General features: G+C 39.7%; 1 protein-coding gene across 3 annotated transcripts; it reads left to right on the forward strand.

Annotated features, from left to right (window-relative positions):
- The first annotated feature begins 9,339 nt into the window (after positions 1-9,339).
- On the forward strand, positions 9,340-103,213 carry EPM2A (EPM2A glucan phosphatase, laforin). 3 transcript variants are annotated; one of them, XM_058670904.1, is made up of 4 exons: positions 9,351-9,762; positions 52,257-52,431; positions 94,707-94,948; positions 102,547-103,213. In XM_058670904.1, exons 1-4 carry the CDS (start codon positions 9,462-9,464, stop codon positions 102,822-102,824), a joined length of 996 nt encoding a protein of 331 aa, XP_058526887.1. In that variant the 5' UTR covers positions 9,351-9,461; the 3' UTR covers positions 102,825-103,213. The 3 variants fall into 3 exon arrangements, with proteins under 3 accessions (XP_058526897.1, XP_058526887.1, XP_058526893.1); XM_058670910.1 differs by lacking the exon at positions 9,351-9,762 and adding an exon at positions 26,873-26,998; XM_058670914.1 differs by lacking the exon at positions 94,707-94,948 and having other exon boundaries at positions 9,340-9,762; positions 102,547-102,745.
- The last annotated feature ends 40,966 nt before the right edge of the window (positions 103,214-144,179 follow it).

Below are 144,179 nucleotides of genomic sequence, written 5' to 3' on the forward strand. Positions count from 1 at the left end.
AAATCTTTAAAAAAAGTTTAAAGACAGTGGAGGGACATTTTGAACTGCTAGGTTCATAGTGTTAAAGAGGAAGATAATGGATGATATTGCATAGGGAGAAGGTTGTGGAAGACAGAATAGGTTTTGAAGTATGATTTTGTTCTCTGTGATGAGTCTTTGGATATGTCAATCCAGCTTAGGCTTCCTACTGTAAAATTACTTTGGCTCATGAAAAATGATCGCTTGAATGCAATTTAATGTAGGAACTGAGCATATGGATTTCAATTGTGTTCATTTCACAAAATTAGGATAATTTTCCTGATGATATGACACTGATAAATTAGGAAATTTAACGTAATAAAATTCAGAAATATTTAACGTAAGCTTAAGAAACATTTAACATAAGCTCATAAGTATAATGTAAACTTTAATGTAACGCAAAAGTTAGCAGTGGCCGAACTCAATCTGTGCTATGAAGATGCCCTTTAGCTAATTCCTAGGTAAGAGGACCTCTCCTAACAAAGTTGGGAAATTCTATTTCGAGAAAATGTCTCTTAAGAGAAGGGGTGAGCTCTGCCTCAGGGTAACTGTACAAGAGTGATTCAGAATCCCTGTTTGCCTCTCCCTGTAATAGTTAATATTTAGTGTGTGAATGTGCGTGGATATGTAGCATACCTCCTTGGTCAGTAATTAAGGCTGTTAAATATTACTAGGTAATCCTCAGTTTTTAATGTGATTGATAGCCACATGAAAGGCATGTTGCTTAAACCTGATTCGACATATGTATGCATGCTTTAAGAAAATTGTAAAACCTGTAACCAAATATAGGCTTGCAGAACAACCTACTAAGGTAACTGACCGATTGTTGCTGGATTTAAGTCATTAGTTTGACAAGCTTTAATTTTCTAACCAGACTGATTGTTTCTGTTAATAGCAATGGGGCAGAGAATTTTATGACTGAAGTTTATGTATGGAGCTAATTTACAGTAGAAATGCAATGTGTAAGAGAGATGAATTTTATGGCTATTCTTGCTAATAGGCTGCAAATGGTGTGGAGGTTTTATGTTTCCTGTATAGCAGGGAGGAGCTGCAAACGGCAGGGAAACTAAGATAGAAGAGAAACCTTGAGGGAAGAAGTGAATGTTGTGAGGTACGGTGGTAGAGGAACATTTATGGATAGATATTGGAGATCTGAGGTGAGTAGAAATTAGGTGGTGAGATTTGGAAGGTGGAGTGTATGGGAGAGGGATTGAGAGAAGAAAATGTTTAAAGTATGTTTTAAAGAAAGGCTGGCTTTGTTGTACAGTGAGTCAAATTGCTGCTTTTGAGGCCAGTGTCCCGTATGAGTACCAGTCTGAGTCTCACTGCTTTACTTCCAAATCAGCTCCCTACCAGTGCACCTGGGAAACAACAGAGGATCGTCCAAGTGCTTGGGCCCCCACCACCTGAATGGGAGATGCGGATTTAGTCCAGACTTTGGCTTGACATGGGCCCAGCTCTGGTGTTTGTGACCATTTGTCAAGTGACCAAGTGAGTGGAACATCTGTCTCTCTCCTCCTCTCTCTGAAAATTTGCTTATCAGATAAACAAATAGACGAATCAATCCTTTTTCAAAAAGACAAACAAAATTGTGAAATTGTGCATTTAAAATGTTCTTTTCAGTTTGGCATTTTCTCAAGGCTTTGAATTAAATTTTAGCTTATTTTCTGTTTATTTTTTCCCCCTTGAAACTCTTATTTCTTTGAATGTGACACTGTAAGTCAGACATAATGGTTGGCAGCAACACAAGAGCCAGGAGGATCTGAGGCTGCTGGCGTAGTCCGCATCCTTGCCTCTGCCTTTGAATGTTCATGCTGCCCAATCAGCCCTTCCCGCAGCTCCCTGCCTCAAACCCCTCTCTTGCTTGCAGTGGAAAACCACAGCTTCTGCTGCTTTGTCTTAGAACTGATTCGACTTGAAAATACACAACATGGCAGCCAGCTGTGTCCCCATGATGGCCTTCAGCTCATCATTATAATATCATTATAATAAAATCACCATGGCTGGCACTCCCACTCCTATCATGCAGGCCATGCCATGACCATTACAAAGCTTCTAGAAAAGCTAAGGAAATGGGCAGTACTCAAGTCCTACCCCAAACTCCAAGTACTTTGAACTTTCTTCTTTTTTCAAAGATTAATTTTTATTAGAAAGTCACACGTACAGAGAGGAGGAGAGACAGAGAGGAAGATCTTCTGTCCGATGATTCACTCCCCAAGCAGCTGCAATGACTGGAGCTGAGGCAATCTGAAGCCAGGAGCCAGGAGCTTCTTCTGAGTCTCTCATGCGGGTGTAGGGTTCCAAAGATTTGGGCCATCCTCTTCTGCTTCCCCAGGTCACAAGCAGAGAGGTGGATGGGAAGTGGGGCTGTTGGAACACAAACTGGCACCCATATGGGATACTGGAGTGTGCAAGAGGAGGACTTTCGCCACTAGGCTACCGTGCCAGGCCCATTTTGAACTTTCAATGAAGCACCATTCAAAACACAGTCCTCTATGTCTGCACACCATAAACTGACAGTCCCAAGCCTTGCTGGACGTAGCTGCCTGTCCCGAGTCGGCCTGCATTCCTGCATATGCACCTTCTCCTTGAATTTTAATAAGTTTCTTGTTTTTGTTCTGACGTGGGAATTGGAATGACTTTCTGTCTGCAGAGCCATGCAACTGCATTTCCTTTTTAACTTTACAGTTTGCTTAAATCAAGAAAAATGATACCTATATATCTTTTAAAAGAAATGTTTCTGAGAAATCCATCATTCTTAGTTTAAAGATGATGAGTTAGTAATATTGTCCAGAGTTGCCTCAATTGTTTTCTTCAGCAAAGTTAGCAATAGAAGAGTCAGATTCACCTACTGACCAGGAACATTTTCTCTGAATATGTTATTATATTCAGATGTTTTGTTGATGAAAGGTCAATTTTAATATCCTCTGAAGGATGAATGGCATCTAACTTGGTCCCTAAATCTCAAAGAATTTGTTGAAAGATTAAAACTAAAATAAACAGGAGTAAGAGTTTTGCCCAGCAGTTAGAACACGTTTAGTGCCTGGATTTGGTTGTTGGGTCCAGTTTGTGACTCCAGGTTTCTGTTGATTCAGATGCAGGGACAGCAGTGGTGACTCAAGTGACTGGTTCCTGCCCCTCGATCAGAGAACTACAATGTAAGCACTGACTTTGGTCACTGGCTTTTGTGATCATTGGGGGGAATGCGTTGAGAGAGAGAGAGAGAGAGAGAGAGGAACTGAGAAATATAGAAAGGATATAGAAGGATAAGAGGATTAGAGAAAAGATTAGACAAAATAGGTGGTTAATTAATATAAAATATTATATATATATATGCTATCAAACCCATATAACATGAGGTAAAAATTCATTCACCAAAGCAATTTTCTTTTTCATAACAGGATCTGATGGATTGAAAGGTGATCAGAAAAAATAAGTGGGCCTGCCAATCTCTGATGATTTCATTTTGAATGCTTCTTAGTAACCTAGTATCCTGGGCATCAGCACTATATTTGACGGTCTCAATTAATTTAGTGTCATTTGAATGTGATACCTTGTATGTGGTTGCATAACTGCAGCCTCAGAATTGCTTTTAATATTATTTTTTAGATTTTTATTTCATTTTTATTGTGAAGTGAGTCACACAGAGAGGAGGAGAGGTAGAGAGAAAGATTCGCTGTTCGTGGATTCACTCCCCAAGCAGCTACAATGACCGAAGCTGCACTGATGCTGGCTCCTAAGCCTCTTCTGGGTCTCCCACGCGGTGCAGGGTACCAAGGCTTTGGGCCGTCCTCGATTGCTTTCCCAGGAGACAGGCAGGGAGCCATACGGGAAGTGGGGCCACTGGGGTTAGAACCGACACCCACATGGGATCCCTGTGCGTGCAAGAGGAGAACCCCAGACACCAGGCAAGCATGCCGACTCGTGAAGCCTCAGAATGGTTTTTTTAAAAAAAGTGTAAGGGGATCAAACAATGTTGTCTGCGAGTATTGACTCAACCACTCCTTAAAATCAAGAAATTTTTTATTATCTTAACCTGAGAGACTATAATTTTTCGTTCATAACTTTTTTCACATGATTTTATTAGACGATGTAAATGAAGTTTGAAGCTTCAACACTGCTCCAGGCAGCTCCCATTTGGTGTTCTCTTTATCATCATTGCCAACCTATTTGAAAAAAAAAGTCTAAGAATTTCTGAGGCAATTAAAATTTTCTCTAAAATATTTCTGTATTTTTTAAAGACTTATCTATTTATTTATATTGGACAGTCAGATTTGCAGAGAAGGAAAGAGAGAGAAAGATCTTTCATGTGCTGGTTCATTCCCAATGCAGCTGCAACAGTGGGAGCCGAGCAGATCTGAAGTCAGGAGCCAGGAGCTGCTTCTGGCTCTCCCACTGGGTGAAGGGTCTCAAGGCTTTGGGTTGTCCTCTGCTGCTTTTCCAGGCCACATGCAGGGAGCTGGAAGTGAAGTCAAGTGGCTGGAACACGAATCAGTGTGCATATGGGATCCTGGCATATGCAAGGTCATGACTTTAGTCACTAGGCTACTGCAACGGGCTCCATTTTTGTCTTTTATTCACTTAGTTTAACAAAGAAATGCATTACAGACTGCTTTATAGAAACAAATACTAACTCTATGATATTTTTTGTGCTTTAAATCGTTTTGATTTTGCATATTTCTGCTTGCAGAGAAAGGTCACACTTTCAGTTCTCCAAGGACACATTGTTGAGTACCTGCCCTCTAATTAATCACAATTCACCTAAAATCAAAATAAACTCTTCTAAATCAGATTAAGAAAACCCTTCCACCTTCCAGAAGCGTCTCTGGTCTCCTTTCAGGGAAGAATCATCAGATTTTTTTTTGTTTTTGGTTTCGCTCATCGTTTGAACTATGAAAAGGAGGTCTGTGGAATTTCGGGTAAAGTTCCTGCAGAATTAAGTCTTAACAGGCAGCAGAATCACTCATATGGAGGAAGACATATTGGAAAGCAGTAAACATCACAAAAAATGTACATCAAGTCCAGGCTGCTGTGGGAGGCAGCTTTCCCTTCTTTTTTTTTTTTTTTCAATTTATTCATTTTTGTTGGAAAGGCAGATTTATAGAGAAAGATCTTCTATTCACTGTTCGCTGCAACCACAACTGCAACGTGCAATGGCTGGAGCTGAGCAGATCCGAAGCCAGCAGCCAGGGGCTCCCTCTGGGTCTCCCAAACAGGTGCAGGGTCCTCTACTGTTTTCCCAGGCCACAAGCAAGGATCTGGGAAGGAAGTGGAGCAGCTGGGACATGAACCAGCTCCCGTATGGGATCACGATGCATGCAAGATGAAGATTTATCTGCTGGGCCATTGAACCAGTGTTCATGACTACAGTGAAATGTCTGAAGCAGGCTAGCTTCACAGATGGAAGGGGTTCATTGTCACTCACAGTTCTGGGACTCACAGCCTAAGATCAGGTGTCCCCAGTGGCTTAGCACCTGGTGATGACATTCTTTCAGCTCCCTAATTGGTTCAGAATAACACATTTGAAGCAACTGGTAGAATATATGGGCACACACATCTCAGTCTTTTTCTAAGCCGGGATTCACTCATGACGGCCCTATCCTATTACTGAATCTAATGTATTCACTACGGCAGGATGTGTGGGGTGTGGAATTATTGGAATCTACTGGAGATAGATTTGTATATGTAATAAGAAGGGACATGAAGTTTTTAACTAGTTGGGAAATGCTGTGGGATTTTGGCAAGGATTTGAGATAGCCTGTATCCCTCTATTTTTTATATTCCCAGCAGGATTTCAATTTTTCAACTCAGAAAAATGTTAGCTGTAACATGTAAATGTTTCTCAGTTGTATTAAAACTTTTTTCTGGAAGATTTTTAAAACTTTAAGCTGAAAACTGAAAAATGATAAATGTGACAATTTGAATTTTTTTATTTTAAAATATTCATTTATTGTTTTATTATTCCATGATCCAGTTCCATAGGCTCTGGGATTTCCCCTCCCCGCTCCAGACCCTGTGACCCCAACTGATTTTCCCCATGTCATTACAATAGCATAGTCCTTCAGAATCAGTCATAAGTCCATCATTCTGCTATGTAAGTGCATATTGGCAATGTGGGCATGGACAATGGCAAAGAGTCCTGCATCCATTTGTAAAGACACATTTACTGGTTTCTTGGGAGTCCATCTTTGATTTGGAAGTGGAGATGTACAGTGCACTGCGTTTTCGCATCGGTATGTGATGGTTTCTACTACATAGTTACTATTCATCCCCTTAAACAAAAAGCCATAAAACAAAACCAGCAACAGAGGGAAAAATACAGAATTTACAACCAACTAGTACTTACAGTGGTCTCTGAACCATTTGGATGAAGTGTGGTTTACATCACTGAGCATGTATCTACATACACAGTATCATGGGAGATTTATGACAGCTGGAACTGGTGAAAGATGGCTTCAGAAAACACAAATCAACAGACTCAAGTACCAGTTCTTTCCTATGTGAAAAATTTACATTCGAATTGAAAAATAGTGTAATTACATATAAGATAGTACAGTATAAATGAAATTCAATGACAAAAATCTCCTTTGTGTCTTAAAACTTAGACTCGTGTTTGTCTGCAAAGGTGATTGTCACTGTAAATTCAGTTCATTCACACAGTTTCAAGTATCAAAACTCAGATGAATTTTGCAATTCTTTTTAATAATTACCATTTTTTGAAATATGGGAAGAAATACAGAAAAAATTCTTTATATGGAGAGTCCAGCAAGGGAAAAGATTTGGGAATAGCATACTTCAGTAACCGATCACTTATGCGCAACTTGGTTCCTTGCATCTGTTGCTCACAGGACTGGTGTGTGAAGGCATGGAAGCCACCGTTTCCTAGGGTATGAGAGCTAATTCTCTAAGAGCCATGATAGTCATATCTTTGCAGATTGCTCTTGATTCACCTCTGCAGTCATTCCTAAGGAGAAAATTAGTCCCAGGAGAAAAATACACGGAGTTCAGTTTTCATTAGGAGCTGATAGGGAGTCACCTTAAATATGCTGTGGTTCAAATGCATGATGTGTACACAGATATTTCACATACCTACACTCATAACTCAGCCACACAGGTATCTTCCAATAAAGGTGAGTGGATGCCTTCCAGAGCCTGGCTCTGTTCCCTGGTGTGCCTGGTGTGCCTGAGTCTTCTCCCATCTAGAAATCGCAACAATAAAAGTAGTTACCCCCCGGATTGATAAGATGGTTACTGATACGGGTATGAAAATGTGTCTGGCTCGCACGCTCAATGGCTATCATCAAAGGTCTGTTTCAAATGACTTACGGTCACTGTACAACTGAGGCTTTGAAATGTGTGTGTGTGTGTGTTTAAGGATTTATTTTTATTTCAAAGACAGATTTACAGAGGGGAGAGACAGAGACAGACTGATCTTCCATTCACTGGTTCACTACCAAAAGGCCGCAGCAGCCCAGAGCAAATCTGGGAGCCAGGAACCAAGAGCTTCTTTTAGGTCTCTCATATGCAGACATGGCCATTAAATATGTATCATGTGTCCTAAGGTAAGTTTTGTATTTTATTGTTTAGAGCTGTAGAAGGGTGCTTCGTTTTAGGGTTAAAAGTATTCAATCTCTTCATGAAGAGAGAAAGATAACATCTGGGTTGGGTGGCTGGCGTTTCTGCTAAGATGTCCACATCCCCTATTAGAACGTCTGTGTTCAATGGATTTGTTCCTGGTTCTAGCTTGCTGTTATTGAAGATCCCAGGAGGCAGCGATGGCAGCTGGAGTAACTGTTTGGCTGACACACACACAGGCCGCTTGGATTTTGTTCATAGCTCCTGGCTTGGTCTGGTCTGGCTTAGTCTCTGTGGGCAGCTGGGGATAGGTGCTTTCTCTTGGCCTCAAATAAATATAAATTTTAAAAACGTATCTAACAGTTGTGTTTTTATTTTCTATTATTGATTTATTTTCAGCTTGGATAGGAAGAACTTTTGAAAATAATACCATGTGGAAAGGACAGGATGCAGGCAGCATGGAACCCAGGAGAAGTTGCAACTTCACTCTCAGGTCCAAAGGGGGACTCATTCAAGTCTGATTGCACTGTAGACAAGAGGTTTTCTTGCAAGGCCAAATGACTTTTATTTTGCTAAAATTAACTCTAATATTTTGCTACAGCCATTTGAATAAACTGACTCACATGCTACTATGAGTTAATGTCTGTTTTGCTACTGAATCAGCCATGTTTGGCCAGCCAGGCTGCCTTCACATTTTTCTTGATGTTTATCCTTCAGCTTAGCAACCAACTAAACTCAGAGCGTAATTTCAGTATTTAAAAGGGAAACATATTATTAGTTAACTAACGATCCCACAGCCAGGCTGTTTGTGCAGCGTGCTTTTTTTAAGATCTCTGTATTCTTTTGAATGCCTGAAATTTTGGCTTTTTCATTCTTACAATTTTTGTCTTTAATTCACTTAAGACATTTATGTTAAGTTAAATGTTGGTGAATACACAAATTTTAAGAACATGAAAATAATTTCATTAAAAAATTGAATGTTATAAACTGGGCAATTGTCTTAAGTCAGTAATGAATTCAAGTATGCCGGCCCCCTCAAATGTCAGTGTTTCTTTCCTAGCCAAATAGCTATAAACTTGTTTCTTGACTCAAAAATGTTTTAAAGTTAAAAAAAGAAAGTAAAATAGCAATGGTTATGGACTTTCAGAGAAGGGATGCTATTTTTAGCTGTTTCAAAAAAATCCTTTAAGCCATACCTTCACAACTATGAACATTTTTTGTTTAGGTCTTGAAAAGAACTTCAGTATATTTACCCCGAGCCAAACACAAATTTGGTGTTTTCTGGAAAGTGACTGCATGTCTTTTCAGGCATGCGACTGGATGAGGGCAGGAAATGATTTTTTCTCAGCTTAGGGTCCTGTGCCCTGCCTCTTGTATCAGTCACAGGGCTCTCAGAGCTGGTAGGTATAACACCTTCAGTTCACAAAGAAATCCAGACGCAGACGGTGGGAAGTGACTTGCGTAAGACCCGGGGCTGCTATCCTGATGCCATTCTGCTCTTTAAGATTCTCTCATTAAAAATAATTTGCAGGACCCTGCAGGCACCTGACAATCGCATAGCTTGGGCACAATCGTCCTCTGCTTCTAGACCCCGTTTTCTCTGCCCTGCCGCCCGTGCGCGGTGTGCCGGGTGCTCGCTCACCAGCTGCAGCTGAGGCTGTGGTGCGCACCGAGGCCGCCGCCCCAGCCACCAGCACAGGCCTGGATGAGGCCCCGGCCTCGGGCCGCGTGATGCAGCCCAGAATAGGTGCAGACCCGCACGTGTCCCCGCCGGCGCCCGGGCCTCCGCGCCGTCGCCCAATCGCTGCGGCCGCCTGGCGCTCGGACCGCGGCGCCGAGGCCGGCCCCGGGAGACGCCGCCCGTCGCCATGCGGTTCCGGTTCGGGGTGGTGGTGCCGCCCGCCGTGGCCGGGGCCGGCCCGGAGCTGCTGGTCGTGGGGTCGCGGCCGGAGCTGGGGCACTGGGAGCCGCGCGGGGCCGTGCGCCTGAGGCCGGCGGGGACGGCGGCCGGCGCGGGGGCGCTGGCCCTCCAGGAGCCGGGCCTGTGGCTCGGGGAGGTGGAGCTGGCGCCCGAAGAGGCGGCGCAGGACGGGGCGGAGCCGGGCCGCGTGGACACCTTCTGGTACAAGTTCCTGAAGCGGGAGCCGGGAGGAGAGCTCTCCTGGGAAGGTACTGGCAGCTGCCCCCGCGCTCCGGGCCCAAAGGCCGGCGGCGGCCTCCCCGAGCGCTGCGTCCCGGTCCCTCAGCCGGCCCCGGGCGCCCGGCGTGACCCACGTGTGCCAGCCGGCACAGGCGCCGTGCCCTAGGTTCACGCACTGGCTTCGCACACCTGCTCTGCCAGGGTCGTGCCTTCCTCGCGCACTGCCATCTCCGGGCCGCCCCTCGCGGGTTCTGGGGTGCTTTCTGGCTCTCCGAACAGCTTTGCTTTGCTCCTTGAGCCTGAGTTCTCTGAAGTAGGATCCCAGCCAAGGACACCCGCCTCTTCACCAGGCCTCCTGGGTGGTGTGCTCTCATAGTTTTTTTAACGTTTGAGAAAGAAATTAACGGAAAGTCATCGAAGCGTTCTGTTGGATTTGTTTTCTTCATCCCATATGCATGGCTAGGGAGAGACAGCCTGATTTCTTAAAGAAAGAGAGAGAGAGAAAGAGAGAGAGAAAGAGAAAGAAAGAAAAATCCGAACAGTATGTGCAGGTTATTAATAAGCCAAAGACATGGAAAAACTTAGGGATCCCTAACAACCCTTTAAGCACACTGCTAGCCCGTGTTATATTGAAGATACTTCTTCAAGTTCTTGGGAAGAAAATGGAGCTAAAAGTATAAGACTTTTTTGGCACTAAATTTTTTGAAAGCTATGCATAATTTTCTCATAATATGCGTTTTCCAAGTGTTATGAAAAAGCTTTTTTCCTCCTCCAGAATAAACTATGCCTTCTCCCATTTCCCACAGACTTCCTGAAGGATGCTTACAGGTGATTTGGTTTTGCTGGTGTCTTTTCACTTTTACAAAAGCTGTGTAATGTATAATTCTGAATCTTGCTTTGGTTTTTCTAAGATGCTGTAGATAGAGCCCATTCTGTGCCGTTGCAAATAGATGTATTTTGTATATAAAAAGTAGTGGTTGGGGAAAGAGAGGCAGATACCGAAAGAAAAACAGAGCAAGCTCCCTTCTGCTGGTTCATTCCCCAAACGCCCGGACACATCAGCAGTGGGCTAGGTTGAAACCATGAAGCCAGAACTCAATCCAGGTCTCCCGCCAGGTGGTGGGCAGCCCGTTATTGAGACGTGGCTGACCCGCAGGTGTCCATCGCTGTGGAACCCAGGAGCTCGGACACAGGGCATAGAGTCTGACCCAGAGTCTGAACTGCCACACAGCATGTCTGTTCTTGTTCCGTTTTTCAAATGGTAACAGAACATTCTGCATCTACTCATGTCCACCAATGTTGTTTTGAATTTTCCATTTTCCCGTGTTACAAACAATAAGAGTTTCTTTGACGTCTGTGTACAGAGCGTTTGGGAGTTTTTTATTTTGTTTTGTGTGTGGGATTAAGATTAGTGAGACTGTGAGGACAAAATGTGAAATGTGTTTTCATAAGGGCTGCCACATTGTATTCAAGGAAGGGAAATACAAGTGTAGATAGCTGCCATGCTGTGCACATGGAGTTAACCCTTTTTTAAACTGATGTGCAAGCTGGCATGTTGGAGTGTATGTGTGAACAATGGTTGTGTAAAGCCAATGAGATGAATGGTATTTTAGAAATCTATATGTGGATATTGACCATTTACTGAATCCTTTTGTGGAAACAGATTCAGTGAAAAGAGGAGTATGCTGTAATATAGGTTATTCCTGTTTTCACTGAAGCCCACTGGGCTTTGGTCGGGCATCATTTATTATCCTTTCCTTTTGAAGTGCTAAGAATGAAAGATGTCCACTTCGTTTAGTCTACCTTCACAAGGCAATAGTAGCATTAAAAGTACAGTAGAATTACACTCACAAAAAGGTAATGGCAATTTATCTATTTTAATACAGATGTGATACAAAACAAAGGTCTACCCTTTCTCCAGACTCCTCTCCCTTCCTTATTTTTGGCTTTTCTGATATTCTTCTCAAACCTCTGAAGGATTAGAGTTGCTCTAATTTTATCGATTTAAATTTTTTAGTTTTCAGTTTTCTAATATCGTATAAACATGCATAATATTTTAAATCAAAACTAGACAATATCAGGCCCAGCAGGTGGACTAGTGGGACTAGTGGCTGAAATCTTCACCTTGCATGCACCAGGATCCCATATGGGCACCAATTCATGTTCTGGCTGCTCCATTTCCCATCCTGCTCCCTGACCGTGGCCTGGGAAAGCAGTCCAGGACAACCCAAGACCTTGGGACCCTGCTCTGCAGGGGAGACCCTGAAGAAGCTCCTGGCTGCTGACCTTGGATTGGCTCAGCTCTGCTATTGTGGTCCCTTGGGGAGTGAACCAGAGGATGGAAAATCTGTCTGTCTCTCCTCCTCTCTCTAAAGCTGCCTTTCCAATTAAAAAAAAGCATAGAAACAAAATATTAAAAAAAACCTAGACAATATCTATTTATAGTTAGCCATCATAACCTGCCATGAAAGATAAGGAATCTGTAGTTCCTAAACTCGGTTTTCCCTGTGCTTTGCACATTGTTATAAACTTACTGGTTTTGTATTTTAGAAGTTTATTACTGTAATTTGGCTAAGTTACTTCCACATAAGGAAATAAGAAAAATGGACCACCTACACATTCCTCTCTATTTTGTCTCATCATTCTAGGGTTAAGTTTTCTGTAATATGTACATATATAAAAAGATTTCTTTATTTCTGTTTGAAATGTAGATTTAGAGAAAGAGAAGAGAGACAGAAATCTTGTGTCAGCTGGTTTGCTGTCCAGATGGCTGCAGTGGCTGGAGCTGAGCTGATCCAGAGCTGGCAGCCAGAAGATGCTTCTAGGTCTCTCACATGGGTTTGGGGGCCAAGGGCTTGAGCCATGCTCTGCTGCTTTGCTGGGCAGAGAGCTGGATTGGAAGTGGGACAGCCAGGATGTGAACCAGGTCCCATATGGGATGCCAGCACCTCAGGCAGAAAATTAGATTGCTAACCCACTTAGTCTGGGCCCTATATATATATTTTTTCCAATGGTCACTGTGCTGTCTTATTTTAAGTAGTAGACTGATTTTTTTTTTTTTTTTGAAAGGAAAAGTTACAGACAAAAATAGGTCGAGAGACAAAGAGGTGGAGAGAAATAGGCAGGTAGACAGGTCTTCCATCTGCTGATACATTCTGGCTGGACCGAGCCAAAGCCATCACAAAGCTACTAGTGACTTCCTGGTTTCCCACGTCAGTGCAGGAGTTGAAGCACTTGAGCCATCTTCTTGCTGCTTTCCCAGGTGTGTTAGCAGGGAGCGGGATTGGAAGTGGAGCAACTGGGTTTTCAAACAGCACGCATGTGGGGTGTCAGCACAGTTGACAGTGGCTTGAACCACTTCGTGACAACCCTGGCGCCACTAGACTGGTTCTAAGATTTGTAAGTTAATGAACATTATGCGATGTGGTAACCAGTTCTGATAAGGCCTAGGCTTCTGGAAATGTGGGCTCACCTGCCAGGGTGTGACCTTGGCTGAGTCATTGCACCTCACTGTGCTGTCCTTTAACTGCCTAGTAAACAAAATTTATTTACTAGAATGCAATATGTTTTTAAGAAATTAAAAGGAAATATGCTGTGCTAAAAGGAGTTATTACTTTTGTTATTTTTGGGAAGCCAAGTTGTGCTATTAGACTTATTAAAAAAATTAATATATTTTTGTCACATAGAAAATGCGCTTTTGGAAGGAAAAACTCCCCTTTCTTCACTATTAATCATTCTCAAATTTTAGTAAAAGTAATAGAAAAGTTTGCTTTACCTCAGTATTAGACTTAAATGATATTCTGCAAATTAATATTTCTTGTAAATTTTTAGAAGGATCACAGTAATTCTCAAAAGTTCCCAACTTATTAATGAATAGGAATGGCTCACCTCTTAAAAGTACTTTTCCCTTTAAAAATTTGAATTCTCATTTGGCTGTTTTTCTGAGCTTAGCCGCTGAACTCCTTGGGTAGTTGCATTGTTTTGAATTTTGTCTTCCTCCTGAATACGTTCTTCATTTTATTGGATTATGTTTTCAGACAATTTTCAAGAAATGATAAGTGGAAGATAAAATATTTGGGACTTAAATGCCTAAAATGTCTTTATTTTGCCATCACATTTGATTCATATTTTAGTAGAATATTGTGGTCTCAAAATACTTTTCCCATATCCTTTTTCCCGTGGGTCCTCTGGGTGCTACCTGATTGGCCAGGCCCTGGAGAGGAGGCAGATCGCCTCACCTGCAACCTCCAGGCCAGGCCGTGGAGATGAGGCAAACTTGCCTCACCTGCGACCTTCTGTCTTCCTGCTGCCTCTGGCCTTGAGCCAGCTGTCATCTAGAGGTCCCTCATGTGCGTGAGGTCGGCCGCTCCCCACAGAGGAGGAGAGGCAGAAGAAAGATCTTCTGTCTGCTGATTCACTCCTCAAGTGACTGCAATGACCAGAGCTGAGCCGATCTGAAGCTAGGAGTCAGGAGCATCTCCCGCACATGTGGGTGCAGGATCCCAAGCTTTGGGCTGTCCTTGACTGCTTTCATAGGCCACAAGAAGGAAGCTGGAAGGGCAGTGGAACAGCTGGGTTACGAACCAGCATGTATGTGGGATCCTGGCACATGCAAGGTGAGGATTTAGCTACTGAGCCACCATGCCAGGCCCTTGAGTTGCTTTTAGTCATATCAATTGGTGTTTGACTTTTTTTTTTTTTAAACTACAGGAGTTTTTCCCTTCAATTTTGGGAAGTTTTCTGTTTCTGTTATTTCTGCTTTCTGTTTTGTGTATTGTTATTCATGAATATCTGTTAGGCATCTATTGAACCTTCTGCTTTTGTGTTGAATACCTCTCAACTTTTCTCTCATATATTTCTTTTTTCTGTTTGTTTGGATAGAGCTCCCTGACTTGTTCATGAAATCACTGTTAGATTTTCAGCACCAACCATTCTATTATTTTGTCCTTACAATAAGCTCATTGCTTTAACTAATCACAATTTCGTCTTCTGTACTTTCATGTTATTTTCTGATGGACATTGGTTTCAGGGCTGCTTGTTCTCAAGATAAGGATGTAATTCGCACAAGACCTTCCCTGAGGACATTAAACAGAATTGATTAAAAGTCATCTTTGTCTTGTATTGACTCCTTTTCTTCCACAATTATTTTTCTTGATGATTTTATCCATATTGTAGAAGAAAGCTTCTTGAGACACTCGATGTATCTGGGAGTCAGCAGGCTCAAGGTTTTATCAGTAGCAACGTAAGCGCTTTTCCATGGGTTGGCAATTTGTATCTTATCATCGCCTTTTTCTTGGACTTGGGACTGCTTCATGGGCCCATGGATGTCTTGGGAAGTTCTTCACCAGATTCTCCAGTCCCTCATATTTATACAAGGGCCTTTTCAGGAAAGAATCTTCCTCTGATGGGTTTAGATTGCACTGCATTTGACCATGAAACAGAACTGTGTGAAAATCTTTCCTTCAGCCATTCACCAGGCTGGCATATGTTTGTTTGTTAGATCTTCTGTTTCATGTTGCTTTCTTTAGAATCTTCTGTAACTACTTTTTGTTTATCCTCATAGCACCAGTTTTGTTTCTGCATCTCTTTATTTATAGTTTAAAATCACATTATTTATGTTGGTTTTGAGCCATTAGTTGCAAATAATGTAAACCAAATGTAGACCAGCATTTACAAACTCATCTTAGTTCATAAAACCCAGCTGACAGAAGCCTATCGTTGCTGAACTCAATCTCTGGATCTCTTTTACATGTTACATCACATTGCATGTACTTTAAGAAAATGTTTATTTAGAATAGCTTTGGGGTTAAAGAAAAGTAGTGAAGATAGTACAGCGTTCATATACTTCTTTAGATTTCCTCTATTAACTTTTTATACAACACATTAACAGGGAATGCATGTGGCAACTAAGGAACCAGTAGTGAGACAGTTTTACCAATCAGGGTCTATCTTTCATTCAGGTTCATTAATTTTTAATCTGATATTCACCTCCTCCTTTAGGCTGTCACCCTTACTACTGCATTGCATTTGGATTTTGCACTGTGCAGTTCTCTTGTACTTCCCATCTCTGTGAAACAACCTTGGCTGTTGTACAACATATTCACTGAATATTTTGTGGAATGCTCTTCAGTTGGAATTGTTGCAGTGTTTTTTCTCATGATTAGCCTGAAATTAAGTTTTACAGAGATGGTTATGGAAACAAAATGTCTTTATTTTTTTGATTTTTTTTTTAATTTGAAAGGCAGAAAAGAGGAGAGAGTGTGATCTCCCATTTGCTTGTTCACTCCCCACGTGGCTGAGCCAGGCCAAAGCCAGGCTCCAGCAGCCTCAGCCAGAACTCCCCTTGAGTAAGTAACAGGAACTCCCAGTGCGTGGGCGTCTTGTGCTACTCTCCCAGGTGTAGTAGCATGGAGCTGAGTTGGAAGGTGAGCAGCTAGGACCTGCACTTGTGCTCATATGGATTGTTGGCATCACAGTTGGTGGCTTAACCCACTATGCCATGCCTGGTTTGTGAAATGTCGTTCTTATCATATCAAGTGTATATGTCATCAATGTGGCTTGTTCCTGCAGCAGGCATTTAGTAATGGGGTTAAGACATTGCCTGGGGTACCTACAGTACCTATTGGCATGTCTTGGTTCATGTCCAGGCTCCACTCCCTAATTCCAGATTCGTGTGAATGGTTCAAGTGGCTGGAACCCTGCAACCCTGGAGACCCAGCTTGAGTTCTCATTCATGGCTTCAACCTGGTGTTTCAGGCAGCTGTAGGATTTGGGGAGTGAACCAGAAGAAGAGAACTTTGTCTCTGTCTTTCAAATAAATAAAGTAAATTTAAAAATAATAGAAAGTTCCTGTTAGTGCTGCTGCTAATTAAGTTGCTGAGGTAGTATTAGTTTTATCTCCTGTAAAGTTACTCTATTTCATCCCTTTCTGTACTCATTTCCTTGGGAAGAAGTCACCAAGCACAGCTCACATTTAGGGAGTGAGAAGTTACACATTACCTCTTGATGTCAGGATATTTACAGAAACTACTTGGAATTTGTTTGGATGGGAGATTTGTGTTTTATCATCCCTGCTTATTTAATCAATAATACTTTTTACCACTATGTACTCATGGAGATCTATATGTATACCTATATGTATATCATCTATATCTATATAGATATCATTGTTTCTTTCTATTTTATTTTGTTGCTTGGTTTGTTCTGTGATTGGCCATTGAGAGACCTTTTAGTAGTCCCTGTGTCCCTGTAATTTTATCGATTGTTGCCTATATGGTTTTGTTTGTTTTTGAAAGTTTTTTTCCTCCCAGGGACATCATTGTAGATCCTCTTACAATAAGTTCAATCATTTCTCCCAGAGGCTGTGTTTTATGCTGAGTGGTACTAGAAAGCAAGATCTGGGTATTTGGTGTGCTTGTTGCCCCTATGTTGTTGCTTATATGCGTTGTGAGCTCACAGAACAATGAAATAAATATATGAATATTAATTAATTTTATGTGTGCATGTGGAGGAGATCCATATGCACATATATGTTTGTATTGTGTAACATGCATTTTTCTTGTAAAATTAGATTATTTTATTTGCAGTTTTCTTGCAAAAGACGTAATACTCTAAGTACAACATTCCCTTAAACTGCATCCCACCCTACAGTGCTATAGAGAAGAGTTTATATTTTTTAGATTTAAACAACTGTAAGTTTGCCATTCAAAATTTTTACTCAAATATAATTTGTCTTCATTTCACATTGTCGTTTTTCCACAGTAATCTTTGTTCTACAATAGAATTGATATGAAATATTTGAAGCCTTGAATAACCTATTAAGATTTACATTTTTTTGATCTTTTATTTATCATCATCATCATCACCATCATCATTATTTTATGATACAGTTGTATAGGCTCTTCGGATTTCCCTTGTCCACTGCCCAATTCCCACCCCTACCGAGTTCCCTTATATCATTAATAAAGTATAGTTCTTTATACACAGTAATATGTCCATTATTGTGGGAATGGACAGGGCAGAGAGTCCAACATCCTATTGTTAAGATATAGTGAATGGTTTCATTGGGAGTCCATCTTTTGTCTGGAAGTAGGAATGCATACTGCATTGCATCCTCACATCTGGATATGATAGTCTCCCACAGTTACTATAATCCCCTTAAATGAAAAGTCATGAAACAAAATCAACAACAGGAAGAAACAAGAAACCAATAACACCATGAAGTTAAATAACATGCTACTGAATGACTAATGTGTCGCTGAAGAAATGAAAGAGAAAATCAAAAACCATCTTGAAGAAAATGATGCTGCTGTATGATCTATGAGTCATTGAAGAATTTAATCCAAAGAAACTGTTTTGAAGAGATAAAACTAGCAACAACAACAAAAACATCAAAATCCATGAGATAGAGTTTCTGTTAATTTTTGTTGATGAGATGTGTCTCCTGTAGGCAATAAATAGATGGGTTTTGTTTTTTAATCCAGTCTACTAATCTGTGACGCTTGATTGAGCTTAAGCCATTTACATTCAGGGTTAATATGTATGGGTGCTAATTCTGTCCTGTCATTTTAGCTATGGGTTATTCATTGGTTTAGTCTTCTGTTGAAATTTTACTGGATATTCTTCACATTTGCCTTTGATTTTGCTGGGTGCTATTCCTCTTCTCTGTCAAGAGAACATCTTGAAGTATCATTTGTAGGGCAGGTTTGGAAGAGGCAAATTCTTTTAACTTTTCGCTACTGTGGAAGAATTTTATTTCATTTTCAAAGACAAAAGAAAGCTTTGCTGGGTACGTTATCCTAGGCCGACAATTTTTTTCTTTTAGAATCTGGAATATGTCACTCCATTTTCTTCTGGCCTGTAGAGTTTCCTGTGAGAGGTCTCCTGTAGGCTTAATTGGCATTCCTTTATATGTCAATTGATGTTTTTCACGTGCACATTTTAGGATCTTTTCCTTATGTTCAATTGAAGAGAGCTTGATGATCATGTGTCTTGGTGAGGATTGCTTTTGATCAAATCTGTTGGGAGTTCTGTACCCCTCCTGGATGTTGTTCCCCAATTCTTTGTCTAGATTAGGGAAAATTTCCCTTATTATTTCATTAAATATATTTGTAAAACCATTTTCTCTTTCTGCACCTTCTGGGACTCCCATAACTCTTGTATTAGGCCTTTTAAGAGTGTCTTTCAATTCTTGACTACTCTTTTTGGCCTGCTCCAGCTCTGCTTCCAGCTTTTTCTTTTTCCCTGGTGACAGGAAATATCTTCCAATTCTGAGATTCTTTCTTCTGCTTGCTTCATTCTATTTTGAAGACTATATTTTGAAGACTCTATTTTTAATCTGCTCTACTGTATTCTTTTCTAATGTATCAGCTTTCATTTGATTCATTTCCAGTGTGACATATTCTTGAATTCCTGCTTTACATGCTTCTCATTTTTGATCAGAAGCTTTATAATGAGTTTTCTGAATTCTGTGTCCCCCATTTTCTCGATGTCTTCCTCAGTTAACTCTGAAGTTGACAAAGGGTTTTGTTCCTTTGCAGGGAAGTCTTCAGTATTATTCATTGTGCCTCTGTTTCTTCTTTTTGTCTTGGTAATTGTACTTCTTGTTATCAGAATCTTCTCCTTGGGTCAGGTTTCTAAGGTGTGTCACCCACAGGTCTACAATTCGATTTTACTTATTGCAGTTGGCATATGGCTATTTATTTGCAGCCAATTATGCCACTCCCTCCAGCAAGTTCCAGGTCTGGGATCTTGTGTTAGATTTCCACCATGGTTTCCATAGCTCCAGCTCCTTGCTCACCACTCTCCACCTCCTGTGATACTGTGCTGAGGCTGCACCATTGTTTGTACAACCTTTCTCCCACTTCTGGTAGGAGCAGTCCCCGGGATTAGGGAAATACCAGTTGTCCTATATAGCTAGGTTGTTGTTGGTGATCTTGCTAGAACCTGTTGTTCTGTTAGGTCTGAGGACCAGTCTGAGGACCACACGGACCTATTTTGACCTGTACGATGCTGTAGTCATTATTATTTTTTCTGTGGGACCAGTGCAACTCACTGAGCTCAACACATGTGTTGTTCTTACACTCTTAAATTCTTTACCACATGGTACAAAATGGCACCTGACATGGCACTGCTACAGTTCTTGATCTGCTGGCTGTCAGGTCTGAGAGCCAACCAGTCCTGTCTTGGGTGGTACCTGTAGGATGCCACGTTGTTGCAGTTCCCTGAGTCATAAATGAGTTCACTCCCAGCTCAGTCTATGCTCAGTCTTTCCCTTGCCTTTTCCTCCTCAAACAAAATGGTGCCCAGTTTGGCTCTAGGGGGAGAACTGCACTGTGAAATCCACCTTGTACCCACACTGCCCATCTGGGATCTGCTGCTCTGTCTCCGCTCTGGTCAAATCAAACAGACCAGCAGGATGGACAGTTCTTTGGGTTCACCTCCTGAGCTCCCAGTGAAAGTCCCTTCCCACCTTGTTGCTGGTGGAGTTCTGGCTGCCAGTGGAGTTCAGATCACCATTTGCTGAATGCCACTGGAGTATCAGTCACTGCAGCACTGCACCGTTATGTCTGTTGCTTTCCTGTGTCTGTCAGTCTCCAGGTACCCCTCTGCTGTTGTTCTGTCCTCTACTATTTCCTAGAATGTGTCCTCTCTGCTTCATCCTGATTAAATGTTTCTCCATCCATTTAAATGTGTCCTTGCCCTGACTCACCTGATTCTTTCATGTAACATTTCTCCTAATTCTTCCTTCCTCCCTTTTCCACAGAAGATTCAGGTAATGCTTCATCTAAAGTGATCCATGTTTTGAGAATATTATCAAGATGTTCTTTTAAATAAAAATGGAAGTGTTTATTCTCCCATTATTGGATCAGACCTCAGCTGCCCACATACCCAAGGACAAGTTTTGCCAGACTACCAACGCAGATGTAGAAATTACTGTGGCTTTTCTTTATGTCTTCCTTATCACACCTGACCCTTCAGTGTTTGCCAGAGTTCACGGGAACAGAAATTATAAAGCTTTTAACTTCTGGATGACTTGTTTATGTTTTGCTGTAGCCAAATGAAGTTATAATGTTAGGACAAATTAAAAGATGCTCTGTTACATGCCTACATAGTGGAAGAGAAAAAATGTTGGACGTTTTCCTGGTCTCTTTGGTTCTAAAAGTTGTTAGAGCAGTTGCAATCCTTTGCCACGTCTTTAATGACCATATCAGAAACAAAATAATGGTTTGGATAAAGCATTCTTTCAAACTAGTGCAACAATTTTATGCTTTTTAGAAAATAAAATACTTCTGATGTGCAGTTTTCCTCTGTACAGAGATGCTCTCTCTCTCTCTTTCTGTGAAGTAGCAGTAGACTGGAAAAAGATTACAAATGTGGCTTGCAGATACACAGAAGGTGACCCAAGAAGATGGTGGACGTCTGGGGAGATGTCAGCTGCCTGGTCGATTACACAAGGAGAGGCTAATGGGGCCTGGCTCACCTGGGGGCTCTGAATGTAGGTATCAGTGGGGTAGTCAGGACTTCCTTGTCAATAAGTTCATTATCATATTTTGTTTTTCCGGTGCTATTACCAGTTTGAATTTCATCAACCAAAAGTTTCTTCCTTTCTTTTTAAAGATTTATTGATTGGGAAATGTTTTAGAGAATCTCTCATCTGCCAGGTCATTCCTCTGATGGTCACATAGCCAAGACTGGGCCAAATAAAATGCATGCACTAGGATCTTCTTGCAGGTCTCACACGTAGATAACGGGTGCTAGAATATATGGTCTATCCCCCCTACTGTCTCCAGGCCATTTTCAGGGTGCTGGGTTGAAAGAGAGGTAGTTGGGACACAAACTTGTGCCAGTATGGGATGATGGCCTCACGGTGGTGGTTTAACCAGTACACCACAATGCGGACAAACAAATTCTGAGTTTTCTGTTGTGATGCTGTGCTGAGGTCTTTGGCTGCGACTTCAATCCAGGTTTATAAATATAGCTATTATGTATTATAGTGAGAGGCTTAACATTTTCAGTTCTGTGACCTTCATGCTTTCTTGTGCTAAATCAGATTGTCAAATTACCGTAGCTTTATTCTGAGGTTTAGCTAATTAAAACTTTAGAGCGTTAGAAAAATGTTGATTATGAAATTACTTCATTTTTCAGTTTGGTCATAAAAAGCATTATTCTGATTCTGTGAGCAAAGAGAATTTTTAACATGGTGTGATCTGTAATGAGAAACTTTCTGGACATTGTATCTGCACATTTTATGAAATTTTCATATTCTTGAGAAATGCTAACAAAACATTTTGTGGCTACTGTTAAAAAATACCAATATATTACTTTTCCAATTGAGTAAAATCACTGAAAATTTATTGGATATGAAAGTGTCTATATTAGTGTCTATATTCTTTTTAAGTTAAAATAAAACACTTTCTTAAAATAGGGACTGAATGAACCATAAGACGTTTATTTTTATTTATTAGCTTTTGGTGATCTTTTTTCATGTTTTTTGCAATAAAGGGGTATCCCATAAAATAAATACTTATTTGTGGAAGTTTTTACTTACTTTATTTATTTGAAAGAGAGACAGAGGTCTCTCTGGTCATTTACTCCCTGAGTGCTCACGACAGCTGACCCTGAGACAGGATGAAGCCAGGAGCCTGAAATTCAATTTGGTGTTCCACATGGCTGACAGGGACCCAGCGACTTCAGTGCACCTTCCAAGGTGCACACCCGTGGGAAGCTGGAGTCAGGAAGGGAGACGGCACTTGGTATGGTATGGTATGGTATGGTATGGTATGGTATGGTATGGTATGGAGTTCATTTGTTCCAAGTGGTGTCTTAAGTGTCGCGCCAAATGCCTGCCCAAAGAAATACGTATTAAACAAATACTTTGCCCCAGTGTATGCTTACTGCACAGACTTGGTCTTTTCTTACACGGCCTGATTAAAAATCTGAATCTGAAGTTTTCACTTGATAACATTTTGCTTTTGATTATGATTGAAGAGGTTTCTTATTTCTCAGAGGGATGCACTTAACATTCATTAGTGAACCAATCTAATTAGAAATGAGGAATGGAAACATGCATAATCCAAACCAGACTTCAAAATAAAAAGAGCCCAAATTTCATGACAATAAAAATACATCAGTTTCATTAGAGCAAACCTTTAGAATTGGCCAAAACTTTATTTTTGTCAATTAGGAAAAAGAAAAGAACAAGTCAGGCTAATTATTTGGTTCTTGTGTTCTCAGTTAATGAAAGTCCTTGGCTCCCTATGCCCTGGAGTTGGGGTGGTTTGCAGTGGATTGTGGTACAGTGGGCTGGGATGCATCCCATATGAGTGCCAGTTCAAGACCCAGCTTCTTCATTTCCAATCCAACGCCTTTGATGCACCTAGAAAAGCAACCAAGTTGTTGGATTTCTGCCGTCCCGAGTGGGAGACACAGATGGTGTTCCAGGCTCCTGGCTTTGACTTGACCCAGCCCTGGCTGCTGTGACCACTTGGGGAATGAACCAGCAGGTGAAAGATTTTCTCTTTCCCTCCCTCTCTCTGTTTCCCTCTCTCTTTAACTCTGCCTTTCAAATAAATAAATGCTTTTTACAAAGATGAAAACTTCACAAACCATGAGTTGATGACATCTAGCCAAACAAACCAAACAAACAAACAGAAAAGGCTTAAAGGATCAAAAGTCTGTAAGTTTGTGTGTGTGCCTGTAGTGGAGGCAGTTTATCTCAGTAAGAGTTCAGGAAGGATAGGAGGTTGGGCAGAGTCATTTAAAAATGACTATCTTTGTTAACAGTTTAAACTTTGGTTTTCTGTCTTCAATGGTGTTTAATGATTTTTATCCATCTCCCAACTGCCAATTGGCTCAAGAGTGAAGAACTTAATCCAGAGACCCGGCTAGACAAGCCAGTGTTTGCTTCCTGCCAGGGTGTGATTAGCAGGATGCTGAGCTGGAACTGGCAGGAGAGCCAGGATTTGAACCCAGGCACTTTGATATGAGACGTGGGTGTTCTGTGAGACTGTCAGTCACTAGGCCAAATGTTTACCTTGGAAAGGTTGTGTAAGCATAGTATGTTAAACTTGATCTTTAATAAAGAATCAGAGTCTTTTATTTTCTCTCTGCAATTATGAGAATAACTGAGGAAATTATTTATACCATCTGTCTGAGCTGACTGTCTGACATGACTTTATCTTTCATGAGAGCTGCTCCTGAGAAAGGCTGGTTTCATTAGCCGAAGGAAGAAGCCGAAGCTGGAGAGATTCAGAGGCATTTTAAGTTTTTGGCTGGAGGGATTCCTGGGAATGTTGTAGTGAGGTGGGCCACACGGCGTGAGCATAGCTCCGAGAGGAAGAATGCTTTAGTGGAAGCGTAAGAAAAATGGAGTGGGACTCCAGGAGCCTAGGGACACCCACGCTGGGTGGTAAGTAGGACTTTCTTAGTGGAATCCTAAGAGCTTCATTAGGGTCAGTCCCTTCCTCCCTCCCTTCCTTCTATCCTTCTTTCCTCCCTTTCTTCTTTTCAAATTTTTATTTAAATGAAGTGTGTGTATCAAGAAACGTTCATAAATGTAAACATAAGTGAGTTTTTGTCTTCTCATCACAATCATAACCACTAACCAAAATATAAACAAAGCACAAGCAATACCTCAAGAGTCCTCAGTGTTACCCCCTTGCCATTTCTGTCCCCCAGTTTTATTATGTGAAACATTATATTGTCTTTAATATGGCATAATTCAGTGAAGCGATATTTATAATTCTGTACCAAAGGTTAAAACATACACATAATATTTATGCTCTATGTATTAACCACAGATAAGTGAAAATGTGATATTCTGATGATTTCCTTTCTGGGTCTAGCTAATTTCACTTAGCATAATCTCCAGTTGCATCCATGTCAGGATTTTGTTCTTTTTATGACAGTAATATTCTATCATGTACAGTTAATTCCATTTAGGTGGAGTCTGTATTCTAACAATTGTGAATTGAGCTGTTGTGGACATGGGAATACAGGTATCATGTTCATATGCTAATTTCATTTCCTTTGGGTATATTCTCATTGTGGGTTGGCTGGGTTATTTGGGAGACATATTTTAGTTCTCTTGGGAGTTTCCGTACTGGCTTCCACACTGGTGGTACCAGTTTGCATTCTAATCAATAGTTTATCAGGTAGCCTTTTCTCTGAAACTCACTAGTAGCTGCTCTTTTAAAGTTTTTTGATAATGGCTGTTCTACATGGGATCAAGGAATACCTCATCATCACTGCTATCTGCATTTCCCTGATGACTCGTGATCCAGAGGAACTTTTGTCTGTTGGCCATTTGCATCTCAGACTTTAAAAAAACGCCTGCTCATATCCTTTGTCCATTTCTTTATTGGACACTTTATTTTGTTGTTGAGTTTCTTAAGTTCACTAAATGTTCTGGATTTGAATGTTTTACTGGATGCATAATTTGCAAATTTTTTTTATTTCCGATTTGATCCTCTGTTCATTCAGGATTGTGTTATTAGCTCAACTTAAAAAAATTGTTGGGTCCAGCGTGATAGCTTAGTGGCTTAAGTCCTCACTTTGCACATGCAAGGATCCCATGTGGGAGCTGATTTTTATCCTGGCTGCTCCACTTCCCTTCCAGCTCCTTGCTGATGACCTGGGAAAGCAGTACAGGGTGACCCAAAGGTTGTGGGACCCTGCACCCATTGGGAGGACCCGGAAGAAGCTCTTGTCTCCTGGCTTCGGATCGGCTCAACTCAGCTCTGGCCATTGCAGTCACTTGGGGAGTGAACCAGCAGATGGACGATCTTTCTCTCTGTCTCTCCTTTCTTCAGTAAATCTGCCTTTCCAATAAGAATAAACAAATCTTTTAAAAATTATTGAGATTTGCTTGTAATTTAGGCTTGCAGTATGTCTTATAGAAAATTTCAGGCATTGATGGAAAGAATGTATTTTTGGCATCTGTGGGATGAGATACTCTGTAGACAGTAATTAGATCAGTTTGGTCCATAGTGCAGAGTCATTTTGCTTTGTCTATGTTGATTTTCTGTCTAATTGAGCTGTCCATTGATAAATGACTTGTTCAAGTTCCTATTGTTACTGTATTGGAGTCTATGTCTCCCAGTAGATCCATTAAGAATTGTTGCAAACAGCCGGATGCCCTCGTATTGGGTGCACATAGATTCACTGTAGCCACATCTCCCTGTTCAATTGATTTCTTGATCATAACATAACACCATTTTTTCTATTTTATAAGTTTTTGCGTTAAAGGCTGTTTAATCTGATATAATTATGTCTATGCCTGCTCATATTTCCTTTCCTGTTAGCATGGAATATGTATTTGATAGTATCCCACATATCTCTAACACTATTTTCAGTTTTTTTTAAATTTTTTTTTTTGCAGACTGAATTAATTCCTAGGATTTGTCTTGTAGCTGAGATATTCTTTCTTATATCTTGACAAGTATGCTGTTCCATTGTATTTTTTATTTGACATATCGAGTTATTGATATCTAATATTTCAATTTGATTTCTTTTTAATATCTTGATTTTTCAGCAATATTTTCTTCTATGTGCTAATACTGAAATTCTGTATTCCTTTGGGGAGTCATTGTCTTCCTTGCTCATACATTTGGTTTTGGACATTTGTGGAAACACTTGTTAGCTTTCTTCCCTGATGGCGTTAATGTTTGAACTATGCCTCTATGGGCTTGTGGAGTGCCCGCTCCTTCAGTGTGTATCCAGAGGCGTATGCTGGGTGGGGTGATGGAGCTTTGGTCAGTGCTCAAGGGTGGGGAGAGTAACACCCAAGCAACACCTAAGCTGGGTGTGGAAGATCTCTGTTGTCAGCAGGAGGTGGGGATGATCATGCCTGTTGATGAATTTACAATGTTACCTTCTCTCTTCCAAGGTGATCAGTGCCAGTGGTTGCATCATAGTGGTTACACCCCCTCGCCCATGTGGGTGTGTGAATCACACAAAGGACTTGTGGGTTCCTCAGTGTGAGCATGGAATCTTCTACAATTGACCACCCTAGACAGGAGGGGAGGTCTGTGCATCTTAAGCCAGAAAGGTTATTATTGAGAGATTCAGCTATACACTAGGCCCCCTTATACAGTCACAGAATTCCCAACAATCATAGAATCCTAGGCTTTCACAGTTATGGGATGCAGAAGATCCACTCAGCAGTGCAAGCCTACCCCCTCCACAGAGAGCAGAGGTCTTCCCATAGCCACCTGCTGTGGGAGCTCTTCCATGGCAATTTGAGACCTGGAGCCTTTGAGCAAGGTTGGCTGATGGGGACGTCTCATAATCCCAAATGGGCACCAGCCCACTGTCAACCTTTCTGGGTAGACTCATGGTCAATGGGAAATGCAGTTTTATCCTTTTGATAAAATCCCAATTTTGTGGTGCACAAGAGCAGCCTGTCAGGATTAATTGAACAGACAACAAGAAGATGCTTAGAGGAGTGATGATTTTATTAATCTACATTGCAGCCATCATCCACACTTTCAGGATGATGCACTTTATTTGAGAATACACAGACTTACATACCCCAGAATGCAGATGTCACACAAAGGCTTTCATTGATTTTTATCTTAATGTGTAGCTAGTGATTGTTAGAATAATTATCCTTATGTTAGCAAAATTTTGGAAAGGAAGGGAGAAGACATTAACACGGTGTCTTGGTATACTTTGGTCTGTTATTTATAAGTCAAGGAAACCATAAGAGGAGAAATTATTGAGGCCAGGATGCTCTCTTCTGTTATTTTTAATTTATTATTATTGTTTTAAATAATGATTACATGGTCAATCAGGGTGAGAAGGATCAAGGTTTAGGGAAAATTTTGGTGAATTCATTGCTTCCAAATTTGCTATTTCTTCTTGTTGTTCCAGGGGCAAGGGAAGAAACCACTCACGACATTCCACCATCCCAGTACCCAGGGATGAGGACCCACCACCTCATATCAACCCTGAGTCTTAATGTGTTCATATTCCGAGGGTTCTTTCCAAGTGGTTTGGATAGTTCTGAAATGCTGCTGATCCGATGATGATGTCACCCTACCAGTGTCCATTGGATTCATTCACTGAAATTATTTGCTGTCATTGTTTGGGGTTGTTGTCCAGTTAGTTCTGTTCTTCTGTCTTCTGTTATTTTTAACCAGAGGGAGGTACAAAGAAGAGATAGTACTGTGGACTTCGGTCTCCACTTGATATTCCAAGGTTAGACACAAGCCCATGTTCCTGGCTTGTGAATAGCTCCTTTGTCCACCAATGCACTCAGCTCCTTCACAGCACAGTGGCTACCATAGTCAAGGTGGCTCCTTCTCTCTACTGACAGCTGGGTGTTTTTGTGGAGGGAATTGGGAGAATAAAACGAGCTTTTCCTTCCTGGGATTAGGTGATTACCTTGCCTCCCACAGGGCTACAGTTCAGACTTGAATTCAGTGTGGTGTGCAAAGTTCTCGCCTGGGCAGTTGGCCAGTGACACAGGCTGCTGGCTCCTGCTCTCATCTTGCTTGTAGAAACTGGCAGCGTCTGCAGCTCCTGGTGCAGGAATCCCACTTGATACTTGTAGTTGTACTGCCCAGCCTGCTCCACAGTGCCTCACTACTTCATGTAGGATTTCTCCTGCAAACTTCTCTTTAGCTCTCAAGTGAGAATGCACCTCCTCCACCTCTTGTTTTGTTTTTCTCTGGTCAAAATCAGCACATCTTTTACCTCTTCAGCCATCTCGGAATCTTTAGCATTTTTGTTATAAAAGTGCATGCCTCAGCATTGAATGCATATTCATATAGTATAGTCACATCTTCTTGTTGAGTTGATCTGTTAGTCATTGCACGGTAACCTTTGTTTCTTTTAATGGTTTTGTCTTAGAGTTTACTTTGTCAGGTATGAGCATAGCTGGTCCTGCTCACACTGTTCATTTGCATAGAATGCTGTCGCCACCCTTTCACATTCAGTGGATGTGAATCTATATTGTTGAAGTGTATTTTCTGAAGGCAACACACATGGGTCTTGTTTTTTATCCATCTGGCCAATCAGTCTGTATCTTTTAGTTGCAGATTTTAGTTTAGTTACACATAATGTTTTTATTGGTAGGTCACCATCTACTCCTGCCATTTTTCTATAAATATTCCTGCTTTTTTTTTTTCTTGTTTTCAATCTCTTTTGTTCTTTTTCAGGAGGTGTTTTGCCTTCACATTCTTCATGGCACTTTGAAGTCTCTGTGTGTCTCTGCCCAGTATATCCTTAAGTATTATCTGCCTATCTTCTTGTAAGGTTTCTATTTCATTATCATTCATGAATGAGAGCTTCACCCGATAAACTTTTTTAGATGAGCAGTTTCATTATTATAAGACTTGGGCCACGTCTTTCTGTTGGCCTATAAGGCTTCTTTTGAGAAATCCTGCTGCCAGTCTAGTGGGAGTTCCTTTGAGTGCAATCCATCATTTTTGTCTTGTGAATTTAAGGATTATTTCTCAATATATCTATTTGGGGTTCTGTGTGCTTACTGCATTTGAATATACATATTGTTCTACAGTATGCAGACATTTTCATCTATTATTGCGTCCATTATTTCTATCATTATTAAACCCACTGAATAGGTTTTCTAATTCCCCCATGCCCCATCTCCCTGCAGATTTCAAGAATTCTAAGACTTGCATTTTTAGTAATTTGATGGCCCATAGATCCTGAACAGTGTTTTAGGTCTAATTTTTCCAACTGAAGTATTTCAAATAACCTGTCTTATAGATTGAGTGTTCCTTCTACCTCAGCAAGCCTGTGAAGACTTTTCACTGATTTTTAAGAATTGACTTTTTCAATTCTTAACTTCTAATCTTGCTGCTTGGTTCTTTCTCAATATCCCTCTCATTGCAGTTTCCTATGTCTTGTACTGATTTCCTTATTAAACTTAATTGTTTCTCTGTGTTTGAATAACCTTACCATCATTCTCTTGAATTATTTTGTAGTAATTTTTAATATCACAGTTTAATATCATTGTTTTTATGATCCTTTTGGAGATTCGTGTGGCCTGCCTTGTTTGTGTTGTTTGTGTTTCTGCACTGATTTTTGTGAATCTGCGAACTTCCGTGTTACTATGTTCTCTAGGGGATTTTTGTTTGTTTGAAGGCTTTATTCCTGGAGATGTGGCTCTGGTGCTCAGTTATGCCTTAGGCAAGCACTTATGTTCCAGGGATAGGTGTTGGATGAAGACATGGAGTTCTGGGCACCAGTTGTGGTTGGGGCAAGAGTCCAGAGTGACTACCAACATGGGCGTGGTGGCGTACCTCTGGCTACAGTCAGTTTGGGGAGGAGATACTGGAGCCAGATAGTGTGTTTACATTCTTAACCCTTGTGTGTGCCAGGGTGAGCCAGCTGATTCACAGTTTGCAGTGAGTTCATGGTGCCACTAGATCCCACCCGTTAGGCACATGCAGCATACAGAGCACTATTCCACTCTGCACTGTGTTCCCCCGTGTCTCTGAGATCTGCCCGTCTCGCGGAGAAGTCTAAGTTTCTGCGTAACCCTAGGCAGGGGTTCAGGAATTCCGCTGCCACCTGATGCGCTCCCAGCTCTGTGGCCTGTGCCCAAAACTCACAGTCACGAGAAACAGTGAGTCTGCTCTCTGCCAGGCAGGCTTCCTTTCAGGCACAGCATTTCTGGCTGCTGCGGGACTCCCTGCTATTTGCAGAGAACAGAGTTCTGGTGGAACTCTACCATAGCAAATTGAATCTGGCTCTTTGTTGGGGAGGGAAGAGGAAGTTTGGTCCTTCCCTCACCAGGTGAAGCAGTTTTCCAGACCCAGCCAGTTCCCAATGTGGGACTCATAGCCACTGGAGACTGTGGAATTCCCTCTTGGTCCAGGCTGCTAGTATCAGGGCTAGCACCCTCAGTAGCCTCTTGTTGGCTTACCTGGGTTGCATATTGCTTCCCAAGATGGAAGAGTAGGTGTAAATAATCCTTGATTCCTGCAGTCCCGCCAAATGTCTGCTTTGTTTGGTCTGTTTTCTACTGAAAATTTCCGTAAGTCAGTTCTCTAGAAACAGTTCCTCCATTTACTTTCTGGTGTGTGTTTATGGTTAAGATTCACTATGGATTCTCACCACTTAGGCATCTGGTATTATCCAATTCAGGCTTTCTTGATGTTTTTCTTCCCTGTGCTACTGTAAATGGCATCTCTTTACCTTCAAATATAAAACAGCAGAATTCACTACTTGTGTTTGAATTCTCTAGACGTACTGGTGATTTCCTAACCTAACTATATAGAAAAAAAATCACCTGGGTACTTCTGAAATGCACAGATTCTTGTCCAATCACAGACTCACAGAATCTTCATGTGTAGAGCCTGGAAATACGTGTTTTTTCCTTGCAATGGTTTTACTGAGTTGTAATTCACATGCCATGAAAGGCATCCTTTCAGTATGGCTTTATAGTCACAGGCTTGATGCTCAACAACACATCATGTTCAACAATGACAAATAAAAAGTTCAGTGTCCATAGGAGTAGAGACAAGGACTGTAAACAATAATCAACTCATAGGATATTAATTCCATTCTTATACATTCAGTTATTTTGTACTCTTTGTATTAGCTACCACAAAGTAGAGAAAGTATCTGACATTTGTCTTTTGGGATCTGTTTTATTTCATTAAGCGTCCTGGTTTCCAGTTACATTTGTTTTGTTGCAAAAGACAGGATTTCATTCTTTTGTTTTCAGTGAGCAAAGCAAGATTTATTAATGACCAGAAACACCTGCAGCAGTATCAAGAGGGAGATTTGAGAGAGAGAGAGAAAGAGAGAGAGAGAAGACCTGGGAAAATGATGAATGTGGTGTGTTTTAAGCACAGTTTCAGGGAGAGGATAAAGAAGGAAAAGAAAAACAATCAGCTAGAGGATGAGGGAGAAACTCAACACAAGGCCAACAGTCTTGTCTAGCTCCTTACTCAACATAAGCCATCAGAAAGGCATGGTCTGCCAGCCCTGTCCCATTTCCATGACAAGGTCTGCCAGCCCTCCACCCATGATTTGCCACCCCACCTCCCATTTCCACAACAAGCTGAAAGGAGGCACTCCTCCTTCTTGCTTCCTGAAAAAAATTCAGAGATGGGGTCAGAAACAGCCTGGGGAGGCCTTTTGCACTCCCTCATGGGGGCTTCCTGACCCTTTTCCTTTCGTGACAAAGCTGGAACTCAGAGAAGCAGAATTCCCAGTTGCAATTCTTACGATAAAACCAGGGGCCAGGAGGAACTTACCAAAGGTCATATTGGGGGAGAAACAGATGCCGTAATGAGAAGTGATTTGAAGGAAATCTTTAATTTAGCTCTTAAAGACTTCAGGATTGTCTTGTTCTGTTTCTTACATTGTGTTTAACTGTCCTAAATGCTGTGTTTCTATCCTGATGTCACATGCTAATATTTTCCATTAAGGTGTTTCTGTACTTTTCTAAATGATCAAGGTAACAATGTCATGCAACTTGAGGACATTTTATGGGTTTTCTTTTGTCTTTATTGAGTTTAATTGCTTTAAAATTTTTTATTTCATTTTATGACACAGTTCTATAGGCTCTGGGATTCCCCCAACCCCTCCCCAAGCCCTTCCCGCATATTGATCTCCTCCATATTATTACAGCAGTACAGCTCATAACCAGTCATAATTCTATCTTTGTGGGCATGGACCATGCAGGGAGTCCAGCAGCTTATTGTCCAGATAAATTCAACAGTTTCATTGGGAGACCATCCTTGATTTGAAAGTAGAGCTGGCAGAATATCATCCCCTCCAATGGAAAGTCACAACACAAATTCAACAACAGGAAGAAACATGGAAGTTAACAGCATCAATAAGTCAGTTGACATGGTGCTGAGTGACCAATGTGTTAAAAAATGCAAGTTCTTAACCACATCCTGTAACTACTTCATTGACATTTCAATTTTAGTTTATATATAACTGACTGCTATAAGCCTTAAAATGGCTATAGGGCACTATTCAGCTGTCTCGTGTGTTTTTTTCCTCATATTTATACTTAGCAACTTATAGTATTGCAGCATGTTTTTTACTGAACTTGGTGAATTTTAGGATAGTCCAAGCAGGCCCATAACTCTAACAAGCCATATATTAATGATTGAGGAGTAGAACAGTTTTAGGAGGGGTGTGCAGAGAAATCTTCAATACCTTAGTGAGGAGTAACTGATCTTTGTGTCCTACCTAGTAAGGTATATGGGAGTTCAAGCTGACTTTTTCTTGTCTGTTCTAAGCTTTCCTTATTGGTCTCTCTCTGTCTCTCTGATCTAATTTGGGAGCAGGGGGACTCCAGAGTGTCCCTGATGGTCATTGAAGGAGAGGGTGGGGAGCCAAAGTTGGAACTAAGCAAGGATCAGAGAAGGATCCTCTCCCAAGTCCCGAAAGAAGTTGACTGTTCTGTTTCTGAGGACTGCTTGGGGTTCCTAGCTGTTGTTCTGATGTCATTAGACCCTGTGAGGAAGGATCTGGGCTTTTTCCAACCCGTGTAGAAGATCCAGTAGGGAATAGTTGATCTCAGAGTTCTCAGCCAATGAGGGCACTCTAATTCCCTGTGATCTCCTTGGCGGTTGGGATATAATCCTTGGTGCCCATACTGGTAGTCCTTGGTGAGGATCCAGGAGTCTCTGGGGTTGGGATACAAGCCTCCTCCTGTCCTCTGTTCCACTCTGGGGTCCCCTCCTGCTCTGTGCATATCACCTCTTGTTAAGAGGCTGTCAGGATTGCTCTTGGATTCCACTGTATGTCTTTATAGTTTTTGCTAATGACTAATGCAGTTTTGAGTCTGCTGTCTGTAAGTTACCTGTTACGATCTTGATAGGTTATACTTATCATCTTCCTCACACACTTTAAGAAGGTGGAAGATTTCTCTGCTCTCCTGACCCATTGTGGAATAACATAGGGTATTAAAACCATATCAGGCTTTTCAGTTCTTTGTTGTAGATCATAAGTGGTCTGTCTCTCATTGATTATTGGTTCATTGGCTACATCATAATATCTTATTGCGAGTGATACAGGCTGTTTGAGGGTATAATAATATTACAATTTACAGGCACTATTTTTTGCATTGACATTATTTCATCTTAAATTTAGGCAAACATGGTATCTAACCTTTTTGGATTGGCTCAGTTCCCTTAGCAGAATGGTTTCCAATTGGGCCCATTTGGCCACGAAGAAATGCATTTCGGTTTTTTAATAGCTGAGTAGTATTCTATGAGTAGATGAACCATAGTTTTCTTGTCCAGTCTTAATTGCTTGAAAATTTGAGGATTTCATTCTTTTTGTGGGTGAGTAATGTCCTGTCATGTGTATAAACCACATTTTCTTTATGCAGTCATCAGTTGATGGGCACCTGTGTTGATTCCATAGGTAAGTGCTTATGAATTGAGCTGCTGTAAGCATGGGAACCCATTCATTCATATGCTGATTCTATTTTGTTAGGGTCAATTATCAAGAATGGGAAACCCATGTTATAGTCATATCGTGGGTCTAGTTTGAGATTTCTAAAGAATAGCCATATTGTTTCCCCTAATAGCTTACATTCCCGCCCACAACGCATCAGGGTATCTTTCTTCTCCATGTACTCGTCAGTGTTATCTTTTGAATTTTGGGTGGCAGTGTTCTCACTGGAGTGAGGTGAAACCTCATTGAGATTTTTTGTTTGTTTGTTTCTCTGATGGCTGTTGAGCCTAACAGTGTTTTCATGTGCCTGTTGCCCATTCGTGTTTAAGCTTTTGAAAAGCGCTTGCTCATGTTCCTTGCCCACTTCTTATTATTTTTAAAAAATTTATTGGAAACGCAGATATATAAAGAGAAGGAGATACAGAGAGAAAGAGCTTCTTTTGCCTGGTTTACTCCCCAAGTGATTGCAATGGCTGGAGCTGAGCTGATCTGGAACCAGGAGCCAGAAACTTCTTCTGGGTCTCCTGTGCCACTGCAGGGTCCCAAGGATTTGGGCTGTCCTCTGCTGCTTTCCCAGGCCACAAACAGGGAGCTGGAAGGGAAGTAGAGCAGCTGGGACAGAAACTGGCACCCATTTGGAATTCTGGCACACGCAAGGTGAGTATTTGGCTGCTAGCCTATTGCACTGGGCCCCTTTGTCCACTTCTTACCTGCATTATTTGTTGTTATAATTGTTGAAATGTTTTCTTTTTTTTTCTTTGAGATTTATTTATTTTTATTGGAAAGTAATACTTTAGCTGAAATATATTTTATCTGAGTGACATTTTATGTAAAACATTTTAATTTACTTGATTTAAAGACAATCGAACTAGCTATTCAACTCTTAGAAACCTTGATTTAGTTTCATAAACAATGATTTAATAGTAAATAAGTTCATGATCGACAACGACACATTTTTGCCTTTGCGTAAGTATTTTATATATTCTCAGCCCTATGCCACCAGTCTGGGTTTGGGGAATGATCAAGGAGAATTTATTGATTTAATGCACTCATCAATGGCATTATGGAAGAAACATATTTAGCATCTGAAATAAGATGTTGATGCTTTTGGTTTGGTTCAAATGATTTTATATTGTAACCATTTCTTTTTTTAGGCATTCTTTTTTTTTTTTAAAGATTTATTGATTTTTAGTGGAAAGGCAGGTTTACAGAGGGAGAGAGAGTGAAAGATCTTATATCTACTGTTTCACACTCTAAGTGACTGCAATGGCCCTAGCTGTGCTGATCCGGAGCCAGGAGCCAGGGGCGCTATCAGGTGTCCCATGTGGGTGCAGAGTCCCAAGGCTTTGAGTTGTCCTGTGCTGCTTTCCCAGGTCACAAGCAGGGACCTGGATGGAAAGTGGATCATTCAGGAGCCCAGTTGGCTCCCAGATGGGATCCTGGTGTATGCAAGGCAAAGATTTAGCCACTAGGCTATTGCACTGGGCCTGAATTTCTTGAGTTCCGTATATATTCTGGATATGAATTATTTTTTTAGATGCATAGGTTGCAAGTGTTTTTTTCCCATTCTTTGGTTTCTCTCTCTCTCTCTCTCTCTTTCTCTCTCTCTCTCTCTCTCTCTCTCTAATATTTCCTTTGGTGTGTGAAAGCTTCTGAGCTTGGTGTCTATTTTTGCTTTTATTGCCTGCACTTCTGGGGTTTTAACCAAGAGCTCTGCTTATGCCAGTGCCTTGCTGTGTTGCTCCTATATTTTCCTCCTGGTGGTTTCAGGTTTCGCTCCTTGGTCCAGTGTGTGTGTGTGTGTGTGTGTGTGTGTGTGTGTGTGTGTGTTTTGTATAAGGTTGCCGTAGGGATTTTGTTTTATAATTCAGCATGTAAAAATTCAGTTTTTCCACACCACTCATTAAAGAGACTGTGCTTTCTACAGGGAGTGATTTCGGCTTCTGTGTCAGATATGAGTTCCTTGTAGGTATGTGGATTGATTTTCTGGAATTCGGTTCTGTTCCATTGGTCCACGTGTGTTTTTGTCGTAGTATCTGCTGTTTTGATAACAGCAGCCCTGTAGTATATCTTGAGATCTGGTTTTATGAACTTCTGAATTATTTTTTTAGCTGTTTAAGATTGCTTCAGCTATTTGGGGTGTCATGTTTTTATATGAATTTCGAGATTTTTTTTCTAGGTCTGAAATGTATTGTGGATATTTTGGGAATCTATATTTCTTTTACAATGGACATTTTGATTATGTTAATTCCTTTAATCCATGAGTAATAAATTTTTTTCTGTGTTTTATTCTATTTCTTTACTTAAGGTAATTTTCATTGTAGAAATCTTTTATATCCTTGGTTAAATTCATCTCAAGGAAATTAAATTTTTGATATTGTTAATGGGATTGATTTTACAGTATTTTTTCTGAGCCCCAGAATTTTTTGCATATACAAATATTATTGATTTTTGTGTTGTTTTAATATCCTGTGATTTTGCTCTACTGTCTTATAAGCTTCAATAGCATCTACGTGGAGTGTTTTGGTTCCCTTACACATAGGATCATGCCATCTGCACACTGACAGTTGTGGTGCAAGAGGCCATGTTGTTGAAAATAACACTTTCATGATCAGTGCATTTCCCAGCTCTGTTGCCACCACTTAATTGGGCATAGACTTTCCGTGTCTACAGGTAGTTCAAATGTGTTGATTCTAGATATGTTTATGTGTATCAGGCTCTGGCACCACCACCCTACTGGGTGCAATTTCTGGTAGGGTTATGTATGATCAATGGTCCTAATATGTTTTAGAATAGATCATGTCTCTTCTGATATGATATGCCACTTTCACTGGATATTGGTGGCTCTCATGGATTTGCTGATGAAGAGTCCTGTCTGGATCTATGACTTGAAATCATGTTTCACACTCACGTATTCTAAATATTTTTCATATCTACTGGTCTAAGGTATGCTCGTTTGTATCTTACGTATCAGAAGCTTATGTATCAGAAGGACCTAGACATTCCAGGTCCTCCACACTCCTGTGATAATCATTTGTTCTTTTGTTTAAGTGAAATGATTTGAGTTCCCATTCTATATGCAGAGGAATCTTTCTTTGTGTTACCTAGAACCACTTTTTACCATTTTGAAGGCAACTCAGAAAGTTCATGGAAAAATAGAATTAAGCAATACATTTGGGGAGGGCTGTTATTGTGGTACAGCAGGTTTAAGCTTTCGCCTGTGATACTAGCATTCCATTTGGGCACAGGGTAAAGACCTGGCTGTTTCATTTCCAATTCAACTCCTTTTTAACACACTTAGGTAAGGAGCGGAAGCAGGTTCAAATACTTGGGCCCTTGCACCCGTGTGGGAGACCTGGAGGAAGCTCTGGGCTCCTGGCTTCTGCCTGGTCCAGCCATTGCAACCATCTATGGGGGGAACTAACAGATGGAAACTTTCTATTTTTCTGTCACTCCACATCTCTCCAACTCTACAGTTCATGTGAATTAAAAAAAAAACAGTAATAAAATTTGCTTCGTGCAAACATGTTTTGAAATCCATGCACAGTTTTTTAAGTAATATTTTCCATGAAATGTTTAAATACCTTCATATGTGTGGGTTTCAAAAATACTGTAAGTGAAGTTGACATTTTAATTCCGTTTTCTCTGAGGTTTTGGAGGAGCTGTGTTTCTCAGGCACAGCTGTGGCACAGCAGGCCTCGTGTGCTGTCTCTGTGGGAAGGTTATTTTGTCTCTATGGAGGAAATATCTATGTCCTTTTCACAGGGCTGGCTTTGGCTGACAACATGTGAGGAATGGTACGTGCTATTTCCTGTTGCTTTGCTTCATTCTCTGTTCCTTCTGCCAAGAAATGGCTGTTGCTGTTCCAAATGGTGATTCGTGATGGCTCTGTCTGATGGTTCCGACCTAACGACCATGAAAATGTGAAGGAGGTCCTTTTGCCAAAGCAAAAGGAACTCTGAGAGGGAAACGCATCTTTCCACAGCACTGACAATTTGAAGCTGTTATCACAGTGTGTCTTCCATTGAGAACAATGTGGGGTGCTCATCATGTACTTGATGAATTAACCCTCCAGGAATCTCAGGTCACAGTATTCCTGTCCTGTGTTTCCTTCAGTGTATTCTGTGCCAGTGAGTTTGTCACACAGGATGAACATGCAACCTTGCTTTCCAGTGTCAATTTTTCTACAGTCAAAAAGAGTACACTTTAAAAATATACATATGACATACAGAATAGAACAGAAAATTCACCAGAATTTTAAGAGGCACTTCATGTCACCCCAGTTACGCGGCAGCAGAGTTCTGCTTCAGGCTGCCTTCCAAGACGCCACGGCAAGCCTGGGAAGCTTGGCCTTCTCCTGGCCTTTGTTCTCTGCTTGGGAGGCGCTGCCTGGGGGAACCTCAGGACCAGGAGCCGGTCCTTGCCGCACAGTGTAGGCACAGGAGTGGTCAGCCACAGGCCAGGGCAAGCTCTACCTACTGCTGTCGGTCGCTGTGGGGCATTTTGAGTAACGAAGCATTCAAAAGTACTTTATTAGTTCAGTATTACTTGCCACTCTTTCAGATTTGGAGATTTTTGTTAGTTCTCAAATTCCACTGGGTGGCAGTGTTTCCCTTGTATTCTGCTGTGATTTTTACTCTGTGTGTGTGTAATCTCGCAGAAAAGCATTCAATCACCATTTTAAATGAGTGGCTCATTCTCTCACGAAATTGTCTTTTCTCTTGCCGCTTCCCTTCTTCCTCAGCATTTAAGAAAAACTATTCTCATCCATGGTGCCTGTTCCTCAATGCAATTTTAAAATCAAAGCGTTTTGTTTAAGGAGAAAAAAAAAATCTGCTTTGGAAAATTAGGCCATTTGAAGTTATTTGTAAAACAGTATGTAGATAGAGGAAATACACTGTCATTTCTAAAAATCTGATCTTTCGTAGAGAATTTTAATTGCTTTGTGTCAAATAAATTCTTGCTGCCTTCAGGAAGAAAAAGAATGTGTTTGAAGTTAATATGTATTGAAAATTTCATGTTTCTCTTATGTCATAATTATGAGCCAGATTTTTTCTTCTAATTATCTGTGTACACTATTTATATAATAATGAGAAAAGCTTTTTTAAAATGAAGATGTGCAATAGTTTTTCGTTGATTCGCAAATAACCATAGAAGGCAGATAAAATGAAACTCTTACACTTTCCCATTATATTTGAAGAAATTTAAAAGTGGATTTTAGGCCCGGCATGATAGCATAGTGGTTAAAGTCCTTGCCTTGAACGCACCGGGATCCCACATGGGCGTTGGTTCTAATCCCGGCAGCCCCATTTCCTATCCAGCTCCCTGTTTGTGGTCTGGGAAAGCAGTCGAGGATGGCCCAAAGATTTGGGATCCTGTACTAGCGTGGGAGACCTGGAGGAATTTCCTGGCTTCTGGCTTCGATTGGCTTAGCTCCAGCCATTGCAGCCACTTGGGGAGTGAATCATTGGCCGGAAGATCTTAAAAAATAGATTTTAAAGTTTTACATGATCAAATATCCATTTCTATTTGAACAAGAAAAAAATAGAGGTCCTGTCAGTTTGTTAGTTTTAGCAAAGGACTTCAGAAAAATCTCACAAATTTATACACAAATTAGAAAACAAAATTGACTTGCTACTAGATTTGCTAGATAGACACGTTGCAAGTTAGAATGTGGAATGTTGCACCTCTACTTCCAGATCAAAGAGGGACTCGCAAGGAGACAATAGGATGCTGGACTCTGCCTCTGTCATTGTCCGTACCTACAATACACTTAAATAGCAGAACGATGACTGTTTATGAGGGACTCTGCTATTGTAATGATATACTGGAAATCAGTAAGGGGGCATTCAAAGAGGAGGCAGAGGAAATGCACGAGCCTATGGAACTCTTATAAAATAATAAAAGAAATACATTTAACAAGAAACTAAAAGCCAAAACAAAAAAGGAGACTGGACATGCAGTGTTATGATTAATAAGTCAGTGGACACCTGATGCTAGAGCAATAGTGTCTAGTAACACCTCTGCTGGGTCCTTCTCTGCTCAGTCTTTTATAAGTGACTATCAAAATATGCCTGTCAGATTTTCTGATAAGAGAAAACCGAGCAAGATAGTTGATGGTTGTTTGACAGAAATGGTATTCCAAATATTATCTCTCAAATGTAGTAATATAACCAGTGAAAAAATTAACAGAGGCCAGAGCTTGTATTTGAATAAATAACTTAGTTTTGAAAATAGGGAACAAAGGAAATTTTTCTTGAAATCAGCTCAAAGAGGAAAGATTTGGGCATTACAGTTAGTTTTCGTTTCAGACATAATTTCATTTGGCTGGGACTGGCCAGAATTTGTACTGGGTAAGTCATTGAGAAAACTGAGGGCTTAGTCTTGGGAGCACTTGGGCCTCTGTAGAGTTACTGCTGTATGCTAGTTTTGAAACAGAATGAACTGAACAGAGCTCCTGTTAGTTTGAGTATGTTTTAGTAGTATTCTGTGTTGGAATTCAGTGTATAGGAGGTTTTTTTTTTTAAATTAATTTAAGATTCCTTTATTTAAAAGGAAGTGTGTGTGTGTGTTTGTGTGGAGAGAGAGAGCGTTTATTAGCTGGATCACTACTTACATGGCTACAACATTTGTGGCTAGGCAGACTGAACCAGAAATCCAGGATGCTGTCTGGATCTCCCATATGGGTGTCTGGTACCTGAGCACAGAGGCTATAACTTAGGCTATAATCTACTACCTTTCCCATTGTATTAGGAGGATGTCGAATCAGAAGTAGAACAGCAAGGACTTAACACTGTCACTGTGGGATGGAAAGTATCCCAAGCAATGTCTTAACTTGCTATGCCGAGATGCTTGCCTTGTCAGTGTACAGCTTACGTTAAAAAAAAAAAAATGTGATGCACTTGCATAGGCTCATGGATTTCCCTTTTAACTCTCCCCATTTACCCCACACCACTCTGTTTTCTCCTGTATCATTACAGTAGTATAGTCCTTCAGCAACGGTCACAAGTTCTTTGTTTTGCAAACACAGTAGAGATTGGAAGAGCAAAGGGAGTAAGAGTTAAGAGCTGTTAATGAGTTACTGAGCATTGGCTGTGATAGTCCTCTGTTAAATGCCTTAATAGATTACATGGTTGAATTTCCTTAAAACAGCTGAGTGAAGATTCCCGGGACTATGAGTGCTGCCTCCCAGGATAAGAAAATTATGGAACGAGAGAGAGAGAGAGAGAAAGAGAGAAAGAGAGAGAGAGAGAAACTTTTATCATTAAGTGGTACAAGCAGGAAAAAAAAGATAAAATTTCCAGTTAGGAAATAATGTCACTTAAAGGTTCTTCCGGAGAATGTTGAGGGCAAATGACGTATTGTGGAGCGCTGAGAAGTGAACAGGAAAGTTAGGTGTTGGATGCAGATGGGCCGCTGGAGGTAAGTAAACATCAGATGCTGTTGGGGCAGAGATGCTGGAGAAATCAAAGGAGATTTGGGGAGGCACATGACTTGCAACAGAAGGAGGAGCTCATAACAGAGGTTACGCAGGCCAAGTCAATTAAGAAGCGAGTAATGTAATGTGTTCCCTCTCTCCCTTTTTTCCTGATAGCAGTTTCCAAATTTTTAAAGTACATAAAAATGCTTTTATTGTTGATATATTTAAAGAAGCATACAATTAAAGATTTAACACATTGGACACTTTGAATTAAACAATATAGGAACATAAGATACCAAAGGAGATATGGTTTATCCCTTTCTGTTTGCCTGAGATATGTTCCAACCCATTTTTCTAACAGCTCACAGTTTAACCAGCATTTGTTTCTCCCCATTCTCATTAGCTGATATAATCCTGACTTGGTTAGGTATTGGTGGGTGCAGTCATTGATCTGGTCAATTATAGTCATCTCATTCTTCTTGGCTAGCATGTGTTCTAAGTAGGTCCATCATCATCTCATTCTGGCTAATGAAATGCGGGGTCTTTACAGTAAGACTCCTGGGAAAGCTGACTCAGCTGTCATGACCCCCTCACCCTTCTTCACAGCTGGGTCTCCAGTCCTGAGCCCAGAGGTCACCTTCCGCATGTGAGATGACAAGCATGACGATAAAGTCAGTGTGTCAAAATACCAAAGCAGCAATTGGAAAGAGCTAGGTTTTGACCAGTTCTGTGCTGCCCGCTTCTGTGCAGTAAACGTGAGACAGACTTTAGTTGTTGAAGTCACTGTTAGTTTTTCTGTTGCATGCAACCAGAGAATAGTCCCCAAGAAATCATAACTCTCTTCAGCTGTTTCTTGAGCATATGACATATATAATTATTGCCAGTATTAAGTAAGCTCTCTTTTTGTTTTCACAGTCTATAATGTCTCAGTAAAAAGATTTAAAAAATCTGGTCTCACAATTTCAAAAATAATTTTACCTTTAAAAATTATATTTGGCCACTCTACCCTCTGTTTCAATTAGCTGTGCATTGCTGACTTCTTCCCAGTAACTAGGGAAGTCACTATATGATATTGTTATCAGCTATCTGCCCATAATATTTGTAAAATAAAGTTTTTTCATGGAAGAAAATAAAGCATGACACTATCAGAGGTGGCTTTCATGGCAGAATTTAATCCATTTAGGGAATGCTTTAGCTGATTTTTAGACTGTATCCTAGAAAAATCTTAATGGAAGAGATATTTTATACCGAAACATTAACTTATGAAATTTCCCAAATGCATGTTTCAGGACTAATGAAATGGAGATGGAGGTAAATGTCAAATAATTTCCACATTCTGAAGCATTCCCGAGGTGGGTATAGTTACTCCAGATTTTCTGAGTCCGAATGTGTGACTTTAGCAACGAAGTTTATCTCCTTCTATCGTAGCATGATTTGTGCTTCAGACACAAAGAGAGATGATATGGGAACTTTCACGATGGCTTTAAGATAAGTCGATCAGATAGTGGAGTCTGAGTCCAATACTAATACTAACATTTTGTCTGTTTTGCAGTAGGATTTGTGTTCAGGCAATGAAGCATGCATGTCTAGTCAATTTCGGGAGTGCAGTGAAGAGAAGGACCTTCCATTTTGGAAACACCAACAAGTCTAGACACTACCACAAAAATTGTTTTAATGATAACATAGAAATTCACATTGAAAATTATGAGCACAGATAAAAATAATAATGTATTAAACACATGAATAAACATCTCTGCATAATTAGCTACAAAAAGATTTGGTTATTTGAAATCAAGGTGTCAAATTTTTTGATACACTTAAGATTATCATCACATTGAATGAATTACTAGTAATTCAGTCTGGTGCTTAACACTAAGCTCATTGAGAACAATGTAAGTTTCATTTTTTTGCATAATAATGATTTTAAGAGAGCTCTGTTGTTTCCTTGTAAATAGAAGAATATCTTGATAAATGCATTGTTTGGATTCTGTTTCTCTGAGAATCTTCTGTCTGAGATACTTTCCATTTTCATGGGTCCACATCATGATGAATCACTCAATAGTGCAATTTTTACATTGAAAATTTAGTTTCTTCAATGACAGAGATGTGCATAATTTTGTTCTCTACCATGTGTCATGATTCTTGCTTTAAGTGTTGTAATTTGGATTCCTACCGGGCTATTAGATGGTTATTGTATTCACTAAAGTAAAGAAAAAAGTTCTTATCCCACTGTGGGCTCCAAACTAATTCAGACATTGTTATACTGCCTGTCGTGTGTCTGAAACGTATCCTCTTGTCAGTCATAGCTTAAGATCCATTTCTTCTCTTGCAAAGCCTTTCTTAGAAATTTCGGCCTCACATTGATGTAACCTTTTTCAAGATCCCTCAGCTTCCACGTTCTGTCTTTACATCAACACCAGGAATGGATGCTTCCCAGGCCTGGTTCTTGTGGTCATTTGTGGGGTGAAACCATGGAGGAAAGATCTCTCTCTGTCTTTCTTATCTCCATCTCTCTTGTGCAATTATAAATATTAGATAAATTATACATAAACAAATCCTTAAAATATTTGAAGGAGTACACAATTCAGTGTGTAAATAAGAGAGTCATCAGTAGTAAAGCTATCAGTAACTACCGAGTTTTTCTTTTTCTATGCTTTTTTCCTGTTCAGTTTCTTTCTCTTGGTTTGATGTAAGCCGGCGATTCTGCTATCTTTTTCTAATCACAGCAATTTTCCCTTATAATATTTTCCGTTCTGTGAAGTTTGGCACACACTAATTAAATCTCCGCTTAAAGCTCCTAGCCAGAACTTGCCAAGGTCCTTCTGGGAGTTTTCCGTAAAGCTTATCTCCGGAGACTTGACAGATCCCCTGTGAGGCTTCATTCATCATTTCTGCTGGGCCCCTTTTCTGCACAACTGAACCCTACGTTTCATAGGACCAACACATCACACTGGGCTGCTAACAACTCTTTCAAGGACTTTCATTGATTTTTTTCCCCCACAGAAATGCAGACATATGTAAATAGCATTGAGTCTGATTATTAATAAACACAAATAAGGTTAGTTCTATCAGGTATCAAGAAGAGGCTAGACGAGTTTACATATGCAGGTGTGCAGAAAGACGGTGGTCATGTCGCAAACATTCCTGTCTTCTACTCACCATGAGCATGTTTTCTTTCTCTAAGACATAGTACGCACATGCACAGACACACACCCCTGCATCAGATGTGGGAGTTATTACTAATGCTCACCCTTTCATACTTGACATTTGTTTGGTTCTTTCAATTCTTGCTTTCTTAAAATAATAAATGGCATTTTAATATCTATTTTATCTCTAAATAATACTTATTTTGATCATTGCCATTGCTTTGTAGCTCATCTATTTTCTCTCTTCTTATTTTTTAGTATTTTTGCTCTTATTGACAAGTACTGATTGAAAACCTTTATGGAATACGGTATGCTGGATTGATATGTATATATAATCAAGCTGATCAAAATATCCTTCACCTGGACCCAGTGCGGTAGCCTAGTGGCTTAAATCCTCGCCTTGCTTGCGCTGGGATCCCATATGAGCTCCAGTTCTAATTCCTGCAGCTCCACTCCCCATCCAGCTCCCTGCTTGTGGTCTGGGAAAGCAGGTAAGGATGGCCCAAAGCTTTGGGACCCTGCATCTGTGAGGGAGACCCTGAGGAAGCTCTGGGCTTCTGGCTTTGAATTGGTGCAGCTCCAGCCGTTGCGGCCACTTGGGGAGTGAATGAATCAATGAGTGGAAGATCCTCTCTGTCTCTCCTCCTCTCTGTATATCTGACCTTCCAATAAAAATAAAAAGTAAAAATTCCTTCATCTTAGTTATTTTCTTTTTTCATTTTGAGAGCTTTAAATTTATACTCTTAGCTATTCTGAAATATGAATTACATACTTGTCGACTGTTATGCTGTTTCAAGACCTCAAAACCTTTTCCTTCTTGCTAACTGGAACTTGGCACCCTTTGACAAACAACTGCCTACTCCTTTTTCCCTGCTCCTGGCCTCTGAATGGTAAGCACATCTTGCTATTTCAGCGAGTTCATTTTTTAAAACAATTTGCATATGTATGAGAGAGCGTGTGTTACTTGTATGCCGCGCCTCGTTTATTCACTCGATGTCCACCAGGCTCACGCATGGCATCAGAAATGGCAGGATCTTCATTTCTTCTTCTTTGTGAAGGGATAGTTTTCCATTGTAAACATGTATAAGATTTGCTTAATTCATGCATGTGTTGATTCCATATCTTGGATATTGTGAAGGAGGGTGTGAAGTTCTTTCTGCATTTTGATTTTTGGATATTATTTTTTTGATTTTTGGATATTATTTGATTTTTGGATATTAATTCAGATGGAATTACTGAATTACTTGGTAATTCTGTTTTCAGTATTTTTTAGGCCATCACATGTCATTTTTTTCAGTTTTCAGTTTGCTAACGTTATATCTTATATTTATTGATTTGCCTATGGTGAACCATCGTACATCCCAGAAATAAATCCCACTTTTTAAAATGTGTTATTGGATGCCATGAGCCAATATTTTGTTGAGAACTTTTGCAACAGTGTTCTTCATGGATATTGGTCTGTAGTTCCCCTTCTTTGTTGTACCTTTTTCTGAATTTGCAATTAAAGTAATGCTGGACTCACAGAAGAAATTATAGAGGAATTCCTCACTTTCACTTGTTTCGAATAGTTGGAGAAGAATTGAGGTTAATTCTTCCTTGAAAATTTGGGATAATTCTGTAGTGAAGCTCTCCAGTCCTGAGCTTTGCTTTGTTAGGAGGGTCTTTGTTACTGATTCAATCTCCACGCTGATTATTGGTCTGTTTATATTGTCTGGGTCTTATGCCTCAATTCTGGTGAGCTGTATTTGTAGAGTTTATCTATTTTTAGCATATAGTTGTTGAAAGTAATTACTGATAACTCTTTGCATTTCTTTGGTAGCTATTTTTATATCTTCTTTTTCACATCTGATTTTATTAATCGTAAACTCACCTCCTTTGCTTTTTGTTGTGAGTTGTACTAATGATTTACCAATTTTGTTTATTTTTAAAAAATAGTTCTTTCTTTCACTAGTATTTATGTATTTTTATCTGTATTCTGTTATTCTCTGATTTTTTTTATTTGTGCCTACTAATTTTGGATTTTTTTTTTGGATCCTTGACAAGCAATGTTGGATTATTTATTTGATTCTTTTCCAGTTTATTGTTTGTATTTTTGATGATGTTTACATAGTTGATCAGGATGGGAAAGGTTGAGGATTCGGGGATTAGTCTCCATTATGTCAATCAACCAGTTTATAACCTGGAGTGAGCACATGCATGGTGCCTGAACACCACACCCACCCGGACACACACGCTGTGCAAGTCCACTCTGCAGAATATTCTCTGCTGATCCTCCATGAGATCTTCCCCAGCATGCAGGGGAAGTCCATGTCTCCACATTGAGACTGAGCAGGTACTCAAGAACCCGTCTTCAATCTGCAGCCCTTTGAGCTCCGTTGCTTATACACAGAACTCCCATCATCACAGGGTATGATGGGTCAATTTTCCAATTTATTAGCTACCCTTTCGCAGCCCTGAGATCTTCCTGTAGCGGTGGAACTGTCTGCTGTTCCCTTGCTGAGTACCTAATTCAGATGGTGTCCCAATTTAGCACATTGAGTCTGGAGTTTTGGTGAGCGGAGTAGAGGTAGGCACTGTGACCATGAAGACCACACCAACTTCACCAGCTTCTCAGGCTGTACTTGAAAGCATTGGGGACCATGGAATTCTGAGTACAGATGCCAGTGGCAGGGGCCACAGCAGTCTCCTGGCACCTTGCACTGGGCAGATGATGGGTCCCAACTCAGAGCCTGCTTTGTAAATACAGGAGAGCCTGTCTTTTCTCCTTGTTGCAGAAAACAGGAGAGTCTGTTTTCTGTTTGCCACTGGAAATTCTCTGTCAACCCCCTGGGAACATCGTCCTTCCTCTGTTTCTCTGGGGCTGAGGTCGTGGCAGCATCTCATCAATTCAGTCATTTCTTGTTTTCTCTCATTCAGTTTGAAATCTCTGTAGTTCTTGGTATGAATCATTCTCCATCGAAACACAGTCAATTTTGGTGTTATATAATGAGACTCAGAATCTGCTATGACCCTCAGTTTTAACTGAATTTTGCTATTGGTGTTCCAACAATGAATGGGAGTACTTTTCAGGTTCTCTATTCAGTCTCTAATGGAATTGGACTCCTGGTTACCACTGAGTGTGGTTGGTTTTGACCCCATCGATTCCTCCCCCAGTGGAGAGTGCTAAGACTGCTTTGGTTTTGTTGTCCATGTGGCCTCTACTGAGACTGTGGGTGGGAGGAGGTGAAGCTGCTGAGTGCTCACTAGTGTTCTCTAATACCGCCTTAGCTAGAAGGATGAGGAATGCCAGGTTACTGCTGAGTGCAGCTTGGAAGACCACCTTCCTACCTGCTCTCCAATGCTACTGCCAGCATGGTTGCCAAGAGATTCAACCCCTTGGTCTTTTTTTCTCTAATGCCACCCTGGTGAGCAAGGGGACAAGGTGTTTCTGTACAGATTGATGAGGTGGTCGTCAGACTCTCCGCTTGACCTTTCCTGCTATGGGAGGACATGGAGCCATGTATTTCAAGTGATGTTTGGAGTAGAGCAATTATTAGCTGTAAAAAATCTGTCCTGTTAGGCTACCCTTTTTCTTTCTCCTTAGCTAGAATGGAATGGACTTTTGGTATGATGTCTTTTGCATATTATTACCACTTTGCTGGCTTCTTTTGATTGAAGTCTGAAATACACAAGGCAGAAAGCAAACCAAAGGATCGCTTTACTGTGTTGTTACTGATGTTTTAGTGCACAGAGGGTCTGCCCTTCAGTGTCATCTTACGTTTGTATATATCAATACCATTTGATTGTTTTTAATTGTAGTTAATGGAGGAATAAGGAAATATGTGTTTATTCCTTTGTCCTGGTTGCAGAAGTTTCCCTATATAAGAGTTATTTTGTTACTCATTTTGCTTTTTTAAAGGCTAAATCCAAGAGGCACTGGTTGAGGTGGTTCTTGTGGCACAGGGATTTGGACTGTCACCTGGGGCACCTGTGTCACAAATCAGAGTGCAGGTTTGATTTCCAGCTACTGTACTTCGGATTCAGCTTCCTGCTAGTTCACACCAGGGAGTGGCTGGCAGTGATTTCCTTGATTGGATTCCTCCCACCCAATCTGTGAGACCTGGTTGCAGTCTTGACTTCCTGGGTTCCTAGCTCTAACCTGGTCCAGCTGTAGCTGTTATGGATATTTGGGGGGAGTGAACCAGTGTGTCAACTAACTTCTGCCTTCTTTTCAAATAAATAAAACAAATTAATAAATATTAAGCAAGACAAGGGCTTATCACCTAAAATATTATTAACTGGCTAGAATGGTTTGCATAACCCAATTATAGTATGTGGAAAACTTCTCTGAAATTTGCCCAAAACATGTATTTGTAAAAAATACCAAAAAATTCATGGAATGAAGAAGTTTGAAGAAGAAAGATTGCGTATTTTTTCTTGAAAATTATTTACACTTGAACTTTTTCGTAATTCTACACATAAGATATGCATTTAAAATTTTTAAAGTTTATTGTACTGATCACTGTGTGCCGTGGCCATCCTTTTATTAAACTATAAAATCAAACCCACTCTTTGGATCAAATACAGTTAGTCAAAATAGCTTAAATTACCCTTCTCCACCCAGTTCTGTCTCCCATATGTAACCTCTGCTTATGTCAAACAAGCATCCAGTGGTTTTTGCTTACATTATCAGTCACGCTCTGCCCCCTCACTCATGCCTGTTTTTTTCTCCTTAGTGTTTCTTTCTGTGCCTTCCTGTAAGTACATCTTTCTCCATCCTACTGTTAAATGCTGAAATGCTTTCAGACTTAGTTCTAGAACTCTGTTCTTCCCAGTCAATGCTGTTTTTCTTTGTGATTCAGCTATCCTTATCGCAATTACTGTTTATACTCAAATGACTCATAGATTTGTTTTTCTAGTTCAGATTTCTGTGCTGAGCTTCCAACCAAAGCTCCCACTCTTTATTTGGCTTTTCGTTTTGGTAACTGCAAACTTAATATGTCTAAACCATTCTGATGATCTTCCCTTCCTCCCTCTTGCAGATTTTGCATACCAGTGAATGGTATCACCATTTAGGGAATCATATTTAAAGCTTTGGAAACATTATTTCCCTTTCACCTCCTATATCTAATTAATTGTAAAATCCTGTGGCTTTTTCCTTTAGAAATCTACCCACTCCTTTCCACTTCTGCATCCTCTTCTATCTAGACTAATTTAATGGCTTCCCAAATAGCTTTTATTTCATTATTCTTTCTCTTTTAAATTAATTTATGTGTTTGGAATCAGAGTTAGAAAGAGAAGGGAGATTTTCTATCCATTTTTTTTTTTGCAGGTGACCACAGTGCTCAAACACTTGGGTCATCTCCTGCTGTTCTCAGGCTGTTTATAGGGAGATATATCAGAAGTGGAGCAGCCAGAACACAAAACATCACCCATATGGGGAGGCAGATGTTGCAGGTGAGGTTTACCTGCTATGCTACAAAGCTGGCATTTTTCTTGAATTATATTTTTTTTATGTCTAATCAGAGGTTCTTTTTTCAAAATAGAAGTATGATCAGGTCACTGCACTTTTACAATTAGTCTAAATCCTTAGCATGGCCTAACACAGTACATGTCTTAGTGAATGTCTGTGGGATAATAAAGAAGCTTACATGTTTAGAAGCACTTGCTGTTAGGGTAGTATTGGTATGCTCGCTTATCTGTATATGTTTCTTTCTTTAATGTTGTTACTATTTCTGTTGCATCTGTTTCTAAAAGTGTGCTTGCTAGTGTAGTTTGACTTTCTTGTAATAAATATTAGGACTAATAGAGAGGTGGTGTAGTGCTTTGTAGCCATCAAGAAAGAAAAATACAGCCTAAGAACATTAATAATTTATTCAGAAACGTGTCCTGTACCTTCTGCCCGATAAAAGGAAATTGTATCCCAACCGAGTACCCAATAACTTACAAGTTTTTGTTCTTTTGAGACTTAATGCTAAGAAACTTTAAGTTAAATATTTTATAAGAGAGAGCAACAAGCAAATGAGTCACAATTTTATATTGATAACAAATGTGAATTTTTCTATAAACGTGTGAGACATTTATTTTATTTATGTTTTTCTTATGTTACAATTAATATAATGGAAATGTTATTAAATTGAGTGATCAAATGAAAATGGTTAATAAAAACAATGCAGGTATGATTATTAATTTTTATAGTAATCAAGGTTACCAATATCTTCTACCATTAAGGCTACTATAACAAATTGGTGACTTTTCAATTTGTGTTGTTTGTGTTCATTGTATTTGAAAGGCAGAAAGAGAGAGAGAGAGGAAGAAAAAGAGACAGAGACCCATCGTAAGTTCATTCCGCAGTTACCCACAATAGCCAGGACAGGGCCAGAAGTTAGGAACTCATTTGAGTTTCCACATGTCCAAGTACTTGATCCACCATCTGCTTCATCCCAGTGTGCACATTAACAGGAAGTTGGATAGGAGGTAAAGGACTCTCAAACCAGGCACTCTAATATGGGAGGTGGGTGTCCCAAGAGAGGACTTAACCACTGTGCCGCATAGTAGTCCCCTTGGATAGGCTTTAAACTATAGATACGTATTTCTCACATTAGAGTGGCTGGGAAGTCCAAGGCAAAGACACCGGCAGATTTATGGTCTCGTAAGAGCTGACTCATAGATGACCTCTGCTTGCTGTTCCTCACACAGTGGGAGGAAGCAAGGAGTCTGCTGGGCGTCTTTTGCAAGGACACTAGTGCCATTCATGAAGATTGTGTCCCCATGACCTCATCCTCTCCCACAGACTACTTCATAATACCATCACCTGCAGTGTTAGGATTTCAACATAGGAGTTTTAGTATGACACCAAATACTCAGACCGCAGCCATAGTATAGTTGATGATGTGTAAAATTGTGGCTGAGTGATATATATCAGTGATGTATTCTTTCCCTGACTCTGTTGCTCTTTGGCCCTGGGAGGAATGTAGTGTGTCTGGATACATGTAACATGGGCAGAAAACTAGCACCAGGATATCATATATCTGAAGGAAGACGGCCAGGGGAGTCAGGGTGCCATTAGCTCTGCGTTTGTGAGTTCCTCAGCCATGGGTAGGCTGTCTCATTCCTGCAAGATTCGGTTTCCTCAAAAAAGAATAATGGTAGCCACTCTTACCCATAGACCCAGTTGGACCAGACCATTTGATAACTTACCAGTGCATTTGTAGTATTTTTATTAGTCATACATTTTCATACCAGAGAGATGGAAAGCATGAAGTACTGAGGCATTCATGTTTTCAAAAAAACCCTTTCAGCAACTCACCAGACTGTCATGATTTTCAACACTGAGAGGTACTATGAAGTTCTGAAAGCGCTAATGTGCTTGCACAACCCTATGATTTCCACAGGTAACCCATTAAATAACTTCCCGTTCCTTCTCTCGCTCACATCTGTTTTTGTTCATGCTGAAATGTGAATATTAAGCAAGTTTACATTTGTTTTCATTTTATTATTGGTTTACATCAGCCACTTTGGGGTTGATGAAGCCAAACACTCACTGATTTGCATTATTTTATATTTCTTCTGGTTCTAGGCAATGGACCTCACCATGACCGCTGCTGCACTTATAATGAAAACAACTTGGTGGATGGTGTTTATTGCCTCCCCATAGGACACTGGATCGAGGCCACTGGGCACACCAATGAGATGAAGCACACCACAGACTTCTATTTTAACATTGCAGGCCACCAAGCCATGCATTATTCAAGGTAAACATTGTGCCATGCTTCCAAGTATAGAAGTAGGACAAGAGGTAGCATTAGGACAATAGAACTATTTACTGTGTTTAAAACTGCAGCACCTTCCTGTGGAGGGGCCTCCATGGGCCTACACTGCTTTGTGGAAATCAATTACAATGACTCACTGTGTCAGATTTCCTGGTTCTAATTGGGAATTATTTATTATTTAATAGGATTCTTTTATAAAGCATATATTCTGGTACCAATATATTATGACTGGACCGTGGTTAACTAATGTCTGTACCAATAGACTGACTTAAAAAGAAAAACTATACAAAAATAACCTAGATCTGTAATTTGTACGGTTGGCATAAATCCCATCAGGACTGCATTATCATCATCTTTCATAGTGATAATAAAACTTTCAAGAACACAAATATCTAAGAATTAAAATTTTATGTAGTAGGATACAGACCAAAGCCATCCCTCCAGTCCAAATTGTTTAGATTCCTCTGGCTTGCTGCTCATATGAGTGCCAGGCAGAGAGGAAGGGAAAGTGATGCCTGTTCCCCAGGAATGTGTGAGCAGACAAGCATGAGGAGCTGCAAGACAGTGAAGGGCTTGAGAGGATGATGTGCAGGCAGCGTCGTGTGGGAAAGGAGAATTGTTTATGAGGAACTGGAATGTGAACAGACACAGTAAAGAATTTTTTTTTTCAGGAGGACATCTGGCATAAGGAAATCATTTTAGGAAGAGCAGGTGCAAGTGTAAAGCAGTCTGAATGAGTACTGTTAGGATGGCCAAGCAAAGTTCTATTTGTTAGCCAAGAGACTTGTCACAGTGAAAAGTGGTACTTTGAATAACTGGCCTGGACCACAGGTGTAAAACAGGTCTGTCTCAGGCACATTAGCCATAAGGCAGCCTAGAGATTGTGTCATGGTGGATGAAATACTTAGATTCAGAGATTTTAAAAATTAATATACACTTCTATGTTCAGACTGTGCTTAGTATCAAATTATACTTCCATATTCAAGAAAGTTTTTCATATATAGAAGAATGAATTTGCATGAAAAACACAGATAACCAATTTAATGAGACATTAGTGGCAAAAGACTCTACTTTCTGTATCTTAAAAGGGTTTATTGCCAATTGAACACTCTTCAAGAGACATAAATTAGACTTTATGAGCATCACACTTTACACTGTCTTAAAATGTTATAGTTTAGAAAAGGTATTGTAAAAGCAGTCTCATATTTTATAATCCCCTTGGCTTATAAAATTCTATAAAGTAATTTTCAGTACTCAAAATTGTTTTAAACACAGTGGAACAATAGTTTTGCACATTTTAAGATGCCATTTTATCTGGAAAAATTTTCAGATAGGCAAAATTACTTTTGGAGAGAGAGAAATGAATTGTTTTAGCCCTAGTTCTCTCATTTGCTCCTAGGTAACCTTGGGACAATTATGTAATGGGCTTTGGCAGTTTCACTTTGTGAGTTGCAAAGTGAGCTGGTTAAACTAGATGACTTTTAAAGGCTTTAGAAATAACCAAGGCTTAATGCTAATTTTTAAAACTAAGGCTTATGGGACATTTTACCAACATAACACATCTGCCTCAAAGCTGACCAAGCTGCATGTTAACTTCTCTGGTTTCATTTTCCACGACCACATTCCTATATCTCATGCCACCAGCTGGTACTTTCCCTTCATTGTGTGGCCCAGGCCACATGTTCAGATCACAGAGCCATAATTTGGCAACACATATGATTTATACCTAGCATTCAGCAGTCTTTAATAAACGTCTTTATGCTTCTGAAGTGATGATAAGATGCTTTCATAGTGCTCACATTTAAAATCAAATCAACAAGAATTCCCTTTAGAAGTAAACAGAAGAGAACCACACAGTTCCCACAGGACCTAATGATACTAGTCAAAATCCTATACTTCGTTCCAATTTTAGTATATGTGCTGCCGAAGCGAGCGCAAAATCCTATACTTCACAATCAAGATATTATTGGCTGGAGGAGGAAACAGACTGTGGTTGAGGACTGACTGAATGATCTGAGAGTCCTTTCAAACCTTCAAGATCGAAGGAAATCAGCACACCTCTTTTTATTTTGAGGTTTTCTGACAGAGCCGTGGCTTCTTGTTAGTGTCAGCTTACTGTATGAGTTTCGGCCAAGAGTTTCTTTTCCCTGTGTGAATAACATTGTTCATATTTTTATATGGCCAAATTAATTTTGAATTATATTTCCAAATTAGTAACTCAAATAAAAATCTGAGTTAAAATTGCATTTTTATGAAACATTGAGTTATATTAAGTGAAAGATTTCAATTATATTGGTTGGGCAAGTTATTTTTAACATACTTTCAAAGAAAAATGTTAGTGGGGCCTGCGATGTGGCACGTTAGTCTAAGCTGCTACTTGCAATTGTAAAATTCCATATCTAAATGTTTCGATCAAGTGCTCTGCCTCATGTTCCTGGTAAGCTTTGAAAGTGGGAGACACTTCGCAGTTTCTGAATCCTGATTTTCTTAACTGGGGCACCATTGGCTTGTGGCCAAGTGAGTGAATCAACAGATGGAAGAACTCTGTCATTCTCCCCACTTCTCTCTGTCACTCTGCCTATCAAATAAAGAAACTAAATCTTTAAAAAGTAGAAAATATTAGTGATAGAGATTAGCTCGTAATGGTAAAACAGTCTAATGCAAACATATCCTCCTAGTTCTTGTGATGACTCATTTAAAGGTTATCTGCTAATGTGGGAGAAGCAATCAAATTTTTGCCTATAGTGCTGTTGTGGAATCAGTACAATTATAAAGCAAAAAACTGGTTTCCGTGCTGCCTTGTATATTACCATAGTAATGTTATTTAAATGATGAATATAATGTCTGGGTCACTGGTAAATGAAAGGAGGCTAGAAGGGAGAGAACTGGATTGTCAGACCTCAGGTTCTGTGTGTCACCTGGATGGTAAGAAAGATGGACTGTTTTGTCTTGTATGTGTGTGGTGAGGAAGGCAGCTAGTTCAGGACCACAGGCTTAGAAGCCACTTCCCTACCACCACCTAGGTGTTCCCTCCTGCCCACCTGTGATGCTCACCTATCATCACCTGCAGCCTGAGAGGGGGTGGTACTGCATTGTTGTGTAACCACTCCCCTCACAAGCTCAAATAGAGGCTGATGATAAGGAGGGGCTCACTCTCTTGGTCGTGTGCTTCCATTGCTTTGGTACTCCAACTCTGGGCCTCCCCAGTGCCTCTGAGGACAGGTATCCCCTGAGCATGGCCCCTGTGTGTCTGTATTCCTCACCCTCTGTTCACTGCCTGGGTGGGACAGTGAAGATAGCAATGCTAGGATCCTTTGTATTTCTAATCTGTGTGCTATTGGCAGTTTCAGCAGAGGTGAGGCCTAGCAGTAGTGGAATGTGGGCACAGAAGCCAGGGAAAGGTGAATGCTTGCATCTTTGTAAGAGTGTCCAGGTTAATGGATGTCTCTTAGGATAACTTATATTGTTGGGGAAGCTGGGACATAGGTCTGCAGCTAAACGGATGGACTTTGGGGTAATGACCGTTTGTTCCTTTTGGGGTTATGATTGATCGGATTGCCGTATGGACTTGTGATTTGTTATTTCTAGTGGGCCCTGTTATCACCAAGCTTGGTTAATAAAGACTCCTTAATAAACCTTAGACATGTCTGTCATGATCTTGCTCACACCCCGCAACACGTGGGGGGAATTGAATTCATTCATGTGTCTTTATTTGGGTGAAATATGACAATTTTACTATTATGATATTTTAATGCAAGAGAAAAAAATGAAGGCCGTAGAATAGAATAAGGCAATTCATAAGATGAGAACTGATATGAAATATTTTTGTGTTAATGAAAATGACCCTATAGAGCAAGGAACAGTTAATGAGGAGAAAGAGAGTAGTCTATGTGTGAGTAACAGTGAACTGACTCTGGGAGAGCTGTGCTGTCTGCTGGCACAAGAGGAAGCCAGAGGGGTTGGGATTACATGCGGTGGGTCAATGTAGTCATGAGAGCATGTGGAAATTCAGTTTTTTCAGTTTTTAAGAAGCAAGGTCATCAGATGAGAGTGAGAAAAGATATGACTTTTAGGTTTGAATGAGATATATAGAGACTCCAGGAAAAGGTTCATGAATTTGAATCTTTACGAAACAATTGCGATTCCAGTTTTACAGTGGTTGAGATGACTGAAGAAGAGTTATTCCAGCAGAATGTGTGAATGTAAAAGAATATTTTTGATAGATAGTTTTGCCCTCCCAGGCTTTTCTAGAAAGCTCTGACCAGATCAGAAACAGGTCTAACACACCAAAATAGTATATGGTATGTTGGGAATTTCGTATCAGCCTATTCAGAGCTAGAATCACATGCATGACCAATGATTACAGGAGGTCCACATCATTATGTTACAATCAGTGAACATCAGATAACATTTTTATCTTGTTTTCAGAAAGTTGGTTTATGGAAGTCATTTTGCCAATCTTTGATGGCTCTTTAGTTCAGTTAGTGACTCTTAGATCTTAGTCTTTTGCTGAATAGAATAGAAGGATTATCAAACCCAAGGAGGAATTGTCAATAAAAAGGCTGGTCAAAATTTGTCCTGCAGTTACTGTCAGTGAGGGTGCTAGCTGACCTTGCCGTTGACCATTTCTGTATCATAAAACCTTAAAATGACATTTCTGTTGAAGCTTATTTTCTGAAAATCAGATCTTTGTTTCTATGTTTTGTCAGGTTACACAATGCCTTTCTCATCTGTTGTCTTTTAGGTTCTTCAATTTTTTTCTTCAAGAATTCTGAGAACATTATTGCTGCTCCTAATAAATAAATCAATCTATAATGCTGAAGTATTATCTTGATTGATTACTGTGTATAAACATTACTCTTGAAATTTGCTGTGTGGGTCAATATAGACATACATGCACACACTTTCAGTTTGAAAGCTTATGTGGTCCATATAATTCCAGATACCTCTAACCAGCTACAAAGGGACATGGAACCTTTTTTTTTTTTTTCTCAGCACCTTCCTGTCTTTATTTAGAAAAGGCATGTGAATCTATGCAGTTGCTTGCCTTGTAGTTTAACTCACCCCATCTTATTTCAGCATCTTAAAATCTTTAAAAAAACACTGTATTCATTGCTTTCCTTCCTCCCTCCAGTCCCCCAGTCCCCCTCTTTCTGAGTTTGCAGGTCCTTTCCCAATTTCCCTTTCTTCATAAGATTCCTTTGTTTGGCCTGTATTGTTTTCCAAGGTCAATTATTATTAACCTTTTGGGATTACTTGCTACCATTGCATTGCCAGACTCTTGCTTCACACGTGTTTACTGCCCTTGCATTAGGAGCGGTCACATGCAGGCTAGAGAACGCTGTTTCTATGAGAGGCTCTTAAAGCATATACACCATCACATTGTTTGCAACTGCTGCACCAACTTAATTGTATTGCATATAACTCTTTAAGTTTTATGAAAACTTAATGTACAAAATTCCAAAGCCTACAGACATACTTGCATTAAACAAGAAATCACCAGAATTTATTTAAATAGTGATTATTTCCATTCTCTAATGATTTGGGTTTTTTTGACAAAGTTTTTTTATTTGATCCAACTTTGGTCAGTCTCCTGACTCCTCATCTATGTTCATCTGGGAACTTAAGAGTTCAGTTTTAGCAAAGCACCTTGCTACTTCAGTCTATCAAAGCTGCATGCTAGGTGTTTGATCACTGTCTTAATGGCTCAGGTTGCTAGGTACCTCAGATCACCTATGCCTCACTTCAGTAAGAACTGTTAAAACATATGTGGTCCATATAGTTTCAGAAAGTTCTAGCTAGTTACAAGAAAGATGTGAAACCTTTTTCTATCTATCCTGTTTTGTGGGTTTAGTTATTCTCATTCTGTTCCTAGGCTGTAGATTTTCACTTGCCTATGCTGTAAATGTTTAACCAAGTCTCAGCCTGCCATTGGAAAATTCATTGCCAGGATTATTATACTTATCACCACATTCCTGAATAAAGTTGGTCCTACAATACGTTAGGAATAACAGCTAAATTATATTTTTCTTTTAACAAGTGTAAGGATATACTTTTAGCTTAATTTTAGAAGGGAAGAGGAAACTGAAGACAAAGGAAGTAAATAAAGCATAGCAAACAGTGATAAGTTGGAAACACAGTCAATATTCTGAAAACACAGCAAGGGTCTGTATATAATCAACTACCGCCCCAATGCAAAGTGAAGCATGTTTGTCTGTAAAGCTTCTCGTGTGTTTACAGTTGTTTCTTAGGAAGAAAAATGAGTAACAAGAGAAGAGAGCAGCCATTCTGTGATAGTAGGTGGCACGATGATTTATTTTTTTGAACTTGTTTTCTCCTGACACAGGCTCTGTCCCTGGAAAGTTAACAGGGAATCATTTCTTGTTTCCAGTGTTACTGGAGGTTGGGAAATAGGGTCCTCTGTGTGTGTCTATGACTTCTCCCAAACAAACAAACAAACAAACAAAGCCAGGGAATGCAGTGAATGTGAAAGAATGCCCCTGCTGGAGGTCAGGGATCCTGGGCCTTGCACACAGGTCCTCAGCCAGCGCAGCGGCCTGTGCTGTTAACAGCTGATGGGACCGTAAGGGGTTTCTTCATTTCAGGACAATTAAATCACCTACTGCTAATTAAGTCAAGAAGGAGTGAAAGAATGGCACAGATGGTATGATAGAAGGCAGAAAATTCATAATTGATTCTGGAAGTATCTTTGAATATAGAACGTCGAGAAATGACCTTTTTGTAAGGCATTTTGGTATCTTTTATTGCTTAAAAACATAAAGAAAAAAGTTATATGACTATTCTAATTTATGCTGGTAAGACTGAAAAACTTTCAACTTCATTTATTGTGCAGAAGTAATACACATTTGTTGGAAACCATACTTCCATTATTTTTGTTTTTAGAAATAGTATTTTGAATTAAGCATTTAAAATTTAATTTTTCAATGTTTCAATTCTCATATTAATTTTAAGAGATGAGTTTCCATGTGGGTTCATGTATAATTCTAATGATAGGATATTTTCCTTTCTCCCTGCCTTTCCTCCTTCTGTCCCTCCCATCTTTTCTTCCTTTTGAAAACATAGTATCAAAGAACTTTTTTTTTAATTGCTTTATAGTCAAGGGCTTAATTCTCCAGCAAATAAAAAGAATTCAACAAGTAAAAAAAATACAGAAGGAATATTGGGAAAAGCTGTAAATAATGATCAAGTATAAAGACTTGCGTTAACTGATCCAGTAAGATTATTTTACATATTTATGACATACATGTTATGCTTCAATATGCAAGTATATTGTACAGCGTTCAGATCAGGATAAATGTGTCTGACTCCTCAAGCACTCATATTTTCTTTGTTTTTTTTTAAGGTTCTATCTCATTATGAATGGTTCCCTCACTGTGCAATAGAACATCAGAACATCCACTCTTAAGTGTAACATATTATACCATGATCAGTATTTCCCTACTTCCCCCTTTCTCCTATTCCGCACACACTCTGATTACTACTGTTCTGCTCTGAATTTCTGAGATTTTCCTTAGATTATGTCAAATAAGTGAGATCACGGAGTATTTGTCCTTTCTATACTTGGCTGATTTTGTATTTTCAAATTTCAAAGTCATTAATATAAAGTGAGCAAATTTCACATATATCACAATACATATTTAGGAGCTTACTGATTCTTCCTACTTGCCCCCCCACCGCTTTCCCTACCACACCTTTTTATTTCTTTTTTTCCCCTAGTTTTTACGATAACGTAATTTCTTCTTAATGTGGAAATCAGTTCAATCTGCTGTTATTTTGTTGATAAGTTTTGCCTTTATGTTTAATTAACTTCACTTTGGAACAGATAATGGAGGACCAATAAAAGGAGTTTACAAGATTTCTCAGTTCTTAATTTTGAGGAATAAGTTAAGAATAGTTGATACTAGTTCTTTCACGTTTGGTATAATTCAGTAACAATTTTATGAGGTACTTTTAGATCTTAGTCCTCACTGCTGGTCTGCTTAGGGATGTTGTTTCATGGTGATTCAATTTTGGAAGGTGCATGTGTTTGGTATTTTGTCAACATCCCAACTTTCATTATGTATTATTGTTGTCTTATTGTGAGATTTTTCTTATTGACCTTCTATATTTCAGTGGTGTCAGTTGTAATGTCTCCCTTTTCATTTCTGGTATTATTTTCTTATTTCATCTCTCTACTTATCAAAGTAAGGATTTGTCAATTTTATCATTTGAAGAAGCAATTTGTTTTATTTTTGTGTGTTGTTTTAGTCTTCATTTCTGCTCCGATTTTCATTATTTCCTTTCTTGAGCTAATTTTTCTTTTATTTGCTACTATTTTTCTGCTTCCTTAAAGTTTAGTGATAGATTATTCATTGTTCTTGAAGTTTAGTGAATGCATGATCTATGCCTTGTTGAAAATTGAGTGTTACAATGCCCTAAGATGTTGCATTAGAATCTATCTCTCATTTTTGTTATATTTACTTTTGCACACACAGAGGAGGAGGAGGAGAAGGAGGAGGAGAGAGAAGAATCCATTCAGTGGTTCACTCCCCAGATGACTTCAGAAGGCAGGAGTCAGGAGCTTTTTCTGGGTCTCCTGTATGGGTGCAGATACCCAAGCACTGGACCAGCCACCACTGCTGTCAGGGAGTTGGCTTTGGCAGTGGAACCGCTGGGATGGGCGCCCGTGTCTGTATGGTATGCCACAGGAGCCTAGGCAATCCCTGATTGCTGTTCCAAGCCCACACAGTTGTGGTGATGCAGGCTCCTGTCTGTTTGGTTCTAGGACAGGCTGAGAGACTCTGTCTACCAGAACGGACTTGGGGATAGAGTCACCTGAGCCCTGTTGTGTGTTGGTGTCACTGAGATGGGCCCACACCAAGAGCTTCAAGGCGAAATTCTTCCCTCTCTCATTCTACCCTCTACAGCTCAGAGTCATGCTCCATTATTTGCCCCAGGTTAAGAAGGAGGTGGTTGAGTCAAGCCTTAACCCAGTTAAGGTGAGAGACTCAGAATGTACTTATTGGGCGGTTAGCCTGATAAGGGGGTCTGTGAAGGCTCTGTCTGGCCCTGAGTTTTACTGTGGTGGTCATAAAACTGGGTTTTAAGTTTGAAGTTAAACTCTCAAGGCTGTGCTGCTTAGAGCTGGGGAAGGAGTAATATGGCACAATTACTTGGTCTTTCTTACTTTTTTTGCTGAAGTAGGCCCTGTGGTCTCTCACCTGGCTGCCTCAGCCTTGCGAAGTTGGCTTTGTATGTGAATAAATTAAATTGGTGTCTGCTCAGCAAGCTGGTCACTGCAACATTACTGGCTGCACATCCTCCCACTTGGAGGCTTGACCTTTCCTGGGCTAGGGACATACAGTATGATATTGTCTTGTAATACTGGGTAGAAACAGAGACTTGCAGTACTCATTCTCTCACACAAACACAAGGGCATTGTTGCTGAGCTGTGATACACTGATGATAACTTAGAAATATGTTAAATATACTTTGAATGAAATTACAGGATGTTTATATCACAAAGGTGTTCTTCACTTTGTGGAAAGATCCATTTGCATTTACACAACAGACACTTCAGGCTGCAAGGTGGGCGCTGTCTCTGTCTGGCCTGAATGAATTATACTTGAGGGAACAGATGTTCTGCCCATCTGTTATGATGCTAGTTAACAAACTTGTATCCTCCATTGGAACACTTAACATTAGATACCAGTTCTGACTCCTGACTCTAACTTTTTACCAAAGCATACCTGGGGAGAAAGTGGTGATGACTCAAGTAATTGGATTTCTGCCACCCACTTAAAAGATCTGTGTAGAGTACCAAGCACCTGGTTTTGACTTCATCTAGTTCCAACTGCTATAGGTGTTTGAGGGATGAACTAGTGGATGGAAGTGGGCTCTCTCTCTCTCTCTCTCTCTCTCTTTCTCTTTTAGCCTGTGTCATGGCTCAGCGGAATGAAGCTTCAGAGTGAGTTCTGACTCCTCTATTTCTCACCCAATTTCATGCTAATATGTCTGGGAAATGAGCAGATGATGGGCTGAGTACTTAGGCCTCCACCATGCATGTGAAACCAGGATGGCGTTCTCAGCTTCTGGCTCTGGCCGGGCCACGGTCAGTGTGGTCATCTGGGGAGTGAACAGATGGACCGTCTCTTGCCCTTTCTCTGCCTCCTTTCTTCCCTCTGTGAGATTCTGCCTTTCATATAAATAAGTAAATAAATTTAAGTATTTCTCAAGGATCTTTTTTTTTTCTGGATGCTGACACTATAACAAGGAAAACACTCCTTAAAATTGTGACCAGGATTAACCAGCTAATTCACATTTCCAAGAAGATTCATAAGAATTTTCCCAATGGCACTCCTGGTCTGATGAAATTCGTACTGTGGAGTGACGTTGGTAACACTACATGGAGTGCACTCTTGGCGTTCAGATTTTGCCATACTTAATGCTCCCTTTTCCATTTCTTTAATGTTCTCCATGTTCCCAGTCTGTTTTTCTTTCTGATACCACTTTATGTAATTTTCTATTGCTATGCTGTTTTCCTGCTCTCTTCCTCTTCCGCTGTCTTTTCCTGTCACTCTTGTCTAATTTTCTTCCAACTTTCTTCATTGTCTGGCTAATTTATTTGTTGGGTACAATATGAGATTTAAGTCTGCATCTAAGCACGTACTTAAACTATTCTGTATTTTCTGATCTTCCTGTCATAGTTAGAGGACTTGGGACTGTTTTCCTTCTGTTCATCCAGTCATCTGATATTCTCTCAGCACCTTTTTTTTGTTTTTGTTTTTTGGCCAGGAGCTGTAAACTAGGAGTACAAAGGGTTAAACACAACCTAGTGCCTCCTTAAAGATCTAATGATGCCAAATGATACGTATTACTGTGAACATCTTTATGCAGTGAAGTCAAATTTTATGTCTTGGGTTTCCTAAGTTATTTTATTTAAGTGGTCTCAGTGAATGAAGATCTTACATCCATATTCAGATAGAGCTAAAATATGACCTATTCTTTGCAAAATTTGTTAACATTTAATCCAAAGAGGCAGTTTTTTTTTCAGAGGGATAGGCCACAGCACTTAAAATTCTTAGGCACAAAGTAAATAGCATTTTTTATCTGCCTCATATTCTTATTTTCACAACTTAGAGAAATTTTTTCAGGTAATACTATTAAGAATTTTGCTTGGGGCTGATATTGTGACATCATGGTTTGGGATAATGCGTGGTATGCTAGCATCCCACGTGAGTGGCATTTGGGGGTCCCAGCTACTGCACTTCCACTCCTTGCCTTTCCAGGGAAAGCAACAGAAATTGGTCCATGTCTTTGGGCCTCTGTAGCTGCATGTGACAGCTGTAGGAAGCTCCTGGCCACTAGCTTCAGTATGTCACAGTTCTGGTCATTATACCCATTTGGGAGTGAGATCTTCCTGTGTCTTTCCTGTCTTTCCTTCCTGCATCTATAATCCTGTTCTTCAAATGAATAAAATAAATTTTAAGAACTGGGATGTGATTTTAAAAATGGATTATGTTTTTGAAATCTAATAAACTTTTTGAGTAAAATATCACACTGTCTTCATATTGTACTTCGAATTTTTATCATTATTTAAAATAGAGTGTTGGGTTCAGGAATGTTGCCTTGCTGGGGTCCAGTATGACTCATGTCATAGTTTATGTGCATCTATCCCTAATTTAGTGAAGCCATGTGGGAAGATTGGCTGAGAAATAGTTTTAGATAATCTACAGATGTCTAGGTAGTTGACAGTTTAATATTTGGATTGAGATACATTTTAAAATTTTATAGCAGATTTTTTTCACTTTTTGAAGGATTTATTTATTTTTATTGGAAAGTTAGATATGCAGAGAGGAGAGAAAGAAAGATCTTCCATCTGCTGGTTTACTCCCTAAGTGGCCGCAATGGCCTGAGCTGAGCTGAGCCAAAGCCAGGAGCCTCTTCTAGGTTTCCCCTGTGGGTACAGGGTCCCAGGCTTTGGGTCATCCTTCACTGCTTTCCCAGGCCATCAGCAGGGAACAGTTGAGACGTGGAGCAGCTGGGATGTGAACTGGTACCTCACATGATGAGGGAAGGTATGTCAGTTGAGCCATTGTGCCAGACCCAATCGCAGATTTTTGACCCAGATCACAGAAATAGCTTCTAATAAAATTACCTATGCTAATCTTTTTTCGTTTGTATGTCAAGTGGCTGGTATTCATAGCATCTCCTTTGGAATTACTGGGTTGCATCAAACTTATTATTTGATTTTCAAGTATATATAACTTTCCAGTATGAAAGTAATTTCTTTATCTAGATAGAAAATCAAGTGAACTTATAAACAGATATTTCTAAACATAGTTGGCAACTAAAGATTTAAACATTTTTAAAGGCATCTAATTCACTAGAAACATTAATAGTTGTCATTATGATAATAATCAAAGCCATTTAACAATTAAGGATTTATGAAACTTTTGATCTTCACAATTTTAACTCTGTAATTTGTAAAATGAAAGTAAAATTTCTGTACATACTTAGCTTTGTGAAATAGCTTTATAAAGCCTGTGTCATCCTAAAGTTTTTCTTTGTTTAGGTATGAATTTAATTTTAATTAAAGCAATGTTACATTCATTTAGAATTTAGTAAAGCAAGCAATTACAAACTAAGACTAAAGTAACTCCTCTTCATGGTGCTTTCAGTGAAAAGGTGAGTAAGCACATCGGGTGGGATTTTTGCCTTTAGATCAACTAACCGACTGAACATGCTTCAGGGGTCTAGTAGTAGCAGTAATGAGAGCTGAAAGTCATTTATGATGTTGTACATGGTGAATCTAAACCCAAAAATCCTCATTAAAAATAAGAAGTCAGCAAGTGGGAAAACATGCTATAGCGTGCAGGGCCAGTGGAATGGAACTTAATGGAACCTGCCTGCCATGAAAATGCAAAATGAAACCCGACTGCGAGCCTGGGCAGATGCAGAGTATACACTGCGCAAGTTTGACGAGGAGTGTTCTCTCAATGACGCCACTCCTCCTCACCTAAAGGCTTGGTCCTGGACAGCTTTCTTATGAATGCCAATGACTTGGTCTCTAAACACCAGAACCTTAAAGCTAGAGGGCGTATAAAGGTGACTAGCATGTGGAGGAAAATTAAGGAAATTACTTTTACTCCAAACCCTTGTCAAGCAAGCACAGTTTCATGAAATCATGATCTGAAGGGCATTTGGCCTCCTTGGTTCAGGACACAGCTGAAGGGCACTCCACCTGACAGCCACACATCTGAGAGCAGACATTGGGGACAGAGATTGTAAATGCTGCACTCCCTTAATAGCAAAATGACTGTCTTTTGACTTGAACATGACATTGGTCTTCCAAATGAACTTGAAAATTCTTAAGGCTGTTGTCGGTTCTAGTAGAAATTTGCCATGTGGCAGCCTGAGACCTGAACCAGCCAAATAGGTTGTTAGGAGAAAATGTCATTTTTATAATGAAAGTCAGATCTATTCATATAGATCAGGTAGGAAGAGAGGCCAGCATAAAAGCAGAAGGACCGGGTTTAAGACAAGGACTGGCAAAGAACATAAATGATACAAAAGACCCATGAAAGTCAGAAAGAAAAACTAAGTATCTCCTAAAGGTGAGGATAAATTCTGTCAGAAAAAGGAATTAGCTTCTGCAAAAACTTGACAATGCATGCCTGGGTTAAGAAAGAACTAGAAGAATTAAATTTCTTATGTTAAGATGAAAAATGGAGGCTGTGATGTGTATACACGTTTGTCTATTATAATTTCTTGTTCCTGATATATTATTATTGGTACTAAACCTATACTGAAATTATCTAAAATGAATCCTGCCTTATTTTATAATTGAACAAAATTTGTGTCTTTTCCTACACTTTGGCTAATGGTAAGAGTGAACAGAGTATTTTCTCTATAGCAGTACAGAATTGAATTGTGCCCTCCTTTATAGAATCTGGCAAATTACATGCTGCCAGGCCACCAACATTATTTAAAAGAATCTTATAGGTCAGAGATTTTCTGAGACTTTAAATGCCATGCATAGCGTTTTTACCCAAGAGCATAAATCGACACTTTTAAGGAGGATAATTTCCCAGCCTACTTCCCATGGGAACTTGGGTAATGGCAATTATGGGAACACTGTGGTTTTCCACCGTGTTGACATATCCTGACCAGGCCCCCCTTGGAATGAGGTATTGTCTGTGCATCCTTTTCTGGTTAATGAGTGTAGAGACCATATCTGTTCCATTCGCTGTTGTATTCCCGGCCGCCGTGCCTACACTTTGCTTGTTTGAAATGAAAATTACTTCACGGTGCATCTTCACCTCCACACGGTAAGTCAATCTACTCCTTCAGCACGAGCTATGTGTCTGAATTCAGCTGCATGCCCGGTTACCGCCGGTATCACAGTGCCTTGCACATACTGCGGCTGACAGGGATGGACCGAATGACATGCCTACTGCTGGACTTCAGCGTTTATTTGCTGCCATCAGGGAAGGATTCAAAGCATTTGGACCTCATCCATGGGGGTCTTGTGTGATGTCACATTGTGAGGTGGAGACGACAATGGAAATATGACGGAATTGTAGTTTGCCTGTGATTAGGCAAAATACTCCACTCTCCTTTGCTTCTCTAGCCCACCAGAGGCTGACAGTGTTTTGCTGTCGATTTACAGATAGTTTTCAGAAATAGCTAACTGAAACTGATAAGAATTCCTACTGATAGAGTGGCCAGGTGGAAGTAGAGAAGAGTGAATAAATCAAAGTGATAAGGTAGTTAGGATTATAGCATACAATACAGTTAGTTGATCTCAGACAATAAAGGGAGCCTCAGCTAAAGGTGATTCAGTGCTGCCTTCTTACTCTGCAGGAAAAGTTCGCATAGCAAGGCAGACACTACTTACCTGAGAAAAAGTCTGCTTACAAGGGGAGCCCTCTGTGGGCCTCTGAAATTTGGCTGCAAAAGCAGTTTCTTATACTGATATATAAATATATATTATCAGCTTCCCCTGAATGATAAGGGTGGCTCACTGTTTCTAAACTCTGCAAAGAATGTGTTTATACTTAACACCTACCTTCCTTCTGGGCACAAGCTAGGCAGTGGGTGCCTACATTCCAGCCACAACAGAAGCCAAGCAGTGAGTCTCCCATGCACTTCCTAGACACACTACACGTCTCCTCTGTTGTCACACTTGTGCTGGAGCAATCAAGCCCATTGTTATGCAGTTGCACTGGGAAGTAACTCTCAGATGCTTCTGTTTGTCTTCTTCCAGGCTTTTCCTCATGCATTTCTCCTTTGCTGATTTTTGCTTTGTAAACTCTGTTGTTAAAAAAAAAAATCTCTGTTGTGTGTCCAACTATATGCTCAGTCCAGAAAGATTTAGATGTGTTGGTTTGTGCTGGCTGCTGTAATCAAATCCCTTTGTTTTCTAACAGTGGAGAATTATTTCTCAGTTCTGGAGACAGATCAAGGGGCCAGCAGGTGCTGGAATCTGGCGAAGGATTGCTCTTTGTCCTGGTTAGCTGACATGGAAGGGGCAAGACAGTCTTCTCAGGCTGCTAAGGGCATGGGTTCCATTCATGAGGGTTCTGCATTTGTAATTTAATTGCTGCCCAAGGGCTGTCTCTTAATACTTTCATGGTGCAGGATAATTTCAGTGTATGAATTCTGAGAGGAAATAATTGGGCCATAAACACGGGAAGTGACCTTAAGAACCCCGGAATACTCATTTCACTGAATGTGCTGAGCTGATCCTGGCCAGGGCTAACAAGCTCTCTGAAAGCTGTAGCCACCAGTCAGGGGTATACATGGGCTTACTGCTGGAACCCTGGATCCCTACAGTCACTGAACCCGGGCGCCATGTTTTTCCACCCTGGAGAGTGGGAATCTGTCCACTGTATTTTCTAATGCTTGTATGATGTAGTTAGTAAAACCATGCACTCTGAATTGATGGTGTGGACTCCAGCTTTACTGCTATCTAGCAGTAGGACTTTGAGTAATTTAGTTAACTTCTGTGCGTCACCTGTGAAGTAATGATAATAATAAAACTTGCCTCCCACATATTGCTGGGGGATGACACATGGTATAGCAAGCTGCTCCTCTGCATGCGAAACCAGCAACCTGAATGGGCTCTGGTTTGAGTCTCAGATGCTCGACTTCTGATCCAGGTATCACAGAAGAAACATGTTTAGCATCAGAAGTAAGATGTTGATGTTTTTGATTTGGTTCAAGTGATTTTATATTTTAATCATTTCTTTCGTTTTTAAGACATTCTTTTTAAAAGATTTATTTATTTTATTGGAAAGGCAGATCTAGAGAGAGAAGGAGAAACAGAAAGAACATCCATCCTCTGGTTTCCCTCCCAAGTGAGCTGAGCTGATCCAAAGCTAGGAGCCAGGAGTGTTTTTTGGGTTTCTTATGTAGGTGCAGGGCCCCAGGGCTTTGGGCTGTCCTCTATTGCTTCCCCAGGTCACAAGCAGGGAACTGGGTGAGAAAGTGGAGCAGCTGGGACATTAGCTACCATTTGTATGGTACACCATACACACGAGTTTCACCACTAGGCCATCACCCGGGCCCTTAATCATTTCTTAAAACAAGAAATTATAGGATTGAACTCTTCTACTAGTTACAGATCTGTTGATATGATTTTTTATTACTTTAACTTTGTGTTTGCTTGATTTGGGAGTAAAGTTATGTAAGCCTGTGTGTATACTGCCATTTTCCCTGGAAGTAATTTGACTTTCAATTAATAAATATTATTATAAATGGAACTACACACTTCCATATAGCTTAGTTGCTTTTCTAAGTAGCAGGAAAACAGAAAGCATCATTTTGAGTAAAATAAAATTACCCAAAATGTTATCGAGCATCTATTTGCTATTAGATACTGTACTAAGCAGTTACTTACACTAATCATTCAGTTTTTCCAACATTCTATATCAGGTAACTGCCAAAGCAATCAATTTCATCCCAGTACGAGGGAGACCCGGATGTTGTTCCCAGCTCTTATCCTTGCCCTGGGCCAGCCTCGCCATTCATTGCAGGTGTTTGGGGAGTGAACCAGAAAATGCAGACCCATCTCTTCCTATAAAAAAAAATGAAGACGCTTTTATTTTAATTCCAACTTTTAATAAACTCTTATATTTACTTTCATTTTATTTGAAGAGTAGCAAAACAATGAGAGAAAGAGACACATACATGTAGAGAAATCTTCTGTCTACTGCTTTACTTCCAGCGCTGGCCAGGACTGAAAGCAGTAGCTTGGGACTTTATCTGGATTTCTGGTGTTGGAGGTGGGGAAGTACTTGAACCACAATCTGCTGCCTCCCAGGATATATATAAGTAGGAGGCTGGATCACAGCGGAGTAGCCAGGGCTCCACTTGGATATTTGGATATGAATGCACAGTTTAAGCTGCTGTGGCAAATGCCTGTTCCTTAAAAAAAGGCAAGCTTTAAAATCTTTCCTGTTTGAAATACTAGGCACCTAGAACTTCCAAACATCCAAATTTACTCCAGTGTCAACATAATATTTGTGTGCATTGCACTGCCATAGAAATTCAAGCAAGCCATCTTGGGGTGTGAAGAGCAGCCTCCTATGGTACATAAGAGTGGTCCACCCTTCAGGAATTGACACTCTAGGGCAGAAAATAGTTTTTTGAAAAAGAATTACCATTAGTTGTCAAATTTCAGCTGTGTAACTCGTACTTTATGGGAACATGGAAATGTTAAACTTGAAGAATCTTATGAAACAATTCTATTTAAATACAGGGCTTCGTTAAACAGAGATGGGTTCTAAACTAATCTTAGTAGCTCAGTGGCCAGTTACCAAGTTCTAAATAAAATCTTCTGCTTTTTTTTTAAATTAAGCATTATTTTACATAAGCAGAAAGTGATAGCAGTGAAGAGGTTACTCACACCTATAGTCACTGTGGAAATAAAACAGTAAGAATCTAGGTCAGGTGTAATGAGGCTGACTTGTAAGGTTCTGTAGGCAGCAGTGAATTTCCCGTGAGTTCTGAGAATCACACATCAAAACTGTTTGGCATCTGTTCCGATCAAGACCGTTTCTCATACAGACAGTTACATTAGTATTATTACTATTATTATTAGCTTTTTTGGTTTATATTACCCACTCCTTAAATGACTTTACATTGCCTGTGCTTTTCTACAGTAGGTTTGCACAGTCTGCAGAAAAGAGTAAAGTTGATGCTTTTTAAAACATGTGTACGACTTGGTGAGTGAATATCCGATGATTTCTGATCAGGAGCATGAAGGAGCCTGGAAGTTCATGAACAGCTTCCTTCCCTCCTGGAGCTTGCTACCTATTTGGAATGATGAGGTGTTAATGAAGGCACACTTTATCAATTGTGTAAAAATTAAAGCAATCAAGATGAGGCCAGTGCACCTAAGAGGCAGCAAGTGATCAACACCTATGGTTTATTTTATATGTCAAGGTGAAATTATATATTAAGATATGACATTCGGGTATCTGACCCCATAGAATTGTGGATGTTTCTGTGGAAGTACTGGTTTAATGAGTTTGATGTTTAAACCAGTTGAGCTTGAGTGAAGCCAACTCCATAGAGCGAATCTATTCAACCAATATACAAATGTACATAGCCTCTTAGCTCTATTTCTCTGGAGAACACTGATTAATACAAAACGAGTGGCAATTGAGTGCTTTGGCTTAAGCAAAGGAAATCTGCAGGAGGTCTGGTGATCACATATCTTCTTTTCTTATTTCCTGTTCCTGTGTTTAATCTTCATAGATGTTGAGCTGCTAGAGGTCAAGAGGAGCAACATCAAAGGTCTGACATGAAAGAAGGTTTGGAACAGGGAGTACCTTTTAATCCTTGTGTTTAAAGCAGTCAGAATTCACTTTAATGTGCGAGAAGGGTAGGATTTGTTATATGGATTTCTGTCTTTGCAACTTATTAGGGAAGCTTCTAGAGGCCACAGGCAGCCTTATAGAGTCAAATTAAATGCAAAGTGCAGATGTTGCTCTTCGAGTTGTTTGCCCCATATCTCCATGCCCCTGTCTCTGCTTGTAGATTAAGCAAGATAATCAAAGTGTGAATGCATGTTAGACTATGCAAAGCTCCTCTATACTGTTGCAAATCAGATGGTGGTTGTTCTTATAATGATAGGAAGGGAAAATGAAGGATGTTGTCTTGGCGGGCTGGTGTAGATTGTGGTTCTAGGACTGGGTGCTGGTTAAATGGAAATATTTAGTATGTAAAAAGAATTATTGCATAGTGTGCATATGTGTGCTTTAAATATATATCAACTTTCAATGAAGATTTTTAAAAGACACTAAATCCATCTTGTAAGTACTTTTAAAACATAAAAAGGGTACAAAAGTCTCAAGGTATTCCCAGGATACGTAAGCAAAGTAACTTGTCTCAACATTTGTTTTCAATGGTTTCCATCAGAAAATTAGGTTCTCATGAAAAGCGAGAGTAATGTATAGGCAAATAAAAGCAAATTTATTTTAAAGCCCATGAACATATTTTCAGTAGGTTTACCTGAATTATGTTTTAAATTTTTGGTATGATACTTATTACCTTTGTTAGTATCTGTCTTATGAATTCAGTCAGGTTAAATCATCATGTTTAAAAAAGTTTTTTTATGTTTGTTTTTTAAATTTTTTTTTAACATTTTATTATTATCATTTTATGATACAGTTCCATAGGCTCCTGGCATTTCCCTTATCCCTTCCCCAATTCCCCAACCCCCACCTAGTTTGTCTGTATCATTACTAAAATATAGTTCTTCATACACAGTCATATGTCCATCATTGTGGGCATGGACAATGGCAGAGAGTCCAGCATCCTATTGTCAAGATACAGTGAACAGGTTCATTGTAAGTCCATCTTTGTCTGGAAGTAGAAATGCATACTACATTGTATCCTCATATCTGGATGTTAGTCACCATTTTACAGATACTGTACATCTCCTTAAATGAAAAGTCATAATACAAAATCAACAATAAAAAGAAAAATAGAAATTTACAATGTCATGAAGTTAAATGACATGTTACTACATATGGCAGTCTCCATTACACAGCTACTAAACATCCCCTTAACTGAAGAGCGCCAAAATAAAATCAACATCAGGGAGAAAAAAGAAATTAACAAAACCATGAAGTTAAATAACATGCTACTAAATGACTAACGTGTAGCTGAAGAAAGAAAATCAAGAACGTTCTTGAAGGAAATGATGCTACTGGATGATCTACGAGTCATCGAATGATTTAATCAGAAGAAAGTGTTTTGAAGAGATGAAACTAACAGAAAACATCAAAATCCATGAGATATAGTTTCTGCTGATTTTTGTTGTTGAAGTGTGTCTCTTCTAGAGAATAAATAGATGTTGTTTTGTTTTTTAATCCAGTAAACCAATCTATAACGTTTGATTGAGCTTAAGCCATTTACATTCAGAGTTTAACATGTATGGATGGTACTTTGATCCTGTCATTTTAGGAATGGGTGTTTCATTGGTTTAGTCTTCTGGTGTTGTTTTACTGGGATGTTCTTCCCATTTGCCTTTGGTTTTTGTGGGTGCTATTCCTCTTCTCTGTCAAGAGAACATCTTGAAGTATCATTTATAGGGCAGGTTTGGAAGAGACAAATTATTTTAGCATTTCTTGACTGTGGAAGAATTTTATTTCATTTTCAAAGACAAAAGAAAGCTTTGCTGGATATGTTATCCTAGGTCGACAATTTTTTTCTTTTAGAATCTGGAATATGTCACTCCATTCTCTCCTTGCCTGTAGAGTTTCCTGTGAGAGGTCTCCTGTAGGCTTAATTGGCATTCCTTTATTTATATCAATTGGTTTTTTTCACGTGCACATTTAAGGATCTTTTCCTTATGTTCAATTGAAGAGAGCTTGATGATCATGTGTCTTGGTGAAGATCACTTTTGATCAAGCCTGTTGGGAGTTCTGTGCCCCTCCTGGATGTTGTTTCCCAATTCTTTGTCTAGATTAGGGAAATTTTTCCTTTATTATTTCATTAAATACATTTGCAAACTCAGCTTCTCTTTCTGCACCTTCTGGGACTCCCATAACTCTTATATTTGGCCTCTTAATAGTGTCTTTCAATTCTTGAATACTTTTTTTGACTTGATCCAGCTCTGCTTCCAGCTTTTTGTTTGCTTCCCCCTGATGACAGGAAATATCTTCCAGTTCTGAGATTCTTTCTTCTGCTTGCTTCATTCTATTTTGGAGACTCTCCATTGTATTTTTAATTTGCTCTACTGGGCTCTTAATTTCTGATATATCAGCCTTGATTTGCTTTATTGCTTCCTTAAATTCTTTGAACTCTTATATGTATTTCTCATTTTTGATCAGAAGCTTTATAATGAGTTTTCTGGATTCTGTGTCCCCCATTTTCTCGATGTCTCCCTCAGTTAATTCTGAGATTGGCATAGGGTTTTACTCCTTTGCAGGGGAGTTTTCAGTAATATTCATTGTGCCTTTGTCTCTTCTTTTGCTGTTGATCATTGTACTTCTGGTTAGCAGAGTCTTCTCCTTGGGGCAGGTTTCTAAGCTCTGTCACCCACAGGTCTACAATGCGATTTTACTTATTGCAGTTGGTACACAGCTCTTTGTTTGCAGCCAATTGTGCCACAACCTCCAGCAAGTTCCAGGTCTGGGTTCTCGTGCTAGATTTCCACCGTGGTCTCCACAGCCCCAGCTCCTGGCTCACCACTCTCCTCCTCCTGTGATTCTGTGCTAAGGCTGCACCGTTGTCTGCAACCTTTCTCCCACTTCTGATTGGAGCAGGTCCCTGGATTAGAGAGACACCAGGTGTCCTATATAATTAGGTTGTTGATGGTGCGATCTTGCCGGAACCTGTTGGACGTGAGGTCTGAGTGCCACACGGACCTATTTTGACCTGTATGATGCCATAGTCAGTATTATTTTCCTGTGGGACCAGTGCAATTCCCTGAACTCGGTGAGTTCTCACGAGCTCAGCACATGCACAGTTCACTGTTCCCTGCAGTCCCAAAGCTATTGCCACAGTGCACAAAATGGCACCTGCCATACCACCACTACAGTGCTTGATCTGCTGGCCATCAGGACGTAGGAGTGCCCAGACTTGCCCTGGGTGGAACCCATAGAATGCCACGTCATTGCAGTTCAATGAGTGAGAAATGAGTTCACTCCCAGCTCAGCGTATCCTCAGTCCTTTCTCTTGCCTTTGCCTCTTTACTCAAAATGGCACCCAATTCGGCTCTAGGGGGCTGACTGGGCTGTGAAATCCACGCAGTTCTTGCATTGCCCATCTGTGATCTGCTGCTCTGTCTCTGCTCCTGGTCAAATCAAACGGACCAGCAGGATGGACAATTCTTTGTCTGGCTTTACCTCCCAAGCTCCCAGTGAAAGTCCCTTCCCACCTTGTTGCTGGTGGAGTTCTGACTGCTGGTGGAATTCAGATCACTGTTAGCTGAATGCTGCTGGAGTATCAGTCACTGCAACACCACAAAGTTGTGTCCACTGCTTTCCTGTGTCTGTCAGCCTTCTGGTACCCCTCTGCTGTTGTCCTGTCCTCTCTTATTTCCTGGAATATGTCCTCTCTGCTTCATCCTGATTAAATGTTTCTCTGTCCGTTTAAACGTGTCCTTACCCTATTCCACCATCTTGATTCCTGATGTTTGTTAAAACATGATGGAGAAACCAGGTAATAGTTGCAGCATTAGACCATAAAAGCATATGAATAAAGCCTATTAAAAGTGTGTATGAAATATCATAGATCCTAGTCAGAAAATGGAATGTTTATTGCTTCTATAATGCAACAGGACCATTTTCCTTCCAACTTCATCCACTTTTTTATAAACCTAAAATCTAGTTTGAATACCAGTGAGAACAGAATGGGTAGAATTTTCACTAACACAAATATGTGGGAAGCAGTAATACGCCTAAGTTTCCTTACAGAACTCCTTTAGCCCATTTAATAAAATTACAGAATTTCTAAGTATGATTGTTTTTAAAAAAATACTTATCTGAAAGGCAGAGAGACAGAAAGTCCAAGGGAGAGAGTTCTGTCTACTGGTTCCATTCCCAAATCACCCCGAGGGCGTGGCCTGGTCCAAGAACAAAACCAGGAGCCAGGGCCCAGTCCAGGCCTCCTACATGGCTGATGAAGCCCAACCTCTCCATCTAACCCCTGCTGCCTCCCAAGGTCTCCATTAACAGAACACTAGAGTCAGGATTCTGAGGCAATGAGCAAGGCCCATTGCTCCTCATCACCGCTATGTTCCCTCTTCTCCTTTGGTTATTTTACATTGAGAGCCATTGTTTTTCTTTTCTTATGTAAGTATGAAGAAACATGGCATTTAATTCCTGATTTCTTTTAAACAAAAATACTGACAAGAGAAGATAGTTCATTAATATATCACTGAATACATTAAGTGGCAAAAATATTATGCATTGCCATGCAGAAGAAAAGGCTGTCAGGAAAAGCTTCCTTTACGTGGCTAGAAACAGGTGTTCTCTTTTAGTTGCGAAGCAAGCCTGCCTTCTGAGAATCTCAGATAAGTGTTCCAAATTACATCTAAGAGGAAACTTCACTGAAGCATAATTACTTTTCGTCAGGGTGCCACAAATAATGAAAGGAAAAGAACACTGGAAGTATATTGTAGTCAACTTAATCACCGTCATTTTAAAAAGCTGATGTAGGATTCCTTACTTTAAGACAAATTGTATAGCTTTGATGGCAAATTAGGCATATTTTCTAAACACTAAATTATATTTCTTCTAATTCGTGCTTGGCTGAGAAAAGCTGACTAGCTTTGGAATATGAGAGATAAGATTTGCAGCTGCCATTTCCAAACAGTGCATTTTTGTCTATTCTTCAATAGCTTCCTGTGTTTCTATATATATTACATGCACACTTCTCTATCTTCCTTGGCAAGATGCATTTCATCAGGAATGCTATCTATGCAGAAGGCTGGCAGCGTCTGCTTCACCTTGCCTCTCATTCCTCATCTCCCAGACCCCATCCAGAAGTTAAACTTGTAGATAGCAATAGACCATTAGTCTAAGTGGAAATGATAAAGCTTTATCCAATGATAAATAGTTCCCTAGCACAGTGCATAAGAAGTCGTAGTCATCAGAATTCTGTGTGACATTTCTCTGCATCTGAGAGAAGTTCTAGAATGGAATGGACTAATTTTAGGCACAATGGAAATTCTGAGAATGATAACCCTGTCTAGGCTGCAAGCTTAAATATTGATTGAACATGGAGAATCTTCTCAGACCACGCATGCATTCCTTGTTTTGTCTTATGTAAATTAAGACTAATAATCTCTGACCAGAAATAATCTAAAAACAGGATTGTAGTTGATTAATAACAGACAATGAAATGGAAAGTCAGTATTTTTGAGAGGGTATATAGGCTAATGGGAAGATAATGAGAGGAAGGACCACTCGTTCAGCTCCTCCATCTTTATCCAGGGCCAAGTCCCTCATTCATGTTACTTTCTGTTTTCCTAGTTGCTCTCTGAATGTTCCCCAGCAGCAGCTCCTCTGCTGGGAGCCTTGCTGCTCTCCCTTCCAGCTCACGTCATCAAGAGTCTCCCACCTCCATAGCATTCATTTTTGCAACGTGCCTTTGATAACTATTTCCATTTTCCTATAGTCACAATGGTAGATAGAATCTAAACCTTCATTCACAAAATAAAGTTTGTTTTTATGATTAAACCGCTGTGGAGCAGACATGTAGGCTTCCATACACTCAATATGTAAGAGCTGGGAATCTGCAAATTTCTTCTAGAAAGAGGTAGACTATGTTTCAAACTTTGTGCATTACATGGTTTGGTTTCAGCCAGTCAGTTCTCCTGTTGTATGCAGGATGATTGCAGACAATATGCAAACGAGTGAGTGTGGCTCTATTCTAACAAGGCTTTACTAGAATCTTCTTGAAAAACAAGCCGGATCTTACCTATGGACAATCGCTTTCGGGCCCCTTGAAAACAGATGGATCAAATGATAATGAAGAGACATTATTGTCATATAGTCCACTTGAAACCAAAGGCTAGATAGTAAAAACTATTTTTAAAAAGCTGTGTAATGTATACCTATAAGAGGCTCACCATTCACTAGTATTCTAACAACCCCAATTTTGGGGAGGTGTCCTGTTAAAAATGGGATGTTGATTAATAATCGTCTGTATGCTTAGTACTACTCCTAATTATTTAAAAATATTATCTTATTGAATCTCAAAAATCTGTGACGTATTCCATATCATTAATCCCATTTCTTAGTCTATAGAAGTGAAGCACTGGGAGGATTAGTCGTCTGCTCCAGGTGACAGATTTAGTAAAGTTGGTAATCAAATTTAGGCAGAACGGCTCCAAGTCTGTGCTACATGCTGCCCTCCCGTGGGTGCAAAACACTGCAAGCTGGCAAAGCGCTTTTGAAACCCCATTCTCTTCATTGTACCTGTTGGAAGCATGGAGCTTCAAATATCAAGTGGCTTTACAAAGGTCATAGGCATCAGTTAACAACTAAGATAGGTCTACAAAGCAGTGAACTCCTACCTGCTCCTTGAAGGAATTCTTTGTAAAAGGCATAAAATTCCTTTTATGATGAATAAGCACCTCTGATTCCCTCTTTTTAACTCAGATTTTAACACCTGGTCTCATTCCCGTGGTGTAACTACACCATTTTTGCACATGGATTGTGCTAGTAGCAGTAATATCTCACCAGTTTTATGTGAATGAGACTGTTTGATTGACATGCATAACTGCAGAACCAGATGTACCTGAAGACACAGAGGTTCTGATGGATCACTGTAAATCTACATGCATGGCTCAAGTAGATAATGATATCTCTATTTTGTGTGACTGCCTTAATTGGAGGAGCTAAAAGTGAAAGAAACGAGTGTTTTGGAGGATTTGGTTTTGCCAACATCATCTGCCTAGTTACAAATACATGATCATTTATAATAGAAGACTTTAGAAAAGGAATCATATATGAGCATAGTAGAAGAAATTAGGGTAGAAATAGACCATCAAGGAGAACAAGCAGTAATTGTCAAGGAACTTGAGACAGTCTGATTACTACTATTGAATACTAAATTTGTATTTAAGTTTTCTGGCAGTTAAGGCAAAAAAGGAAATATGTTTAGTTATGCAGTCTTATATTCTGGCTAAAAACAGCTTTTGCATTTGTCTGCAGAGAAAATTGTTATTTTTGAGCTCAACTCAACCAATAATTTAACACATATGTCATTGAGATAACACAGTTGAAAATGTGTTTACCACAGCTTTCCAAAAGTCTTGGAAATATGGTTCCATGCATGTTAGTTGAATGGATTGTCTAAAATATCTTGAGCTAGCAGGGTCACTTCTGTTATAATGCATTTATTCATTCATTTTTTGCTCAGTCACCTGTTTGCTTTTAAGTATGTGCTAATTTGGTGTTAAGTTCAGGTAATGTGGCAGTGAGTGAGAGGCTGGTGTTCCAGAGCTCATAATTCAGAGAAGCCTTCTTTGTGTTCCCGTGACATCCTTAGACAGCCACAGTGTGTCTGTGGGAGGCTCAAGAAGGCCTGAGGAGCCTGTCCGACTCCAAGAGGAGCGGGAGAAGACAGCTGAAGGTAGATTCCTGGCACTTTAGGGAAACGATAAATGCTTCTCTTAGAGGGCGATATTAATTTGGGAATATGAGGCTAGAGACCTATGTAGGGGTCAGCTTCCCTGGGTTGGAAATCAAGATTTCACATGAATGCAATGGGCAGTCCTCAATGTTTTGCTTAGGGAGGTCACATGCTTTGTGTTTTAGCAGGATCATTATTGAGTGTTGAGAACCTGAAGGAAAATGAGGATCAAGGAGACCAGGAGAAAAATTCTCCAGTTCACCCGGAGACTGACTTTTATGGCCGAGTTCATGACTATGGGGAAAGGGAGGAGGAACCAAGGAAAGCATCTTGGTTGACATGAATGACTTGGGGCATAATTAAGCCTTTTCAGAAATAATGGAAAAGAATCAAGTTTGTGGGTAGGGCGCAAAGGGTGGAAGATGGTAAAGATGATATCATTCAGTTGATAGTGATGGATCATTCAACCAAGAATTCTAAGAAAGAGTTGAGCTCTGAGTTGGAGGCAGTAGATTTAGAATTTACCAGTATACAAATGGTGGTTAGGAATATCAGAAGATGACTAGAGTTTGGATTTCTGAGGAACACTCAAAGTAAAAATCGTGCAGAGGGACAGACTCTACGAAAGATGCAGAAGCTTGATTAAAATCAACTAGGGTAATGAAACTGATATATCATGCATTCTAAACCCAGTGATGTAATTTGGAATAGGGGAAGTAGGAATGTATTTAACTATCTCTGTGAAGTAGCAATTGTGTCAGCTGGGGCTTAAATGCAATAACTAATGTGGGACAAATTTCATCAACACTCTGGACAATGCACTGTGCAAAGTGAGGATAACAATAGTTTGAGCACTACAACACGAAAGAGGTTAGCTCAGCTTACAAAATGTTGAGATCATATTTTTTAACCAATTAAGCCCTTTACTGAATAGATGTGAGGTATGCTCAGGGGAGCAGATGATTGTTAATAACTGTATATTCTGATTCTGATGCAAGTTATTTCTGGGATGAATTAGCTGCAAGTAGGGACACTATGTACTTGAATGCACTCTCATAGTGATTAGATCTCATATTTGAGATTTGCTATATTAAATATGATAGTTTTGGTATGATAGGCACTTAATTCCCCTTGTGAGTTTGGGAGTAACACAGATAAGTTTCACTAATATTTGCTTTACTTCCCTTTATCTGTGGATCCTTGGATAGCTTAAAAAAGATGGACTCTTGTCGATTTGCAAATCCTTAGGGGAGTTTTGTGACTCTGGGGACTTTTTTTCTGAGCATCACTTGATATGTTCTGACTTCAGGCTGAGTAAAGAAGAACTTCCCAGGGATTTGGTTTTTTAGTTATGCATGTCCTTTCTGTCCCTATCTTCCTGACTACTCAAATTGTACTGGGGAGTGGGGGTTTTTCTTTAACTGTTTGTGTAAACTTGTCTGATTTAGGACATTGCAAACTGCAGCACTGCTAATCACCTCAGTGTTACAAGTCACTGAACTTCTTTGATGCTCCACAGATTTCAATTCTTATGTGTATTTTTCTCAATTTTGATTATCCATACATTAAAGAAATCTTAAAATGCACATTTTAAAATTAGAACAGAAATGGGAATTTTAGGTCCCTATCAAGAGGCCTTCGAGTGCTGTAAATAAGAAGGAAGGAGAAATGTTTTAGAACGAGGGAAGGTCATTATGAAAACACAGCACTTGGCTTCCTGCAGATTCCTCATTGGGAAATCAGTAAAGGGTTGGAGAGACTTTTAAGTGTTTGGTAATTATAGAACTTTTTAAAAAGCAGGGAGCTCCTGGTCACTAGGGTGGATGATAGACCTCCAACATCAGCATCTACAGTAGAGATAAGATGTTTTTCTTCTCCTTTGCTCTAGCAGGAGGACCTTAGTGTACTTCCCAGTGTGCGTGAGTATTCATCAATCCTAACTACTATAATCTACAACAAGGTAATAGTGGTCTTCACATCCAATCATTAGTGTATGTTTTGCTACTCATAATGAGCTCTCAGGGCCAACAACACTGTGAGAGGACCTTGTGACAAGGCAGTCTCAGGATCCAGTTCAGACTCAGTGAATATTGATCTACTTTATTGCACCCTCAGACAGCATGTGCGTTAGTATTTGAGAAGCCTGCTTTAAATAGTAATGACACAGCGATTTCAAGCTTTTTTATCATTCAGACGATTGTAATGAAAACATCTGCTGTTGCTTAAAATACTTAACAGAATTCCTTAACATAGCAGGAATTCCTTGCATTTCAATGTCAAATAATTATTTGGTAATGAAGAAGACATTAACATAAAAAAGATGAAAAATTACAGATTTTTTTATTCTTCAAATGTCTTGTTTGGCAAATTCATTTTTGTACTGGAGCCAAAATGAAGACAGTTAAGTTTAAAGAATGAATTCTAAGCATATCTCTTTAGTGACTTAAACAAATAAATAAATCTGCTTCATTTTACGCAACTTTGCCTACATTGGGAATTTCCTCAAAATAATAAGAGGTGATTCTGATTGGTGGACAACATAACCCCTGTAGGAACAGTAAACACTTTATTAATGTTCCTATAATGAAAGATTAAAGAAAAGGGAGTATGAATTTGGATATTTTGATTTTACTGGGTCTCTGTGTCTGTGGTTGCCATTAGCACCATGCCTAGTAAGTGAAACATTGGTTAAGTGCAAATATTGTATAAATATGCAGTAAAGAAACTTGTGTATGCTTCATTGAGGGTAGATTGGATTTGGCTGAGGAAAAGTAGAGCATATAAAAAAGTACAGCATAAATCAGATTGGTTACTTTGTAATCTTTTTTTTTTAATGTGTAATGGAGTTTAACTTGGGGACATTTCATTTGTTTATTTTTGTTTTTTTAAGTTTTATGGAAATGAAGTATATGTACATCAGTGTGCAGATAAATGAGACTTTTTTGTCCACTAAGCACACTCATAAGCAGCTCCCACATTAAGAGTGAAACATTACTGGTATTTTTAATTTGCATTGACACCATTGCAATTGTTAATGTGCAAATTCTATTGTTTCTGTTGCTAAAATACATCTTGGATATATTCACTTCTCTCCATCTCCGCCATTGCTGGCTTCAGGTCTTCTTCTTCCCCGTAGAATTTCCCAGCCAATCCATTGCCCACAAAACAGCCAGCATCATCTGTTAAAACTAAAGAGGTCAGGATGGGGTGTCCTGCTCGGATCCCAACTTCAGCCACCAAGTGCACGTGGTGAGCTGTTCCCGGGCCTGCCTGGGTTCGGGGGCTCCTTCCTTTCAGGGTGAGTACACCGATTGGGGAAGTTTCCGTGACTGGGTAGGTCTGGGGCCCACCCACCGCCCTCATTGGGCGGTGAATGGGATTGGGGAGGGGCACGACCTTGGGCCTGGGGATTTAAACTTCCAGCAGCCGGGAGGCTGTTAGTGTGCTCCAGGATGGGGTGTCCTGCTCGGATCCCGACTCCAGCCACCAAGTGCACATGGTGAGCTGTCCCTGGGCGGCCAGTGCACCATATGGTGCCAGGCTCTGCCTGCTGACCACTGGACAGGGAGCTCTGGGGTATTGATTGTCTGAATCGCTGCTTAGGTAGCTCCAGGTTGATCCCACTGTGCTTCTGGGATCTGAGTCAATCCTAAAGATTCCCAGTGGCAGTAACTCTACATTTGAAGAACTTGTCATCACATAACAATGCTGAGCGGTGAACACCAGTTCATGCAAAAGCTAAGGCTCGGGGCTTGTTCAGCAGGATATCCTTTTACCTGACATGATAATGGATCAGGAGACTGGTCACATTAGGCAGGGCCATAACATTAACTAGCACTCGAGAACCATATCCAGGGGTAGATTCTGTGTGGGATGTGTGGGCCACACCCTGTGGAAAGTCTAGCCCCACTGGTAAACCCAAGAGTTTGGGTGGTTTGGGATTAAGCTAGGTGTGACCAAGGAGCCTGCCATCAATCACAGGTAAAGGAACCCGCAGCAGTCTGGACTTGTCAAGGCGGCAGCACCCAAATGTGCATCCTGAATAAGGTGAGGGGTGGGCCGGGCTGCAACATTCCCCAGCTCATATACTGCCAAATGGAAGGCCAGACTGCGCCAGGCACTGGCCTAAAACCCATTGGCATATATGAGAACTGAGTCTGGGAGTGGATCAAGTGGTGAACATGTGGTCCACACCTGGGGGTCAGACAAGCTGGGCAAAGTAGCTCCAACAGTTGGCTAATGTGTAAATTGGTAATGGAACGGTATGTACTGGGCAGGACTGAGCAAACCTTAGCCTACAAGCAAAACTAGAAGCCAGGATGGAGCACAGGTCATACCGAGCTAGGCTCTTGCACCTACTGGTCTATGTGAGGCAAGGATGCTAAGCCACAGTGTCCAAGGCAGAGGCCAGGACAAGTGAGGGGCTGAGCCAAGCTGAGTCAAAGCAGCCACTGGCATGTGTGTGATCTATGGGTGGGAACAGGCCTGGTTGGGGAGCTAAGGGGACACCCTAACTGGGTTGAGGTTCCCACCAAGGGGCGCATGTGCTGGAATGGGGGCTGTGTTCTGATCAGGAAACAGTTGTAGTCTCCCGTGGCACAAGTGTGGACTGGAATTGGATGCACCAGGCCAGCCCAGACCCCAACACCGTCTGGTGTCTTAGATAACCAGGGTAGATGTGGGACTGACTAGGCTAGGTCTCAACCCCCTACTGAGCCATGTGTGAGCTGTATGTGGGTATGGATGAGCCATGGCTGGGCTTAAACATCCAACAATAAGAACCAGAATGGGTTGAAAGCCAGCCAAGAAAAGCCACTGTTCTTGCTAGGACAGGAGGTGAACTGGGTAGGACTGGCTCATGGACCCCTGGTATGTGCAAAATCTGGCATTGGGATGGGTTCTGATGGAGGAGCATGGGCAGCTCCTCTGGCAGGACACAGACAAGGCAGGTAAGCGCAAGAAGCATGATAGGAAACAGCCCAAAATAGGCCATGGAAAGTTTCCCACTGGCATACATTTGGCATGGGTCAGGGGCAGACCAGGCTGAATCAGTTCATGTCATCCACTGGCAAATCCGATCACCAGAACAGAGTGTGGGACGAGCCTGGTTTGGTCGTGACAAAACCCAGTACACAATATGGAATGCCAGGGTGAGCTTGCCTGTACTGGATTTGACTGCAGCCCCCAACCAGCACACATGAGAACCAGGAAGGGAGGGGGCAGAGCCGGCAGGGGGATATTGGGGCTGGTCCCCTCACCAGACAGCTACTTCCACTGGAGAGCGTGGGCTGGGATGGGGACAGACCAGACTAGGCAGGGCTACAATACCTGTGCACCACATGTGGACTAGATCAGGGAAAAGCCAGGCTGGGCTGATTATTCCTACTGGTGCAACCATAAATTAGAGTGGGTGAGGGTTGTTTGGGCTTAGCCACAGCATCAGCTGGCAGAAGCTGGCACTAGGGGCTAATTCTGTCAAGTCAAACCACAGAACCACCCAAAGAGTGCATAAACCGGGATTGAGAGAGATCCGGGAGGGAAATAGTGGGTTCCCCCCTCTTGGGTTACTATTCCCGCGGGAGGGCATGAAAACTAGGATGGGGCTGGGGTGGCTAGACAGAGAGGCACTCAACAACATCCGTGAGGGCTAGATAGTTGAGCTGGTTAGATGGACCCAAGCTTTAATACCCATTGACAAGTACAAGGGCCAAATGAAATGTGGGACAGACTGGATTAGTCTGCTACACATACTGGCAAACCAGGGTAGGGGGCGGGCCTGGTGGGGGTTATTGTGGGTCGTCCCGACTAGGCTGTATCTCCCACTGGTTTATGTGAGGGCCGAGTATGTGCTGGCCAGAACCAGGCTGGACTGCAACACCCATTGTTTCCAGTGGAAGTCGGGACTGAAGACAGAACCAACCCAGCAATTGCAACCACCAGCTGATTGTGGAGATGGACTGTGCTGGGCCCTGTGCTTGCTAGAACACACAAGAATCTGGTCTGGGAATACCTCAAAGTTTCTTTAGGGATCTCCCCAATCTAGCTGCTGGACTCAGAACCCTAGCTGAGAAAAGACAGAAGACAGAACAAGTCAATCAACCACCTCAGCTATATGTTGGCAGCGAAATACTGGGCAAATGGATACTCTATGATGGACTATGTCAATCAGTGGAATCTTCAACAACCTCATCGTGCTTGGAGTGGCAAAAATGGCAGCGATTCATAACTGACGAACTATTAAAACCACTTGAGCAAGGAAAAAAATAAATAAAACTAAAGAGGTCGGTGTCATTGTTTTAGAAATTTGTTGTCTAGAAATTCATCACTGGTTGCTTTCACGGCTTTCTGTTATACGAATGTCCTTGCAGTTCAGTAAGGTGCTGTGTGGTGAGTAGGTCTCATCACACATTCGTCCTTGTCCATCTCACCCCATGTCTGTATGTTTCAGTCATTTCCCAGAGTCATGCCTGACCCTTCTCATAAGGGCTGGTGTGTCTCACTTCTCTTCTGAGGTCAGGTCTTAGTTTTTGTGTTACCGTTTCATAGAGGATTTCCAAGTCTTTCTTGAAGTCTAGCTCCAAGGGGATTCTCTATTTTAATCCCATGTTTATGCCTGCAACAGCATCTTACAAATGAATTCTAGACATTTCATACATTTTGCATCATGCATTCATTTGTTGCCTATCTTCATTAAAGAATGTGGGTTCATGTGAAGGCAGATTTTGACTGCGTTGCTCACTCTTGATTGTTGAATGCCTGCCAAAAACAAGACATAATTACGTATTTGTGGAACTGAGAGAATGACTTAAAAAAAAGCCACAATTTCACAATTAAAAAAATCCTCTGATCTTCTGTTAGTTTCTAATTCATTATGCAAGTGATTAACTTGAAATAAATCCTTTAAAGTTCATTGTGTAAGAAAATCTTAAATATGACATTTCACTCTTTCAAAGAAATGATCAGGATTACAGTGTTTACATGCCAGGAAGGTATTTCAGTGAATATTTTGTTGAACTTTGTGTCAAGGTAACCAGTCGAGTCTACTAACTTACTTCTTCGTTCCAGTCTTTGAGCTACCTTTTGGCTGAATTTCAGCTAGTGAAGTGTGCCAGTACCCTTATTAGGAAATGAAGTTCCGAAACAGCAAATAAGAGGACCAAACTATCTTGGAGTCAGTGTCTGAAGAATTGATGAGTCTAATTTACAATTCTTAGAGTTTGTGCTCATATTTACTTCAATAGGTTCCCCACTGAAGTCAATTCTCTGAAAACCATGAAGCAAGATTGTGAAGCATTTGCTAACACTAGACCCCTCTGGATTCCAGAGATGAGTCATGAGAGCAAGAAGTGGGCTCAAGTTGAACAGTTCAGGGCATTATGATTGTTCATCATATGTTAGAAACTCAGATAAACATGAGTGAAGGATGGACAGCGAGTAATGCTGTGTGTAAGAGAATAGTTTGAACACCACCAGCAAAATTGCAAAATTCCACTTGTAAAATTCCAAGTATCAGGATAAATGGTGAACCTATCTGTTAGAATTCGTGTAGTACATCTGATACATTGATATTTGAAAAGAGTGTGGATGACTGAATGGCTGTATTCTAAGTCTGAGTGTCTAGATTGGTTTACTAGGGCTCCCATAACGAAGGTGGCTTAAATAACAGAAGGTTACTGTTTCATTTTTCTGAATGCTCACAATCTGAGACCAGTATGTTGCCGGGTTGGTTCTTCCTGGGAGCTTGTAAGTCGAACATTGGTTGCACACCTTTCTCCTGGGCTTGTAGATGGGCACTGCACCTGCTGTTTTTGTTGTCCTCCCCGCATGTCTGTCCTAATTCCCCCTTCTTATAAAGATGCCAGTCATACTGGATTAGGGATTTCTATGATGACCTGTTTAATATGAGTACTTCTTTGGAGAGCCTTTCTTCAAATAAGGTTGCATGAAATGTTAAGGTGTCAAAAGTTCTAGATAGGAATCTTGCAAGACACAAGTCAACCTGTAACATGTTTCCATATTAAGTATTAAAAGCATTTTATCAGATAGGAATGCAGGATTTTGTCCAATATATTTGCTTTATAAGGCTATAAGGTATATGGCACGTACAAGAAAGTGTAAGAAATAAACTACACTTAGAGAAATTAGCTTATACTCTACATATAATACAGCCTTTAAACTGTAGCAAACTACAACGGAAATTTGTTTTAATAAAAAGCTGATTAATGCCATTCTCTAGATTGCAATTGTTTTTTTTTTTTTTTAGCAGTTTTTCAGCCTGTTGCAAAGCATTGTTTTGGAGAAGAAATTTATTATTAGTAATATTCAATGCTGGAGGACAAATTTCAGCACAAGTAGGTATGGGTGCTAACAAAGCTGGTTCATCTAATGTTTCTCTTGCTTTTCTACTAATGGGTCTACATTACACAGGACTGACAAACGTTTTGTCTTTACCCATTCTTTAAATGCCAGATAACGTTTTAATTTCACCTTGAATTACTCATAAAATATTAAATGAGGTAAATGAGATACAGCTATCCAACTTAATAAATGTGCTAAATTTTATGCTTCTAAATGCTTAGCTGGGCTTTATAAAGCACTTTAGCTTTCTCTGTTTTTAAATGATGCTGTACCTTTAGGGATTAAAAGGGTACACAATTCAGTAGTTGTGGTCTCTAGGTGAGATAAAAAAATGTTCATACATCGATTTCATCATTCCTGTGGATTTTCTAACTTTTTTCCCCCTGTGGACACAAAATAATGCTAATTTCACCTTTAGTGAAAGGTTATTCTGCCATTTTTCATAGCCATTAGTGATGGAACCTCTGATGTTCCGTCAGAGGTAATGGACTTGTCTGCTGTGATCTCTTGTCTTTTCCACACCAGCTCCTCCTGCCAATACCCTGTGTGTGGTTTGGCAAAGTGTTTGAGTGCTCGTTCAGCCGGATGTGCTTGTTATTGTCAGTGCAGCCTGCTTTGACTGACAGCTGAGGTGCTAAGCCACTCTGACTCATACAGCTTCGTAGCTGTTGGACAACAGGCCCCAGACTGACAGGTGAAACCAATGATGTAGGTTTGTGATGTGATTACTTGGAACCACAAATCCAGATTCACTCAAATGAACTAAATTGATTTTGATTTGCAGTCCAAATAAGTAAGTTTCCAGAATGTTAGCCATCCATTTCTCTCCGTGATCTTTAGATGATTGTTGTATTCTTCAGATGGATTTTAATTGAATCCAGCTCGGTTGAATTACAACTAAAAGAGTAAAAATCCAAGCTAATGTATTGTTTTTCCTACCAAGTTCATTTTTACTGCACACAATTCTATTAAATATTGGTTAAGAAGTAGATTTAGCTTTGACTTTCTAGAAACTTCTTACCCTGGAGTTTACAATGGAGCACGCATTCTTTCCCTACAACAGGATAGCTTCCCATTTCTCATTCTGTCTAGAATTCATTTGCTGTCTTGAACCTGTTTTTTTTTTTCAGTAATTTTAGGGGAAAGGTACCCACTTAATGTGCATACATGCCTGCAGAACTGAGCCAGCCAAGTCCTCTCCCCTGCAAAGTTTTAGCTGCTTTGCAGGGTTCCTGGGGTCTCTGTACTAAGCTTCTCTGATATGCTCATTGAGAAAACCAGGGTCTTGGTGGGGAATATGGCGAGGTACGAAATAAAGGTAGTTTCTAAACAGACAAAAACTAGTCTGCAGAATCACAGGTCTCATTGTGGATTCTCCAGATGTGTGCCTCTGGGATAATTCATGACAATTGATGTTTGGGTAAAAATGTTTCATGTGGCTTGAATAAAAAGTCAGATTTGGAAACTTCTGTCTTATTGTCTGATCCCATTTGGTACAGTGGTTTCTCTTTGACTTTTCCGGATGATCTCTGGATAAATTGCCAGAAATCTCTCCTTTGTATTGTAACCAATAGTGAATTATCAATAAAAAATTTTTCTGATAATTTTACAATGTAATTTATAACATAACTGTAAACCAAAGCATTATTCCACTAACATGTCTTTGAATTTTTGTATTTTTGCATTAAGTTTAATTTACTGAATGTGAACATTTTTTATCATCCAAATTCAATATTTCCATTTTCTCTCAAAAACTCCTAATATTAAACTTGTTTAAAGTATCACTGACACTGAATAATGATTAAAAGTAAGATAAGTTGAATAGTAGTGTCAACTCATTCTCTTTTTAACACTAAGTAGAAGTTTAATTACTATTTAGAAAATTCTGCAGACTTCTTGTTATCTCCAGTGTATCACGTTATCTGCAGTGTATCCTGCTTTTCTGTCATACCTGATGAATGAATTGAAATAGGATGCACAGACAACAAATTTTAGGTGTCTCATTAAGCAGAACTCATTTATTTGTTTCCAACAAGCCTAATAATTGTCTGCAACCCATATAATATATAATTGTTCAGTACAATTCTTATCTTTAATTCTCTATCCTTTACTAAGATGCTTGCTTTTGGAGTTTAGCTTTTGTTATCTGTCTCCTGGGTTCAGATATCTTATTTTCAAAAAAAGGAACGGACTCATCTGATGATTATTTCTTGAGTGTGGATGCTGATTTCTAGTGTACAGAATCCATTATGTTATCAAAAAGTTGGAGATACCTGATACTGAAATCAGTCTTTATAAGTGAGAATGTATTTTAAGGATTCGTTTATATCAGAAATGAATTGCGGAAGATGCATATGTTCAAGTACCAGGTCTGGGCCTGTTTAGCTTTGACTGATTATGAGTTTCTCTCATTTTAAATGCATTCAAAGGCCAGGGTGAAGTAGATGATAGAGCCCTTTAGAAGTAGCCTGTGATTCTATAGACTAACTTGGGCTTGAGATTCTGATTTTCTTCTTGTCAACTTCGTTGTCCCAATTTGCCATTTGTCTATCTCTATGAAGTATTCTTTAGCTTTTATACAAATCTTTTGTGAAAAATCGCCGACCACTTTATTTTGGAATTTATTGACTAAGTAAATACTAAGTTCTACACATTCAAAGAATGTGATGCTCATTTATGCTCTGAATAGCATATGAAATTTAACTTGCCTGCTATGAATATTCATTTTATTATATTACCAGTCTGCTTCAATAAAATAACCATTATTGTTGAGTCAGTTAAGTGGCTTAGTTACAGACATGGGTACCAACAACTGAATATAGTGTGCTTTTTCTGTTGAACCCCAAAGTATTGGAGCCAACACTCCACCCCTCTATGCATCTAACAGACTCCTGGATGAGGAGTTCAGAAGGGGTAATGGATCATCCAGATAGAGGCAGGGTCTACTCTCGCTCAGCAGGCACAAGGAAACGTTAATAGCCTGGAGAGTGTGAGGGTTTACTCACAGTTCCTGGACACTCTAAGGGCTCTGGAACCCGGTCTTTCTCCTGATTTACTGGATGCAGTGGACTATTTGAGAATCTTGATAGGCTGGACGTAAGATGAAAATGCTTTTGGGTGCTTTACTCCTGTTTGCAATGTCATTACCTCTTTCCTGGGTTTCCAGCTTCTCTGCTTTACTTTTTCCCCCCCACAATAATCCTACACTTTTATTTTGATGAAGAAGTTTCTAAAAAGAACCTAAGAAAAGAACCGCCTTGAAAAGAACCTAAGAATTCGGCGGGGGGGGGGGGGGGAGTGTATCCTGCTTTTCTGTAGTGTAAGTGGCGTTCAAGATCTAGATAGTGTTAGATCTTTGAGATAATCTCATTCCCGTTTGGATCTACCACATGGGATGGAAGAAGCCCAAATCCTTCCTCACAGGATCCAAGGTCATTGGAACAACAGCCAGCAGCCCTGAGCGGTTTACAGAAACAGAACAGTAAACTTCCTTCTGGGCTAGGGAGAGGAGCTTTCTCTGGTCCTTACTTAGTTTCAACTTTGGATCCCCACCCTTTCTTGCAGTGACCATCAGGGTCGCTCCAGAGCCCCCCCACCCCAAAACACACACACACACACACACATAAACACATGCACACATTAGAATAGATAGAGAACAACAAGGAAAGCTTAGAACCAGACAGGAAACGGTCAACGTGGACTCACACATACCTTACTAGGTAGGACACCAAGATCAGTTACTCCTCACTAGGGTATTGAAGATTTCTCTGCACTCCCCTCCTAAAACTGTTCTGCCCCTCAACTGTTGACATATGTCTTGTTAGAGTTATAAGCCAACTTAGCCTATTCTAAAGTCTGTCAAGTTCAGCAAAATTATGCTTCAACGCTATAAACTGCTAAATACTAAAATGAAAATAGACACGAGACAGCTGAATAGTACCCTATAGCCATTTTAAGGTGTATAGAAGCCAGTTGTGTATAAACTAAACTTGAAATGTCAATGAAGTAGTCACAGGATGTGGTTCAGAACTTGCATTTGCTAACATATTGGTCACTCAATACCATGTCAGTTAATTCCATGATGTTGTAAATTGATGTTGATTTTACGTTGTGGCTCTTAATTGAACGGGATGATATTCTGCCTGTTCTGCTTTCAGACCAGAGATGGTCTCCCCAAGAAGCCATTGAATTTATCTGGACATTAATATGCTGGACTCTATGCTTGGTATTTGTTTTCAAAGAAAGAATCTTGACTGAATTTGAACTGTACTGCTGCAACAAGTTGGAGGAATCCACCATGGGGGGAGGGTACAGGGAGGAGTTGGGGGAATCCCAGAGCCTATAAAACTGTCACATAAAGCAATGTAATTAATAAAAATAAAATAAAATAAAATGCTAAAATGCTAAAAAAAATTGGTAACACTCACATGTGCAGATCAGACTGTTTCATAATCAATAAAGACAAAAGCCAAGGCTAAAAAAAGTTTAGATATTATATGAAACTAGGATATTCTGTATTCCACCTCATTCAAAGTAAGGGCATGCAGAACAATGGGAAACTAACTGAATAGTCATTGCAACACAGAGGAGACTCAATTGCTGTGAACAGTCAATTATAACTAGATCTAAGCTCCACCTGTATTTATTGTTAATTCATTTCTGTCAGTGCTATTCAACACATTAGTTATTTGTATTGACTGTTTACAAAATGCCTGTGAACTAGTTATGTTTATACTCTTTATCAAGATGAAGACACAACAAGTGTGGAGAGGTTAAGAAACTTGGCCTAACAAGAGATGGTTCTTTTCAAGTGCTATTGAAATCATTTTGATAGAATTGGCACTTGAACCCACTTTTTCTGACTAGTGTTCAATGCCTTTTCTTTGATACCACCCTCAAAATAAATAATGCTCTTCAGATATCTAATAATAGGTTTTGACCACTTTCTCGATCTCTTTTTTTTTTATATATATTTATTATTTAACTTCAGTAATTACATTGTATTATGTGACACAATTACATAGATACTTGGGTTCTCTTTTAGTACATGCATTTGTGTTTCAAAATATGACGTAGTTTGTGGTTATTTTCAACAATATGACTAATAAGCCTTTGTGAGCCAATTGCTTGATTTTTCTTCGTACACATTCCTTACTCCATACACATGGTGAAGAGTTATGCAGCACTTTTACTCTGCACTCACTTCTTAACCTTGGCATTACTCATACTTTGGACGAGGTCATTCTTTGGTGTGGGGAGTTGTGCTGTGCATAAGCAGATGCTTAGCCACATCCCGATCTCAATCTATCAGATTCTAACAGCACCACTAGTTTGACAATCAAAATTGTCTCCATAGATTATTGTCAAATAGCTCAAGGGAGGCAAAATTGTCCCTAGTGTGAAATCACTGCTATAAACTCAATAGAGAAGAAATTTAAAGAAAGCGTAGTTCCTATGTCCAGTTCCTATAGTGAATATTCAGCATTTTTAGCCATTTAATGGTTTAGTCATTGTATTATCTCAAGGCAGATTGTTCTGTGGTAGCAGCTGGTGTCCAAATCAGCTTAACACAAACCTTCTTCAACTCTCCAGGGTGATTGGTCTCCTTGATGCAGCTTCAAGTTCCAGTGGGTCTTTTTCTTTATTATTTAAAAAATTTAATGGGAAAGCAGAGTCACAGAGGGAGAACAAGAGAGAAAGAGAGAGCGTGAGCCATATCTTCCATCCTCGGCTTCATCCCTTAAATGGCTGTACCTGGAACAATCTGCAGCCTCCTGCAACCACTGGGAGACCCAGAAGGGGATCTTGGCTCTGGCAAGCAGAGGGCCAGCCTGTTACAGCATTGCGCTGTCCACATTCTGTGCTTTGATTGTCCTTTTGGTGGGGAGGGAGAGCTCAGTCATGTGTACAGCTTAAATATGTCCCTCTGGATGGACAGTTGTCACTGTAGTTCACATTTTATTGAACAAAAGCGAGTCATACAGCCACCCTGACTCTGCAGAGTGAAAGGCCAGTTCTTCAGGGTTAACAGGGAATACTTCAGTGCAGGAGTGAGCATCAGTAAGACTCAGCACATTCCCTTAATAACTGTGGTCAAATGCTCTGTAGCCATGTTATGTGACATGACATGCAGTATCTTCTCATTTGCCTGAACGGTTTAATACAAGTTAAATAGTAACTAAGAAGATGCATGCCATATGCAATAAATTACAGTAATATGCATTAAATGTATATACTAATTTGTGAAATGTTTGCAATTTTGCAATATTTACTTTTCATGATATTGTCTTCCAATTCAACAGCATGCTATTCATGATGCCCTTCAATAAAATTTCAGAGTTCGTACTTTTCAAAATGTATACCTAAATGCTTTATAGCTTTATTATTTTTGAGTGTATTTTTTCCTTTGCTCCATTTCTTCTTGGATGTTATTAGTATAAAGATAAGCTTGTTTGATTTTTACTGTATTTTGCCCAATTCAGGTATCTTAATACCTTAAATGCTTTGCATAGCTTGTGGAATTGAATCTTCCCGGAAATTAGCCTCAAGGCTTGACCCCCTCGCCAGCAGTTTTAGTATCATAGGGATTTGTTAGCAGCCCAAATTCTAGGACTGTCGGTGCACACCTGATGAGCCAGTACAGGGTTCAGTCTTACAGACATGTTAATATAGAGTCATACCTGAAAAAATAAGCACTTTTTTTTACTGATAGTAATTTGTTTTGATTTTCTTACCATAAAGCATCAGTTGGAATATAGAGAGTGCTGGGTACTAGTGTAATGAATCTTGATATTGATTATATCGAGAAGAAATTAATTTTTTCTGTATGGGTTTTTGGCCTTTAACATATTAAAAATGTCGTATGCTTTTTTGTGATTTTTAAAATATGACATTCTAAACAGGAGTGACTGCTGAATTTTAGACAATGTTTTTCAGACTGTATGATATAACCATTTTCACCTGTGGTTAATTAGTGTTTGAAATGTATTGACGGGCTTTGTGATGTACGCATTCATGGAGTGAGCACAATGGGATAAACTTATTTTAATATATTGGTAGATTTGATTTGCTAAAATTCCTTTGCTGGCATCCTAGCTAATTGAAGTATGTATTTCCCCGAAGACAGCAATAGCAGTACCCCTTTTCAATAATAATATTGGTTCTCCTATTCTTAGAAACCCAGCTTTGCCTATGCCAGATTTAAAGATTAATTGCATTTTAGCACTACATATTTTATGCAGCTTCTTAGATCTCCAATTAGAACCATAGTAATAGTTAACCCCATGTGTTCTCATTAGAATTCTACCAAATATCTGGCTGGGTAGCTGCCCTCGCCAAGTGGAACATGTAACCATCAAACTGAAGCATGAACTGGGGATTACAGCTGTAATGAATTTCCAGACTGAATGGGACATTGTCCAGAACTCCTCAGGGTGCAACCGCTACTCAGAACCTATGACTCCCGACACCATGATTAAGCTGTATAAGGAAGAAGGTTTGGTCTACATCTGGATGCCAACACCAGATATGAGCACAGAAGGTAAGGATCGAAAGAATCTAGCCTCTCGATATGTTTCACAGAACCCTTTGCTGTCTGCCTTGGGTTTAGTGTGTTTATGTGTGGCTTTGGTTGGTTAATGCAGTTTTTTCAATGTTTTATTTATCAAGTATATCTATTGTGTACCTATTACCTGTGCGGCATTGTTCTGGTGACTGGAAATATGAAGGCAAAGCAAGACAGGCACAGGTGCTGTCCTTGTGAAGCTTATAGTCCTATAGGGATGGAAGTGCTAGGTAAGGGAGTGAGAAAATAGGAATTTGAAACTGAGTTAAATTTTGTCATTGTTGTTGTTAGCTATGTAGATATTGCTATGAGAAGACGAATAAGCAAATGGACTTAGGGTATCAGGGAAGGTTTTCTCGGAAAGTGGTGTTTGATTTGAGAACTAAGGCAACCCCGAGGAAGAATGAAGTGGGAGAGAATTTCCCAGGCTAACTCAAGAACTCCTCAGCAGGAGACAGCATCGAGTTTTCCAAGAACTGAAAGACAGATGTGGCTGCCAAACAGAGTGTGAGAGAAGAGTGTGTTGCAGGATTTGACAAGAAATACTTTCAGTTCTATCCTAGAGAAGAGCGACGTAGCAGAAAGGTCGGAAGGCTGGGAAATGCCAAGGTCCATTTTTCTCTTTTTTCCCAAAGTGCTCTGCACATAATGGAGAATGGTCTGGGAGGCCGACCTGGGAGGCCTGTCAGGGGACGAGTGGACTTGATAGAGTGGGAGGTGAAATGGGGAATGCCACCCAGGCAAGGCGGAGGGAGTGAGTGCCCACCTTACTGCACAGGTCTTTCCATAGCCTGGCCTTTTGAGTAGGGATGTGTGGCTGTGTGTACCAGCGAAGCCGGATCAGAGAGGGCATAGTTTTGACCTAACTGTAGGAGGCAGTAAAGCAAATCCAAAAGTAGTTGCAACACGGAGGGCACAGGGGATGAGCGCAGAGGGTACAGGGGGTGAGAAGACTGACTGACATGCTGTGGCAGGAGGTAGACATGCAAGTCAAGAGGAATGTAGACAGACTACATGGATCTCAGGTGGTTCATAGCTGAGGTGGTTATGGCCTTGACAGGCACATGTGGAGGGAGGGAGACATGTGAGGTGGAGAAGCAGCATTGGCTAAGGTACAAAAGTATGAGCTATTACAGGAATGAAACACGATGCAGCATGGGGTGCTTGTCAGACACAGATATCTTGTCAGGCACAGATATCTAAGCAGAATTAAATTACACCAATAATACCAACCAGAGACCAGCAGGGGGTAGCAGAGAGCTACGGGAATGGCCCTGGCTAAAGGCGTATGTTATTTGGTAATCTGGACAAATAAGGAAAACTCAGTGCCCAACCAGGAAACATACCTCACATCAGCCCTTTTTCCCAAACACGTATTATACATTCATCCCTGCTCAGCAATTTTGTGCATTAACTCATTTATTTCTCTTAACAAGACTTTGAGCATAAAGTGTGGCTATCTTCATTTTGCTGAGAAAGGGACTGAACTACAAAGTTAAACAACCTATTCAGGTGACCAAAGTGAAAAGTGGCGTGGCAGCTGGCAGCCAGATGCAGACTGTGGCAGACAACATTACTCACGCCATCTCAGAGCCTCAGGTTCATGGTCAGCTGGAGTTATGCAACGCCACGAGGCTTTCTCTCTCAAAGAGCCAGTGCTTCCTAGCATGGACAGCCTCAAGGATCACAGGTCACAAAATAGAGAGGCCACCTTGGTCCCATTTAGCATCGCAAGTGGTCCATCCAGCCAGACAGTGCCCCTTTGTGGGTCTTTGTCTGAACAGTCATGAGGAATGGGGCTGAGATAATTACTGGTATTACTCTTGGCAACCTGATCCAAGGAAGCTTAGTTTCACTTTAAGTATTCTGTTCGTTTTTTTAAGGAGGAAAAAAAATGCCCTCTAGAATACTGGTTGATCCTAGGTTGTATTTACTATGTGTAGCTTGTTTTTCTGGTGTCAGATAAGGTGATAGATTTCTGTGACTGTGGCTTCAAAAGGGCACTTTGACTTTAGTGTCTTTGACCCTGAGATGGTGACTCCGTTAGTATGGGAGACAAGGCTGGGAAAAGTTGGGCTACTAACCATGCAGTGCAATGTTTTCCATTTCCTAAAGACCCAGCTGAATAATAACAGGCAATTTGCTTGAACGTTTGAGGGTTTGTAGAAGCATAGGGAGAAACTGTACCTCCACTGGAAGATCCACTGTAACCTTTTGGGGGTCACTAGGTCCCAGTGGTAGCTGTTAATATAGCAGTCTTGCAACTTCCATGGTGACACAGAACTTTAGCATGGATGACGGCAAACAAAAGTTTCTGCTGAGAAAAGGCAACTTCCCACACTAAATAAAGGGTTTCTTTGGTTCAGCCTTCCCTGTGGGAGTAACCTCAGGGTTAATCCTTACCAAGTAGAGTAGCTGAGTGAGTACTGGGGGAGTGGGGCCAAGGAGAGGAGTGTGGGGTCACCAGAACAATGTGTGTGGCTCACTGGATTACCACAACAGACCTATAGATTAATTCAGCTGAATAGATTTAGAACTCAAGAGGGAAAAAAAAATCCATTGGGAGTGAGTTGAACTACTGCATAACTCTGTCAGATAGCATCTGAGGAGGAAGACGGTCTGTTCCGCTTGACTGTCACTGCTGGTTGTCAGAGACCCGTTTCGACCAATTGTACTATTGATCCTCACTCTTGTGCACTTTGTCATATGCTGGTGAGGTGACTTAGATTTCTTTTTCATTTTTTGATTCGTGTCTTTGACCCGAGATATCAGGATCACCCAAATCCAGCGCTGCCTTGAACGGGACAAAACAAATCTGCTTAAGATCTCCTTGGCATCGAAAGGGTTCAGACTGAACACTGGCCTCTGTGGAGCGCTGTTCTTAATAGACGGTCTGCCCTTTCCTCGCCAGGTAAAGTCCTCGGCTCCTGCCCAGTCCTCTCCTCTCACTCAGCCTGCTGAATTCAGCTCTGCCACCAGCCAGACTCCTGGACTTGAACCTTGTAAACATTAGTAGCTGTGATGTGGGAGGGTTAGTCCTTGCATTAGGAAAATTGCCAGAGTAATTTGTATCTTGCGGAAATGGAGCAGTCGAATTAGGCAGTTAGCGTGGAATGGCTTTGAACAGCCCCAAGTTAGAGCTATGTTACAGATGAAATTGACCTTGTCTTTGTTATGTGCCAAAGATGGGGAAGAAGCTATGTTTAAATAAAATGTGAATATATGTAGCCATACATTTGCCCCTGGGGAAAAAAAAATATATATATATATAAATAAAATGTGTGTGTGTGTGTGTGAAAGCATGCTTTAAGGCCTTTTACTCCCTGCACTTACCAAGGCCGAGGGCCCCTTTTTCTCATGTACCTGCTGAGTGCTTTAACTCTTCCCCGCTCACGAGCGCGTTCAGGCTGCTTTCAGTCCCTGCAGGTTCAGATTAACCTAGAGCAGGCATGGATCGTGGGTTAGTCAAGGGGGAGCTAGTGGTGTTTCAGGTCAAACAGACATCATGGCATTTTGGTGGTGGTGGTTTGTTTCTTTGTTTTTAGCGATTTATTCATTTGTTTGAAAGGCAGTGATGGTGCGGAGGAACAGGGAGAGGAGCACAGGTGGGGGAGGAGTGAGAGTGCAAGGTCTTCCATCTGTTGGGTCACTCCTCCAATGTATGTAGCAGCTGGGATTAGGCCAGGCTGAACTCACGGGCCTGGATTAGCATCCAGGTTTCCTGCATGGGTAGAAGAGGCTCAAGTTACCTGAGGCACAATCTACTGCATTCCTAGAGTCATTAGCAGTAAGCTGGATTGGAAGCAGAGAAGCTGGGGCTTAAACCATTATATGGGCTTCACGTGGCGGTTTAACATGCCGAGCAACAACAACTGTTCCTCTTGCGTATTTATTGGTGCATCTAATGGATGCTTATTGAGCAGCTGAGACTCAGGATCTGTCTTAAATTCCAAGGAACGAACCATAGGGAGTAATGCATTTCGCTTGACCTGCCATGATTTAGATGTTTCAGCTTGCCTGCAATTTATGATTTTGAATATTTTTTCTGAAAAAAAAATCTGGATTTCTGTCTTGTCTTGAGATATTACTGTCTTTAGGGATAAAGTGTTTTAATATAATTATATTCTACTTAAAACTTCTCTATAGGAAACACACAAATCAGATATCCTAATTGACGCAGATCCTGTCTCACAGGAAATGTCAAGATGAGCCTTGTTTATGGGAATCTTGTTTTTATTTCGTGGAGGGTTACCTCTTAGCTTCACCTTCTTCGTATGGGCTTTCAAGCAGAGAGAGGGACCTCTTGGGTGTAGAGAGTTCCTCTAGGGCAGAGGTACAGGGGTCACCCTAAGGAGACGATGACTTTATGAGGGATACAGCACAGTCGGGTAAGCAGGATGCAGAGGGATTGACAGAATTCATACTGATGGGCCTGGTGCAGCAGCCCAGCCACTAACAGGCCTCACCTTGAACATGCTGGGATCCCATATGGGCATTGGATCTAATCCCGGCATCCCTGTTTCCCATCTAACTCCCTGCTTGTTGCCTGGGAAAGCAGTTGAAGATGGCCCAAAGCCTTGGGATCCTGCACCCGTGTGGGAGACCTGGGAGAAGTTCCTGGCTCCTAGCTTTGGATCGGCACAGCACTGGCCATTGCAGTCAATTGAGGAGTGAATCATTGGATGGGAGATCTTCCTCCTCTCTGTCTTTCCTCCTCTTTGTATATCTGACTTTGCAAGAAAAATAAGTAAATCTTAAAAACAAAACAAAACAAAACAAAACAAAATAAACCTCACACTGATAAGACGGAAGCTGGAACGTGCCAATGAGCAGGCTGGTCAGGAAAGAACCATAATGTAGGAGTCACGCCCGGGGACTTTGGGGTCCAACAGGTGGGACTGCAGTGTCCACCTGGGACTAACACCGGGCATAACTCTGCTCCTCAGATGCTTCAGATGCACACTGAGGACAGCAGGAGGGCTGAGCTTTGAGGTTTTCAGAGGTGGCTGTAAATTAGTTATTTTGTGAAAAAGGCTTAGAACACTGGCTGGCAGGGAGAAGGGGCAAAGTAATATTATCTGTCATTTGAGCAGGGAGATTTGCAGTCATTAGAGTTCAGAGTAACCAATGGCGCCAAAAGCGATGGGTGGGCACCTCGGACAGGCTACCTCTCTGGTGTCCCTTTACCTCATGTGGCCTGGGGACATCTGCTCACAGAGGGCTGTGGACTCATGGGTCAGACTCGTGTGAAGCAAAAGCCTTGGGTACTTTCTCTGTGGCCACCGACACATAGTTGGCAGGGGGATGTGAGGTCAGTGAAAACTAACGCCTAGCGCCTTTCAACTTCTAAGTTGTGTACCTGACTCTTGAAGAGTACACAACTTATGGATAAAAAATGAAAGGAGAAGGGACTGTATCATCTGTTACGTCCTTGGGACACCTCTTGTCTGGAGGACAAGTCTGGACGGGCCATGAGCAGTTTTGTGCTAGCTGTCTTTGGCAGTCTGGCTACACTAAGGCTGGAGGGCTGAGCAGTTGGGGCTGGGATGCTAAATCCAGCAGTTCCTACACAGGTGTCCACTGTAGTCTTTCCATATGTTTAGCTTGTGGCAAAAGCCCACATTAAAAATATTCTTATTTATTTCCTGCCAAGGATATTGGTAGAGGCATCCATAGAATGGAATGTGTCAGGTGATCCTTGATGTGGAGGAAGAAGCAAGAACCCTTTCTACTCAGCATTATCAGTAGAGTTCCCATCCAGTGTTCTTTGAACAGGCTGGGACAGTCCCTACACCGACTAAACATGCTGTGGTCCAGGAAGCTTTGTCTTTCTCAGAAGTGACAATCAAATATTCCTTGGAGCTTTCGCATCTTCTGTTCCCCAACTCAAACAATGGACCCACTACCCAGTGCTTTTCCTAACAGTGGCCACAAAACACGTCACTGGCATGTCTCATGCCCATACCTTGTTGCCTCTTTGGTGTTGTTTTATTATCTCTATACCAGCATGAGAGTATTGGCGTGGCAGACCTGCTTCACCCTAACCTCAAAGAGCCCAGTAACCAGGTCTGGAGATTTAAAGGAATTCAATTCATGGCTGTTTGGTCTGGGTGGAGTTAAACTGAATAGGAGTTGTCATGGTTGGGATTCAGATGTTCTCAGGGACCAGGCAGAAAGCATGATTGAGACAATGGATACAAGAGTGTGATGGGTGCTGAGGAGTCACCAAGCATGCCCTACCTGTAGCTTTAACTGTCTTATTAGAGGGATGAACAGAGCCCTGACAGCAAGACTAGAGTATTAGCCAAGTTTCTTGCTTGGAACTTGCACTTGCTTCTCTCAGAGCATGGGGTAGACACGATAGTGTCTTTTAGGAAACTGTCCTTCTAAGGAGCTGATGCCTGACCTCGGTGTGAGTTCACTCGGAAGGGACACTTACATTTGAAGAGAGGATATCCAGAGGGAGACCCAAACTGACTTAAATGGCTCTCATGTAAGAATGGTGGATCTCAGTGAAAACTCACAGATGACTTCCCACAATGGAGAGACGTGTCCTGTCATTTCAGGATCTAACTAGAACAGCAAGAAGAAGGTACATAGGGCCTTCTGTGAGATCCTTGGAGGAACATTCTGAGGCCAGGTGTCCTTGTGTGACTGAGAACAGAGCTGGGAAATGCGATGTCGAAAGCATGTGGTTATAATCCAGGACTCTGCAGAGTTTCCTTCTTTCTTTTGCAGCATTAACCCTGATTTTTACCCCTTTCCTTGAGAAAAATATTGCAACAGATACTCAAACATCCAATTCCTCAGGTGTCTCTGTACCAAGAGAGAGGGCAGCAGGAGAAATGCCAGGCATTCAAATGTACAGAGAGATGACTGGGATAGGGTGCCTTCCTCTTGCCCACAGGAAGAGAGGGACAGAGCCAATTGGACTCAGCAGGGCATGGCACATACTTTCTGTGGTTGGGAAAGCATTTGAATAATCTAGTAATCAAAACGAGAGTCATAAAGCAGTGATTACCATAATCATAATTATTATAATCACAATTATCAACTAACATAGAGATTCAGTCATTGTATTGCAGCTGGAAAAAATGAGTTATCAGTTAGCTCCCATGTCACAGCTAATAAGTTAGCCATCCCACTGTATCATATTAAACTTCATTTCAAGTTTTTATTAGCCAGTATGTTCTAATTCTTGGTTTTGCTTTTTTTTGAAGGTTTTTAATTCAGTTTAAATGAAATTCAGATGACAAGATCTGACCATCTTTCTATATTCTCTGCAACCCCTTGTGATGTCTGTAAGCATCACAAGGCATTTCTGTGCAGGGAGATGAGCATCAGTGGAGAGTCACTCAAAGTAGCAGTGATGCACAGGGAAGATTTGGAACACAGTGTTCCCTCTCAAACCACCTTAACTTTTCCCTTCATGACAAACTAATGGAGCAAATGCTTATGTCCTGGGCTCACCCTATGCATGGCCCTGGGGTTGGTCTGTGTGCTGATGGATGAGCTCGCAGTTCCAGGGGTGGACTCCTTATGCACCTGTTGACCCTGTTCTTTCTCCGTCCTAGGCCGAGTGCAGATGCTGCCCCAGGCTGTGTGTCTTCTTCATGCCCTGCTGGAGAATGGACATACCGTGTATGTGCACTGCAACGCTGGGGTGGGCCGTTCCACTGCTGCCGTCTGTGGCTGGCTGCAGTATGTGATGGGCTGGAAGCCCAGGAAGGTGCAGTACTTCCTCATGGCCAGGAGGCCAGCTGTGTACATTGATGAAGATGCCCTGGCTCGGGCGCAAGACGATTTCTTCCAGAAGTTTGGGAAAGTTCGATCTTCCGTATGCAGTCAGTAGCTAGCAAATGTGCCCCCTCTTGTTTCCAGTTTTTAAGAAACCTAGGATGATGTTGGACAAATGACCTAGAAACAAAGATTGATCTGGAGCAGAAAGGACAGTGGCTGAGGATTATTCCTTAACCTGTTCCCATTTGTCTAGAGCATGACTGATTGTTTTGATTGGGCTATGTCCTTGAAATATTGTGCTTAAGAAATGGTATCTGGCACATAAGGAAAAAAAACCCCAAACAAATGGCTATGCAGTGCTGGTCTGGCATCAGATAGGAAGAGAATGAATATAGGTCCTGTTGGCTGCAGGTACGAAAAGCCATTTGCTCTGCTCTACAACTGCTACAGATTCATGGCAGTACATTCTGCCTCTGTAGCCCCTTGACATGCAGAAGAAAACACAGAAAAGTATTTGAATTTCACCAGTGTGTGTGTGAGTCCCTACGCTTACACACACACACACACACACACACACACACATGCACACACACTGCTTTCGTGCTGATTGAACTAAAATGTGGAAATCAGAGTCAGTTGCTAAAATGCAGTTAGAGTGGGAGCCTGGATGGTGACAGAGGCAGAGGTCAGCACAGCTAAAATGGAGTGACTTTGTGGACTTTGTATCTGCATGCTGCCTCACCTGGTCAAAGTCTGGTCCAGGGCATCCGTTTCCTGATCTGCCCAAAAGCCCTCAACCAAAGTCACATTTTCTGTTTTAACTGAGGTTTAATAAGCACGAGTTGGTTCCTCAAGGTTTCCTGTATGGTCAGGGATGACCCATGTTTCCTTGACTGCTGTTTTCATCAAAGCATATTGCTTTTCCAGCCTAGTGTTGTGAATTTAGTTTCATCTCTTTCCAGATAAGGTTTGTGCTCCTGAAGCAGTTTCTACAGTGAGAATTGGAGAAGTGATACTGTGTTCTGATGAGATGCCAGAGAAGAGAGGAAATTAGTTGTATTTTGTGCAGCCTGGTTTAAAACACAGTGTACTCTCTCAGCCAGTGTGGCCTAAGCCACAGATCATGAAAAAAATATGTTACCCAAAGAAGCCCAAATCCCCAGATTGTTATTTCACAACCTTGGAATCAATCTCGGTTCAGTCCTCAGGTTCATATAACACACAGCTCTGCCTCTAGAATGCACAATTTGCTCTCTTGAGTTATACAGGATGTATCAATGTGAAGAATATCTTGCCTTCAAAACTGCACAGCCTACCAAGAGACCTGCATTCCAACCAACTGTCATGCAAGCTTGGCCTGTGAATGCCACACTAGAAGAGAGGAAGGGGGAAGCATCTTCTCATTAAGTGCCTCTGTATGCTAGGTGCTTACAGTCTTCTCGTCTTCACAGTACCCTGTGAAGGAATTGCTATCATCTCCATCTTGTACAAGAGGACATTAAGGCTCAGGGATGTTAAGTATCTGTCCATTGGTACGCGGTGAATGAATAGATGACGTGATATGCAAAGGTATGATTGTCAGAAACACACACCATTACACTATCATGCTTGTTTATTTATGGTCCTTCTTGTCTTCTGTAAATGCAATGTGATACATATGAGAGAGTCTGATGTAGAAGGTATCAGGAATTAGAAGTACATGAGGGGCTTCCTGTGGTGATCAAAGCAGAGGGCACTGTCTGGTTACTGTGGCTCAGGGGACCTGACATTTATCCTGGGCAGAGGTGGGAAGGCACACTTGTTCCTCCAGTACTACAAAGCCACATTTGTAGGCCAGCATTGAAAAATGTGATGTCTAGCTCCCTGGCCGAAAACAGCTAAAAATAGCCCACTTACAACCATATTATGTTGCGTAAAATCAAATTGTTATTTGACACTGGAGTATTTTAAGTTAATTATATACATATATGCGTGTAAGAATTTCTATGGCATCCAAGAAACCCAGCTGCATAATTTCAATTATACAAAGATCTTTTTGAGTAGGTTTTTTTCTTTAACCCTTTTCACCTTTTGCTCTGATAAAAATCAGTTTAGGACTGTTAAGAATGTTTTGGAATAATTTCTCTTGTCCCCAATGAAGTAAATGATATATTTCAAAATCAAGTAGGAAGTTGGTTGAATAAAAAATTTTAAATAACTTTGTGTGTAGGATTTATTCAATGTTACCACTAAGTGTTACTTTGTCTGAAATCCAGAAAAAAGAAAAACAAGCTGCATGTTCTTATTTGTAAAAAGTCAATTGAACTAAATTGTTCCTTCCTGTCTCCCTTAGGTTCTCATTAACCAATGAAAATTGGCACTTGCATGACAAGGCAGGTGAAGGGCCCCACAGTGAAGACATGAGGATGGGTGTGTCTGAGACAAGCAAAGCACACAACTATTGTACCACTAGCTACTTGTCTCTAGCACTGATAAAACTTTTCAATCACAGGTGTCTCATAGAAAATCCTGAATCCTAATTTTGGTAAATGTGTAAATTGATGGCTGTTTTTGTGGAGTGAAAATATGTCCATTATTTTCTGTGACGGGTTTAGGGACAATTGAAAAAAAACCCCTACATAATATCTTTGACAAATATTAAGATGTGGGAGAAAAGCACTTAGCTTGACGTAAGAAATAATGATGTGTTAGTTAGAATCTTAGACATGATTGATTTAAAAGCAACTTAGATGGGAAATGACATATGAAAAGCCACTGAATAGCCAGACTTAGTTAGATCAGAAGTTAAAACTGAATATAAACTCCAGACTCAGATACAAAGTGACTTTTTCCCATTACAAAGAAGAAAAATCCAGCTAAGGCAGGAAGATAGGCTTGGAAATGTATTGTGGTGTTGACAAATGTAGGCGAACTAATGAGAATGAGAGCAGACAGTTATTGTTAATGGGGACTAGTTGGTGGGAAGATTAATGGAAATGGAATCAGTGGAAGGAAATTGACAGAGAAAAAGTAAAGAGCAGTGGGATTTCGAAAAAAGGACAATGGAAATATTTATTTTTAAGAATTTATTTTATTTATTTGAAAGGTCTAGAGAGAGAGAGAGAGAGAAAAAGAGAGAGAGAATCTTCCACTTGCATATTCATTCCTCAAATGGCCACAATGGTTGGAACTGGGCCAGACTGAAGCCAGGATTCTGGAGTTCCTTTTGGAACTCCCACATGGGTGCAAGGCTCCAACTACATGGGTCATCTTTTGCTGCTTTCCCAGGCACATTAGTAGGGAGCTGGGCCAGAAGGGGAGCAACATGGGGACCTGAACTGGCACTCATATGGGATACCAGTGCCATAGCAAGTGACTACTCTGCAGATAAGACACTGGCAGAGAATCCAGCATCCTATCGTCAATATATCCATTGGTTTTATTGGGACTCTGTCTTTGATTTGGAAGTAGAGATGCATACTGCATTGTATTTTCACACCTGGATATGATAGTCTCTATTACAGTTGCTATGCATTCCCTTAAATTAGAAGCCATGAAACAAAATCAACAACAGGAATAAAAATTTTTGCAGTAACATGGAGTTAAATAACCAATGTGTAGATGAAGAAATGAAAAACAAAAAACCTTCTTAGAGAAAAAGATACTACTGTGTGATCTATGAGTTAGTGAAGAATTTAGTAAGAGAGAAGAAACTATTTTGAAGAAATGAAAATAAAAAACAAAAATATGTAAACCCATGGGTTTCAGCAAAATAATATTGAAAATATTATTGATCTTTTAATTTGCATGAAGATTGCCTTATATCAGCCATTTGGTTGGAAATGGTAGAATTTTCTTTTTTTTTTTTTTTTTGATAGCTAAGTGATAGTCTACAGAGTAGTTGTACCACAGTTTCATTATCCTCTCCTCTTTGGACAGGCATCTTGGTTGTTTCTGTGTTTTTGCTATTGTAGCTTGTGCTGTTGTAAATATAGGACTGCAGATCCCTTTCTCACTTGCAGATTTCGGTTCCTTTGGATGTATTTCCAGCAGTGGGATAGCTGGGTCATATTGTAGGTTTATTTGCACTTCTCTAAGCACATCCCACACTGACTTCTGTAGTGGTTGTACTAGCCTATTCTACCACCAATGGTGAAGGAGGCTACCTTTATCCCCACACCCACACCAGCAGATGTTGTTAATAGAGTTCTGAATGTATGCCAATCTCATTGGAATTAGGTGGAATCTCAGTGTAGTTTTCATTTGTATCTCCCTGATGGCTAAAGAGCCTGAACATCTTTTCATATGTCTATTAGCTATTTGAATTTGTGTTTTTGAAAAATATTTATTTCCTTTGCTCATTTCTTCACAGAATTGTTTGTTTTGTAGTTGTTGAGTTTCTGAAGCTCTTTGTAAATTCTGGATATTATTCCCTTGTCACCTATCTAGTGTGCAAAGATTTTCTCCCATTCTGTTCATTGCTTTTTCACTTTGTTGAGTATTTCCTTTGCTGTACACAAGTCTTTTAGTTTGATGTAGTCCCACGTGTTCGGTTTGGCTTTGGTTACCTGTGCTTTTGGTGTCATTTCCAAGAAGTCTTTCCTGATTACTCTAATTGTTTGATGGTTCCTTGGTAAAGATTTATGTTCCTGATGCATTTAGAATGGTTTTTGTATAAGTTGACAGGTGGGGCTCTTGCTTATTAACCTCTTCAGGCTGCTAGGAAATTGCCCCAACAGCATTTGTTGAAGAAACCAGGCTTTTCCCCTGGGTAGTTTTCGATTTTCTTGCCAAAGATTAGTTGATTATATATATATGTGGGGTCCCTTCTGGTATTTCTATTCTATTCCATCGATCTTCTGTTTCTGTAACAGTACAGTACCAGACTGTTTTAATGACTAAAGCCCTGTAGTATGTTTTGAGGTCTGGAATTGTGATTCCTCCAGCCTGATTTTTATTCTTCAGGATCACTTTGGGTATTTGTGCTTTCTTGTGTTTCCAGATGAACTTTTGCATCTTCTTCTCTTGTTGTGATTTTTATTGAAATCACATTGATTTTGCATGTTGTTTTCTTTGTTCCTTCTCTGCCTATCTTGGTTACGGTTTTTAGCCTTAAGTGCTGTTTGATTTCACCAAATGTGTACTCTGCATCTATTGAGATAATCACATGGTTTTTATTTTTCAATTTGTTGATGTGATGTGTCACATTTATTGATTTGCAAATGTTGAACCAACTCTGCATGCCAGAGTTGAATCCCACCTGGTTTGTGTGAGTAATCTGTCTGATGTGATGTTGGATCCTGTTGGTTAGTCTTTTGCTGAGGATCTTTGCGTCTGTGTTCATCATAATATTTGTCTGTAGTTCTCTTTTTCTGTTGTGTCTCTATCTGTCTTTGATATTAAGGTGATATTGGCTTCATAGAAAGGATTTGAAAGGATTGTCTCCCTTTTGTTGTTTGGAATGGCTTGTGTAGGATTGGGGTAAGTTCTTGAAACACTTGGTTCAGTAGTGAAGCCATCTGGTCTAGGGCTTTAGATCATTAATTGCCTCATGATTCAGTTTTGGTAGATAGTATGTATCCAAAAACCTATCTATTTCTTCTAGATCTTGTTATTTGTTGGCATGTAGTTGCTTGTAAGAGTTTCTAATAAGTCTATACATTCAAGGTATCTGTTTTCATATTTCCTTTATTGTCTCTGATGCTATTGATGTGTATCTTCTCCCTCCATTTTTTTGATTAATTAGGCTAGTGGGAAATCCATTTTGTTGAGATTCTGAAAGAATCAGTTCTTTGATTTATACATTCTTTTGGTCTCTATTTGGTTTATATCCTGCCTTATTTTTGTGATTTCTTTTTTCCTGCTAATCTTGGAATGCTTTGTTTCTCTTTTTCTAGCTCCTTTAAGTATAAGGTTAGCTAATTTACTTGGTTCTTTTCTAATGTGTTAATATAGGCATTTAGATGAACTTTCCTCTTAACACTGTCTTGATCGTGTCTTGTAGTTTTGATATGTTGTGTTAAAGCCTTCATTTGTTTCAAGCAATTTTTAAAAATTTCCCTTTGATTCCTCTCTAATATATTGTGCATTTAGTAGCATCTTAAGTCTCTATGTTTGCATGTCTTTATGGCTACTTTGACTTGTTGGTCTCTAGTTTCATTCCATGATGATCTAAGAAAATTCATGACATAATTTTGATTGTTTCAATTTTGCTGAGGCTTGTTTTGTGGCCTATAACATGGTCAATTCTGGAGAAGGTTCTATGTACTGATAAAAAATGTGTATTCTCTGTCTGTAGTATGAAAGGTTCAGTAGATATCAACTAAGTTCATTTGCTGCAGTGTCTGGGTGAGTTTTATTGTTTCCTTGCTAAGATTCAGTCTCATAGATTTGTTGATTGATGTAAATGGGGCATTAAGATCCCCCACAATTGTGTATTGGAGTCAATTTCTTCCTTTAAAGGCATTAATATTTGCTTCACATAGCCAGGTTCCCTGGTATTTGGTGCGTATACATTTATTATGATGATTTCTTATACCAGGATAGATGATTTGATCATTATGTGGTGTGCTTCTTCTTCTCTTTCAATGTTTTTCATGTCAAAGTCTATATCATCTAATATAAAAATGGCTACACCCACTCATTTTCCTTACCATTAGCCTGGAATATCTTTTTCCATCCTTTCATTTTCAGTTTCTGCTAATCTTTGTTGGTGAGATGTGTCTCCTCTAGTCAACATCTAGGTGGGTTTTGTTTTTTAATCCAGCCCACTAATCTATGATGTTTGATGAGTTTATGCCATTTACTGTCAGGGTTAATATGGATAAGTGGCACTTTGGCCCTGCCATTTTATCAATGAGTTATTCTTTGATTTAGTCTTCTGTTGTTCTATTACTGGGATGCTCTCCACATTTGCCTTTGGTTTTGGTAGGTGCTACACATCAATTTCAAAGGAATTTTTGCACCAAAATAAGCCTATCATTTCATTCTGTTTTTTTTTTTCCATGAACTATTTGAAGAATATCACATTAGTCTTCTTTCAAGGATCTTAAAATGTATAGACTTGGTGTCTTAGTAGAGATGGTGCTGGAGTCTAAAAATCCAAGATGAGAGAGAATATCAGTAGGGTTAGGTCCTCCTGAGAACTGTGAGGGAGAATCTCTGCCAGGGCTTTTCCCTAGTTTCTGGAGGTTTGTCAGAAACATATGGTTTGTAGAGCAAATAACCAATGTTCAAACTATAGTCTGTACTATAGAAATCAGCATGCAGAGTGAAAAGCAGAACAAAACAAGTCCAGGTATATTAGAGGTATATTAGACATTCAGAAGAAGCAGGTGGGATTGTCAAATACAGACAGAGCGTAAGAACCATTCCAGGAAAACACAGGATGAGTTCCTGTTCCGTAATTACATCAGTTAATATGACCAGAGGAATACTTAAAAGCCTGGGAAAAATATTGGTGTCATCAAAAACAAATTTAGAGTGGATTACAGAATTAAATGTAAAGCCTATCAAATAGAAGTAAGCCTAAGGGACAGGCTCCTTGACATTGGCATCAGCTATAGTTTCTTAGATTTGACAGCAAAACCACAGATAACAAAAGTAAGAACCCTATGTGGGAGCGCTCAGAGTTTCTTTCTGTGCATCAAATGAAGTCAGCAAGAGGCAAAACGAAAAGCCAACCTACAGGATGGGAGAAATACTTTTACACAATGTTTGATCAGTTACGTCTAATTGATACCCAGAAGATTCAAACAACTGGAAAACTTCAAAAGTAAAACTCAAATAAACATAAATGAGTACAGCTCTTGGAAAGATGATACAGCAATGGCCACTAGGGACAGGCAGAGGTGCCCACCAGCACCAATCACCAGGGAAATGCAAAATGAGATGACAATGAATTATCATTCATCAACCTAGCTATTATCAAAAACATGGATAATCACTTGTTTGTTTGGACTTATTTGTATCTATTTATTTTTTATTTAAAATATTTTGCCTTTTCTGCTTCTTGTTTTAGATTTTTTTAATTTAAAGAGAGTGTATTTCCTGTGTTTTATGTCCACAGTTTTAAGATGGTGCTATTTGCCACTCTACCTTCGCTTTCTCCTTTGCTCCTACTCTCCTTTCTCCTTTTAATTTTTATAAAGGCATACTTTTAATTTCCCTTAGTTTGTGATTACAAACTTAAACCTCTACTTAATTCAACAAGTAGTATCAATTATCTCTGTTATTCAGGATTATAGACAATAATCAAATCTCAGCATATCAATTTCATTCTTAATACATCACATTTTTTGTACTTTATATAATAGTGAATACAAAATAGGGAAACCATGATATTTGTATTTGGGTCTGGCTTATTTCCCTAAGCATACTGTATCAATTTTGTTCTGAAAGACAGCTTTTCATTCTTTTTATGGTTTTGTATTATTCCATTTTGTAAATGTATCTTAATTTCTTTATCCAGTCATCTGATCCTTGGCATCTTAGTTGAATCCACATCTTAGCTATAATGACTTAAGCTGCGCTAATCATGGTGGTAACTCTTCCATAGGCTGATTTCATCTCCTTTGAGTAAATTCCCAGGAATGGCTGGCTCAGATTGGCTGATGCATTTTCAGATCCCTGAGGAATCTCCCTGCTTTTCTCCATAGTTATTGTACCAATTTAAATTTCTACCAAGAGTGGATCAGGGTGTGTTTTCCCTGACATCTTCAATGGTATTTATTGTTTAGTTTTTGGAGGATAGATGTTGTAATCGGGGTGAAGCAAAGCCTCATTGTTATTTTTATTTGTATTGACCTGAGGAACGATCCTGAGCATTTTTTTCGTGTGTCTATTGGGCATTTAAATTTTATCCAATGAAAATTCCTCACCATATCCTTTGCCCATTTTTAGCTGGTTTTGTCTTGAGTTTGCTCACTGAGCTTTCTATATATTCTGTATATTAATCCTCTGTCAGTTGTATAATTACCAAATATTTTCTTCACTTCTATTGGTTTGCTTTTTGCTGTGTGTTTCCTTTATAGTGCAGAAACTTTTTGTTTGATCTAATCTTGTTTATCAATTTTGCTTTTATTGCTGTGCTGCTGGGGTCTCATCCAAGAAGTCATTGTCTGTATCAATATCTTTGAGAACTTACCCTATGTTTTTCTCTAGTAACTTGATATTTTAATGTCTTAGGTTCAGATCCCCGAACCATTGTAAGTTTGCTTTTGTCTAAGGAGTAAGGTTGGCGTAGGGGTTCTTGTTTTATACTTCTGCATTTAGAGATCCAATTTTCTCAACACTGTTGAAGATTCTGTTCTTTTCCAGGGAGTGATTTCAGTTTATCAAAGAACAGTGAGTTTTAGATGTCTGTGTTGGGTGTTGGTATGTCTAATTTTCTGTATTGCTCCCTATGTCTAGCCTTGTGCCTGTACCACGTGGTTTTGATTCCAGCTATCCTGCAATATCTATTGAGCTCTGGTATTGGTGATTCTTCTGGCTTTATTTTTATTGCTTAGAGGGTTTTTTGTTGTTGTTGTTGTTATTTGGGGTCTCTTGTGCTACCATATGAGTTTCAGGATTATATTTTTCCCCCAAATCTAAGAACATCTTTGATGTTTTTATTGGAAATTACATTGAGTCTGTCAGTTGCTATGGCTGCTGTGGGCATTTTGATTATATTAATTTTCCAGATCATGGGTGTGGATTTTTTCTCCATTTTTTTCCGTATCTTCTATTTCTTTCTTTAGCATTGTGTAATTTTCAGTTTTGCGGATCTTTCACATCCTTGGTTATTTTTATCTCAAGGTATTTACTTTCTTGCGGCTATTGTGAGTAGAGCTGATCTTTATAAATTCTCTCTCAGCTATGGCCTTCTTGGTTTCATAGGTGATATTGATTTTTGGGTGTTCATTTTATATCTTGCCTTTATTCTTATTCTTATTATAACACTGACATTGATTTTTACCCCCTGGCTTTCATGAAAATATTGTGATTATGAGTTACTTTTGGTCTAATTCCTCTTTTCTTTCATTACCAGATCTGTAATTAGAGCTCCATTTCTGATCTCTTCCTCAGCTTCCATTTTGATTGAGAATTTTAATTTAGCAACTCTGAAGGTTCCAGTGACCATACTATTGTTCATGTTACCTGTGGTACTGCAGCCCTCATGAGGGATTCTGACCCATGTTTCTTTCACTTGGATATGTCCATCATCACACTTCCTAAAACATTCTGTCAGCCTGAAATATCTTATCTGCTAGTAATCTTTAACTGCCTTTTCATTGTTGCACATGTAAGCTGAAATTTTCTCAATCATCATCGATACCAATGACACCCAAGTTCAAATCCCCATTCTAAAGCATTTTTCTGATGCCAGGTAGTTTATAAAATACTTTTCTGAACATCTTTCAGGTAATCTCCCATACTCAGTTTTTCCACAAACTGAAGCTTTTTTCCTTTTGTCAAACTTTCCATATTTTCCGTGTTGGGGAGACATTGGCAATATCTTCCCTCTGCTTGCCTGTGTCAAAAACTTTATTGTCACTTTTGCTATCTTCCTCCCTTTTAACCAATTCATTTATACTTCCTAAATATATGTTCAGTAATTATACTCCCATTTATGTGATCTGGCCTGGATTACTAAAACACCCTGGTATATTTTTTCTATTCTTACCCCTTTCCAAACCATTCTTTTTTATGCAAATTTTTTTATTGCATTTCATTTTATAACATCATTTCATAGACTCTGATGTTCCCCTATCCCCACCCCCATTGTGGATAGCTTCACCTTATTGCAGTATTACAGTTCAAATCCAGTCTTGTTTCTTTCATTGCAAGCATATACCATGCATTAGAGTCCAGCATCTTATTGTCAACCTCAATTCAACAGTTTCTTGGGGAGACCAACTCTGGTGTAAAGGCATAGCTGGCAGAATATCGTTCCAACCAGTTAAAAGCCATAACATAAGATCAACAACTGTTTACAACATTATGGGGTTAATTGATGTTGTATTGAGTGACTGATGTGTTAGAAAATGCAGGTTCTTAACCACATCCTGTGACTACTTCATTAACATTTCAATTTTAGTTTGTATACAACTCGTTTCTATCTACCTTAAAATGGCTATAGGATACTATTCAGCTGTCTTGTGTCTATTTTCATTTTAGTATTTAGCAGTTTATTGTGTTGAAGGATAATTTTTCCTGAACTTGACAGATTTTAGGATAGTCTAAATTGGCTTATAGCTTTAACAAGGCATATGTCACCAGCTGAGGCATAGAACACTGTTGGGAGGGGTGTGCAGAGAAATCCTCCATACCCTAGTTAGGAGTAATGTATTTTCGTGTCCTACCTAGTAAGGTATGTGTGAGTCCCCACTGATCGTTTCCTGTCTAGTTCTAAGCTTTTCTTGTTGTTTTCTATCTATTCTAATTTTTGTTTGTTTTGTTTTGTTTTGTTTTGTTTGGGGGAGCCTCTGGGGTGACCCTGACGGTCATTGCAAGAAAGGGTGGGGATCCAGAGTTGGAACTAAGTAAGGACCAGAGAAATCTCCTCTCCCTAGTCCTGAAGGGAGTTTATTGTTCTTTCTTTCTGTAGACTGCTTAAGACTCTTGGCTGTTGTTCTGGTGACATTGTGCCCTGTGAGGAGGGATTTGGACTTCTTCTATCCCATGTGGGAGATTCAAATGGGAGTGGATGACCTCGGAGTATTCAGCTACCAAAGGCACTCCAATTCTCCATGGTCTCCTTGGCAGTTGGGATGTAGTCCTTGGTGTCCATACTGGTAGTCCTTGGTGAGGATCCAGGAGTCTCCAGCGTTGGGATACAGGCCTCCTCCTGCCCGCCTGCTCCACTCTGGGATCCCCCCTGCTCTGTGCATATGACTTCCTTTTAAGAGGTTGTCAGGATTGCTCTTGATACCCCCTATGTCTTTGTGGTTTTACTATTGTCTAATGCTGATTCGAGTCTGTTGTCTATAAGTTACCTGTTATGTTCTTGATAGGTTATGCTTTACATCTGCCTCACACATTCTAGGGAGATGGAAAATTTCTCTACTCTCCCGCCCCATTACCGAGAAGAATATAGTCTTAAAAGTGCATTAGGTTTTACAGTTCTTTGATGTAGATCATGAGCAGTCTGACTCACATTGATTGTTGGTTCACGGATTACCTCACAATATGTTGTTGCATGAGATACAGGTTGTTAGAAGTTGAAATAACATTACATTTTACAGGTACTAATTTTTCAGATTGACATCATTTCATCTTAAATTAAGGCAAACATGTGGTATCTAACCTTTTGGGATTGACTCATTTCCCTTAGCATAATGGTTTCCAGTTGGGCCCATTTGGCCACAAAGAACTGAATTTCCTTTTCTTAATAGCTAAGTAGTATTCCATGGAGTAAATAAACCATAGCTTTCTTATCCAGTCTTCTGTTGATGGGCATTTTGGTTGCTTCCAAGTTTTTGCAATTATTGATTGTGCTGCTATGAACATAGGGGTGCATGTAGGTTTCTCATGTAACAGGTGTTTTGGATATATTCCTAGGAGTACTATTGCTGGATCGTATGGTATGGATTTTTCAGTTGTTTGAGTGTTCTCCGAAATGATTTCCATAGAGGCTGTACCAACCTGCAGTTCCACCAGCAGTGGAGAAGGGTTCCCTTTTCCGCACATCCTCGCCAGCAAGTGTTGTTGGTGGTTTTTTTTTTTTTTTTTTTTTTTTTTTTAATATGAGCCATTCTTACTGGCGTTAGGTGGTACCTCATTGATGTCTTATTTTGGATTTCCTTTATTGCCAGGGAGCATGAGCATTTTTTCATATGTTTATTTGCATTTGGGTTTGTTCCTTTGTGAAATGTCTGCCCATTTCCCGTGGCCATTTTGTGAGTGGCTTGTTTTGGCATTTTGGTTGTTTTGTAGCTCTTTGTATATTCTGGAGATTAGCCCCCTATCACGTATATAGTGTGCAAAAATCGTCTCCTATTCTGTGGGTTGCTTTTTTACTTTGTTGATTGTTTCCTTTGCTGTGCAGAAGCTTCTTAGTTTGATGTAGTCCCATTTGTTTATTTTAATCTTTATTGCTAGTGCTTTTGGTGTTCTTTTTAGAAAGTCAGGCCTACACCTAGCTTTTGCAGGGTGTTTCCAACATTTTCTTCCAAAAGTTTGAAGGTTTCTGGGTGTAGGTTTAGGTCTTTTATCGATTTAGATTTGATCTTAGTGTATGGTGAGAGATGTGGGTCTATCTTTTTGTTTATGCAGGCTATCAACCAGTTGTCCCAACAGCACTTATTAAAGAGACCTTCTCATTTGTATGGGTTGTCGTATGTTTTTTTATCAAAGATTATTTGGCTGTATCTGTGTGGGTTCCCATCTGTTGTTTCTATTCTGCTCCATTGATTCTCCTCTCTATCTCTGTGCCAGTACCAGGCTGTTTTGATAGCCACTGCCCTATAGCATGTCCAGAGGTCTGGAACTGTGATTCCACCTGTTAAGTTCCTATTCTTTAGGATGATTCTAGCTATTCATGGTTTTTTTGTGTTTCCAGATGAATCTTTGTATCATTTTTTTTTCTTATTAAGAATGTTTTGGGTACTTTGATTGGGAATGCGTTGACTGTGTATATTGCTTTTGATAGTATGGACATTTTGATAATATTGCTTATACCTATCCAGGAGCATGGGATGTTTCTCCATCTTTTGAAGTCTTCCTCAATTTCTTTTTTAAGCTTATTGTAGTTTTCTTCCAAGAGGTCTCCTACGTTTTGGTGAAGTTTATTCCTAGATACTTCATACTCTTCTCTGTTATTTTGAATGGTATTCTGCTGGTTAGATCTTTTTCCATCTTGGGGCTGTTTGCATACACTATGGCTGTTGTTTTTTGTTCATTTATTTTGTACTTTGCCACTCTACCAAACTCTCGTTTATTTGCAGCAGTCTCTGTATTGAGTCTCTTGTCCTTTTATGTAAATGATCATGTTGTCTGCGAATAGTGAAAGCTTGACTTCTTCATTTCCCATTTGAATTCCTTTAATTTCTTTGTCTTGTCTAGTGGCCTCTGCGAGTACCTCTAGAACTGTGTTGAATAGCAGTGGTGATAGCGGGCATCCCTGTTTTGTTCCAGATCTCAGTGGAAAGGGTTCCAGTTTTTCTCCATTCAGTAAAATGCTGGCATTGGTTTTTTCATATATTGCTTTGATTATGTTGTGAATTGTTCCTTCTATGCCTACCCTGGTTAGGGTTTTTATCATGAAGTGGTGTTGGATTTTGTTGAAAGCTTTTTCTGCATCAATTGATACTATTAGATTATTTTTGTTCTTTAGTTCTTGAATGTGGTGTATTACATTTATGGATTTCCGTATGTTGAACCATCCCTGCATTCTAGGGATGAATCAGACTTGCTCTGGATGAATGATCTCTCTGATTTTTTTTGAATTCTATTGGCTAGGATTTTGTTGAGAATCTTAGCATCAGTGTTCATCAGGGATATCATTCTGTAGTTTTCCTTCTCTGTGAGTTCTCTGTCCGGTTTTGGGATTAAGGTGATGTTGGCTTCATAGAATGAGTTTGGAAGGGTTGCTTCCTTTTCTATTGTTTTGAAGAGTTTGTAGAGGATTGGGGTTAGCTCTGCTTGGAATGTTTTGTAGAATTCTGTAGTGAAACCATATGAGCCTGGGCTTTTCTTTGTTGGGAGATCTTTAATCACTGATTCATTTTCTGTCTCAGTTATAGGTTTGTTCAGGTCTTCTCTTGCCTCTGCGCTAAGTTTTGGTAAGTGGTGGGAGTCTAAGAACCTTTCCATTTCCTGGCAATCCTCTGATTTGTTGGAGTACAGTTGTTCGTAGTAGTTTCTGATCATTTTCTTAATGGTGTGCCTTTTTGTGTTTGATGCCATTAATTCTCACTTTCTCTTGTTTTTTTTTTCTTTGTAAATCGGGCCAATGGGGTGTGTATTTTCTTTATATTATCAAAGAACCAGCTTTTTGATTAATTGATTTTGTGTAGTTTTTTATTTCAGTTTGGTATGTCCTCCCTTGTTTTAATGATGTCTTATTTCCTTTTGCTTTTAGGGTCATTTTGTTGTTGTTTCTTCAATTTCTGGAGATGTGTGTTTAATTCTTGTAATTGGTATCTTTCTTGGGCTTTGACAGAGGTGCCAATTGGTATGAACTTACCACGCAACGCTACTTTGGCAATGTCCCACATGGTTTGGAATGCTGTATTTGAGTTTGCACTGGTTTCCATAAATTTTTTGATCTCATCCTTTATTTCTTCTCTGACCCATTGTTCATATAGTAGCATATTGTTCAGCCTCCAGGTGTTTACATATTTCCTGGGGCATTTTGATTTATTGATTTCCAGTTTCACTCCTTTGTGGTCCGAGAAGGTGCATGGTATGATTCCGATTTTTTTTGACATTAGTGAGGCTTGCTTTGTGCCCTATCAGGTGGTCAATTCTGGAGAATGTGCCATGCACTGCTGAAAAAAATGTATATTCTGTGTCTGTGGGCTGCAGGCTTCTGTAAATGTCTACCAAGTTCATTAGTTCTATGGTCTGTGTTAGTTCTATGTTTCTCTTTTAAGTTTCTGTTTCATTGATCTGTCTATTGGTGTTAACAGGGTGTTGATGTCTCCCACAATTATCGTATGTGCATCTATGTCCCCTCTTAAGTCCATCAGCAATTACTTCACATAGCTGGGTGCACCTGTGTTCCATGTGTAGATGTTTATAATGGTAATCATTTCCTGCTGAAGGTTCCCTTCTGCAATATGAAGTGCCCATCTCTGTCTCTTTTGATGTTTGTCACATTGAAGTCTAGGTCAACTGAGATTAGACCAGCTACTCCAGCCTTTTTTTCTTGTCTATTTGCGTGAAATACCTCTTTCCATCCCTTCACTTTGAGTTTCTTAGCATCTTTTTTGGTTAGATGTGTCTCTTGTAGGCAACAGATGGTTGGGTTCTGTTTGTTGATCTATTCTGTTAATGTGTCTTTTGATTGATGAATTTAGGCTATTTGTGTCTAGGGATAATATGGAGAGGTTGTGATTTTGAGCTGCCATGAGTGTGTGTAAGCGTGCAAGTTTGTATTTGCATCTATTAGTATCTCTGATTGATTGACTTTCCTCATATGGATTTTAGTGGGGAGGTCTTCCCATTTGCCATCTTTGATTTTGGTTTTCATTTTTTCTTCCTGGGTTTAGCACCTTCCTAAGGAGGTTTTCTAGAGCTGGTTTCATGCTGGCGTATTCTTCGAGTTTCTCTTTACTGTGGAAGAATTTAATTTCCTTCTCAAATACAAATGAAATCTTCACTGGGTACATTATTCTTGGTTGGCAGTTGTTTTGTTTCAGGATTTGAAAGATTTTACCCCATTCTCTCCTTGCTTGGAGTGTTTCTTCTGAGAGGTCAGCCATGATTCTGATTTGCTTTCGTCTGAAAGTAATCTTGTCCTTCTTACTTGTCTTAGAATAGTTTCCTTGTATTCGCTTGAGGGGAGCTTGAGAACCACATGTCTGGGTGACGATCTGTTTGGGTCGAGTCTGTTGGGAGTTCTCTGTCCTACCTGGATTTGTGCTGGATTTATATTTGCAGTGTTCTGGAAGTTCTCCTGTATGATCTCATTGAGTTGCCGTTGCAAGCCTATCTCTTTTCCCACTCCTTCGGGAAGGCCTGTTATTCTAACATTTGACTTTTTGAGGTTGTCTTTCATTTCCTGTATGGACCTGTTGGCTTTGTTCAGGTTTGTCTCCAACTGTTTGATGAGCTGCTTACTTTCATTCTGATTGTCTTCCATTTCTGATATTCTTTTTTTTAAAGATTTATTTTATCTTTATTACAAAGTCAGATAAACTGAGAGGAGGAGAGACAGAGAGGAAGTGGATCTGCCAGGATTAGAACCAGCAGCCACATGGGATCAAGGCGAGGACCTTAGCCACTAGGCCACACCGCCAAGCCCCCATTTCTGATATTCTATCCTCTGCTGTATTCATTCTGTTGGTTAGGTGCTCAACTCTGTGCTCTAAATCGAGCATTCCCTTTTTGACTTGATTTATTTCTGCAATGACATGGTTTTTTAACTCCTTGAACTCTTTCCAGTGCTTCTCACTTTCTCTGATGAATTTTATCATTATTTTATTAAATTCCTTATCTGGTAATTCCTCCATGTCTTCTTCTTGCATCTCGGAGATTGAGATTAGTTTTTGGTTGTTTTGGGGGGAAGTGCTTGATCTTTCTTCTGATCATTACTTTTTCTGATACTTCTCCTCTTGGGTTGTGGTTTGCCGTTTCGGGATTTTAGCCTCTGACTTGCTTGTCCACAGCCTCTGCCCTCAGTGCTATAACCTAGAGCGGGTGTGGTCCAGTTACTGCTGCAGGGAGTATAGGCAGAAGCATAATTCTTTTTGCTGTATTGGGGACAGTAGGCAACGGTGGGGTGTTGGGTCGTTTTGTTTGCCCCTGGGTTTATATCTCTGCAACCTGGTTCCATTGCATCTTGTTGGTTAGGTGTCATCTTGCGTGTGCCCACGGGGATAAAGTGTAGGTGAGAGACTTTGTAGCCTTAGGGCTTCTTGTCTTTGCTCTGGGTAGATGTAGAGCATATGGTTTCACTCCCTACTACACTCTCACAAATTTGCTCCCCTGTTGGGAAGCGGGCTGCTGTGTCTACTGCTTGGCCGCCGCGTCTGCCCAAATTGGCAGCCTCTCTGTTCAGTGGCGCCACCACCCCTTGGGCCTGTGCTGAGCAGCAGGGAATTCCATTGGAGCCTCTAGCTCCTGCTGTCCCAAGCTGGGTCTCCCACGTGGTTGGAAGGACCAAAACACTTGGGTCATCCTCTGCTGCTTTCTCAGGCTTGTTAGCATGGAACTGCATTGAAATCCAAGCAGCCAGCTGTTGAATTGATGCCCATAAAGGTTACTGGTACTGCATGCCACTTTGCCTGTTATGCCACAGCGCAGACCCCACAGAACTTTCTTTCTGTAAATCTAAGACATCCTTCCTCATTTGCAAACTTGGCACTATCTCCTCAGTGTTGCTCCTTGGTGGCTGATTGATCTTCAGGAAAAAGTAATACAGGCTTTGTGTGATACATAAGGGTCTCAATCAGCATCCCTTGTCATCTGGATATTTTCCCAAAAGTACAATGCAGCATAATGAACTACTTAAAGTTCTGAGTTTTGTACTTTTTCCTCTCCCAGAATTGTCTTTTGTTTATTTTTGTGCAGATTTACTCATTCTCAAGTCCTAAAGCTCATGCTGTCAGATCAATGTGCACACGTTTTCAAGTTGCTCTGCTCAGGTATTTTCTTAGGACCACTGTAATACAAGTCACTGTGCCTTTTATTAGACAAGAATTGTTGATAGTGCTTAACAAGCACGTTTTTGGACATTCTAATATTTAAGCCCAGCACTTCTCTGGAAACTGCACTTAGATCAAATGTATATTTAAATCTATGAAAAAATTGAAGAAAGTAAATCATACTTTTTCATTCTGTAAGTTAATAATTGTGGTTATTTATTCAATGGAAGTATTTTCAAAGTCATCATTGCCTCGTGGGTGCTTGGCACAGCGTGAGCACACTTCTTGGGATGGTTGCATGCCACATTAGAGGGCCTGGGTTCAAGTGTCAGAACTAGATCCACTGTCCTCTCATGTGCATGCTGGAGACTGCAGATGATGGCTCGGGTATTTGGGTCCTGTGAGAATCAGACTGAGTTCAGCTTCTCAGTTTTGGCCTGGCCCAGGCTTAGCTGCAGCAGCTGTTTGTGGAATGAACCAGCGGTTGAACAGGCACATGAGGTTGGTTGCAATGGGTAGTGTTACATTGTTGGGTGTGTTAATCATACATCATTCTCCCAATAATCTTACAGAAGGCATTTCCTTCTGTAGGGAATTAAATTGTTATTGTTAAGAAATAAAGAAACCACTTGTGAGTAATAAAAAGCAATATTTCATGGACCTAAGAAGCTTAAAAGACATTATCATCTCATTGTCTCGGTAATAATGAAGATTTGGATGCGTGATTCTTAGCTTCACTTCTGACTGTGCTTTCTATTTTTACCATTTTGCCTTATCTTTCTTATTTGAGATATATGTTTGGTATTTTTAAAGGCAGAGTTACAGAAAAATGGAGACACAGAGAGAAAGATACTCTATCTGCTGGTTCATTCCTCTAATTACCACAATGGCTGGAGATGAGCTGTTTCTAAAGCCAGGAGCCGAGAGCCTTTCCTAGGTTAACCATGTGGGTGCAGGGTCCAAAGGTTTTGGGCTATCCTCGTTTTTATTGCTTTCCTAGGCCACAAGCAGGGAGTTGGACAGGAAGTGGAGCAACCAGGACACAAACTGGTCCTCATATGTGATCCCAGTGCTTACAGGAGAGGATTAGCCAATTAAGCTACCATGCCATGCCACATATGTTTAATTCTTTTAGGATAAATGGAGGTGTAAAGAAATACTCAAAATATTTTCCATGTTGAAATACTAATACCAGTCAGAGGTTGATATTATCTATTGCAGACCCTTGGGGAGTGAGCCAGCAGACAGAAGATCATTCTTTCTGTAGATTTCTCTTTCCAATAAAAACAAATAAATAAATCTTTAAAAGATACATTGTATGTTGTACTCCATGGACACAAATTTTAGAGAGTTCTTTCAAGTGTACAGATTGTCCCTATTCCTGTGTGTTTATAGGACTGTTAAATGTCTTGTCAAGGTTATGCAAGGATCAGCTAGAATTAGGCTGTCTTGGAATTTTCCCTCTGATCAATGACTTCACCAATGAAGGAATGTATTTTCTTCTGTTGAATCCACAATTTGCTTATCATATTGTCTACACAATTTCTTATAAGATCAATGGAGTCAATTGATTCCACCTGTTCTTCTTCCTGCCATTTTATTAAGTGAATAAATAATTGAAGGCTTCAGAAAGTCATAAATGAAATGAAAACCACAAGATCATGCAAATCTACTGATTTGTTGCATTTCAGATGTGTAAAGAATGGTTTTCTTTCTTTCAGAGAAAATTGCAGGCTTGAAACAGTGATTATTGCATTGACAGTATTAATACCTGTTTTTCATATTTCTCTAATTTTTAGCATATTGCTTTGTAAAAGGATAATAAAATTCATTTCCTTAGTATTTTAAACTTGTGTTCTAACACAGAGGAATTTTTTTGTATGTTACTGCATTAACCTTATGCTGGGAAAATGAAGGGAGCTATCTGGAAGTTACTGAGTCATTCTGTTTGTGAACAAATTAAGCAAGGGGAGCTTCTGTATGATCACAAACAACTAGTAACTGGAGTTTTGTAAAGAAAATATCTTATTACTTAGATATTTAAATTGCAATAGATACATGTGAGGAATAATGATTGGTATGAATTTCTTTGCAAGGTAGTTTTTAAAAGTCAGTGAACAAATGTTTTGATCTGAAGTGCTTTACAATATTTTTTCCAGGAATTACTTTCACAAAAATATTATTGTCAGTACAAAATATATTTTCTCTTTCAGTGATCATTCTCATTTGTTCCTTTAGTTCCAAGATAGGATTTTTGAATTTTGATATATAATTTTTAGTTATAATTATGAAAGCCATTTTATTTTCATCTTATCAGAGAATGGGGGAGAGCATCCATCTGTTGGTTCACTTTCTAAAGCACAGAAATGTTGTGAAATATGACCATTTTTAAAAGATTTATTTATTTTTATTACAAAGTCAGATATACAGAGAGGAGGAGAGAGAGAGAGGAAGATCTTTCGTCCAATGATTCACTTCCAAAGTGACCACAATGGCCGGTGCTGCGCCAATCCGGAGCCAGAAGCCAGGAACTTCCAGGTCTCCCACACGGGTACAGGATCCCAAAGCTTTGGGCGGTCCTCAACTGCTCTCCCAGGCCACAAGCAGGAAGTTGGATGGGAAGTGAAGCCGCCGGGATTAGAACCGGTGCCCATATGGGATCCCGGCGCGTTCATGGCCAGGACTTTAGCCATTAGGCCACCGACCATTTTGTTTTTGAAAAAGAGATATGGCAGACACCTGAAATGGAAATGAAAACAACTTGGGGTGTTTAAATCAGCTGAACATTGGCTGTTGCTGCCTAAAATGGAAACAAAATGCTACGTACAGAAAATACGCAATTAAGGGAGTCCTGGATGGAGTTCTGATCACCAAAGCAAGGAATAAAACTTTTTCTTTGAACACTATTCAAGAGAAATATTTAGTTCTGCTCAACAAATTTGAAGAGGACGACTGACATTTACAATTTAGATTATTTTCCAAAGAGAATTTATGATTTCATCAGAAGTGTAGCTGGGAAAACAAAAGACCCAGAGCTCTTTAGGCCCTAGTAATTTCATCTTCTGAATGGTTTTGTAAATGTTTACTACCTTCCAGCTTGTGTGAAAGATTTTCACTCACTTAATACTCACATGGACTTAGTTAACTGAATGTAAATATCAAAATATGTACATGGAGGCTTGGGATTTCCAGCTCAGAGAAATAAAATGGTAGAAAAAAAGAGTGCTCCTTAAATATGGGAAAGAGTACTACATAAATAAGGCAATTGCCTTGTGCTAGAAGACAATTTAATATTCATGGTTAGGAGTTACAGGTTGGGTAGCTTCTGACTTCATTTAAGAAAACACTAAAAAGAGTAGGCAAACAGATTGTGTTGTGAGATAATGACATTCTGACTTTAGGGTATTTAAAATTTAAGTTTGCAAAACCCCATTCCAGAAATCTTTTTTAAAAAGTCTGGTTAGTGGGTGGAATATTTCATCATATGACTTACAAGGTCTCTATCAAAGTTAACAATCTATACTTCTAATTATGGATTTATGTCAACAATCCATTTCCCCCCTTTCTCTTGGATGTTAAAAACTACTTATTAGCATGTGCCAAGGCAGTCAAGGCACACGTTCGGGCCAGTGTCCAAAAACTTCAGTGCTCAAAGAGGAGACTGCATGCTCAGTTGGCTCCTCCAATTTCCCAAAGATTTTGGAGAGAAGATGATAAGGAATGCATGCATCCTTACTAAGCCTAACTTTCTGCAGCCATGCAGAGTTTTTTCTTATGTGTGTGAGTAACATGGAGATGTTTCCCTGCATCCTGTGCCATGTGCAGTCCCTAACCTCTCTAGTAGGAAGACTTCGAAGAGAAAGCTGGCCATCACCATCAGGGGAGAAGAGGCAGCTCTGGTGCAAGCATCCACTCCAATGTCATTTCTGTCATGGTTGCAGTCGGGTGTAAGTTATCATCTTCCCCATGCAGCTCCTAGGAATATTTTCTTTTCCAAAATTACTCATGAAAACAGAAATGTTTTAGCTTTATATATTCATCCAAAATCCAACGTAATGGAGGAAACACATTTAAATCTGAGCATCTCCAGACCCAGTTCCACTTTATTGGCTGACATCTGTGCACGGACTATTAGATGACATGTGCGGACTGGTTGAATTTGGCTTAATAAGATCAGCTTAATTGGTTCAGGACACTACTTAGGGCAAGTGTTTTAGACTTGCTAGGACTTTACTAATTACCTAGTCATCTGGCTAAATACCATCCCTGGTGTCCCATTCGAGGAACGTGTTCCTTTTCACTGTTTCAAGGAGAATGAGCTGTTTGCTGTGATATATTAGCCTTATGCATTATAGAGAAGTGCACTTGTAACTATGAGCACATTTATCAGTCTCTTGAGTAGTTTCCCCCCACTTTCCCTGCTGTTTAAATTTCTTCCTTTGACATAATTTGCTGCCTGTTTGGTTAAGGCAATTAATATTTGTGCCAATTAGATATTTGTTGTCTGTTTTGAAGTGGAGCCATTTAGCTCAGGATGGGAGCCACTCTTAGTCACTCAATCTGAGGGTGGTTCTCTCTGCTTTGTCTGCTCATGGCGTACTTGCATTCTACCTCTATCTTGTTAGCTCTACATAGAGTTCTGAAAGCATTTACACCAGACTCTAACAAATGCCCACTTCAGGTTTTGTGTGTTTTTATTTTTTTTTAAGTGTTGATCTGGGAGCCAGTGTTGTGGCGTATCAGGTAAACCCACCACTTGCTATGTCAGCATTCCATATGGGCAGGAGTTCCAGTTCTATCTGCACCGCTTCCAATTCAGCTGCCTGATAATGACCTGGGAAGGCAGCAAGAGGTAACACAAGTGTGTGAAACTGATAATCCTGCAGGTGGCCCATGTGGGGCCAAGAAGCTCTCAGTTCTTGGGTTTGGTCTGGCCCAGCCCTGGCCTTGGTGGCCATCAGGAGATTGTTTCAGCAGACAGGAGAACTGTGTGTGTTCCCTCTGCCACTTCGTGACTATGACTTTCAAATACATAAATAAATCTGGCTTTTGTAAGAGTGTTGATTTGATGGTTCTGAGAAGAGAAATGACGAGCTAAGAGTGGAGAGTAAACCTTTACTCTTATCAAGATCTTGAACTGATTATTTGGTGATAATGTGAAAAAAAAAAGAAGGTAACAAGGACTTTTCTAAATGATTAAAATCTATTTTGCAAAATAAGGTTTTTGAAAGGGCATGAATGAAACACTTCCGATACTGTTTTCTAGCTTTGGAATCTGTGTGTGTGTCTGTGTGTCTGTGTGTGTCTGTGTGTGTGTTTGTACCTGAGTGCATATCTACCTAAAACCACCTTTCAGACTTGTGTGCTGACTTTATATATACAGAAACAAAAGTCTGAAAGTCCAACCCCTGGATGCCTGGCAGTGACAAAGCTTAGAGAATGGCAGAGAAGCAGCCAACAGCTAGGATGGTAAATGCTGGCTTCACATGAGAGCAAATGCTCCGAGTACAAATATAAGCTTTCCTTTCCCAGCACATGCTCTTGGTTTGTACAACTCTACACACAGTTGGGATGGAGAGCCTATGGCAGTTGCAGATGCACAAAAGTACACGGGCGTGCCTCCCTTGTCTGCCATCTGCTCTAACTACTGTCAGAGAAGCTGTGTCATCTGCCTCCCATCTCTAGGTACAGACTAGTATCATTTTTATCCCTTCTGCATTCTTCAATCTGTACATACATATCATTGCTGAGCTAAAGTTCATTTTTTTTGTCTCTCCCTCTTGTATGTCTGCCCTTTTCTGGACACCATACCCACATCTCTTCTGCACTTTTGTGGTCAGTGTAATTTCTTTCTCTATCCTTTTGCCCATTACATTTCTTCTAAAATGCCTTGTAATGGCTAGTTGTGGTTTAGGCTCTCCAGAAGTCTAAGAGTCACATGCTGTCCATTAAAATCTAACAGCCCATCCTTGAACAGAATTCTCTTCATTGTTACATTGTTTGATTGATGAGTCTTCATTGTGTTAGACCCATCCAAAATTCTCTTGACTCTGCCATTTGTGTCCAAATGTCACGCCTGCATAAAAACAGCCTCATAATCCTCAATGAAGTTCCTCTCTTTCAAATGACCGACAGGTAAACTGAGATAAAATAGAGGCGAGAAGCATCGATTTGAACAAATAGCAATTCGTGGGCTGGCTGGCTCCAAAGCCAAAGTGGCATGGATGCTCCGCTGAGATCACACACACAAAGAGATTACGGGAATAGCACAGGAGTAAATATTGATGGATTGCAGCTCCACAGTTGCCTTCTTTGTTATCAAAAAGTCTAATTTTGTCAGTTTACTGGCTTTTCATCACTACAATGAAATAACTCGGAAAGCTAACTATATAAAGAGCAAGGTAGATAGAACTTGTGGCTTTGAAGGTTCATTTTCATGTTTGGTGAAACAATTGATCTCGACACTGAGGAGGTTTGTGGATGGCAGTGGCAGAACCTGAGCAGTAGAGAGAGCCCCTGGTTAGACGCGGAGCAGGTAGAGTGGCTGGGTTCAAGCTTCCATAAGAGTCTCCTTTTGAGAACTGTCTTCCAAGGGTATTCCTGGATGACCAAAAGACATGCTGATAGAACTACTTCCCAAAGACCATAACTGGACAACGTTTCTATGCCCTTGGCACTGGATTAATTTGTGACTTTGGTGTTCCATATTTTATGAATTTGGTAATCGTATCATATTCAAAGAGTTAGTTAGCAGTTTGAATGCTTAGTATTAAGGTTTCTTTTTTTTTTTTAAATACAGGCATTTCCAAGAAACAGCTGAAGTTAAATTTCAGTTATGTTTCAATATCAAGGAAGATTGAAGTCACTTAGGAAGGACTGTTTTTTTTGTTTGTTTGTTTGTTTTTCAGGTTTTTCCAGGCCTGGATTCCATTTTAACTTGCTATAACAAAATTAATCAACCAAACTGTCTTTAAGCGCCATCAAAGTTACAGCTATTTCACAAAGCCTGTTTAAATCAGTCAGTGAGGACTTGGGCTTGCCTTCAGAGGAACTCCCACAGAGAACCCAGCAGGTCTTCCAATTTAGAGGTGATCCGTCCCTGAGGCCAGTATGACATACCCACATCTTCTTAACTGGCATCGCCATAGGAACCTATGTGTTCCACACAGACCACTCTGTTGCGGGGTGTGTGCGTGTGTGTGTGTGAGAGTGCACAGGTATCATGTGCTCACAGGCATAAGAGCGTTTGCAGACGGAGAGGCTGCATCTGGAGACTCATTCACCTTGTGTCTAGCCCAGCATTTTGTGTAGAGAAACACATTATTGACTCTTTGGCATGACGATGAAAAGCAATCTGCCATGTTTGCTGAAATTCTCAAATTCAACAGCAATAGTAGTCAGGGAAAATCTATCAGTTTCTGTAACAACATTTTGAAGATAAGCTCTATTATTGTTTTCACATGCAAATTAAGAAACTGAGGTACAGAGATGTAAACATGTTTTCTAACATCACACAACTATGAATAGTGTTGGGAACAGAATTAAATCAGTCCATTTTATGCCATAAACCCAACTCTTAATCACTGTGTCATGTGGACATTAAAGCAAATTTATTTTTTAAATGTATAATGGAGACAGTCCAAACTATATTCATGGGTTTTAAGAAGAAAAACAGCATTTAAAATATTTCATAAAAGCTATAAAGCAAATATTTATGTTTTGCCTTGGATCAAATGGATTCAGGTTAGCAATTTAAAAATGTTTTCACTATGAAAGTTTAATGTAATATATAAATATTTAAATATGAAAATTAATATAAAATGTAAATAAATGGTTTAAGAAGCATAAATATTTTATTTATATCAAGGGACTGTGTACTATGTTTTATGTTAAGAAACACAAGTGGGGAATAAGGATGAAAATGATCTCAATGAATAAATAAACAAATGGATAAATAAAACCGCATGGCTAAGAGATGTCAAATTAAATTATACATATATTTTACCTCCAAAAGATCATGTAAAATATTGAATTAGGTCAGTAAGGGGTATAAGAATTGTAAGCACATGGACTCTGTTCATATAGAATGAAAATTGGCTGGTTCTATTTGTTGATTTGATTTTCATTTCTTGTTTACTGTTTGGTTGATGTGAAGTTTACTTGGCATTTCAACTGTTGTTAAACAAATTGTCAATTAATAGAAGCATATTTCCTTAACTAATTATTTAGTTTAAAAAGCATCCTCCAGGATAAAAAGTGATAAGATGAATTGCTAAGGTAACCTATGGTTACTTAGTGAGTCCAATGTGTAATGAAATTATTTCACAAGTTTTTCCCTCCTACAGCCTATTCCTAAGCAAGATAAATGTGCCATTGCTGTATCATATGTAAAAATTATTTCTGATTAATTTTTTGTTTCTTGTCCAAAACAGTTTTCATTGACACACATGATGAAATAGGGTATAAAATATGTTGCTAAACAGTAGCATTCCTTTTCTGCATCTGGAAAGCAGCAATATAAGCAGAAGTAATACACTGTTGCTTTCCTGCAAAGATTGTTTTCTGAGTGTCAGTTTTTTTTTCAATTCATAGCCCTCTAACTGTGAGTTCTATCCCATTCCTTCTTGAGATTTGCAGCCAACATCATCATACATTTACTGCTTTCAATGATTAAACTTCAGAATCAAGAATTTTTGTGTTGCAATTCTGTTCAGAGAAGAGTAGGTAGTGGTGGAATATACATACCTGTTACGGTGCAAATCTGAGTCCCACGTTTTTGAGACACTGAAAGTTAAGTGAATCTGAGCCAATTTGGGTGTTCTTCTGTTTCTGTCAAAGACAATTAACAGAAAAAAATCCTTTTACTGTACTAGCTAGAATGTACTAAACCAAGTTTCAATGTCAACGACGTTACGTCATTAGAACATTTATGAAATTGTTGGAATCAAAGTTAATGAGTAAGTGTTAGAAACTGAGCAGTCTCTCAGAGGAAAATGCAATACAAATTGGCAGTGATGGCCACTTTCTGATAATCAGGGGTAATTTCTCTGCAACAAGGAGACCATGAAATACATAATATGTCCCTAAAAAAGTTGTAAATTATATTTTTGCCATCATCTTACCATTTCATGGAGTGACTATAACTTCTCTTCATTCCTTTCTGGCCCTTATCTCTTCATTCCTTCATGCCTTTTACCTCTTGCAATGAAACAAACATGCCCCAATCTAAATGCAAAGACCTACTGGCTAAATAATCGCCTCACACGTGCTGGGATCCCATGTGGGCGCTGGTTCACATCCCAACTGCTCCACTTCCCTTTCAGTTCCCTGCTGTGTCCTGAGAAAGCAGTAGAGGATGGCCCAAAGCCATGGGACTCTGCACCCACATGGGAGACCCAGAAGAAGCTCCTGGCTACTGGCTTCAGATCAGCTTAGCACTGGTCGTTGTGGCCGCCTCGAACCAGCAGATGGAAGACCGTTATTTCTATCTCTCCTCTGTTTATCTGCCTTTCCAATATAAATAAATAAGTAAATATAAATAAATGAAAGAAAAAAAAACAGAATAGGGAAAAGGGGAATAAGCCTATGTGTTCATATTGCTGCAAGTATAGTTATGTAAGTGCCACAGGCAACTTGTTTAAAAAAAATAGCAGTGTGACTTACTGGGGAAGAGGAGGGCAGACTTTGAAATCTTGAGTTAACAGACTGATGGTGATGGAAACCAAAATCAAACTCAGTGGGAACAGCTTACAAGTGGTCAGAAATCACAGAATAAACTCAAGACCTGAAGCTTAAGGTCCATAGTCGAAGGCCACACAACTGTGAGCTTTAAGATATCCTTGAGATAGTCACGTATGGGCTGCTGTACTTGGGTCACACTGTTGCTTCTTGGTCACCAAGCACTAGCTAGTTAACATCTGTACGGGACATGGCTATCAAAGTTTGTGCCATGTCACTTCCTGTAATTTGACTCTCCAAGAAGTTTAATAGAAGACTGAAGCAACAAGCATTTTAGGACAACTCCCTTCCCAGTAGAAGGTTTTCCTCTGGTTATTCCACTTTTGTAGTTGTACCTGTCTTGTTTCTCGTTTTCTCAATTGTATATGTTTCCTTCTCCAACCCTGGTCATACCACTGTAGGCAGTGACAATAAGTTTTGCCTTCTAGCTTTGCCAAACTAATGGTTAAGATTGTTACACTACTGTTGTTTTAATGACCTGTGACTACTTTAAAACTTACTATATAGAAATTGAATGGTCGTTTTTCCATTCAGTTTCTTATAGCCATTGTTTGTGTTCCTACTATGTAGAAGAGGCGATATTTGTCTTTGGGGTTTGGCTTATTTCACTCAGTGTGATGCCCTCCAGATGATTTCATTTTGATTCAAATGGTAGAATTTATTTCTTTTTAATAGCTGAATAATATCGTATTCTACATCCATACCATGTTTTCTTTATTCATTTACCTGTGATTGACACTTTGGTTGATTCCAAAGATTGATATTGAGAACATTGCTGATACAAACATTGTGGTATAGGTGTCTTTTTGATTCATGTTTAAGTCTTTTGGGTATATAGCCAGTGTTAAGATTGGGAGATCATATGGCAAATCTATTTCTATTTTTTTTTAACATTTATTGTTGTTGGAGAGTCAAATATACAGAGAGGAGGAGAGACAGAGGAGAGGATCTTCCGTCCGATGATTCACCCCACAAGTGGTTGCAATGGCTGGAGCTGAGCTCGATCCGAAGCCAGAAGCGCGGAGCTTCCTCCAGATCTGCCGTGCCAGTGCAGGGTCCCAAGGCCTCAGGCTGTCCTTGACTGCTTTCCCAGGCCACAAGCAGGGAGCTGGATGGGAAGAAGGTTGCAGGGACACAAACAGGTGCCCATTTGGGATCCCAGCATGTGCAAGGTGAGGACTTTAGCTGTGTCAAGCCCTCTATGTTTTTAAAGACATTTCCAGGGCCCGGCGGCGTGGCCTAGCGGCTAAAGTCCTCGCCTTGAAAGCCCCGGGATCCCATATGGGCGCCGGTTCTAATCCCGGCGGCTCCACTTCCCATCCAGCTCCCTGCTTGTGGCCTGGGAAAGCAGTCGAGGACGGCCCAATGCATTGGGACCCTGCACCCGCATGGGAGACCTGGAAGAGGTTCCTGGTTCCTGGCATCGGATCGGCGCGCACCGGCTGTTGCGGCTCACTTGGGGAGTGAATCATCGGACGAAAGATCTTCCTCTTTGTCTCTCCTCCTCTCTGTATATCTGACTTTGTAATAAAATAAATAAATCTTTCAAAAAAAATAAAGACATTTCCATGCTATTTTTTGTACCAGCTGGGCTAACTGACATTCCCACCAATTGTGTAGAAGCATTCCGCTTTCTCTACATCCTTAAGAACATCTGCTGCTCTCTGTCTTTTGGGTTGCAGCCATTCTGACAGGGGTGAGGTAATACTTATTGTGGTTTTGATTTACATTTCCCTGACGACTAGTGATGTTCAAACTTTTCCTGAATTTTTTATTGACCATTTTTATTTCTTCTGTAGAGAACTGTCTATTGAAATCCTTTGCTGATTTTGCGACTGGATTGGTTACTTTTTGTTGCTGAGTTTTTTGAGTGACTGATACATTCTGAAAAGTAATTCTTTGTCTGATTGGACTCTCTTTTTAAACTCCTGGATATTTCTGCTTTTTACAACAAAAGGATAGATTTTTACGTGAGGTGAGAAAATAGAACAAGTGCTTTCATTTACCAATTCTCAAGTTTCTTTCATTTTCTCTTGTGTTTTTTTGTAACATCCTGTTGGATTACTTGACTGATTATGATCATCCCCAGGATCCATAGTAAGTGCCACCAAATGCTGAAGTGTTTTAAATTAATTTATATTTTTTAATTTTCTAATTTGAATATTTGTATAAAATTAAATTAGCAAAGTCTTTTTCATGAGAAAATTATTTTGTGTGGAATCATCAGTTGTGGTATTTAGATTCAATTAAAGATTTACTGCTATAGGAACTAGATGAGAGCTGAAATAGAATCATCCAGCTTGTATAAAGATTTTATTCCCTTCTTGAAATAATATTAGTTAAATGTGAATTATCCTAGATGAGTTAGTATGCCCAAATATTTATTGTCTTTTGCTTGAACATGATAGTAAATCCTGGTAGGAAGTCATTAAATCTTTGTGAATGGCTAAATTTTCTATTAGGCATAATAACATTTTACAAATTCCCAGAATGTACATACTACTTTATTTCCTATAGTAATAATTTTTATTAAGTGCTGATTGCAATTTTTGGAATTTTCTGCATCACCCTACAGAGCATAAATTTTATATCATTACTTAATTTGATGTCTATGAATAAACATTGGGTTTTTTATAATTCTGTTGGGTAAAAATCAATTAACCAATAAATTTCCATATTATGCATTTTAATGAGTTATCTACTCACATGTTCAAATTTATCCTGAAATCCTTTGTTTTTTAAATTCAAATTAAAAAAAACATTGTTAGTGGTTTGAAATAGAAAAAAAGCATTTTGTGTTTAAAAATCACAAAACTTGACATATTCACTGGAAAGTATCCTCTCTGGAATTAGTTCTAGAATAGCTTCACAAATAGGAAAATGGAATCTCTAGGACATTAAGGCAGTCATCTGAGACTCCTGACAGAAATGTTAATTCCCAGCTCACCATAGAGATCAATTCAGCAGTTATTGGGAACTTGCAAGAGATTAGTAGAAAACTGAGATATAGGACCCGGGTGTAATACTCTGGTGGCTAAATCCTCACCTTGCATCTGCTGGGATCCCATATGGGTGCCATTTCATGTCCCAGCTGCTCTATTTCCCATGTAGTTCCCTGCCTGTGGCCTGAGAAAGCAGCAGAAGATGGCCCAAGGCCTTGAGACCCTGTACCCACATGAGAGACCCAGAAGAAGCTCCTGACTCCTGGCATCAGATGAGCTCAGCTCTGGCCATTGTGGCCACTTGTGAAGTGAATCAGCAGATGGAAGATCTTTCTTTCGGTCTCTCCTTCTCTGTAAACCTGCCTTCCAATAAAAATAAATGAAACGTTAAAAAAGAGCAGAAATTGAGAAATAATACCAAGCTTCTGGTAGTTTGTAATTTAATGGACTGTGCGATGCTTAGGAACATAAGGACTACATTACTGTAATACATAAGGGAAACTAATGCAGGAGGGGATGAGGGAAAACCACAGAGCCTTTGGAACTGTGTCATAAAATAAATTAATTCATTTAAAAAGATAATTTTATTATATCCTGTTAAATGTGTTAATAATGATAACAGTTGGGTAAAAACATAAAAGGAAAATTTGATTCAATCATTAAGTGCTAACATTTATTTTTTAGCTAACATTCAATGATCACCTACCACATGTCAGGTGATAAGCAACTGAAAATCATTTAGTCTCAGAATTCTTCGTCTTTGGAGGCAGAATAAGTCAACTAATCAACCACCTTAAAATGTGTAGCAGAAGTGAATATGGCTCAGTGGTTAAGCTATTTGAGATGCCCACGTCCTGTAAGAGAGGACTTGGCTCTGTGGCTTTTGATAAAGCTCACTCCTCATGTACAACCTGGAAAGGCAGCAGATGATGAATTAAGTACTTGTGGTCCTGCCACCCTGTGGGAGACCCAGCTGGAGTTCCTGGCTCATGGTTTCAGCCGTGTATACACATGCTCCAGTTGTTGTATCTGGTGAGTGAACCAGCAGATGAGGAAATGAAAATAAATACATATAAAATGTTTTAAATGCAAAGTAATATTGAAAGATATAATGTAGTTCAAGAGCAAGTAGCTAAAGAACTAATGGGCTCCAGGTTCAGAAAAAGGCTTCCCTCCCATCTAATTCTTTTGACAATCCATGGGTCAAAAGGACTGAGCTTACTTTAACTGTGAAAAATTTCTGCTTCTCAAGTTAGTAATATAGCTTCTCTTCCTGATGGTTTAGCTTGTGCAAAACAAACAAACAAAAAAAATCACTGGATGGAATTTGGCAGCTTCTTAAGCTTGGGACATAACAACCAGACATAATTCAAGGTTCCTCATTTGCATGTGTCCTCTTCCAGAACTCTGTGGTCTTAGCAATATAGTCAATGGGTTCATGTATTTTTGTGAAATTTGAAAAAGAAAGACATTTAAATTTCTTCCATTTAAGTTTCTCCTCCATTGTAACTTTTCTTGTGTCAGTTGATTTCTAAGGGGGCCCATGAGGGTCTGGTGTGGTAGCCTAGCAGCTGAAGTCCTTGCCTTGCATGCGCCAGGTTCCCATATGGGTGCCTGTTTGTGTCCCAGAGGCCTCACTTCCCATCCAGCTCCCTGCTTTTGGACTGGGGAAGCAATTGAGGATGGACCAAGGCCTTGGGACCCTGCACCCATATGGGAGACCAGGAAGAGGCTCTGGGCTCCTGGCTTCGGCTTGGCTCAGCTCCGGCTGCTGTGGCCATTTGTGGTGAATCATCGGATGGAAGATCTTCCTCTCTGTCTCTCCTCCTCTCTGTACATCTGACTTTCCAATAACAATAAAATAAATCTAAGAAAAAAAACCAGAAAGTTCATGCATCTTGAAACATGTCCCACCAAGAAAAGAAACTGAGTTGAGACATTCATTTCCTTGTAATGGGATTGGTTATATTCAGGCACTCTGAACAGAGGCAAAATATTGTGAACTCTTGACAGTGAGGGTAGATTTGAGTGCCTTTCAGAAAAATTCCTTCACTCCTTATGCTGATTTGTCAGCCACGTGACAAAATGTACAGAGCCACAGGTCCTTTTACACTATGAATATTTCTTACAGTTGCTAATACCACGGGCTGTGGATAATGGTGAAGAAGCAAGATTTACTTCCTTAAGCATCATCATTTCTGAATGTATCCATTTTGTTGCAAAAGACAGGATTTATTTCTTTATATGGCTGAGTAATATTCCATTGTGGATATCCGCTGCAATTTCTTTATCTAGTTTTCCATTGATTGATATCTGAGTTGATCACTTCTCATCATTTTGAATTGAGCTGGGATAAACATCTGAATACAGAATACTTTTTTTTTCATGTTCTTTAGGTAAATATTCATAAGAGGGTTGGCTAGGTCAAATAGTAGATATATTTTCAGATTTCTGAAGAATTTCCATACTGTCAGTTATACAAATGTGCAATCCCAACAGTTGAGTATTAGGGGGCTTTTCCCCTTACATCCTGAGCACCATCTATTATTTTTGACTTTTCATGTTGTATCTGTTATAATCTCAATGTAATCTCGATTCATTTTTGTGTTTTTGTGATGAATAATGATCCTGAACAAATTTTCATGTGTCTGCTAGCCATTTGTATCTCATCCTTTGAAAACTGCTTGTTTACACTCTTAACTGGTTGATCCTTTTGTTGTTGCTGAGTTTCTTGAGCTCTTTAGAGATTCTGAATATTAATGCTTGATGTTTTATCAGTTGTCTAGTTCACAAACATTTTCTCCCATTCTGTTGGTTGTCTCTTCACTTTGTTGATGGCTTCCTTTGCAGTACAGAAGCTTGTTAACTTGATGTAATCCCATTTTTCAGTTTTTGTTTTTTTAATTATTCTTTTGGGATCTTTTGCAGAAATTATTTGCCTATGCCAGTTCCTTGAAGTGTTTCTCCTATGTTTTCCTCTAGTAACTTTATAGTATCAAGTCATAGACTTAGATATTTAATACATTGTGAGTTGATTTTTATATAAGTTAGGTGTTTTGTTTCAAACTTTTGCATATGGAAACTCAGTTTTCCCAACAACATGCATTGAAGAGACTGTCCTTTCTCCAGGGCTTTGTTTCAGCTAGTTTGTCAAAGATCAGTTCTTTGTCAAAGCATACATTGATTTCTGGGGTTTCCATTCTGTGTTACAGGTCTGCGTGCCTATTTTTGTGGCAATACCAGACTATTTTAATTATAATTACCCTGCAGTAGTATATCATGAAGTCTGGTATTATGACGTCTTAGATTTTATTTTTGTTGTCAAATATTGCTTTAGGTAGGATCTTTTGTAATTCCACATACATTTAAAAATTATTTTTCTAGAACTCATAAGAATATCATTTTTAAATTAGAATCATATTGAATTTATAAAATTTTGGGGTAGTATGGCCATTTTGGTGATTTTAATTCTTCTAAACCTTGGATATGGATGTTATCCTATTTTTTGTCTTATTTCTTTTAAAAATAGTTTTTTTTTATCTCAGTTTTATTTATTCCAAAGACTTTCTTTTCTCTTGTCGAGTTTGTTGCTGGCTCATGGATTACACAGTGGCATCATTTTTCCCAAGAGACTTTTGTGTTTCTTTTTTGTCACCCACGTGTTGGTTATTCAGTGGCGTGTTTTTTCATGATGCTGTAACTTGTTTTTGTCATTGTTGTTGTTGCAGTTGTTCTAACTCATATCAGTTGTTGACCTTGTTTCATGGCTTCTCAATTATGAAAATGTATATAGCATTGGAGTACTGGGGTCCACCATATCCAGATGTGGGGGTATAATGCAACATTCATTCCTGCTTCCAGACAAAAATTGGATTGCCAATGAAACTGTTTGAAATGTGTACACAATGGGACGCTGGATTGTCTGACATTGTCTGTACCAGAAATGCCAGAAAACTCTTACATAAGAGACTGATGGAATTGTGATTCCTTATGAAGGACTATACCACTGTAGTAAAATGGGGAAAATCTGTCGGGAGTATGGGGGGAATCCCAGTGTATACAAAATTGCATCACATAATTCAAAATTCAAAATAAAAATATATAAAACAAAAATACGTGTTTTAGAATTTTCACGTGGATCAAAGGAGACTGTCAACTTCTTTTAAAATTTACTTCAAGGCATTTACTATTTTTTTTGAATAGCTATTGTGAATGGTACTGGCTGATAATATCTTTCTGATCCATGACCTTGTGTATTCAAAGGTTATTGACTTTTTTTTAAAGATTTATTTATTTCCATTACAAAGTTGGATATACAGAGAGGAGGAGAGACAGAGAGGAAGAGCTTCCATCCAATGATTCACTCCCCAAGTGAGCTGCAATGGCCAGTCCTGCGCTGACCCAAAGCTGAGAACCAGGAACCTCTTCCAGGTCTCCCACACGGGTGCAGGGTCCCAAAGCTTTGGGCCATCCTCAACTGCTTTCCCAGGCCACAAGAAGGGAGCTGGATGGGAAGTGGAGCTGCCGGGATTAGAACTGGCGCCCATATGGGATCCCGGGGCGTTCAAGACGAGGACTTTAGCTGCTAGGCCACGCTGCCGGGCCCAGGTTATTGACTTTTGTATGTTGATTTTGAAACCTACAAGTGTATCAAAATGTCTTGCTAGTTATTATAGTCTGTTGATGGAGTCTTTTTTTGTTTATTGGATCTATAAACATGGATAATTTGGCTTTATTCTTTTTTTTTTTTTTTTAATTATTTATTATTTAACTTCAGTAATTACATTGTATTATGTGACACAGTTACATAGATACTTGGGTTCTCCCCACCCTTCCCCAAACCCTCCCACCATGGTGGATTCCTCCACCTTATTGCATAACCACAGCTCAAGTTCAGTTGAGATTTCCCCATTGCAAGCATATACCAAACATAGAGTCCAGCATCTTATTGTCCCGTCAAGTTCAACGGTTTCTTAGGTATACCCTCTCTGGTCTGATGACAGAGCCAGCAGAGTATCATCCCAGTCAATTGAAAGCTCCAACATACCATCAGCAAAAATTTACATCATTATGGAATTAATTGACATAGTAATGAGTAACCAATATGTTAAAAGTAAATGCGGGTTCCCAGCCACCTTCTGTGACCACCTCACCTATACTTCAATTTTAGTTTATACACAATATATAACATTCAAAACATAACATGTTATACATAACATCATATCATCTTAAATTAAGGCAAACATGTGGTATTTAACCTTTTGGGATTGGCTCATTTCCCTTAGCATTATGGTTTCCAGTTTGGCCCATTTGGCCACAAAGAACTGCATTTTGTTTTTTTTAATAGCTGAGTAGTATTCCATGGAGTAGATGAACCATAGCTTTCTTATCCAATCCTCTTTTGATGGGCATTTTGGTTGTTTCCATGTTTTTGCAATTACTGATTGTGCTGCTATGAACATAGGAGTACATGTTGGTTTCTCATAGAACAAGTGTTCTGGATATATTCCTAGGAGTGCTATTGCTGGATCATACGGTATGTTGAATTTGAGTTGTTTGAATATTCTCCATACTGATTTCCATAGAGGCTGTACCAGCCTGCAGCCCCACCAGCAGTGGAGTAGGGTTCCCTTTTCCCCGCAACCTCGCCAACAAGTGTCGTTGGTGCTTTTATTCATGTGGGCCAGTCTTACTGGCGTTAGGTGGTACCTCATTGATGTTTTACAGAATTATATTAAATAACAATGGTAAAACTGGACATCCTTGGCTGGATCTTAGTGAAATCCTTCCAACTTTTCCCCATTTAAGAGAATGCCATGTGTGGGTTTTCATCTATTTCTTTGATTGCATTAAGGAATATTCCTTCTATACTAGATATGCTTGAAAGTTTTTTCATGAAAGGATGTGGGATAAAATCTCCAACTAAAAGCTGTAGATGGACTATTGAATGGGTGAAAAATGAAACCCATCTATTTCCTATCTGCATGAAAAACACCTCATCAACAAAGATACACAGACTGAAAGTGAAAGAATGGGAAAAGGTATTCCATGTTATTATAAGGTGAACAGAGCAAGAGTAGTCACTCCAATATCAGACACAACAAACTTCAGCACAATGGTTATTAAAACAGACAAATGGTGCTATGTGGTGAGCCATTCAACAGGAAGATGCAACTATATAGCAAATGTGTATGCACCCAATGCCAGACAACTTAAAAATGTTAATGGTTCTAAAGCAACACATGAACTCTAATAAAATAGTAATGGGTTATTTCAACAGCTCAATTTTATTAATGGGCAGATCATCTAGACAAAAATCAACAGGGAAGCAGCAGAATTAACCTATATTATGTTCCCTATGTGATATCTGCAGATCATTTCATCTTACAAATTTAGAAAGCACATTCTTTTAATTAGTGTCTGGATTGTACTCTATGGTTGACCAAATACTAGATCATAAAGCAGGCCTTAGAAAATTCAAAAAATGTTGGTATCATGCCATGAATCTTTACGTACTACCACGAAATGAAGCTGGAATTCAACTTAAGAGACTGTAGAAATTATACAACTATGTGGAAACTGAACAACACACTACTGAATGAACAGTGGGTCATAGAAGAAATCGAAAAGTACACCAAGTAATTCCTGGAAACAAACGAATATGAGAAAACAAGATATCAAAATTTATGGGCTGTAACAAAAGAATTCTTGAGGGAGGTACATAGTGATTTCTGCCTCATTAAGAAATTAGAAAGGCTGCAAATAAGCATCTGAGAAACAACAAAAAATTAAACCAAAAGGTAAGCTGGAAGAAATACATAAAATTATAAAATAAATAAAATGGGAATGAATAAAACTGTACAAAAGATTAGTGAAATAGAGAACTGGATTACAAAAATAAAATGGATGTAAATTGGTGCGGCTTATAAAAAAACTATAGACCCTAAATAATAAAATAAAAAATGAAAATGAGATGTTAGAATATATGAAGAAAAAAGAAGAATCATCAGGAAGTACAGCAGTTAGTCATCAATATATTGGATAATCTAGAATAAGTGAATAGATTCAGAACACATAAAATCCACCGAAGCTGAATCGTGAAGGCATGGAAAATCAACAGACTAATAGCCAAGATGGGAATAGAATCATTAGTAAAGACTGTCCCAAGAAATCCTTACAACATTATTCTGTGAGTCCAGCAACACCTTAATTCCCACACCAGGAAAAGATACAACAGAGAAAAGAAACTATGGACTAATATTCCTGATGAATATAGATGCAACCATCCTCAACAAAACATTAGCTAATGAATCCAAAACATCACCCATCTGAATCAATTGGTATTTACATAAATCAATAAACCAATAAATGTGATACTTCACAGTAACAACTGGAGAAACAAAAAGGATATTATCTTTTCTAAATAGGAAATAATAAGATAATTATTTCCTTTAAAGAAAGAGGAATTATCCAATAAGTGGGACAGAAAGTATTATATGTTTATGACAGGCTACTATTTTAAAATTTATCATTCTTGAATTTGTGATATTAGAAATGTGTCAACTTTTTTGGAGTTTGTTTTTTTTTCATTGTATGTGAAATGTTGTAGTCTTTTCAGTATAAATGTGTCCCTCCTTGTGTAAAAATTATTCCCTGCAATCCCTGGATCCATCCCGGTCATGAACAGGTAATTGACAGAATATGTGTTTCATGTCTATTATCAACTTACTTTTTGTTTTTGATTTTTGAAGATTTATTTACTTTTATTGGAAAGGCAGAGAGAAGGAGAGACAGAAATATCTTCCAACTACTGCTTCATTCCCCAAATGTCTGCAACTGCTGGAATTGAACAAATTCTCAGCCAGGATCCAGGAGTTTCTTCTGGATCTCCCATGCATGTGCAGGGTTCCCAGGCTTTGGGCCGTCCTCTACTGCTTTCACAGGGCACAAGCAGGGAGCTGGATGGGAAGACGGGTCACTAGAATTAGGACCAATGCCCATACATTGGGGAGAAAATTATCAATAGAATAAGAGATTCTCCTAGATTGAGTTTTACAGATGGAAAAGCCTTACTGAATATACAGCATAGGACATTAGACAAGAACTATATCTTGACCATTATTTTACCTTAGAGTCTCCATACCCCACCCTCCCAGAGAAAGAAAACAGTCAGAAGAAACAATGTCAATAAAAAAATGGGCCATGTGCATCCCTGAAACAATTATAACATCTCAAAGTCAGTATTTGATATTAGACAAAATAAAAACAGTGTTCTATTGGAAAATAACTTTATGTCTAGGCAAGCTATCAATATCCATGTAAAAGATATTTTTAGACTTGCCAAGTTTCTGAAAAGTCACCTCTTGTGCAGCATTTCTCAGGAGTGTGATTAATAATGTGCTCCATCAAAGCAGGTGTATCTACCAAGAATGAGGAAGACACTAGGTTTTTGAGAAAGAAGAGGCTAAGAGAGATCACAAGATTACTTAGAGAATCCCATGCAAACCACAGCAGGAGGATGGGGAGTCCTAAGAGTGTGTGGGTATTTGACCCAGTTCAAAAATCAAACTAATTAATCATAAGCTAATATGGATTATTATAGATAACATTTTACTGAGTTGTTTTTTTGCGGTCTTCGAGGATTAAGGACAGCAAATGCTGATGAAATAAAAGTAGGACCTAATTACACTCCAGGAAGGGCCAACCTTTATACTGAAGAGGACATTAAATTTTTATTTACTCAAGATTTTTAAAATATCTGTATACTGGTTAAAACAAAAAAAAAGTTGGATATATGTTCCAAAACTTGTAACAATACTGGGAAAATGGGTACAGCAGATTTAAGAGTTCTTTTTTTTCTTCATCTAACATTATAATCAATAGAAAAGTGATGATACTGACAATATGCACTAGATGTATATAATTTAGAGTGGGATGTCTCAAATACAACAGCAAAGGTGATTTTCTTCTTGGATGTGATGTGGAGGTGGGGATGGGGAGAGCATGTGCTAGGTTCTGTACCCTGAAAATGTTGCCATGTTTCCCAGCAAGGTCACTATTGACACTGAGGTTGGCAATGCTGCTTTCCATGGGATCCTCCTCTTTCTGTTAGGTCTTTTGGCACACCCTGTCCCTTGGTATCTAATGCTGATCACATGAAAGGACCCTTGTGACATATTGATATCCTATCTGTTTTCCTGAAGGAAATACTACTACTTGAATGCTATTCTTGGTAAGAATGATAATTATAAAAGTAAAGAGACCTAGCATGTGGGATAAGACAATTATTAAAATTAGAATATTATGCACACATTATATAAACACATTAGAAAGCTTAATGAGTATAGTTTTTCCAATTAAGTTGGAATTAGAAGAAAAAAAAAATAACCTTGAAAAGAAACAGAGAAATAGTTTACTAAAAATATATCTTCAAACAAATAAACATAGGAGTTCTGAAACCTTCAAAGAATAGATAATGTACATTTTTGTAGTTATTTTATAACAATGATCAAAAGTTTTCCATGTAGTAATAATTCTAAAATGGAAAGTATGACAATGCACACATATTCACATCACATGACCAATTGTAATTTACTTTTCAATAGATTCAAATGCTGAATAAAATTCTAAAACCATTATTGAACAATAAATAAAAGCCACAACAAATTTCCAGTCACATAACCACCAACCATGCATGAATGTTTCATATTGAAAGCCTTTAATGTAGCTTATCAAAGAATAAAAATTGTTCTTCAATCACGATGAACATTAATAAAAAGACTTAATGACTCATAGCACATATTATTGATTTAATATGAAGTCTGAGCATTAAGAATTGTGGCATACTTCCTTGACTTTCAAAGAAAATTACATTTTTTTAGAAATTTCAACCTTCTGGTGTTATGATTACTCTTGGTTACTATTTTGTTATTAATGTTCACGTTTATTACACAATGTCCTGAGGGGCCAGATCACAGCAGTTAGCACTGTTCGTCATCAGTAGGGTGTTCTCATTCAAGTTAGAAAGCCCACAAGCAGGCACATGACTGTTGCTATTATTGCATATTATTCTGGAAATGCTTGCTGAGGTATCAAAGGCTAGATAAAATGAAGGGAAAAAAGTATAAAAACTTTTTGTGAAAGAAGACAAATATGATTACTCTTTGTAGTAGTATAATTGTCGCACCAACAAAGTTCTCTGAAAGTAATCCATTGAAATGTAAATCTCGAAATCAACATACTGATCAATAACTTTGTTTTCTACTGAGCAAAAGTGCCTAGAAATGAAAAAAGAAAACCTTAAATACATTCCTTGTTTGAAAGTACAAGAAAAATTTAATCTAAAATACATCTAACACCTATTTTTGTTCATTTGAACAAATGAAGACTATGGGAAGAGTATATATTAAAGCTTTGTTTTTCTGTGTAATGTTTAGTTTAACCTATTTGGAAGGCAGAAAGAGAAGAGAAGGAAACAAAAGTATGGTGTTTGGTACAGGAAGAGAGAGAGTGAAA

The sequence above is a fragment of the Ochotona princeps genome, chromosome 1 (assembly GCF_030435755.1).
Source record: "Ochotona princeps isolate mOchPri1 chromosome 1, mOchPri1.hap1, whole genome shotgun sequence".
Lineage (NCBI taxonomy): Eukaryota > Metazoa > Chordata > Mammalia > Lagomorpha > Ochotonidae > Ochotona > Ochotona princeps.

Excerpts from the sequence above, each read along its gene's own strand:
- EPM2A (XM_058670904.1), top strand. The coding sequence starts at position 9,462 with ATGCGGTTCCGGTTCGGGGTGGTGGTGCCGCCCGCCGTGGCCGGGGCC. Across the intron at positions 9,763-52,256 it reads AGGAGAGCTCTCCTGGGAAG|GCAATGGACCTCACCATGAC; the intron begins GTACTGGCAGCT and ends TTCTGGTTCTAG. Across the intron at positions 52,432-94,706 it reads CAAGCCATGCATTATTCAAG|AATTCTACCAAATATCTGGC; the intron begins GTAAACATTGTG and ends TGTTCTCATTAG.